Genomic DNA, 144,179 nt, shown 5'->3' with positions numbered 1-144,179 from the left:
GTGGAGAAAAAGTGGAGAATAAATGGAGAAAAAGTGGAGAAAAAAATGGAGAAAAAGCAGAGAAAAAGTGGAGAATAAGTGGAGAAAAAGTGGAGAAAAAGTGGAGAAAAAAATGGAGAAAAAGTGGAGAAAAAGTGGAGAATAAATGGAGAAAAAGTGGAGAAAAAAGTGGAGAAAAAAATGGAGAAAAAGTGGAGAAAAAGTGGAGAAAAAGTGGAGAAAAAATGGAGAAAAAGTGGAGAAAAAGTGGAGAATAAATGGAGAAAAAGTGGAGAAAAAAGTGGAGAAAAAAATGGAGAAAAAATGGAGAAAAAGTGGAGAAAAAGTGGAGAAAAAGTGGAGAAAAAGTGGAGAAAAAATGGAGAAAAAGTGGAGCACCCTTTGGTGCCTTTCATGTGGCACTAAGGGGTGCTTAGCTTTGTATTTAGCCAAAAAAATGAAAAAAAAATGACGTAGGGTTACCCCTAGTTTTGTAGCCAGCTAGGGTAAAGCAGACGGCTGCAGCCTGCAGACCACAGCTGGCAACCTCACCTTGGCTGGTAATCCAAAACTGAGGGCACCCCACGCTGTTATTTTAAATTAAATAAATAATTAAAAAAAAAACACGTAGGGGTCCCCCAAAATTGGATTACCAGCCAAGGTAAAGCAGACAGCTGGGGCCTGATATTCTCAGACTAGGGAGGTCCATGGTTATTGGACTCTCCCCAGCCTAAAAATAGCAGGCCGCAGCCGCCCCAGAAGTGGCGCATCCATTAGATGTGCCAATCCTGGTGCTTCGCCCCAGCTCATCCCGCGCCCTGATGCGGTGGCAAACGGGGTAATATATGGGGTTAATACCAGATGTGTATTGTCACCTGGCATCAAGCCCTGGGGTTGGTGAGGTCAGGCGTCTATCAGATACCCGACATCACCAACCCAGTCAGTAATAAAAAAAAAATAGAAGACAACCACATTTTTATTTAAAAAAACACTCCCCAAAACATTCCCTCTTTAACCAATTTATTAGAATGAAAAACAAATCCAGGTCTGGTGTAATCCAAGGGGTTGCCATGATGATCCACACTGTCCCAGTCAATGAAGAGCAGGATGTTCCCCATTGACTGGGAGAGCAATGCAGTGACCTGAGCTAACATCAATGGGTCAGCCCAGGTCACTGCAGGGGATGACAAGTGCTGCTGTCAGCGAGGTACATTACCTGCGCTGATCTCCAGCACTGCCGACAGCCCCTGTCACTGAGGTCAATGACCGGCGCCTTCACATCAAGTATCGCGAGAGGTCCGTGACGTCTCGGGTCGGAAGCGAGAGGTGATGTGACAAGCGGCGGCCATGGAGGACAGTGACAGCGCTGAGGTCGGGATGGCGGGACTTCATCACCGCAGGTAAGCCGAGCGGGACCATGTGTGTGTGTGTGCGTGTGTGTGTGTGTGTGTGTGTGTGTACATGCCGCGTGCAGGAGGGGGCGGAGTGAGCTGAGCGGGGAAGTGCATTGCACGTAACTAAGATAAACATCGGGTTACTAACCAAAGCGCTTTGCTTGGATACCCGATGTTTATCTTGGTTACCAGCTTGTGGCAGGCTGCCAGCGATGGCTCCTGCACACTGTAGCTGTAAAAAGCCCTGCTTTTTGCTGCTAGAACCGTTCTCGAACGTATCTAGAACTATCGAGCTTTTGCAAAAAGCTCGAGTTCTAGTTCGATCTCGAACAGCCCCCAAAATCACTCGAGCCCCGAACTGGAGAACCTCGAACCGCGAACCGCGCTCAACTCTACCCATGATGCCACTCTTCATAGGAGATTCAAATAGGAGAACAACTTGCAAGTGGCCACCTTAAATACCTTTTCTCATGATTGGATACACCTGCCTATGAAATTCAAAGCTCAATGAGGTTACAAAACCAATTTAGTGCTTTAGTAAGTCAGTAAAAAGTAGTTAGGAGTGTTCAAATCAAGAAATTGATAAGGGTGCCCATACTTTTACAACGGTCAAATTTTGTTTAAATGCAGATTGCACATTTTCTGTTAGTACAATAAACCTCATTTCAATCCAGAAATATTACTCAGTACATCAGTTATTAGATATATGAAACTGAAATAGCTGTTGCAAAAACCCAAATTGTTATACAGAAAAAAGGTTAACATTAATAGGGGTGCCCAAACTTTTTCATATGACTGTACATATAAAACAGTGTCTTCTGTATCCTATATGATGTATACAAAATTTTTGTTGTCTCCTACTGGATGTATTCAGCAGTCTCAATGGATCCTATATGATGCATACAGCAAGGTTTTGGTGTATTCCATGTGGCGTGTACAACAGAGACTCTAAAGGCTGCTTTACACGAGTCAATCCATCGTGCGATTTATTTGGCAAAGTCTTTTTTTTTTTTTTTGTTTGTATCGCTGATAGGTAGTTGTCCATGTGTCACACGTTGAGTGTTGTCAAACGACCACAAAGCGCTCATCGATATATTGATTGGCCATGGCGGACGTCCAAAAGGCTTCACACATGTTTTCCTTTGGTCAATCTGTCTTTTGTATGGGCGTAATTAGGCAAACTATACAGCCCTCCGTGACGTTGTCTGGATTGTTGCACGCCCTGAATTCTTCTGACCTGCTCAATCCAGTTCTGCTAATGTGGTTGATTGGTTACATCCCATATATATAGTTTCTCTTCTGCGTCTGTCTTTGTTTGTTGTTTGTGGTCTGGTTTATGACGAATTCAGAGTATCTATCTTCCAAAGGTGGGTTAAATTTGGTTTTGTATGGTTTATTTATTGTGTCATTTAGCCGTTCACAATGTTTTGTTTTTTTTTATTTTTTATTTTTATTTGTGTAGTTTTTATCGTGTATTATGTTTTTTGAAACATAATAATGTTTTTGTTATTGTTTTTTTAATTTTTTTTATTTTTTGTTCTTTTAAAAAGAAAAAAGATTACATGTTTATTATAACAGTGTCAAATAAAATGTTCTCATATATTCATTCCCAGATGACGGCTCATCAAAACGAATTATTTTTGCGTGATTTCATTGAAAAATATCGCACATTAACCTATCTTTGGAAAATTAAATCGCCTGAATATAGTAACAAACGCATCAAACAAGCAGCTTATGCGGATCTGATTACTATCTATAAAAAACATTTTCCTAATGAGCCTGTGGATGTAAATCTTAGCAAGAAAAAAATACAAGGAATACGCACTGTATATAAAAAGGAACTCAATAAAGTCGAGGAGTCACGACGTTCAGGGGCTGCGACTGCCGATCTTTATGTCCCACGGCTGTGGTATTTTGATCTACTTGACTTCACAAGAGATCAAGAGATTCCAAGGTCATCAACAACTATGCTTTCCATTCAGGAGTCACAAAATGGGGCGATTGGCAGCGAGTCAGCGACACAATTGGTATATTTACCTTTATTCCTAAATTTATCTTTACACACTATGATCCTATTTTTTTTTATTTTTTTTTGTTTTTTAAGGTGTTGTATGATCTGCTTGTGGTTTTTTTTAAATATTTTGTATGTACCAACAGAAATAACCAACAGAAAAAATTGTAAACACAAAAGGGTTACATGAATTTTTATTTTCCATTATTGTAGTTCCAAAATATGTTGTATCTTCTCTCTAATGTGTTCACACATCATTCTAATTGTTTTTTGTTTTTTTTTTCTTGTTACAAATGTAGGATTATGCTACTGAAAGCACTTCTCAAGAGCAGGAAACTCCAAATAGCTCACAGAATCCATCTTTAACATCGTGTGAACAAACACCTGCCACATCAAGACCTTTGTTAAGGCAATTACCAAGGAGAATGAGAAGACCAACTTTATTGTCACGTGGAAACGAGTTGGCGTCTATTTGTCGGTCAATACTTGAGAAACATGACCGTCCACCTGTATCTGGATTTGCGCATTATGTTGATGATGTTTGCAAAATACTTGAAAAGAATCAAAAATTACATGCAGAAAGAATCGTCGCCCAAGTCCTACATGCGGCACAAGAAAATCGCCTTACATCTGCAACAGTATTAAAAGAAGATTTATTGCCAGAAAATACATCTGTTGTTGCTGATGTGGCAACCCTTGGGGAATCTGTTGCATTGTCACCACCTCGAAAAGTTAAAAGCAAAAGGCGTCGGTAATTTTTTTTTCATTAGGTTTTTTTTTTTTTTTAATTTAGATACACAATTCGCATTCAAAATAAGACAAAGAAAATATTTGTCTACAATCTTTAACTTTTTTGCATTTTCAGACTCACATAATTTTTGATGTATATATTTCACAATAAATGTTAGGTTGAGAACAAAATTATTGTCATGTTTTTTTCTATCAAAAAAAAAAAAAATTAGTACAAGGCAAACGAAATCCAAATGTTTTTTATAAATATATTTATTATATAGTGTTTTAACTACCCATTCAGATAATATTTTTAGGCCTTATGTAAACCAAAATAACATGGTCAAAACATCATTACATGTTGTGACTGCAAACGTTTTGTTTAAAATTAAAAAAACAAAACAAAAATTATGCATTATCATCCATGTATGTTTTTAACAATTGAACATGAGCTTGTGCTGTCTGGGATAATCATGCTGACTGATACACTTCTTCAAGCTTTGGTCGATCATCTGGTTAAAAAAAAAAAAAAAATTAAAAAAAACAAAAAAAAACCCATACATTTTGAGTTGAAATCATTTCATCATCAAAACTTTAAAATACAACTATAATAACCTGATCTAACTTGCACAGACGCAGAATCTGAATCAGAGCTGAGTGTCCAACCAACAGCATGAACACGTCTTGCAGCAATAGGAGGATGATCTTCAATGTTATCTAGGGAGTGACATAATAGTTTAAGATTTTGGGTTTTTTTTCTTTTTTTTTAAAAAAAAAACAAAAACTGGCAAGTAAAAAATAAAACAAACCTTGCTCTGAAACCTCATTTTGATCCAAAACAGGAATTGGTTCTGATGAAGTTCCTGGATTATTGCGCTCCCTTGGTCCGCTACATGTGATGATCCTTTCAAAAATGAGATAAAACAAATAATTTATTTAGCAAAAAACACATGACTAACATGGCATATTATGTAAACACATGTATGATTCATATTATACACATGTTTTTTTTTTTAAAAGGGCCAAAAAAAACCCAACACTCATGTATTGATAAAATATACCTCGAGTAGTGGCATTTTGTGCTCTAATTTCTGCTAGACGTTCCTTGCCACGATATTTCAGTTCAGCCATTTTCTTCCTGATCTGCGCTTTTGAGCGGTGGAGGCCAAATTTTTTCCGAAGAGCTCTCTTAATCTTGCGTAGAACTTTTTTTTTATGCTCCCTTGGACGTTCAGATATAAGTAGACAATCATAATCTCTTTCATCCATTTCGCTGACAAGAAGATGGATTTCTGCATCTCCCCAGACAGTTGCTCGCAAGTTTGCAGACATGTTTGTTTATGCGATTTTTAAACCGGAAGTGAAAATTCCTGCCTGCCTTGTAGTGAAAGGAAGTGATGGCAGTGTTTATTTTTCAAACATAGAATAAAGTTGTAATGCTTTGAAATCCTGTCATGTATGTATTTTAGAAATATATTTGTATTCATATATTTCTAACAAAGGGAATTTGTTTGTTGATAGTTATTTCTTACTTTACTTCAAGTTTTCATTTAATTATGTTTGTTTCATTGTTTAAAAAATATTTTTTTTTTACAAAAAAGGTAATGGTCTCCGACTTTGTTAACACACTATAATGTTTAGTAATGCTTTTTCTATTATAAAATTAAAAAAAAAAAAAAAAAATATTTTGGTCAAATAATAATAATAAAAAAAAAAAAATTATGACACATTCAAATAATCACAAAAACGATCCCGATTGATTATGGCATCATGCCGGACACGACCAAAAGATTGAGGTGTCGGCAGGGATGGCAAATGTGGATCACTAAAACGCCAAACTCCAGGGACAACATCGGAATCATCACTGCCAATGTTGTCTACATACCCCGGGGGCATGTAGGCTGCTGCATCCTTTCTGCGTAAAAAATTATGTAGAACACAGCTGGCAAGAACTACACTATCAATGGATTCGAGTTTGAGATTTATTGGTGATGAGAACACACGAAACCGACTTGCCATAATTCCAAACGTATTCTCAACAACCAAACGTGCCCTTGAGAGACGGTAATTGAAATATTGACGCTCGGGACTCAAAGTAGTCTGGGGATAAGGACGCAGGAGATGGCTTTGAAGAGGAAACGCCTCATCCCCTAAAAAAACAAAATTTAAATTATTTTCATTTCCTGAATTTGGAGGCAAAGGTAATTGTGAACTAAATAAACGCTTGCCAAAATCAGTTTGTTCTAAAACGCCACCATCGGAAACACGGCCATTTATTCCTACATCCACTGTTAAATATTCATAATTTGCATTAACAACTGCAAATAAAATTATACTAAAGAAACCTTTATAGTTATAAAAAAAAGAACCACTATTTGGGGGTTTAATTATTCTTATGTGCTTGCCATCAATCGCACCACCACAGCAGGGAAATTGCCACCGCGTCGCAAAATTATGAGCTATATCAGACCATTCTGAAGTTGTCTTGGGGAAAGGCATGAAATCTGCTAATGCATGTATTATTGCCTGACAAGTCTCCGGAATTAATGAACTTAATAGGGATCTCGAAATACCGGCAGAATATTGTAAATCAGTGAGGCTACGGCCTGTGGCAAGATAGCGCAACGTCACCAGCAACCTTTCTTCCGCAGGAACAGCCTTACGCATTAAAGTATCTCTGCGCTTTATGTATGGGCTGATACGCGTCAGGAGTAATGAGAAAGATTCTTCCGACATACGGAGATAGTTAAGAACAGCACCCAGTAATATAAAATACATTATTACATTTTCACAAATTGCAATATAGCATATATAATAATTTCAATTGTGAAACCAGAACTATATCAAAAAAGGGGGGCATAAATCGTACAATATTTATGGGAACAAAAAGGAGGACAAACGATCAAAGCCCAATAAAGATAAAGATCAAAATTGTACAAATAGTGATTTTTATTGTCAAGTGTTTATCACAAGTGATTCAGTGGACACAAATTATGCATCATATATATATCATATTTATACAGCGGGATTGTATAGTTGTAACCACCAGTTACATAGCCTATTGAAAATGCAGCCTCTAATCATACATATAGTCTCCCAAAAGGACACATAATTAGCCATGTATACATGCCCATAGCAGCACACTATATATACACCTTTATTATATGGCACATGGTTCAAAGGAAACTGCATGTATAAGGTTATGTCTATAAAACCCAGCAAATAGGTACATCCTATAATGGCTCATTGCACATGGTTAAATGCTATATATCCTTAACATAAGGAGAGCCAGGGACTCATATATTGGGATCCTAAACAGAAATGGATCAGAAAGGAGGTAATAAAGAATTATTATATTGCTATACCACCACTGATTAAAAATATAAACCATATAGACCATATATATGAAAAAACATACAAATTATGGAATATCGAATATAAGTAAGAATATTTATACATTTATTGGTGATTGTAGTACGCCGTAATATGCGGTAGTTATGGTTGGCCTGAACACAATGTGGTATTGCCGATCAGTGGTCCTATGCCTATAATCTGTACGTCCAGCATATAGTGCAGAGGTGTTTTTGGCCCCTTTCTTTGGCTATATATTGGCCTTAGGAAAAATCTGTGGTATAGTGACCTCTGCTGTCTATTTGTAAAAATTACACCTATACGATCTGATCCATTTCTGCGTCCTCCCCACCTGCGACAAATGTATAGAGACATTCTTGATAAAAACCTGCTGCCATCTACCAGGATTATGAAGATAAGGGTGGACATTTCAGCAAGACAATGATCCCAAACACACAGCCAAGAAAACTTTGAATTGGTTTCCGAGAAAGAAAATAAAGATGCTAGAATGGCCGAGCCGATCACCGGAGCTGAATCCAATAGAGCATTTATGGAAGGAACTAAAGCTCAGAGTTCATAGAAGAAGCTCCCTGAACCTTTATGATTATAAGAGTGTTTGTGTTGTAGAATTGGCCAAAATCTCACCTGAGTAATGCATGTGACTAGTTTCTCCTATACAAGAGGCATCTTGATACTGGTGATGACACCAATAAAGTCTTTTGCACAAAGTATTAATAAATTTTAGTATGCGAGTTCAATATTTTTTCCCTGTGTCATTTCTCATTATTAGACATCACTAAATTTATGGACATCTATGATTTGATTTCTTTGCCTGTGTGGATTGGATGGATGGGATGTTACTGACATCTGGTGAGAAATTTATGACAATAGCACCTTCAGAAATATATTTACTTAGAAAACTTGTGACGTGTTCAATACTTATTTCCATCGCTGTATACAGTGGCATGTAAACGTTGGGCACCCCTGGTCAAAATTACTGTTATTGTGCATAGTTAAGCAAGTTGAAAGATAATTTATTCCTAAAAGGCAAAAAAATAAAGATGACACATTTCTTTTGAATTTTAGGTAAAATAAAAATTATTTTGATCTTTTACATTTTTAAATGAATAAAAAAAAGTAAAATGGGCCAATGCACAGGCTTGGGTACTCTACATGGTTAGTACCTAGTAACACCCCATTTGGCAAGTATCACAGCTTGTAAATGCTTTTTGTAGCTAGCCAAGAGGCTATCAGTTCTTGTTTGAGTGATTTTCATTCATTCTTCCTTGAAAAAGTCTTCCAGTTCTGTGAGATTCATGGCTCGCCTTGCATGCACTGCTCTTTTGAGCACTAGCCACAATTTTCAATGATGTTCAGATCAGGGGACTGTGAAGGCCATTGTAAAACCTTAAGTTTGTGCCTTTTGAGGTAGTCTATTGTGGAGTTTGCTGTGTCTTTATGATCATTATCCATTTGTAAAAGCCATCCTCTTTTCTCCTCTTTTCAACTTCAGGTTTTTTTACAGATCGTGTTATGTTTGAATCAAGAATTTGGTGAAATTTAATTGAATCCATATATTCCCTCTACCTGTAAAGTGTTCCCCATACCATTGGCTGCAACACAACCCCAAGCATGATTGATCCACCCCCATGCTTAATGCTTGGGGTTATGTTCTTTTCCTGAACTTCTATGCCCTTTTTTCTCCACACATAGTTTTTTTGATCATTATGGACAAAGAGCTCTATTTTAACCTCTTTGATTCACATGACATGAATCAGGCTTGTTTAGATGTTCTTTTGCATACTTCTCATGCTGAATGTTATGGTGAAGGACACAGGAGAGGTTTTCTTCTGATGACTCTTCCATGAAGGCCATATTTATGCAGGTGATTCTGAACTGTAGAGCAATGTACTACAACTACAGATTTTGCTAAATCTTCCTGAAGGTATTTTGCAGTCAAGCAGGGATTCTGATTTGCCTCTCTAGCAATCCTATAAGCAGCTCTCACAGAAATTTTGCTTGGTCTTCCAGACCTTATGTTGACCTCCACTGTTCCTATTAACCTACATTTCAAACCGAGGACAACTTGAAAACGCTTAGCTATCTTCTTATTGCCCTCTCCTGTTTTGTGGGATTCTACCATTTTAATTTTCAGAGTGCTAGACAGCTGCTTAGGAAAACCTATTTGTGCTGTTGTTGGCATAAGATTAGAGGAGGCTGGGTTTTTATAAAGCTGTGAAATGTACATCACTTGGCCTTTGCTAATGATGATAGTGAATAAGGCATAATTCTAACAGGCTAATTAAGATCTGAAATCTTGGTCAAAGTAATTTGAGCACACAAACTTCCAAGGGTGTCCAAACTTTAGCATCAACCCATTTTTCTTTTTGTAATTTTTAAAATGTAAAAGATGAATTTTCTTTTTTTGCCTAAAATACAAAAGGTGTCATCTTTAGCTTTATACCTTTTAGAGAACATTTCCTCTTCAACTTGCTTAACTGTGCACAATAACAGTAATTTTGACCACGGGTGCCCAAACGTTTGCATGCCACTGTACACAGTGGCATCTAGATGGTTAACAAAGGGGGCTCCCTCTTTCACCCTTTTGGCACCCATTTGACGTGATCAGATGATAAGATGGTGCTGAAGCTTGCAATGGCAACCCAAGGCCAACCAATGGCCTTTAGGTCTGCCAAGAATAGTGTCTCGTTACATCTAAGGTCCTAAACTTGGCCGGGTAAATGGGCAGCACATAAAAACAAAATATTTAACAGGCCTATTCTTTGCGAGATGAGATGACGTTTTCAGTGATACTATTTTTCTTCTGACACTTTTTGATGTTTTTTCAACATTCTTTGCTTGTTTTTTTAATGGTGTTCATTATATGTGTTATAGTACAGTTTTATAGCTTGTGTCGTTCGGATGTGACAATACCAAACTTACTTAATTTTTTTTTACATTAAACAGCATTTTTAGTGGCAAGATATATTATTGTTTTTTCATTCTTTGTTTTTTCTTTTTTTGAAACAATATCTTTCCCCCATTTTGTCCCTCAATTGATTCCATAAAGTAATATTGTCTTACAATTAGGGGGACTTTGCACGTTGCGATATCGCTACCGAAATATCGTCGGGGTCACGGTTGCTGTGACGCACATCCGGCGCCGGTAGCGACATCACAATGTGTAAATCCGAGGAGCGACGATGAACGAGCGTGAAAGTGTCAAAAATCGGTGATCTGTGTCACGTCGTTCATTTTCATAATATCGCTCCTGCTGCATGTACGATGTTGTTTGTCGCTCCTGAAGCACCACACATCGCTGTGTGTGAAGCCACTGGAAAGACAAACATCACCTTTCCTGCGTCCCGACGGCAATGCGGAAGGAAGAAGGTGGCCGGGATGTTACGTCCCGCTCATCTCCGCCCCTCTGCTTCTATTGGCCGGCCGATTAGTGACGTCGCGGTGACGTCGTGGTGACGCCGAACGCACCTCCCCCTTGAAGGAGGGATTGTTCGGCAGTCACCGCGACGTCACCGACCAGGTATGTGCGTGTAAAGCTGCCATAGCGATAATGTTCGCTATGGCAGCAATCACAAGATATCGCATGTGCGACGGGGGCGTGTGCTATCGCGCTGGACATCGCTAGCCGATGCTGGCGATGTCGCAACTTGCAAAGTACCCCTTAGTCCCATATAGTAAACCTGTTCCCCATCTTCTAGTATTGTCCCTCATTCTATATTAATGTCCCCCTTTCTTGTAATAATGCCCCTATTCTGTAATAATGTCTCCTTTCCTGTAATCCTCTTCAGTCTTTGTCCCTTTTTGTAGTAATTTCACACTTTCTGTAGTAATGTCCACCAATCTTCTGATCTCTATATACACATTAAAAAAAATAAAAAAAAATATTCCTTCTACCTGTCCTCGCTCCGTCCTCTTCGTCCTCCACAGAGATGTCCTAAGCTCTGAGTACTACAGGCTAACTTCAGCTGCCTGACTCTGACAGATCAATGGCTGGTATAGGTATACACTTTCAGATGAAAAAAGTGCTGGTGCTGGTGTGACGTCCTGGCCGGGCCAGGTAGTCACAGATAGGGACGCGCATTACACCTTTCCCTCACAGGTAACACACAGCCAACCCCAAAAACCTAGTCACCCCCTCAGGGCTTGATACACACACCAGGGGGCAGAACCAGGCAGTTGGAAGATGCCCACCAAGGAGTCCTAGACAGCCCGGGGCGGGAAAGTAGAAAACAAGTCTAGAGTTCAAGTTGGAGAGGTGTGTGGGCTGGAGCTGTGTGCAGCTCCAGCAGAGGCGAGAACCCAAATTGTACAGGTGCCAGGGTAGGAGCCCTGGTACCTTTGGCTAGGAGGCAGGTGGCAGACTCCATCTGCAAGAGCCGGGAAGACGGCTCGATGGAACCGAGGTGGACCGGGACAGGGTAGTGGCCGCCGGTACAGACCCGGGGAACCGACTCGGAAACCGAAGCACAAAGGGGGGTTCTCAGACCCTGAAGCTAGGTCCAGAAGCAACTGGGGGCTAGCTAATTAACTGATTGCAGCCAGGACTAGAGGTCCAGTCAAATCCGAGTGTGACAGGAACCCCAGAGGTTTCCTAACAGCCAAAGACCCGTTAGAAGGCAACCGCCCGCACCGTGAGGGTATGCAGCTACCGCCTAAGGCTAGAGACCCAAGGGCCAGTGCCTGCGGTCAAACGGGCTCCTCCGGCATCCATACACCGGGGAGCGGACTACCATTGGGGATCCATCGTAGTCAAAACATTACACAAAGGTGCAGGGAAAGACAGCCGCCATCACCTGTCCGGGGAGAGACACTGCAGCTGGCTGCGGGACCCGTCCATCCAGCCGTTTGGTTTACCGAGGACTTTGTGCATCTCTTGCTGGGTGAGTACACCCGTGCCATCCGGCACTGCGCCGCGCTGTCCCTGCACCTCACCAACCCTGCCTCCCCGTCACACCACCATGCCCCGGGACCACCGACCCCTACCCACGGAGGGGGAAAACAACATCCCAGCTGCTCCCTACCATCGCTCCCGGGATCCCCGTCACCAGCAGCGGTGGTGCCCATCTTCACCACAACCCGTGGGTGGCGTCATGGACTAAATCCCCCAAAACCAACCACCCTTTTCACTCACGGGTGAGGAGCACCGCTCGAGTCCCCGGATCCAGCCCCCCGCTCGAGCCACCGAGCAGCAGCAGCGCCGGACCCGAGCGTTAGCGAGCGCAGCGGCGGCGTCCTCCCCACCCGCGACAAATGTATAGAGACATTCTTGATAAAAACCTGCTGCCATCTACCAGGATTATGAAGATAAGGGTGGACATTTCAGCAAGACAATGATCCCAAACACACAGCCAAGGAAACTTTGAATTGGTTTCCGAGAAAGAAAATAAAGATGCTAGAATGGCCGAGCCGATCACCGGAGCTGAATCCAATAGAACATTTATGGAAGGAACTAAAGCTCAGAGTTCATAGAAGAAGCTCCCTGAACCTTTATGATTATAAGAGTGTTTGTGTTGTAGAATTGGCCAAAATCTCACCTGAGTAATGCATGTGACTAGTTTCTCCTATACAAGAGGCATCTTGATACTGGTGATGACACCAATAAAGTCTTTTGCACAAAGTATTAATAAATTTCAGTATGCGAGTTCAATATTTTTTCCCTGTGTCATTTCTCATTATTAGACATCACTAAATTTATGGACATCTATGATTTGATTTCTTTGCCTGTGTGGATTGGATGGATGGGATGTTACTGACATCTGGTGAGAAATTTATGTCAATAGCACCTTCAGAAATATATTTACTTAGAAAACTGGTGACGTGTTCAATACTTATTTCCATCGCTGTATACAGTGGCATGTAAACGTTGGGCACCCCTGGTCAAAATTACTGTTATTGTGCACAGTTAAGCAAGTTGAAAGATAATTTATTCCTAAAAGGCAAAAAAATAAAGATGACACAATCTTTTGAATTTTAGGTAAAATAAAAATTATTTTGATCTTTTACATTTTTAAATGAATAAAAAAAAGTAAAATGGGCCAATGCAAAGGCTTGGGTACTCTACATGGTTAGTACCTAGTAATACCCCATTTGGCAAGTATCACAGCTTGTAAATGCTTTTTGTAGCTAGCCAAGAGGCTATCAGTTCTTGTTTGAGTGATTTTCATTCATTCTTCCTTGAAAAAGTCTTCCAGTTCTGTGAGATTCATGGCTCGCCTTGCATGCACTGCTCTTTTGAGCACTAGCCACAATTTTCAATGATGTTCAGATCAGGGGACTGTGAAGGCCATTGTAAAACCTTAAGTTTGTGCCTTTTGAGGTAGTCTATTGTGGAGTTTGGTGTGTCTTTATGATCATTATCCATTTGTAGAAGCCATCCTCTTTTCTCCTCTTTTCAACTTCAGGTTTTTTTACAGATCGTGTTATGTTTGAATCAAGAATTTGGTGAAATTTAATTGAATCCATATATTCCCTCTACCTGTAAAGTGTTCCCCATACCATTGGCTGCAACACAACCCCAAGCATGATTGATCCACCCCCATGCTTAATGCTTGGGGTTATGTTCTTTTCCTGAACTTCTATGCCCTTTTTTCTCCACACATAGTTTTTTTGATCATTATGGACAAAGAGCTCTATTTTAACCTCTTTGATTCACATGACATGAATCAGGCTTGTTTAGATGTTCTTTTGCATACTTCTCATGCTGAATGTTATGGTGAAGGACACGGGAGAGGTTTTCTTCTGATGACTCTTCCATGAAGGCCATATTTATGCAGGTGATTCTGAACTGTAGAGCAATGTACTACAACTACAGATTTTGCTAAATCTTCCTGAAGGTATTTTGCAGTCAAGCAGGGATTCTGATTTGCCTCTCTAGCAATCCTATAAGCAGCTCTCACAGAAATTTTGCTTGGTCTTCCAGACCTTATGTTGACCTCCACTGTTCCTATTAACCTACATTTCAAACCGAGGACAACTTGAAAACGCTTAGCTATCTTCTTATTGCCCTCTCCTGTTTTGTGGGATTCTACCATTTTAATTTTCAGAGTGCTAGACAGCTGCTTAGGAAAACCTATTTGTGCTGTTGTTGGCATAAGATTAGAGGAGGCTGGGTTTTTATAAAGCTGTGAAATGTACATCACTTGGCCTTTGCTAATGATGATAGTGAATAAGGCATAATTCTAACAGGCTAATTAAGATCTGAAATCTTGGTCAAAGTAATTTGAGCACACAAACTTCCAAGGGTGTCCAAACTTTAGCATCAACCCATTTTTCTTTTTGTAATTTTTTAAAATGTAAAAGATGAATTTTCTTTTTTTGCCTAAAATACAAAACCAGAAGTTTACATACACTATCTAAAAAGCCACATCTGCATGTTTTTCTCACTATCTGACATGAAATCAGAATAAACCTCTCCCGTTTTAGGTCAATTTGGATTAACAAAATTATTTATATTTGCCAAATGCCAGAATAATGAGAGGGAGAGAGAATGTTTTAAGGCATTTTTATTACTTTCTGCAAAGTCAATAGTTTACATACACAAAGAGTACTATAATTCAACAATAGTCTTAATATACTGGACCTACTTAATAAATTACCAGTAATGCATCACTCTATATATAGTATACAACCAACCCCGTTTAAGGGGACAAGACAAAATGCACAACAATTGCCATATATATATATATATATATATATATATATATATATATATATATATATATATATATATATATATATATATATAAAAAAAATAAAAGAGGCTTATCCTTTTCACCTTTCAGTAGTCTTGATATGTTTACTACTATTAAGGATGTACACCTCTTTGCGAGGAAACTAATACTAATACGATTTTTCTATCAATCCAAAACAGGAGAAAATATCAATTCAAACGAGGAACAAGAGGCATTATCCATCGTAGAAGCCCTTGCTGAAGAGGGAGGCCAATTGAATGACAATCTAACAGTAAGTAGTCTTGAACAGAATGAAAATGAAGAGGAAAAAACTTTATGATTTTCCCAGTCATCTGTATTCTAAATCCAAGAATTTTCCACCATTAAACAAATGTTCGGCAGTAGACATTTTTGTGAAATTAGTCACTAAAGATGTAGGGGAATTAGGCAACAATACACAGCACTCCTCAAACCTGTCCAAACAAGAAAAGAAAGCTTTGAAAGAACTCCAATCGTGGTCAGATGTATCTTTTAAACCAGTGGATAAAGGGGGAAATCTGGTTATATGGCAAAACTCCCTTTATGAGATACAAGCCAATAAAATTCTTCGAAATTCGGACTGCTATAAAAAATTGGCCTTTAACCCTTTATCGAAATATCAGGCTGAATTATTTCAGATAATTGACAGAGCCCCTCAGGAAGGTATTGTTCCTAAAAAAATTGCTGGAGGCGGTAACTAGATCAAACCCAAAGATGCCGACGTTCTACTGAATTCCCAAATTACATAAAAATCAATTAAATCCGCCAGGACGCCCCATAGTTTCTGGAAATGGGGGTCTTTGTGAAATAATATGTGATCTCATTGAGTATTACCTTAAACCATTGGTAGGAACACTTCCTTCACATATAAAGGACTCTACATCGGCCTTACAGCGATTTGATAATGTGAACATCGGAGAAGAGTCAATTATGGTTACAGCAGACGTGGAGGCGCTGTATTCCTCTGTTAGACATAAGGAAGGGATAGCAGCCACCTTCTTTTTTCTTGAGTCCAGTAACTTGGATGGAGGATTGGTTCAGTTGCTGTTGACACTTTTGGAGTTTGTTTTGACGCATAACTGCTTCCTCTTTAAAAATGAAATCTACCTCCAAATGCAGGGTACTGCAATGGGGGCGTCATGCGCCCCTCATATGCAAATTTATTTTTGGGGGAGTGGGAGCGTCGGATCTTCCAGACAATGCGGATGAGTCAATATGTCTGGTCCAGAACTGGATCAGATATATTGATGATATCAGGTTTGTCTGGGAGGACACCCTTGATGGATTAAATCAATTCATACAGCGGCTGAATAACAACAACAAAAACATAAAATTAAACATCAAATTAACCTAACCTCGTGAGGTGGAATTTTTGGATATTAGAATTAAAGCATCCAGTCTAGGGGATCTTAGTACTGATGTATATAGGAAAAAGACCTCCACAAATGCTCTTCTACATGCCAGCTCCTGCCATCCTGTCTCGACCATTAGAGGCATTCCGGTTTCTCAATACTTGAGAACCAAAAGGATATGCTCATCTTCACAAAGCTTTGAAATACAAGCAGAAGTCTTAAAAAACAGGTTTTTGGACAGAGGATATAGTAGAAGAAGCATTAATAAAGGTTACAGGAGGGCTCTGAACACTTCAAGGGAGCAACTACTGTATTTGGGCCCCAAACAGGAACAAGAACAGCCGGTTAGACTCATCACGACGTTTAATAGCTAATGGAAAAAGTTGACAGCAATTTTAAATAAACATTGGAATGTCCTTCTAGTGGATCCTATTCCTCAGAAATGTCTCTCAGGCAGACCTTTGATAACGGCAAGAAGATCTAGAAATCTCAAGGATTTATTAGTACACAGTCAATTCCAAGATGGTGAGAGAAACTCTACTGAGAAATTCATCCAGGGTTTCTATCCATGCGGTTTTTGTAAAGAGTGTCGTAACATGGTTAAATCAAAAACTTTTTCGGGTAACAAAAGACAGAAGGAATATCAAATCAGATTACATCTGTCCTGCTCATCAAAAAACGTGATATATCAAGCAGAATGTCCCTGTGGCAAATATTATATAGGATTGACCACTCAGGAATTAAAAATACGAGTCCGTGAACATGTAAGGGATATTGAAAAATCTAAAACGGCAACACAAGATGAACATCTAAAAACATTACCCAGGCATTACAAACAGTTCCACAATTCCAATCCATCTTCATTAACAATAGAAGTCCCAGAGAGGGGTCATTTAACATTTCTACCTTTGGAATGGGGGGAGCTCGAAATTTCTGGGACTTCTAGTGTTAAAGATCAAGGCTATAGACCAGATTCATCTGGGTCCTCGTGGGGGAGATATAAGTACAGCCCTGGCTCGGTTGGAAAGTAAGTGGATTTACAGGCTGGGTACAGTGGTCCCATCTGGTCTTAATGAGAATTTTGGGTTTAGCTCTTTTCTTTGAAAATATTGGATACTGGGATTAGTTTTATTAATTGATGACTTATTATCTGTTTTATTGTGATTTTATCAAGTATAGGGAAGTGTTAGGGGGTTCAGAGGGTTTAGATGAATAGGTGGAAGAAAATATTATGTATATAGAAAAGCATGATTAGGATGATCGGTTTCTGTGTATTAATTGGCTGTTTCTTATTTAATAGGAGTGATGGTTATTGGGCGGAAACATGAGTTTTGTTTCCAAGTTCTATATGAACAAGCTTCAAAAGTAAAGCAAAATGTCGATTATCATCCTAAAATGAAGTATAACAACTTAAACAGAGAAAAAACTAAAGATCGTTGGGAATGAATAAGACTTTTTGATGAAGAATAGTAGTATTATGAAAAAACATCAATTTGAGATTGAATGAATATGCTTATAATTTTGTAGTCTTTACCACTGTGCTATGAGGAAAAGTGTTCAATAGTATAGGCACATTATTTGTAGGTTAGTTTCCCGTTTATATTATTTTCACATACACATTAATGTATATATGTAATATAATTAATAATAATAATAAGCTCTTGCTTTTTATAATATCATCAATTTAGACAAAATACACATTTTGACATTTATGCAATTTTATTTCACTATATAATATTTTTTTCTTACAAGAAAAATTTAATTAACACTGTACACCTTAACATTAGTTAGTTTATTAGGTACATAAAATATACTATTGTAACAGTTTTATCACACCAGAGGGTTGAGACAGCTATTCATCTTATAATCATAAGTATGCCTATCCTTTATCTATTATTTAATTTTCACTGTTATCTGCTACTTTGATATTTTAAGGTATGAAAAATATTATATTGAGGTACAAGAAATGTGGTGGTGAAATAATGTATCAAACTAGTGTCGCGGGCGGAGGAGGGAACGCTGCGCTCTCCCACTGCTCGGGTCCGGCTGCCGCTGCTCTGCGGCTGCTGCTGCTCGGTGGCTCGAGCGATGGGCCGGATCCCGGGGACTCGAGCGGCGCTCCTCGCCCGTGAGTGAAAAGGGGTGGTTTTGGTTTTAGGGATATTGTCCGTGACGCCACCCACGGTTGTGGTGATTTTGGTGACACCACCGCTGCTCTGAACGGGGATCCCGGGAGCGGTGACAGGGAGCAGCTGAGTTGTTATTTCTCCCCTCCGTGGGTAGGGGGTTGGTTGTCCCGGGGCCCGGTGATGGGGTAGGTAGGGATGATGGCAGGCGGGTTGCGGGGCCTGATGAGGTGCAGGGTCGCAGGGGCAGCGCTGTGCCGTACGGCACGGGGGTACTTACTCAGCCTGAGACGATGACACAGTTCTCGGTAAAACACACGGCTGGATGGACGGGTCCCCCAGACGGCTGCGGTTGCTTCTTCCCCGTAGGTTGGTGATGACTGTCTCTCCCTGCACCTAAGTTCAATGTTGGTAGCGATGGGTTCCCACCGGTAACCCGCTCCCTGACTTGGATATGGGCCGGAGGAGCCCCTTTTGCCCGCAGGCGCTGGCCCTGGGAGGTGGTTGCCCTTGGCGGTGGCGGTGTCTCCCCTGCACGGTTGGACGGTTGCCTTCTGTCGGGACTTGACTGTTTGGAGACCCAGGAGGTCCCCTTCACTAACGGATTTGGCAAATTCACGGCGACTCCAAGCCTTGCTGGGGTCCGAAAAGCCCCTGCCAATGGTGCTGGCTTCTCTTTGTGTACCGGTCCGGTACCGCCGGGCCACCGCCCGTCCACGGTCCCTACGGTAGACTCCAATCGGCCACTCCTGCAGACGGTCACCACCGTCTGCCAACCTTGCTGTTCTGTCCGGGCCACACACCCGGACCAACTTCAGGCTCTTTTTCTGTCACTTTTCTCCTCTCTACTCCTTTCCTCCTTCCACTTCCTCCTCCAAACTCTATCTGCCTGTGTTTTCCCTCCTCCAGGACTGTGAACTCCTTGGTGGGTGGAGATCAACCACCTGGCTCCACCCCCTGGTGTGGACATCAGCCCCTGGGGAGGGCAACAAGGATTTTTGTGTCTGACCTTGATGTGCCTACAGGGAGTGTGGGGTGTGGTGGTGTTGTTACCTGTGGCCCCTGGCTTGTCCAGGGCACCACATTCCCCCTTAGCAAAATGCAGACCGTCCTCGGGCTGCCCGTCCATCACCGGTTTTATTTTTCTTTTTGAACTGCAAAATATGAAAAACGGTAACACATACAATTATAGTAACATCATCCCACAACGGGAGGCACTTTTACTTAAACGTTGCTACACGGTACGGCTTCCGCTCTCTCCCACCCAAGCAACCTGGCCCTGATGCTGCCCCTTAGCAAACAGGCAGCACCCCTTGACCCCAGTCCTGCACAAGTTACCCGAGTGGGATCTGTCCTTCCCCTCCAGAGGATCGCCACCGGTTCCGGTGGTGGCTGGGCCCCAGCCTACTCCACTGCGGGCCCTTCCTCCAACCTGCCTCTCCTGAGGCGGTAACGGTTAAGCCATAAAACAACATTTTTATTTACAAGCCACTAGTTTGTGGTTGCCTTGCAAGTTCACGGGCTTGTCCATAAGGAGTTCCTTATGCAAACTTCAGACGGTCCCCACGGGGACAACGGTGCCGGCAACGACCGGTTCAAATCATAGTAGCAGACAATCAGGTTACTTGCTCATCAATTACTCATTTTCATCATTTTCAAAACTTGCAAACTTTTAACACACTGGTGGTCCCAACGGGGACAACTTGCAGCGGTGGACCGCTGCCTTTTACGGCTCAACAGTCCATTCTCACTCGTGGGGCTCTAGTGCCACCTTCACATGGTGCACCACTGTGGACCCCGATGGTAGCTCGCTGCAGGTGATCTTCCTCCATATTCATGCAGGCATGCACATCCGCTCTATACCCCTCTCGGGCATCGATCTCTCTGCGCAGCTGCCGTTGCCGCCGCTCCCAGTCTGGAGCACTTTCTGCTTGCTCCGGTTCAGCGTGTGCGGGGGACGGACCCAGCTATAGTCCCTCCGTGTCGGCTACGACCGCCACCTTCAGTAATGAGGGACCCGGCTGTGACATGGCCTGCTCTGCCTCCTGGCAGCTGCATCCCCGCCGTGCCTCCGGTGCATCTTTGCTGACGGCCTCAGCCTTCGGCTTCTTCCATGGAAGCGGATCAGGGCGGTCACGAGCTTCTGCTGCAGGTCGGTCCGCCAGGGCAGATTGGCAGGGTACCGCTACCGGTGGTGGTGGTAGCGGGCCTAGTGGCGGGGCAGCAGCAGCCAACACGGGTAGCGGGGGAGGTAGCAGGGCGAGCGGGTATGGACCTGGTCCCTCAGCCGCAATGACCGACCCACTAGGGGTACAGGGGCGTGGGTCACTTACCCTCCCTTCCAAGACTCCCTCCACCTCGTGTCTCCGTATGGCTGCCACCACTTCCGCCATGTCGGCCTCCCACTCCTCCAGGAGGAGCTGCATGCGGACCTGCAGACGGCTGCTTAGCTGGATGGTCCGGACTTCCAACCATGCTGCGGTGCCAGGCGCGGGGACCACAGTGTTGTCGGACGGACTGAGCATCCTTAGCAGCAGCCTCTTCCAGGAACCAGTAAATGGCCGCAGGGTCCTGGCGTCCCTGCTTCCATAGCCGCGCTCACATGCGGCCAGCCGCCATTCCGTCTCCCTTAGCCTCTTTCCGGCTCCTCCTCTACAGGGGTGGGGTTTTGGCCTTCGTGCCTTCACTACTCGAGGAGACGCTCGAGCGGGAACTTTTCGCGCCAAAGATGGCGGCTTCTGAAATTTTTCGACCGGACACCTCCGGCGGTAACAAGGCGCACCTCTACCAGATGGCAGAGCGGTAAGATCCTGTTCGTGACTCCAAGTTGTCGCGGGCGGAGGAGGGAACGCTGCGCTCTCCCACTGCTCGGGTCTGGCTGCCGCTGCTCTGCGGCTGCTGCTGCTCGGTGGCTCGAGCGATGGGCCAGATCCCGGGGACTCGAGCGGCGCTCCTCGCCCGTGAGTGAAAAGGGGTGATTTTGGTTTTAGGGATATTGTCCGTGACGCCACCCACGGTTGTGGTGATTTTGGTGACACCACCGCTGCTCTGAACGGGGATCCCGGGAGCGGTGACAGGGAGCAGCTGAGTTGTTATTTCTCCCCTCCGTGGGTAGGGGGTTGGTTGTCCCGGGGCCCGGTGATGGGGTAGGTAGGGATGATGGCAGGCGGGTTGCGGGGCCTGATGAGGTGCAGGGTCGCAGGGGCAGTGCTGTGCCGTACGGCACGGGGGTACTCACTCAGCCTGAGACGATGACACAGTTCTCGGTAAAACACACGGCTGGATGGACGGGTCCCCCAGACGGCTGCGGTTGCTTCTTCCCCGTAGGTTGGTGATGACTGTCTCTCCCTGCACCTAAGTTCAATGTTGGTAGCGATGGGTTCCCACCGGTAACCCGCTCCCCGACTTGGATATGGGCCGGAGGAGCCCCTTTTGCCCGCAGAAGCTGGCCCTTGGCGGTGGCGGTGTCTCCCCTGCACGGTTGGACGGTTGCCTTCTGTCGGGACTTGACTGTTTGGAGACCTAGGAGGTCCCCTTCACTAACGGATTTGGCAAATTCACGGCGACTCCAAGCCTTGCCGGGGTCCGAAAAGCCCCTGCCAATGGTGCTGGCTTCTCTTTGTGTACCGGTCCGGTACCGCCGGGCCACCACCCGTCCACGGTCCCTACGGTAGACTCCAATCGGCCACTCCTGCAGACGTTCACCACCGTCTGCCAACCTTGCTGTTCTGTCCGGGCCACACACCCGGACCAACTTCAGGCTCTTTTTCTGTCACTTTTCTCCTCTCTACTCCTTTCCTCCTTCCACTTCCTCCTCCAAACTCTATCTGCCTGTGTTTTCCCTCCTCCAGGACTGTGAACTCCTTGGTGGGTGGAGACCAACCGCCTGGCTCCACCCCCTGGTGTGGACATCAGCCCCTGGGGAGGGCAACAAGGATTTTTGTGTCTGACCTTGATGTGCCTACAGGGAGTGTGGGGTGTGGTGGTGTTGTTACCTGTGGCCCCTGGCTTGTCCAGGGCGCCACACTAGCAGATGTACATATTATGGTTGGGGAATTTATATCTGAATGGCCTTACAGTAAAAACCTTTTTATCCGCCACTCTTAATCAATTGGTCACTGTGTGATTGCAGGGCTGGCTAGGGGCGAGCGTTCCGCTGTATCAAGTGGTTATATATGAGAGCGCAGGACGCAGTCAGATAGCGGCACATATTCATGGTGCGGTTTGTTAGCGAGCGGTTCTCTGCGGCCGGAGGTGGGGGCGGGTGCTCTCCTCCCGGCAGTCCGCTTTACTTTTGACATTTGTAATGCGGTGAAGCCTCGCTTTATACGCGTCGAGACACACTTAGAGAGCGCATGGACTGTCTAGAGATGAGTGCCGGTTCCACCTGCATGGCACAGTGGGGGCGCGGGATGCGTATGTCAGATAGTGGCACTGATTGCCATAATGCTGGCCCGCATTGTGCGCTTCATGAGCTGGCAGTGGGAACAAGGCTATAAACTCCTCTCCCGACGCTCCATGCACCGATACACTGATTGGCATTCATTAATTATTCACGAGAACGTGCACCAGTCACTAATTTTCTCCAAACGCTTTAAAAAGAACCCCGGCACTTCATTTCCTCACGTCCCTCCCTGATGAAGAGAGGTGGAAACGCGCGTCAGGACTAAGACAGACACATCGCCTTATGGGTTAGTAAACCTTGTATACTATTTTAGTTACAATAATCGTTACTATCAATCATGATTACTTGTATCTAATACGGGTCTCTTAAAGTTACTGAGACCATATGGACATTGAATATGGTTATATATTACTGTTTTGGATAAAAAGCTCACTGCAGCGGTATTGCTATTGATATCCAGGCTATTGTATTGGAAATTGAGTAATCACTAACCAGCATATAGCAGCCTTATTAAGTGAACTTAAATAACAGGGTTGGCAACCAGAAAATAAAATATAGGTCTACAGATAAAAGATATTTAACTGGGACACATATGGAAATAATCAAATTGTAACGATAATTGCAACAAAGTCAATAATGTATTTAATTATTTATTTAATAATGAAGAATTTATGCTGATTAAATTGCAAGCTATAGTTTATCTTGTATGCACAGTTTACTAATTGATACGCTATGTAAAATTGTATTGCACTAACGCTACTATATCAGGTGTGTCTGTTTTAAAAGGGTGGGTCACTCATATTTTTTATTGTCCAGATCGATATTATATTGAGAAACAATGTTTCTCTCAAATACCTTATGTTGGCAATAGTGCCTATGAGAGGTGCTATTGCAGACCGCTGTTCCCGCTCCAGTGACGTCCGTGCAGCCGGCTGTATTCTTCACTGCAAGCAAGAGACGCGACGCGCTGTGCTGTGAGGGAGGAGGGAGGGGGAGCAGGGAGCAGATGGGCTGTGACAGCGGTGAAACACCGCTCACAGCTCAGTGAGTGAGGAAGAATGCCCCCGGCTGCACGGATGTGACGTGTGCAGCACTTGTCGGAGACGTCACCGGAGTGGGGAACAGCGGTCTACAATAGCGCCTCTCACAGGCACTATTGCCAACACAAGGTATTTGAGAGAAACATTGTTTCTCAATATAATATCGAACTAGACAATAAAAAATATGGGTGAACCACCCCTTTAATTCGAAATGGTTCCTTGTCTTTTATGAAATTGTATGTTAAACCTTATTAATAAAAGATTTTTATTTATATATATATATATATAGATATATATATGGGAATTGTTGTGCATCTTGTCCCCTTAATTGGGGTTGGTTGTACAAAGAGAACTATGCCTTTAAACAATATGGGACTGCCCATATGATGATGACAGGTCTTTGGAAGCTTCTGATCGGTTTATGGGCAATATCTGTGTTAATTAGAGACACACCTGTGGATGTATTTTAATGTACACCTGAAACACACTGCTTCTTTGTGTAGCGTCATGGGAAAGTCAAAAGAAATCAGTCAAGATCTCAGAAAGAGAGTTGTGGACTTTCACAAGTCTGGTTCATTCTTGGTGCAATTTCCAGATACCTGAAGGTGCCTCGTTCATCTCTACAAACAATTATACCTAGTACAAACAAGATAGGAATGTCCAGCCATCATACGGTCCAGCCAGGAAGGAGATGGGTTCTGTGTACCAGAGAGGAATGTGCTTTGGTCAGACATGTGCATATCAACCCAAGAGCAAAAGCAAAGGACCTTATGAAGATGCTAGAGAAAGCTGGTGAGATTGTATCATTATCCACAGTGCAATGAGTACTGTATCAACATGAGCTGAAAGGCCACTCTGCCAGGAAGAAGAAGAAGCCATTACTCCAAAAGAAACTTAAAAAAGCCAGATTAATATTTGCAAATGCACACAGGAACGAAGACCTTAATTTTTGGAGACATGTCTTGTGGTCTGACGAAACTAAAATTGAACTGTTTGGCTATAATGACCATCGTTACGTTTGGAGGAAAAAGAGAAGCTTTGAAGCCTAAGAACACTATCTCAGCTGTGAAACATGGTGGTGGCTGCACCATGTTATGGGGTTGTTTTGTTACAGGAGGGACTAGTGCACTTCACAAAATAGATGGCATCATGGAGGAGAGAAGATTATGTGGCAATACTGAAGTAACATTTCAAAACATCAGCCAGGAACTCAAAGCTTGGGCAGAAATTGGTCTTCCAAATAGACAACGACACGAAGCATACTGCCAAACTGATACAAAGTGGCTAAAGGATAAGTGGATAAAGGATAATGGCTAACAAAGTCAATGTTTTGGAGTGACCATCACAAAGCCCTGATCTCAATCTTGTTGAAAATGTATGGGCAAAGCTGAAAAGGCCGGTGCAAGCAAGGTGCCTTACAAACATGGCTCAGTTACACCAGTTCTGTTAGGAGGAATAGGCCCAAATTCCTACCAGCTATTGTGAGAAGCTTGTGGAAGGATATAAAAAACGTTTGACCCAAGTCATACAGTTTAAGGGCAATGGTACCAAATACTAATGAAATGTATTGTGAGGTATCGGCCGGCTGTGTTGCAGGGGGCCGGCATGTTTTGCAGAGGCGTGGGTGCTCTGCAATGTGAAGCTGGCTGGGACCTGTGGTTCCACAGGATTGCATTACATGTAGAGCCATGGAAGGGTGTGTGTGATGCTGATTACACACTCCTTACCACCTGTGGGTGTGGCTCCAGGGGTTAAAGCAATCCTGTCTCTGAACCTGGGTGGAGTGTGTCTAGGGCAGTCTAGAGAGAGACTGGCTCTAGATGTCCAGTGTGTGGACTGGAAACAAGTGAGAGCAGAGCCAGGAGCTTTGGGTGTATCAGCCTGCATGGAGGCTGATCACAAGGCTCTGATACTGAGTCTGAGGTGAGTGCAGCCAAGCCAGGCCAGGGCTGTAGGGCCGAATCTCTCCTGGAGGAGAGACAGACGGGTCTGCAGAGGGCCCTGGGTGCTGGAAGGAACCTTGGCTAGAGCTGTACGCTGGCAGGAGCCAGAGAGTGGGGAAGTTGCTAAACTTCTATTATGGACTTATTGTTTATGTGTGAGGGCAGTTTATGCTGAGTGTTTTTAATAAACTGCCAGAATTTCTATGAAGAGACTGTGTACGTGTGTTGCTGAAGCTACCTCACACCGCTGCAAGCGAGTGAAACCCCCACGTTGCAGGGCGCAACGTTCACAGTATGTAAACTTTTGACTTTGTAGAAAGTAATATAAATGCTTTAAAACATTCTCTCTCATTATTCTGGCATTTGGCAAATATTAATAATTTTGGTTCCTAATTGACCTAAAACGAGAAAGGTTTATTCTGATTTCATGTCAGATAGTGAGAAAAACCTGCAGATGTGTCTATTTATACAGTGGATGTAAACTTTTGGTTTCAACTGTATCAATGAAAAACTGATAAGTGGGATACACTGCAATACATCAGTATCAAATCATGAATCAAAGTGTAAAATGGTCAAGTCCCATGTAGGGTCTAAGTAAAAAAAATATTGTAAAAATGTAATGTAAAAAATGATTCTGACAAATTATACACATGGCAGATGTAATTTATTAACTTTCTTGTGTGGTATGGCTATTTGGTTTAAGGATTTGAAAACTAAGTTTGAAAATTGCATTTTTTTTGTTTAATTTTCATCACATTTCAAATATTGCATAAATAGGTGAAAAACAGCAATTTAAATTTACCACTAATATAAAGTATATATGTCAGAATCACTAAGATATGTAAAAGCATTCCAGAGTTATTGCCACATAAAGTGACAAAGGTCAGAATTGAAAAATGAGACTCTGTCAAGAAGGCCAAAATTGGTTCCATCACTAAGGAGTTACTGTATTTTTCAGATTATAAGATGCACTTTTCCTCCCAAAAATTAGGGAGGAAAATGAGGAGTGCGTCTTAAAATCTGAATATACCGTAGTTTATCGGGAGGTGAATTGGCGGGGGGGGCTACCTTTCTGGCTCCGTGTGCAGGTGGCCGGGTGCCTGTCGGTGCATGCGGGTGGTCGGGTGCCTGTTGGTGCCGACGGCCGGCTGCCTCTCTGTGCGGGTTGGCAAGTGGCCTGCTGGCTGCCACTCTGTGCACCTGGGTGAGCGGGCAGCCGGCTGTGCGGACTGCGGTGGCTGTGCTGCGGGTGTCCTAGTCAGTCTGCGGTCCCGGCTTTAAATGATGGCGCCGGGAGTCAGCGCGTGCGCAGATGGAGCTCTTGGATGAAAGCTCCATCTGTGCACATATCGCTCCGGGTGCCATTTTTTTGAAGGACAGACTTGGACACTCGCCACAACGGCCTGCTCCACCACACAACCACCGCACCTTCCGCTGCTACCACTGACCCGCCGCCACTGCTACCACTGACCCGCCACCACCGCTGGCACCACTGACTCGGCACCGGTGCTACCACTGACCCGCCACCACCGCTGCCACCAGTGACCCGACACCTCCACCACTGACCCACCGCCACTGCCACCACTGACCCGCCACCACTGCCAGCACAGCCTCTGCCTCCTGTGACCCCGCTCCACCACCGCTGCCACCCTCCTCCGGTAAGACAACACCGAAGTATAAGACAGGCCCCATTTTTTTTACCTTTTTTATCTCTAAATTTGGGGTGTGTCTTATAATCCGGTGCGCCTTATAAAACAAAAAATACAGTAGGTTGTTTTCAGTACAGTAATATTTTAAAAATAATGCCGTAATTATAATTTTCTTTTCTTGTAGATCATGGCCAGGTCATCGTAGGCCACTCGATGTTGACCCTGTTTTATAAAACACTCTCCCACCACATGGAGAATAATGCCAAGTCTACGATCGAGGGCTAAAAGATGTGGCTCTGATAGAATAGGGGTGAGAGGGTCCATTGAGAGAGATTCCCGCATGATATCACTCAAGCGATATGGTTCTGTGTAAAGCAGCTGAAGCCGTTGTAGTGTAGACTTCTTAATCCTAAAAAGAAGAAAATGTAATTGAGTTACTATTACAAATCAATCAGTTCTGAAATTAAAAATGTAAAAAAAATATTAACAGTTATTCCAAAGATGGAGAGGGGATTCCGAGAGATATGTTTGTTTAATGAATGGTGGCTCCAAAACAATATTACCACTACAAAGAAGATTACTTTGTGAAATCCTTGAAGTAGGTATGAAAAAAGATTTCACATTGGAAGCTACTGTAAACCTTATTTACCTCTTATTTCCCTAAAGATCCAGCCCAGAGGCTCCAGTGGATCTCTCTGCATGAGGATCAGCATGGGATCACGTGAGGTTGTGACGTCACGAGTCCCACATCTAATCGGCGCCTGCTTCTGTCTCCCCGCCTTCAGACAAATGAGTTAATCAACAGGAAATGAGCACTGTGATTGCGCTCATTTCCTGTTGATTACTATGGTGTCTGAAAGTGGGTAGACAGAAGCCGGCGCTGATTGGACGCAGGGCTCGCGTGATGTCACAACTCCACATGAGCTTTGGGAATGCGAGCTCTGACACAGCGAAGGTGAGTATAGGCTTTTTTTATTTAACCTGGAGGAAATGTGGAATCAGAAGGGGTTGTCCTAGTAGTGGAACACAGCTTTAAGGATTTTGCTGGTATTGTATTCTGCTGCAAAGTTTTCCTTTGAAAACCTGGACTTAAAATCTGCAGCACATTTCTGGTACGAACAAAACTAAGTTTAATGTCTATGGAAAGCTTTAGTATGACCAACCTGCAGCACTGCTGAAGAGGGGCGAGAATGGAGAGGTCATCATACGAGTGACGCCCAAACCTAAGACAAAAAAGACAGACAGACACTCATTACTTAGAATTCCACAGCATTGTCCTCCATTACTGTGTCTAAACTCTAGGTCGATTTCCAAGTATGAACCGCGATGTCCAGACCAACAGAGTAAGGCCAGATAGTACAGTTGTGGCATAGTATTGATGCAGTCCAAAATTGTATGCAGTTATTGTATGAACAAACACAGTTTACACTGCATTTTTTTAATGCATGAGTCAAATGTAATAGTCCAATTTATTCTAAATGGAACACCTGTAGGTAATAACATGCAATCAAAAAAACAATGTCAAACCATGCTTGTTTATGGAAATATTGTATGCTATTTTGACCTGCATCACAACCGTACAGAGTTGCCTCTGGCTAAATCCAGAAAGTCAGGTTTTGTTTAGATTTTTAATGAAAATGTAAAGGATTAATCCAGGAGTGGATTAAGAAAAAGCAGTAGAACCAGTCCTTTCTGATCTACACCTAGAAGCTTCAAACTTGCCCTTTGAAAAACTGAACAAATCTGTGTGACCACCCTCTTAGGCCTCATTCACGCGTCCGATTTTCCACGTAAAATAATTTCTCAACCTTCTCCTTTTTGACATGTCATGCGAGTGCGGTCTGATTTTTTTCACTCTCCCACACACTTTCAACCCTATGATCAAAATCGGACATGTCACCACAATTTCTGACTCTGGAGTACAGCATAAAATTGAGTATGTTTTCCATTGTTTAGCTTCAATGTGAAGCTACAGTGAATTGCGAATAATTAGAGATCTGAGTCATTTCAAACAAGTCCTGTCATCAGTACAAAACTAGCTGGGATTAGTATATAATATCTGACAACCTTGTCAGGTTTTCTTGTATAATGCTGTTGAGAGTTTACCGAGTATAGTTTATTAAAAAATATCCGGCAAAAAGGGGGCTCTAAAGGATGTCATGAATGATCCTTCCTGATGTACAAGTGGTGCACAGTCAAGCAACTATAACTATATGTCCTGATACACAATTTTTCAGCCCATAGCATGGGTGGACTATAACAGCAGAAGACTAGTTTGAGTGCCACTGTTATCTAAGGAAAATAGAAAGACAAGACTCTTGTGAGCAAATTTGGATCACAGACTAGTGGAAACACGTGTGGTCAGATGAATCCAAATTTCTTTTGCAATGTGTTTATAGGATAGTTAGAATTTGACACGAGCAACTTGAATCAATTAACCCTTTATATCATACAGACACTTTAGGTCCTTTGATATCCCTGTATGTACATTTGGATAATAGGCCTCACCATAGTATTATGATACAAGTAAAATATATCTTTGTACCGTGTTAGCCAGTAGAGATAAAAACATTGTTTAAAAGAACAGAGTCCTCAGTGGTTGATACCTTTTAATGGCTAACTGAAAAGATGGTAATAATTGCAAGCTTTCGAGACTACTCAGGTCTCTTCATCAGGCATGGTATAACACAAAATCTGAAGAGTCACATATTTATTGAAGTAATCTTCCATGTATTGTGTTGTGTATAAATATGTGACTCTTCAGATTTTGTGTTATACCATGCCTGATGAAGAGACCTGAGTAGTCTCGAAAGCTTGCAATTATTACCATCTTTTCAGTTAGCCATTAAAAGGTATCAACCACTGAGGACTCTGTTCTTTTAAACATAGTATTATGGTCAACCAAGTTCATCCCTTGTTGGTAGCTGTTTACTGTATGGCAAAAGGAAACTTTCAGCAGAACACTGCACCATGCCACAATGGTTGTATTGTCATGAATTAGCATAGTTCCTAAAATCTAACAGTAAGTGTTCTTTGTTTTCCTGACCTTCACAGTCCTAAGATCTTAGTCCTGTTGAACTTCACTGGGAAGAAGTAGAATGGGCTGGTCACAACGGGCCAGGACCTCCATCTAATATGAGGCAATTGAGAGAAGCGATCCTATTCGCTTGAGTCAATGTTTCTGAAGAATAATTATAACACCTAGTGGAATCGACACGACAATGAAATGCTGTTGATCTGACAGACAGAAGAAGGTGAATATGCTGGTACTAGATGGGTGTGTAATGTTGACTACACTTGACAGCAGTTACATAGTTACTTAGGTTTAAAAAAAGACCTCGGTCCATCTAGTTCAACCTTAATTAGATATTTTCTAGTGGTTGATGGAGCCCATACGGCTAATAACTACTACCATGTTTCTCCGAAAATAAGACACTGACGTCTGTTTTTTTTTTTTGTTCCGAAAAATGTGCACAGGGCATATTTTCGGGGTAGGGCTTATTCTTGGGCAAACACGGGTGGAGATAAATTTACACCCCAAAAAAGCAGGCCCCCCTCCCAAGAGAATCATACTTACCAGACCCCTGATGTCTTCGTGGCTCCCAGGTGTTCCTGCGTTCTTTGGCAGGTGCTCCCAGCAGGTATGCTCCACACGGTCCTCCCCTGCTTCTGGCCAACCAAACTCACATACATCAGATAGCACTCACACTCATATTCATATACACATCAGATTGCACACACAATTACACATCAGCTCGCACACACACACCCCACATCTGGTGATATTGATTGCTTCTGGCTGGCAGGGGAAGATGAGACGCAGTCCAGTGGAGCACGAGGACCTACAATGGAACACATAGAGGACCGACAGTGGAACGCTTTGATGAGTTCCACCACAGGTCCTTCATATGTTCCACCGCAAGTCCTTACATTCCACTGCATTGCGTCCCATGTTCCCCTTCTGGACAAAAGCAATCATTATCGCCAGGTGTATGTGTGTGTGGGCGATCTGATCTTTGTGGGTGTGCATTCCACTGCAGGTCCTCCAGTGCCGCGTCTGGTGAGTATGATTGTGGGGTCTTCTTTCTTTTCTCTCTCTGCTTTCTATAATGAAGTGTCCTGCAGTATTCTTTACCTTTTTTAGTTGCATGGACACTTCATTATTCAGCCACGGCTAGGTCTTATTTTCGGGGTAGGGCTTATATTTAAACCTTACTCCAAAAATGCTAAAAATTCCTGCTAGGGCTTATTTTTAAGGTAAGTCTTATTTTTTGGAATAACATGGTACCACAGCAGCACTATACTTTGCTTTTAAAATTTTGATGGTCTAGGCTGTATTTAAAGCATACCTATTTTTAGAGTTAACTTGTCAAAATAAGTTGTTAAATGTGTATACATGGAGAATAACAATTTTTCTGGACATTGTATAACTCAAGTCCTACATATAGTAGGATTTAGAGATAATGAAGACAGGATTCTACCTGTCAGAGGAGGTGCTTTAAGCTGGATGTGACAATGTGGTGGGAGTGCTTAATACAAGAATACTGAATGGGGGTGTTCTAAGAAACTCTCGTTCTTGGTATACTACCTAGGTGTGATTTCTGTCAAAAAGCTTTGGCTCAAAGCTATGGACTCATTTTATATACTTCAGAGCACCAATTATTTTTGCAGTAGAGCCAAGTTCAAGTTCTTTTATTAAAAGCTGTGGCTGTCATTAAGCCGGTAATGAGCATTCTGAGTGTCATTACTGTGGGAAGGTGAAGCTCTCGTCCCTCTCTCATAGCCGAATGTGGCTCTCAAGGTCAGAAAGTTTGAGGAACACTGGTCTACTGTGTATGGGGACCCCTGAGAGATGGCTGTTTATTTAGATGGCTGTATTTTCAGTCATTGTGTTGTACATATGTGCACACTAATCCTATAATGATCTATTGTCAAGACTGACAAACTAAGGATTACAACATCGACATTACTACAGGATTAGTATTACCATCAGTACATGCATACATCACCAGAAACACCATCAGTGCATTACCTCATTTTGTATAATGACCCCACATACTGTGGCCTGACACTATCCTTTCTTTTGTATATTTCCCCCCTCCCTTACAGGGCCCTTACACTATCCCTCCTTCTATATACTGCACCCTCATACTATGACCTCACACTATCCTTTGATCTGTATACTGTCCTCCTCTCTACTGTGCCCTCATATTGTCCCTCACTCTGTATACTGAGCCCCCCCATAATGAGCACACACACTGTCCATCACTTTGTATACTGCCCCCCATACTGTACCCACACACTTCTAATTTTAAAGTCCCTTGTATAGAATCAAAAAATTGTAGAGTTGGAAGGGACCTCAAGGGCCATCGGGTCCAGCCCCCTGTGAGTGCAGGTTTTCTTAAATAATCCCAGCTATTTGTTTATCCAGTTTCCACTTGAAGATTTCCTTTGTTGGAGAGCTCACTACCTCCCGTGGTAGCCTGTTCCACTCTCTGACTGCACTCACTACCTCCCGCAATAGTCTGTTCCACTCTCTTACTGCCCTCACTACCTACCACGGTAGCCTGTTCTATTCTCTTACTGCCCTCACTACCTACCACGGTAGCCTGTTCCACTCTCTCACTGGCCTCACTACCTCCCGTGGTAGCCTGTTCCACTCTCTGACTGCCTTCACTGTCACAAAGTTTTTCCTAATGTCTAATCTGAATCTCCTTCCTTTTAGTTTCATCCCATTGCTTCTTGTACTTCCTTGTGCTAATGAGAATAGGGTAGTTCCCTCTGCACTGTGACTACCATTCAGATATTTGTAGACCGCTATTAAGTCTCCTCTCAGCCTTCTCTTTTGCAAACTAATCATTCCTAGTTCTTTTAGCCAGTCTTCATATGACATAGTTTGCAGACCTTCTACCATTTTGGCTGCTCTTCTCTGGACTTGATCCAATATATAGATGTCTTTCTTGAATTGAAGAGCCCAGAACTGTATACAGTATTCCAGGTGGGGTCTGACCAGGGCAGAGTATAGACCTCTCTTGATCTAGAGTCAATGCTTGTCTTCATACATCCCAGAATTTTATTGTCCTTTTGTTTGTATCTTCAGCTCCACAATGGAGTGCTTAACTTCTCTAGCTTCTTTGCCTCCTCTGCAACACTGCAGCAATGTCAGCAGCGTGAAAAGGTGACCTCATTGCATTGCAGCGACGTTAGCACATACAACCACCACCAACCACCCTTCCTTCTTCTGGAAAGATGCTAGCTTTTCGAAAATGTTTTCTTTCATTCATGCTGGAGCTGTTCCTTGCAACCTGCCTCCCTAGGCATTGTACCGTTGGTACCTAATGGCAATTACAGCCCTGCTTGAATTATAATGCTACAAAATCTCTCATTTTTTGCAAGTTTACCTAGAAGAATTATTGTTGTTTTGAAGGCAAAGGGCGGCCACATGATGTGATTTAGATTTCTCTTTTGTTCATTCACTTTGTATTTTAATAATTGATAATAAACTATAACATGAAGATGAAGAGCCTATTTTTTGCATCCTTGAGCGTTGCATCCCTAGCTACCTTAGGTGACAATTACTGTACCTTTTCCTGTCCTTTTACTGTCCTATTATACCTTGTTCAATTTACACCCTTGACGTTTAGGCTTCAGCTTGCTCATCTTACCCTCTCCCATTGTCCAGATGCAAGAGGAAAGTGTTGTTTCCAAATTTTTCAAATGTCTCATAGTGATGGCGATCTTGGTTTCCTTTTAAAATGAACAGAATATTATGCAATACATAACATTATAAATATATTTTTGTATACAGAAATATTCTAATATTTTTTTAAAATATATATTTTTTGTCTTTGTTATGTAAAACCACCATTCCAGTGTTTTTTTTTTCAGCTGAAGTGGTGCTTTAAACCTAAGTCCCCTGCCTATGGTTTTATACTTACCCTACAGCATTTTCAATTTTTTTCACCCTCTTGTGTGTTACTTCTGACTGACTGGATGTCAGAAGTTACGTCACAAGTGCTCAATGCATCTCTATGAGAGCCAGAACGAGGCTCCCATAGACTTGTATTGAGTTGTGATGCTCGTTGAAATACCGAAGCAAATCGGCAATTCTCAAACTGATGGAAACCAACACAAGCAAAGGTGATAGAAGGTGAAGATGCCAGATAGTGAGTATAATACCGCGGGCAGGGAACTTAGATTTAAAGCTCCACTCCAGCGGTGAAATAACAGAAAAATGCTGGAGTGGTGCATTACGTAAATAATGTTGATTCCATATAAATTTACTAAATTTCAACTGTTGTGTATGTTTAACTGGGTTTAGACATCTACGAGAAAGGTATAGTCATACTGTATATACAGGAGGGTGCATATGTAGGCTTATAGTGTTTATTCATATTATATTTTATTATAAGCCAGGTTCAGTGGCGACAATTTTCATCTGACTTTTCCTTTTGCGGACCTTTTCTTTTGGAGAGTTTTTAAAGGTTAGGTATATTCAAGAAAACCATACTCAGTTGACACCATTATGATAATTCAACTATTATTTAAAGGGAATGCGTCATCAGGCTTTACCATGCAAAGTAGGGTCAGCATCCTTTAGCCCTCTGTTGCAGCATTCTGGAATGCTGTAAATATGTCTCCGAGACACTCAGCATTATGCATATAAGACCCTATATTATACTCACCTACAGGGTGGTCTGGTCAGATGGGAATGCTAGTCTTAATCCAGAGCCTTCTCTCTGTTTCCGATCACCATCCTCATTCCTTGTTTCATGTAGATCACACATCCTACGTTATCCACACAGTGTCTTCCATTGCAGTCCTGCGGAGATGTACTTCTCTCTGCCCTGCCGAGGGTAACGAAAAGTACTGTATTGCGCATGCGTCGGATAGGACCAAAGAGTGGCGGCGCATGCGCATAATAATACTTTTCTTTGCCCTTGGTAGGACAGAGAGAAGTGAGCCTGCAGAAAGCCTCTGTGTGGATGACGTAGGACGCATCAGCCACATGAAATGAAGCAGGTAAGGAGAACGGCGATTGCAAGAAGAGAGGAGGCGCTGGATCAACACCAGCGATGCCCATCAGACTGGACCACCCCATAGGTGAGTGTAATAAAAGGTCTTTTTTGAGTTATGCAGAGCGTCTTGGGGACATATATAAAGCATTCTAGTACTGTACGAGTATGAGGACTCATAGGTGCTGGCCCTACTTCATATGGGGAAAACCTGGTGACAGGATCCAATCCCAGTATGTGAATGATTTGTAGTGTACATTATACATCTGGATAAGTTTACATACAGTTATAGGCCTTGAAACTTTTCCATAGGCTGTAAAATAGAGGTACAAATGGGAATTTTTATCCCATCAACAGTGAGAAGTGTGATAGTTTTGTATAATAAGCAGATTTAAGGTTTTAATGAAAAAAAATTCTAATATGTACCGTCCTTATAATAAAGGTATCTGTCTCACAATAGTGTGGAATGAGACGTTCACAAACTATAACATTTACCCTTGGGCTCCTATATACTACTGAAAACAGAACACTTTCTGCAAATCTTCCTAACACTAAAATCGTGGCATTATGACAGCCGGGATCCCCAGTGTCCCATGCCTGTGCTTCTGATGTCAGAATGGTAAAGAGACGATGGAAAAGTTTAATGAATAATAAATATTAATATTTCTCATACCCATAAAAAAGTCCAATATTGAAAGATCTATTAGGTCTATAAGTCGTGTTCCCTCGTTGTATGGCGGTGTCACTTTTACTGTTTCACAGTAATTGGGGTTCGTTTCCCAGCTATATGAGAAAAAACATACAATATAATCCATCATATTAGAGATAATGTCAGCACCAATCAACATATATGAGTCCCTGCACCCCGCAGAACAGCTGAAAAAGTCATGTTTGCCATGAAGAACCAAAATGCAGCATCTACTCTGCCTTTTACTAGGTCACTACTAAAGGGGCTGTGAACCACAACGATATTGATGGTCTATCCTTAAGGTAGGTTGTCAGTATCCGATAGGTGGGGGTCCTATTCATATGAATAGAAGCTGATCTGCAGTATCTGGAAGCAGCCACTAACAGTGTGAATGAGCGGTGGTGTTCAGCTATATACACTGTTTACTTCCTGCTGCCGCCAGGGCTGGTGGGGTTTTCGGGTGTCAGCTCCCATCCATCTGACATTGATCACAGTAGATTAGTGGACAGTCCTTTTAATTTAATGGTATACATATGGTATACAAAAAAAATATAAATATCAATCAGAATTTACAGAATTACACAACACTTATGGATATCAATGTCCTTGATTAATAAACAAACAAAAGTTAAGTCTAAAGATATATATACACTGGAGATCAAAATTAGAGAACAATGTATGATCACATGCCTTTTTCAGAAATTATGTAATCTACATTTGAAGGCTTTTTTGTAAGGGGTGCACCATGCCACTAGAACAGAGTTTTACAAAACATTCAAAGTTTATCAACATAAAACCTTTATTTTGCCCAAAACGTGATGATCATAATTAGAGAACAGCAACGACTGTAGCACAGAGAAAGATTATAACTACATTTTTTGAAGGTAATAACAGTCACTAATCAGTAAGAAGTGTATAGGCCTTTGCTTTGAATGACTTCAGTACATCTGCGGCCACAGGACATCATTAGTCTTTCACACTGCTCTGGTGTGATTTTGGTCCACTCGTCTTCCAGTCTCTTCCACAGTTCTTTGACTGTTGTGGGTTTCTTGGCCATGACTTTGTCACCAAGGATTTTCCAGAGGTTTTCTATTGGGTTTAGATCAGGACTCTGGGTTCAGTCTTTCCCCAGTTTGTCGATGAACATAATGTTTCCCTTCAGACCCAAATAAATTAAACTTACTTTCATCACTAAAATGAACTGTGGCCATATCTCCTCTGTCCACACAACGTGCTCATCACCAAGGGTTAGTCTAGCCTTTTGATTCTTTCTGCTAATGAGAGGTTTGGTCACTGCAGTGTAGGCTTTCAGTCCAAATGCTCTTAAACGTCGTGACACTGTATGACGAGACAGATCCTTACCTTGTCCAGTGCTGAACTGGTGAGAAATTCCAGCTACAGTGCTGAAACGATTACCCATAGAGATTCTCTGCATTACCCTGTCTTCTCTTGCATTTGTCTTTTGACGGCAACCAGCCTTCTTGGGGGACTTGAAAGAGTTTCTGATTTTGAAAAGATGCAATATTCTCAAAATCACAGACATGGAACAACCAACTTTTCTTGCTATGGCTGATAGGGTCACCCCTTTGGCCTTCATCTGGACAACTTGCTGCTGGAGGGTTTCAGTCACTTTGGAACAGCACACCATTTTTACAAAGTCAGTGCAAACTGGAAAGTTAGGCTGCCAGTTACATAGGGTTTGTCGGATAATTAAGGAAATTAGCACCAATTGCCAGATTAAGACCAATAACTTGCAGGTATCTGAAAGTGTTCTCTAATTTTGATCAGTTCTTTTTCATTTCTCTCATTTACATTTTTATTATGTGATTTAAATAACATCAATTTATGAAATAAGCTTAAAATACTGCGACATTACTCATGTTAGGATATAATCACATAGGATAACACAGTAACCGCAACATTTAGGAAATTCTGTGTTGTTCTCTAATTTTGTAGGTGTTCATCTGGCAGAATTAATATATAGTGCTATTACACAAAATTGCATTAGATATTATATAATTATACACAGTACGTTAGTTCTATAATACAAGTTCATCATCAGCCAGCAGGTGGCAGCAAAAACCTTTGAATATGATTTACCAGTATATAGTTTTACCAGTGTGTTTTAGGCTCTAGTGATGAGCCAAAATTTGGTTAAAGGGGTTGACAATTAGTTAACAGCTTAAATGCCCCATATAATTTAAATAAACATATACTTCCTTGTGTCGCTACTGTGATGTTGGCACTGCCACTTCTGGCAGTCATGTGACATTATTTCATGTGACTGCTGTAGCCAGTCTCCAGCATTTGATTGTTTGCAGCCTTCATACTTCTCACAGACCAAAACTGTTACGTCTGATAGAACTGTGAGCATTGTCGCCTATCAGCGGCCTCTGATTGGCAACAGCGGTCACATGACCTAATAATGTCTTCTGATCGCCAAGATAAAGTTAAAAAAATTTAAAATTGTTTTAAAAACATAACAAAATAAACAAATAACGTAAAAATTGTAATCATCCACCTTTACTGCTATACAGTGCCTTGTGAAAGTATTTGGCCCCCTTGATTTTTTCAAACTTTTCCCACATTTCAGGCTTCAAACATAAAGATAAAAATTTAAATGTTATGGTGAAGAATCAACAACAAGTGGGACACAATTGTGAAGTTAAACAAATAAAAATAAAAAAAATAAAAAACTGAAAATTGGGGTGTGCAATATTATTCGTCCCCTTTACTTTCAGTGCAGCAAACTCACTCCAGAAGTTCATTGAGGATCTCTGAATGATCCAATGTTGTCCTAAATGACTGATGATGATAAATATAATCCACCTGTGTGTAATCAAGTCTCCGTATAAATGCACCTGCTCTGTGATAGTCTCAGTGTTCTGTTTAAAGCACAGAGAGCATCATGAAGACCAAGGAACACAACAGGCAGGTCCGTGATACTGTTGTGGAGATGTTTAAAGCCAGATTTGGTTCCAAAATGATTTCCAAAACTTTAAACACCCCAAGGATCACTGTGCAAGTGATCATACTGAAATGGAAGGCGTATCATACTACTGCAAATCTACCAAGACCCGGCCATCCATCCAAACTTTCATCTCAAACAAAAGGAAGACTGATCAGAGATGCAGCCAAGAGGCCCATGATCACTCTGGATGAACTGCAGAGATCTACAGCTGAGGTGGGAGAGTCTGTCCATAAGACAACAATCAGCAGTACACTGCACAAATCTGGCCTTTATGGAAGAGTGGCAAGGAGAAAGACATTTCTCAAAGACATCCATAAAAAGTGTCATTTAAAGTTTGCCACAAACCACCTGGGAGACACCAAACATGTGGAAGAAGGTGCTCTGGTCAGATGAAACCAAAATCGAAGTTTTTGGGCACAATGCCAAACGATATGTTTGGCGTAAAAGCAACACAGCTCATCACCCTGAACACACCATCCCCACTGTCAAACATGGTGGTGGCAGCTTCATGGGTTGGGTCTGCTTTTCTTCAGCAGGGACAGGGAAGATGGTTAAAATTGATGGGAAGATGGATGGAGCCAAATACAGGACCATTCTTGAAGAAAACTTGTTGGAGTCTGCAAAAGACCTGAGACTGGGATGGAGATTTGTCTTCCAACAAGACAATGATCCAAAACATAAAGCAAAATCTACAATGGAATGGTTCACAAATAAACGTATCCAGGTGTTAGAATGGCCAAGTCCAAGTCCAGACCTGAATCCAATTGAGAATCTGTGGAAAGAGCTGAAAACTGCTGTTCACAAACGCTCTCCATCCAACCTCACTCAGCTCAAGCTGTTTGCAAAGGAAGAATGGGCAAGAATTTCAGTCTGTTGATGTGCAAAACTGATAGAGACATACCCCAAGCGACTTGCAGCTGTAATCGCAGCAAAAAGGTGGCGCTACAAAGTATTAACTTAAAAGGGACGAATAACATTGCACGACCCAATTTTCAGTTTTTTATTTTTTACAAAAATTTAAAATAAGCAACAAATATCGTTCATTTTCACAATTGTGTCCCACTTGTTGATTCTTCACCATACAATTTTAAATTTTTATCTTTATGTTTGAAGCCTGAAATGTGGGAAAAGGTTGAAAAATTCAAAGAGGCCGAATACTTTCACAAGGCACTGTATATAGTCAGTCTTGGCCGAAAGTGTGGCAAAATGGACAAAAATATAATTGTATATATTAGTGTAATGACAAAATTATTTTTTTTTATGAAACCATGTGCAATCGAGGAACTTTTATGGGTAATTTAAGAATAAGTATTGCTTTTTTCTGTTTTTTAAAAAAAGTTCCCCCTTTCATTCAAATTAAATAAGGCAAAAATTATTTTTTACCCCCAAAAAAGGACATGCAATTGTGCATTATTGAAACAATAATAGTAATAACTAAACAACTTTTATTATTCGTTTTTTTTTTAAACATCTTTTTATTGAATTTTAACCGAATTTCTTTTACAATCTGCTCTTATACAAAGAGCATTTCATTGATGACATTATAATCAAAACAGTCCCGCCCACTATTATTCGTTTTTTAACAAATACGGTATAAAACAGTTAATTATAAGTACAATATGTACAAAAGAAGTGTTTAAAAATTATTTTTTCCTATGAATTTTAGATTCAAAAATTAAATTTTTTTCGATTTCACATGTAGTTCCTCCTTCAGTTTTACAGCACGTTCAGCATTTTGGTTAGATCTGGGAATGTCAATTAATGACTCCTCGACCAAGCAGTGCGCCTTGAAACACTTAATTGCCTTCTTGCACTTTGTCTTGGTGAGTGAGGTTGACAGTTCATTGAAGGACCCTTCGTTGTAGTGTTGCGACTGGAACCAGGCATTTGCCCATTCATAGCAGATGAAGTCACATGCTATACCGAGGACGCGGCGCCACTCTGGTATCAGAAAACATGCTATAACAGCATATACAGCTTGCGAGTTCCATCTTGCCATGTGCAGGTTTGGGAGTTTCTTCCAACTGATTTGAGGCCAACGTGATGTTGTTTTGTAATGACGATATGCCTGACATAGTTCATATAAGAACTTGAAATCATCTCGCCATCCAGGATTCTCGCCTGTGTTGACATCATCTGTTGCAACTTGGTGGTAATCAATCTGAAGTGAGGCATAGTTTTCTGTTAATTTGTCAATGAAGAAATAATTGAGTTCTGGTTTCTTCGTTGACTCTGGAATAAGGAAATTCATGACGTGCATCAGTAGGAGGTCGAGTACATGGTGTTGACAGCCAATGTATTGTGGCTTCTGAAAGCCCTTTCTCAAGACATCATCCTGTATCAGCGTTACAATCCTGTTCAAACGACCAGTATTTACTGCTGCCGTGTCGCAGATTATCATGCGAATATTTTCCCAAGCGTCGTATTCATCAATTAGCTGATGTAGTTCCTTGTGAATAGCCGTGGCAGAACCATTCTCACATTTCGGAATACTGAGTTTGATTTTGGTTGTGGTATTTTTCAGAAAAACTACTTGATACTCTTCCCCTTGGATTCTTTGACCATCGAAGTGGAGACAAAAGGGATCTTTGCTTTGAAGTTTTTCAAAATTTTTGGTTTTCATTTTCCGTCCTTCTGAGATTATTCGTCTCCAGACACCCGACTGACTTGGAACCAGTACATCATGACCTTGTTCAGCAATGGTTGCAAGCACTTTATTTGCTTTTGTGTAGAAATGTTGTTTTTCAGTACCAGTAAACTCGCTGTTTTAGTGCTTGCTCTTTTGTATTTCGGTGTGCGTTCAGAAGATGACGCGGAAAAAAAGGTTGGCTTGGGAGTCTCGGGTAAAGATTCAGAGACAGTATCATGTGTGGGTTGCGATTGCGAAGTGCTGGCTTGAGCTTGAAATATTGATAGTCGGATTCGTTTTCTTGGATGAATTGATTCCAAAGGAGCACTCTTTAATATCAACATTTACTTTCTTATTTTCCTTCCCAATATTACTTAGAAATCTATAAACTTTTTACACTATTTATTACGATAATTTTATCACTTATTCACTTCATATACACTTTTTAAATTAAAAAACTTATTCACAGTAAAATTCACTTTCTAGTATCCAAGATGGCTGTTTGACTCCGAATGTACCACATGCTTTTCAATTCTTTCAGCTCTTCTTATAGCACATGTTTGTAAGGCTAGATCTAACTTTTAAAGAAAACATTAAATATACATTTTTAATGGGTAACAATTAAAAATGTAATTTTTTCACTATTCTTATTCTACATGTTCTAAATTATTCCTGAATATGCTAAATCATTCCAGAATCTTCAAAAAATTAAAACACGAAAAATCGTTTTGAAAATTTTGAAATGAAAAAGAGGGGGAACTTTTTTGAATATTTTACAAATTTGATGATACTAATGTCATTTGAATGCAATTGTTCCTCAAATGTAAGGGGTTTCATTTTCGTTTGCAAAATTTTTAAAATGGTCATCACACTTTTATATATATATATATATATATACATAATATATATATATATATATATATATATATATATATATATATATATATATATACCAAAATGATATAAATCAAAATATCAGCCTAGCAAGCAAAAACAAACTCTCATACAGTACCATGGATGGAAAAATAAGTAACTTATCTTAGAAAATGGAGACAAAAACAAATTTATGTATTTATGTTTTTCTCTATCGCTTTCATTGGGGGACACAGGACCATGGGTGTATGCTGCTGTGACTAGGAGGCTGACACTAAGTAGACATAAAAAAAGTTATCTCCTCCCTAGCAGTGTACACCCTGAGACGGAGGCGGATCTATGCCAGTTTTTTGCTTAGTGTCGTAGGAGGCTGAAGTGGGCCCATATCTCTGTGGGCCAACCTCAGCCTAGGCTATTCCTTTTTTCCGTTTTCTTCGTGCTATACGGCGCCACTCAGCCTTCTCATCTTTCTAGGTTTTTTGTCTCTTCTGCAGGGTTAAAGTCCCCGCATCAGAGAGAACCCTCGCCTTCTCCTCCCCTCCGGGTACCGTCCCCAGGGTTGTTTGAGGCTCGAGACGCCAGGCCCTATCCCCCTCCTGCCCCATGGTACCGGCCCAGGGGCTGCTTGGGGTCGAACATTTTTATTTTTTAAGGGCACACTCCCCGTCGGCCCCTATGGTACCGTCCCAAGGGGTGCTTCTGGTGGAGGCGGCGAGGAATCTCTGCTACCCAGGACCCGATGTCAGGATCGCAGGCTGCAGCGCAGTAGCGCTCACAGCACCAGGCCTCCCCCAGCGTTCTTCCTTCTACCCTGGGCCCAGGCAGTGGATCTCTTCATGCAGCGCAGGAGCGCTCTGCAGCGTTCCCCAAGCTCCCCAGCGTTTCCCCCTGGTGTCTCCCAGAGGCAGACTGGACTCACCGGCAGCCGCAGCATCAGAGGATGGGGCCGGGGATCAGAGCGACGCCGCCAGGACGCAGGTAGGATCTTCTCCGCGCGCAGCGCTGCGCTCCCGGCGGCCGCTCATTAATTTAGCTCCCGGCTTCAGGCCTACCTCAGGCTGGAGCGCTCCGCCCCCCTGTTTGCGCGCGCGCGCTTTTCCGGCCACCCCCCCTCTTCTTCTGCCCAGAGACAGGCAGCTCAGTCCTGCAGCACGCCCCCCATTCCTCCCAGCGTCCCCTACGATACAGGATCCAGGGAGAGGATCACAGCTGCAGCGCAGGAGCGCTCAGCAACTGCAGGCCTCCCCAGCGTTCACTTCTTCTTCTTCCCTGGGCCCAGGCAGGGGATCGTGGTCACCACAGCGCAGGAGCGCTTGGCAGTTCTCCCCAGGCGCCTCTCCGGCAGGCAGGATGGGGCCGAGAATCACAGCGACGCCGGCACAACGCAGGTAAGACTCCTCTGTGCTCAGCGCTGCGCTCCTGGCGGGCCGCCCACTACTCTAGTCCCCTGTTTCGGCCTGCCTCAGGCCTTCAGTCCTCCGCCTCCCCGTTTGCGCGCGCGTGCTTTTTCCCAAGCTGTACCCCTGCATTTCCTGCCCGGTCCCAAGCCGGCCAGCCCCCCTACTGCAAAAAAAAATGAAAAAAAATGAAGGGCTGCGTTTTTTTCTCCAGCAATGCTGTCCCCGCAGTTACTGAGACCTCTGCTGACCTTAACCCTAGCCTCCCCATCAAAACTGGGGCCCCTTTATAGCCTTTTATGCATGCACAGCCTGCTAGGTAAATATCTCCCAAGCCAGGCTACGCCCCCCGCTCGGCTTGCACCCCAAACCATCCTGTCACCGCCAGCACCCGAGCTCCGCTGCGCTCCGTTACCCCGAGTGGTAGACCCCCTATCCCAGTCTGTGGACTCTCTGCCAAGGGCGTCTATGATCATCGCGCAGGCGTTGCAGTCGCTCCCTACGCCCGGGACATGCTCCCCCGGTCCAGCTGGCTCTTCACAACAGTCGGTCTGATCCAGACCCTACTACTGGAGCGCAGAAGGGGACCTGCTGGGCCTCCTCTCAACCCCTCCCAGAGATCTCTATCACCTCCAGGCCCCGAGTGCTCCTCGTCTCCGTGACCGGCCGACCTTTTTTCAGGAAAAGAGTCGGATGCAGCCTCGATGCTCATTCCAGATCAGAGGGCTCATGTCAGAGGTAGGGTGGATAGTCCGGTCAAAGCGGTAAGTCATACACAAAAGCCCCAGACGGGCTCCGTGGATACCCAGTGCTTGCATGTCTCCTTCAAACAGGTTAAAGGGGCACACAGGCAATTCGGTAACCATCCAGACTTTGCTGAAATGCTATACAAGCACAGACGACAACCGGTCAAAATATCCAACAGTGGTAGGTCGTTTGATTTACTTTTCCCCTTCCCTGAGGCTCCCAGGAAGGAATGGGCAGGCTCGCCTATGGTTGCCCTTCGTTTTTTTTCCCGTCTGTCATCTTCAAGTACTATCTCTCCTGCACGGGGCATCGCTCCGAGACGCCACGGATCGAAACACCGAGAGAGTTGCCCGTTCAGTTTTTTCTTCAGACGGCAGACACGGTTCTCCTACCGTCTTCACCGCCATCTGGCTGGCAGCATCCATGATGTCCTGGGACGATAACCTCCACAACGGTCTTCGCGCGGGATCGAGCAATCCGGAGTTCACAACATGGCTACACAGATTGCTCTAGCGGGTGAGTACATACTCATCGCATCTCTGTCAGCAGCCTACTGCGCACTGCATGCGGCTAGCAGCACGGGGGGCCATCTGTCGGGCGATCTGGCTCAGAGCCTGGTATGCGGACGCGGCTTCTAGGATATTACTTACAGCCCTCCCCTTTAGAGGAGGTTATCTGTTTGGGGACTGGCTGGATCAGATTATCGACGAGATCACAGGAGCTTCGGTTCCACACACACAAGAAGACCAGGTTCCCGCAGAGGAACAGGAAGATTCTGTCCCTCAATACATACCTTTTCGGGCGTTTCTCAGCCATGCCAGCCATCAAAGACGACGTCCGGATCACAGTGCTACCCCGCTAGATGACTCTTGTCGTCGTGCGCGGGCGCAGACCAGGTGGAGGTGGGGGCGCCTGTATCATCTCAATCAAGTCTGGAGGACTTGGATCACGGACGCTTGGGTCGGAGAGATGCTGGACGCAGGGTACATAATAGAGTTTTTTAGCAAGTCTATCATCGGACATACGGGTCACACCTAATTTGCCAACAGAACAGATGTTTCCTGCGTTTCGCAATATTAGACAATCATTTTTGGTGATTCCGTACCTGGACGCCTTGTCGATCAGGGGTTCTTCTTTTTGACGACTGTCTCCTAAGTGTTCAGGTCACCATCGATATCCTGTCCCGAGTCGGCTAGCTCATCAATCGGAAGAAGCCCTCTCTGACCCCGGCCAGCAGGATTACCTGTCTAGGCATGGAGTTCGATACCACCCAAGGACGCGTATCCCTCCAAAGAGACCTCCAGATCCTCCGTCACTCCCAGCTGGAGAGTCCTCAGTCGGATGGTGGTGGCAATAGAGGTGGTTCCGTTTGCCGCTTCCACCTTCGTCTCCTTCAGCTGACTTGGCCGAACAGATGGGACAATTCTCTATTCACCTTGAATCTCAGGATCCAATTGTCTCCGGGAACCCGCCGCTCGCTTCTATGGTAGGCCAGCGGCCCTCATCGGTCCAGAGGAATGTTCTTCATACCAGTACACTGGCATGCAGTCACCACGCTGACTGGGGAGCGGTGTTCCGAACCACACGGCTCACGGTCGGTGGTCCTCCCAGGAGAGCCGTCTGCCTATCAATTTTTTTTAGGGATTAGAGTTTTTTCTCCGAGCCCTACAGATTTTTTAGCCCTTCATACAATAATCCCCATCCAGGATCCAGTCGGACATCACCTGGGCGGAACAAGGAGCGTCATGGTGATGACATAGGTGAATAAGATCTTACAGTGGGCATATCCTCACCTCTCCAGAATTTGTCCGCAATCATTTTTCCACCGTGGAGAATTGGACAGCAGACTATATCAGCCTGGTCTGGCGGCAGGCGAATGATCCCTCAACAGAGAGGCTTTCGAATGGATCTGCCTAAGATGAGGTATTCCGAATGTGGACCTGATGGCTTCTCGATTCAACAATCAAGTCACACAGTTCATCTCCCTTTACCACGACCGGCAAGCGCCAGGAGTCGACGCTTGCATACCTCCGGGGAATCAGTTTTCAGGTTTCCCTTCATCCTTCTTCCGCTTCCACTGATCCCAAGAGTCCTCAAGAAACTCAGGGGGGCATCCCAGTGACTCTCATTGCCATGGATTGACCCAGGCAAGCGTTGTTCGCAGAGCTCATGCAGCTTATCAGACACCCCATGGTAGCTTCCAGATCGTCTGAACTTCCTGTCGTAAAGTTCTCTTTTCCATCAATGTTTAGGGGGTTCTCGATTTCACCGCATGGCTGTGGAACCATGGCTACTAGCCCAGGCAGGCTTTATCCCACAGGTGATACAGACTATGGTCATAACTCAGAAGCCTCCATCTTCAAACATCTACTACCGCACCGGAAAGGCCTTCTTTCAAGAGTGTGAGATCAACGTCAGCTCATCTCCACTGGTTCTGTCACTCCCAGCGTTACTGGCCTTCCTACAGTCAGGCTTACAGGCGGGTCTCTCGCTAGCAAACTTCAAAGGGCAGGTGTCGGCTTGATCTGTCTTATCCAGAGAAATCTTGCATCTCGGCCGCAAGTCAGGACGTTCATCCTCAAGGAGTCGTTCAAGGAGTCGTCCATCTGGCACCGCTAGATCGTTTCCCGCTAGAACCATGAGACCTCCAGCTGGCTCTAGGGTCTCTTCAATTAGCCCCGTTTGATCCTCAATCTCACGCCTATCCGGGAAGGTGGTTTTGTTGATGGCAGTCACTTCAATCAGTGGAAGGTCTGAACGGTCAGCCCTCTCATGCGGGTCTCTTTTTTCTTGTTTCCACCAAGACGAGGTTGTTCGGCACCCGTCTCAGGTTTTTTCCTAACGAAAGTAGTATCTGAATGTGGTGATCGTGCTTCCATCCTTCGGTCCAGCCTCCATTCGATCCTTGGAGAGGTCACGGCTTACACCGGATCTAGTGTAAGCTCGGAGGAGTTACGTTTCGAGATCCGCGCCCTTCTGCAACTCAGATGACCTATTCGTCCTGCCTACTGGGCCCAGGAGGGGCATGCCGGCGTCCAAGGCTACCACTGCAAGTTGGATCAGGCCAACCATATCAGGGGCCTGCAGGATTAGAGTCAGGTTTTCTCTGAGGGGTGTAAAAGCCTTTCCACCTGTGCAATTGTGGCGTCTAGGACAATCAGACGCAGGCGTCAGCCGAGCAAGTCTACAGAGCCGCCGCATGGTCAAGCTTTTCATACCTTTTCCAGGGTTTCCAGGATACAGCAAGTGGCTGTCGCACACCTATGATAAGCCGGTATACTTTTGCACCGAGCATTCTTACAGAGTTTTGGATATGTTTTGAATCTGTATGATTGCTCCTGTTCCCACCCAGGGACTGCTTTTGGACGTCCCATGGTCCTGTGTCCCCCAATGAAAGCGATAGAGAAAGAAGGATTTTTGTGTACTCACCATAAAATCTCTTTCTCTGAGTCTTCATTGGGGGACACAGCACCCACCCTGTTTGGATATTGGGTTGCTCTTAGTTTGCCGGATGTTACTGGTTCTTTATGGGAACACGTTCTTCTGTACCCGGCTTATTTATGTCTTTATATATTTATATACAGTATAGGTTTAGATAAGATACTGTGTGTTTCTTGTTATTACCTTGATTAGTTATGGTTGTTCAGGTTTCTCCTACTACTGCTTGTACACTAAACTGGCATAGATCCGCCTCCGGCTCAGGGTGTACACTGCTAGGGAGGAGCTAACTTTTTTTATGTCTACTTAGTGTCAGCCTCCTAGTCACAGCAGCATACACCCATGGTTCTGTGTCCCCCAATGAAGACTCAGAGAAAGAGATTTTACGGTGAGTACACAAAAATCCTTCTTTTTTTGTTAGATATTTCAGAGTTACCCCCCCAACTAAAATAACAAAAAAACTGGGATCACAGTAATTATAGTGACTTGGCGAATTATGATTCCAGGTCATTTATACCACAAAATAAACATTGAAAAAAAAAAAAAATGGAAGAATTTGATTTCATTTTACAATTTCACTTGAATTTTTTTTGGTTTTTGTATATTATGTTGTAAAATAAAGAGCGTTTTCAGAGCTACAGTTCGTCTTGCAAAAAAAACCCAAGCCACCATACGTCTTTGTTGACAAAAAAATAAAACATGTTACGGCTCTTGGAAAAAGAGGTAGAAAAAACAGCGTAAAAGAAAAAAATACCTGGGTCGTTAAGGGGTTAAAAAGTAATGTCTTATTTTTATTATTATATTTAGGAAAAATGAATGAGCATGCCATATTCCAGTTCAGCAGGAGGATGAAAAGGTGCATTTTTATTCTCTTACCAGATCATAATAACATTTTCACCTACCTCCCAGTAGACACCAAGTACTTACCTATCTCCCTACTTAACACTAGGCAATATACTCTATCCGATTGTTAAATGAAATATATCAGCAGGATTTCACACCTCATACTATTTATCTGCATGTAGCTCCTTCAAAGAGAGGTTCAGCACTAACTTTTCATGGACAGTCTGTTTCTCCATTACTGAGAAAATCAGTGCTTGAATTGATATGCAAGAGAAGCTGAAGAGCTATTTGTAGATCTGAAGCCTCTTTCACTCCAGCTCTATTTCATGCACAGCGCCACTTCATACTACTTAACTGACAGTTCCTTTGCTTGACGTCACACAGCATAGAAGCTGTTAGTCAAGAAGGAGGAGGCAGTACTGGGCAAGGGATAGAGCTGGAGTGACAGAAGCATCAGATCTATTAATACTATGTTTCCCTGAAAATAAGATCAGCACTGCCTCCTACTACTTAACTGACAGTTCCTCTGCCTGAAGTCACACAGCATATAAGATGTCAGTCAAGCAGGAGGAGGCGATGCTGGGCGAGTAATAGAGCTGGAGTGACTTAGGCTTCAAATCTACTAATACAATGTTTCTCTAGCGTTGCATCCTACTACTTAACTGACAGTTCCTTTGCATGAAGTTACACAGCATAGAGGCTGTCAGTCAAGTAGGAGGAGGCAGTACTGGGCAAATGCTAGAGCTGGAGTGACTGAGGCTTCAAATCTACTAATACAAAGTTTCTCTAGCATTGCATCCTACTACTTAACTGGCAATTCCTTTGCATGAAGTTACACAGCATAGAGGCTGTCAGTCAAGCAGGAGGAGGCGGTGAGGGTCGAGGAATAGAGCTGGAGTGACTGAGGCTTTAAATATACTAATACAAGGTTTCTCTAGCGTTACATCATACTACTTTACTGGCAATTCCTTTGCATGAAGTCAAACAGCATAGAGGCTGTAAGTCAAGCAGGAGGAGGCGGAACTGGGCAGGAATAGAGCTGGAGTGACAGAGGCTTCAGACCTACTAATACAGTAATCATTTAGCTTTATTTGCATAATAATTCAAATACTGATTTATCAGTAATGGATTAATAGATTGGCTATGTAAAGTTATTGCTGGACTTGTCTTTGAAAGAGCTACATGGACATATAAATAGTTTGGGAGGTGAAACCTGTTGATAAATTCCCTTTACGTCACCAACTAACCTTTGTAATTTGACTCCATATCACTTACATACATACCATTTTTACTAGTCTACATTTTACCTACTTACCCAACACTTCTCTCCACTACACATCAGATTAGTTACCTACTTATCAACCCCAATACACATCATCTACCCTATGTCCACACTGGTCAATAGGTTGCCATCTTACCTGACATACAACCATACATGGCAAATGTCCCGAATGTTCCAGGACTGTCCTGATTTTTTTTAAACAGCCGGAGTAAATTTAAGTTGGTGCAGAAATTTTATACAAAGCTCCTCAAGCAAATGAGCATTCCCGGATAGGAGTGGGGAGTACCCGGACGGATCGGGGACAAGATTATAGTGCGTCAAAATTCCAGCTCAGCCTGCCTGGTTCTATTTCTTACTATCAGACAACTATGAATACAATTTACATTGACTATGCCTGCTATAATGTGAGACTGTGCTTCTTTTTGGCTAATTTTTCAAAAATAGGCTGGTATAGAATAAAAAAATGGAAAATAAAATAATAAATACTGGTCAAAAGTAATGTGTCAACCTAGTGAGTTGGGTTTTAAGGGACCCAAAGTAGTCCCAGCCTATCCCTGTAACAATGCCAGACCAGAGAAAGGTATCAATATTATTTTTTACTTACTCTGCCTTTTTACTTTTGTGGTATGAACGTCTCCAAGGGCTACGCCAGGATTTCCTTTTGGCCAATGCAGAATCCGGCAAGAAAGCAGCAAGAGATCCTTCTAGAAGGTCAGGCTTACCGCACAGAGCATGCTCTGTAGAACAGTAGTAAGAGCACTCGCCATAGAAGCAGACATTGTTGGCTGGGAAGAAATAAAAGAGGCATAAATTATCGTTTAGTGGAATCTTGCTATGACTTGACAACGCATACTGAATTAAAAAGACATTCTTAGCAGTAAATATTCATGGAGTAATATATATGGACCAAACAACTACACTGAGCAAAAATATAAACACAACACTTCTGTTTTTGCTCCCATATTTCATGAGCTGAACTCAAAGATCGAAGACTTTTTCTGTGTGCTCAAAAGAAAAATCTCATTGTTCATAAACTTGTCTACAGTAAATCTGTTAGTGAATACTTCTCCTTTACTGAGATAATCCATCCACCTCACAGGTGTGGCATATCAAGATGCTGTTTAAACAGCGTGATTATTGCACAGGTGTGCATTAGGCTGGCCACAATAAAAAGCCATTCTAAAATGTGCAGTTTAACAATACCGAGGTGGTTCACGGGGGTCAGAAAACCAGTCAGTATTTGGTGTGACTGTGGCGCCCCAGGACCTGGTCGCCACAACAGCATTGCCCTCCCAAAGGGTTAATGCTGAGCCTGGAGGTAATTGGGAGATCTATTGGCCAGTAAGTGTAACACCAACCGCAGTTCTCCCTCCGGCCAGCAGGGGGAGCTCTGAACCTGGAACTTCAGGGAGCATTCCTTAAGTCTGGCTGGAAGGAGGAAGTGGTAGTTGTTAGTCTGGACACAGGAGTGAAAGAGTGCAGACGCAGAGTAGTGCTGCCTTGTAAACTGGGGCCTAGAGCTGGGATAGCTTGGCCCAGTGAAGCAAGGGGAGCAGAGAGGCACAGCAGGGACTCGGACATCGGAGTCTGTAGTTGCCAGGGCATAAAATCCATCCCTGGTAGCTGAATCCGGAGGGCAGGAGAGCTGTAAGCCCCCTGTCCCAGAAGCAATCTGAAGGTACAGCTGCATCCCAAGGGCCCGGTGTAGACTCCAGCAGAGAAGCACCAGAGAGGGCCTGCGCAGTCTACCACACAGAAAAGGGGACGAACAACAAGTCCCAGCAGCAAGAGGGCAATTGCAAACCCAAAGTGCAGTGTCCTAACACAGCAGAGAAAGATTAAGGAGTAGGCCTCATACTCAACTGGCCAAAGATCACCCCAGGCACTTCCAGGCCGGCCGGATCATCTTTACCATCTGTGACGGTCTCCCTGGACTAAGTTTCTGCCGAGTAAAAGAGGAGAAGGTAAAGAGACTACTGTTTGTGCCTGTTTCTTTCATTGCTGGTCGGCCCTGCACCGTGTTAGTCACGCAGCACCATAGACTTCCACAAACACCAACCGTGCCCCGGGCATTGCTCCACCTGTGGGGAGCAGTACTACCATTGCTGCCATAACATCATCCCGGAGGCCTCACACAGCAGCGGCGGCTTAGTAGCCGCATACCACAGGTGGCGTCACGAACACAAACTTTAATTCAAGCCACATATTCAACTGACACCCACCAGGGCCACGGAGCCGGGCCCAGCCACCACTGACTACCACCGGACTAGTCCGGTCCGGCACCGGGTGTCCCATAGCCCTGGGGTGGGCGAGTCAACTTTGGCGTCACGAACAGGATTTCGTGCCCGGTCACACCGGGTACTGTGCGCCTGAAGAACTGTGTAAAAGACTGTGTACTGGTTGTAAATTGCCGCCGCCATTAGCCGCGCCGAGCGCAGGAAGAAGGGGGGCGTGCCTGACAAAGAGCGCGAAGGGAGCGCGCCATCAGAGCAGAACGCTGTTAACCCCGCGCGACCCGGAAGAAAATTTGAAAAGTGAACGGAGCCTGGTAAGGTTCACTAAGGGGGAGGAAGATGTCCGACTCCGAGGGAGAGCAGGTGGCTGCCATCGCCCAGGGCGCCGCAGCACCGGCCGAAGTAGTCCCAGTCGCCGTCGCCCCAGCCCCCACTGTAGCGCCGGTAATGCCGATCACCATGCCGTACATACCAGGAGCAGAATGGCTGCCGCAGTACTCCGGGGAGTCCCATACCTTGAGTGACTTCAGAGAAAGCCTGCACAGCTTGTTCCGGGTGTATCCTCTGACTGAGAGCCAGAAGGTGGGCATAGTAATGGGACAGCTAGCCGGCGCAGCCCAGCGTGAAGCGAAGTCCTGGCCTGATACAGATAAAGGGACAGCAGCCCAGATACTGGCCAAGCTAAAGAGTACTTTTGACACCCGCACCGCAGCAGAGATAAAGATGAGATTCTTTGGGTGCAAGCAACGGGCCACGGACAGCATAAGGGACTATGCCTTAAACTTGCAGGAGGCCCTGAAAGCAGTTAAACAGGTGGACCCAGAGAGTGTACGTGAAGAAGACAAACTCCTAACTGAGCAGTTCATAGAGGGGCTCCTGTCAGATGCCCACAGGACCCAGCTGCGTATCCTGGTCCTGCAGAACCCTGCTCTGGACTTTGCCAAGTTTAAGGACCAGGCCATCAGGGTACTGAGAGAATCTACACCGAATGACCCAGTACCCCTCCGGCCTCTTACTATCACGTACCCCGGGGTGGTGCCTGCAACACGAGCCACTGCAGGGGCTGAGGCGCAGTCCCTGGATAAGGATCCCACTGCAGAGCTCAGACAGCAGTTCCAGGAGCTGACCAAGACTGTGGCTGCCCTTGCCAAGACCGTGCAGTCTCTACAAATGACCCCCTCGCCTGCAAAAATCGAGTTGGCCTCCAGCCCAGAAGACGTCCCATGGATGCGACAGAGGAGGATTCCGCCGACCCGAGGCAGAGACACAGACCGGTATGATTCAACAGGACAACCGATCTGCCGCCACTGCAACCAGGCGGGCCACATTGCACGACGCTGTCCTTTAAACGGGCCGAGCCTGGGGCCAGGAGCCAACCCCCAGGTGTGAGGAAGCCCGGCTCAAACCCCAGCCGCAGCAAGTATGTGGGAGGACGCCCGGTCCTTCCCATTGTGCTGGATGGGATCCCTTTGAATGCCCTCCTGGATACGGGGTCCCAGGTAACAACCATCCCCCACAAACTGTACAAAAGATATTGGGCTGATTCAGACATTGACCATGGCCCAGATGATGATTTAACGATTGTGGCCAGTAATGGTCAGCCCTTACCTCAAATTGGGTACAAAGAAGTAACCATTAAAGTGGGGCGGGTGGAATTGCCATGTCAGGGGATGATAATTGTAGATATAGATCGCAAAGAATCTGACCCACTGCTAACCCTTGGTACAAATGTGATAGAAAATTGTATTGCCGAAGTGATAATTTTGTTGCAACAGGCGTCTGAAACTGCCAGCTCCGGGCAGCAGCGTGTCCTACAGAGGGAGATCAGAGCCCTGATGAGGAGGCAGCAAGTAGAGCTAGCCGGAGGAGAAATTGGCAGTGTGAGGGTAAGTGACCCCCTCCCCATTGTAATACCCCCAAGAAGTGAAATGTTGATATGGTGTCGGGCAGCAATAGGCCTCAAGGGTCAGGATTACCATGCCTTGGTAGAACCAGTGTATTCAGACAGTAGGCCTGGAGTCCTGATAGCCAGAGGGGTAGCGGACGTCCGCAAGGGGAGAGTGCCCGTCCGTGTCCTGAATTGTGGGGAGGAGGAGGCCAAATTGCCCCGGTACGCCACTGTAGCAAAACTGTACACTGTCAGTAACAATACCATTAAAGCAGTGGAACCCTTGATCCCGTCCGACCAGGCGGAAGACAATGGCTCCAAGGGGCAGCCGGAAGACTGGTGCCAAAAATTACATGTAGGCACCGACTCCACCCCCTCGCACCAAAAGCATGGGGTTTACCGGGTGGTACAGGAGTACGAGCGGGTCTTCAGCAAACACCCCCTAGATTTTGGGCAGGTGAAAGGGGTTAAACATCAAATCCCCACGGGTGATCATCATCCCATTAAAGAGAGATACCGCCCTGTACCCCCCGCACAGTATCAGTGTGCCAAGGAAATGTTACGGGAAATGAAGGAGGCTGGGGTTATCAGAGATAGTTGTAGCCCCTGGGCAGCTCCACTAGTGCTCGTAAAGAAAAAAGATGGTACGATGAGAATGTGTGTAGATTACAGGCAAATTAACCGCATTACACATAAAGATGCTTATCCACTGCCCAGAATAGAGGAGTCACTAACAGCCTTAAAGTCAGCTAACTATTTCTCCACCTTGGATCTCACCAGTGGGTATTGGCAGGTTCCCGTGGCAGAGGCGGACAAGGAGAAGACTGCATTCACGACACCAATGGGCCTCTGTGAGTTCAATTGTATGCCATTCGGGCTCTGCAACGCCCCAGGGACATTCCAAAGGTTGATGGAGTGCTGCTTGGGCCACCACAACTTTGAAACCGTGCTGTTGTACCTGGATGACGTAATAGTCTACTCCAAGACTTATGAGGACCACCTGAAGCACTTAGCAGAAGTGTTTGAATCCTTGTCGAAATATGGCCTGAAGATCAAGCCGTCCAAATGTCACCTCTTGAAGCCAAAGGTACAGTACCTGGGTCATGTGGTCAGCGCAGAAGGTGTGGCACCTGATCCGGAGAAAGTCACTGTAATCAAGGACTGGCCAAGACCCACCACAGTGAAGGAGGTGCGGCAGTTCCTTGGACTGGTGGGCTACTACCGAAGGTTCATTGATGGTTTCACCAAGATAGCAGCGCCCCTTCAAGATCTCCTGGTGGGCCAGCCAAAGCAGGCTAAGAAGCAGAGCCCTCCATTTGAATGGAGCAGCCAACTGGAAACATCCTTTGTCCGGCTGAAAGGGGCTCTCACGGGAGAAGAAATTCTGGCCTACCCTGACTACAGCCAACCGTTTGTACTGTATACAGACGCCAGCAACGTGGGACTGGGAGCAGTTCTGTCCCAGGTACAGGGAGGCAGAGAGAGGGTGATAGCGTACGCCAGTAGGAAGCTTCGGCCCACAGAAAGGAATCCAGAAAACTACAGTTCCTTCAAGCTGGAGTTCCTCGCTATTGTTTGGGCAGTGACTGAACGCTTCAAGCACTATCTGGCATCGGCCAAGTTCACCATCTTCACGGACAACAATCCGTTGACACACCTGGCAACAGCCAAGTTAGGTGCGATGGAACAGCGATGGATGGCCCGGCTGTCTAACTTTGACTTTACCATCAAGTATCGGGCTGGCAAGAAGAATAACAATGCTGATGCGCTGTCCAGAATGCCTCACTTGCCCGAGTCTGGAGAAGACATGGATGAACTCGAAGAGATAGAGTTACCAGCTTTCCATCACCAAGGTGTGTCCCAGTGTGAGCATGCTGTGGGAGTGAAGCGCTCAAGCCAGCACGGGGTCTCGGTCAACCCCTTACTCCACCATAATTGGGAAGAAACACAGAACGGTGACCCGGCCGTGCGATTGGTCAAAGAGAAGCTAGCGCAAGCTGAGACCCATCTTGGCCCAGACGCTCCAGAGGAAGCCCAGCAGCTGTGGAAGGAGAGGGGACGACTGTTCACCTACCAAGGCAAGCTCTGCAAGAGATATGTCAACTATCGAACAAATGAACTTGTCTGGCAGATAGTGGTTCCGCAGAGGGATGCTCCAATGGTCCTAGCAGCGTATCATGATAACGCAGGACACTTCGGGTGGAAGAAGTTGGAGGCCCTACTCCGTGATCGGTTCTATTGGGTGCACATGAGAAAGATGATCGAGAAGTGGTGCCGAGACTGTGGCCCGTGTAACCTGAGGCGGAAAGACGATGCCAGCCAAAGGTCTCCCTTGCAGCCAATTGTCACAAAGCAGCCCCTGGAGTTGGTGGCCCTGGACCACGTGAAGTTAACACCAAGCCGGTCAGGCTATGTGTACGCCCTCACCATTGTGGACCATTACTCTCGTTTCCTGGTAGTAGTGCCTGTGAAGGACCAGACAGCCAGGACAGCAGCTAGAGCGTTCCAGGCATCCTTTTGCCGACCTCACGGCTATCCGGAAAGGGTACTGACTGATCAGGGTCCTGCATTCGAGGCTGAAGTGTTCCAAGAGTTCTGTAACATGTACGGTTGTAAGAAAATCCGAACCACACCGTACCACCCCCAAACCAATGGACTGTGCGAGAAAATGAACCATGTGGTTATTGATATGCTGAAGACCCTACCGCTGGAGGAAAGGAACCAATGGCCAGAAAAGTTGCCAGATCTGGTAGACCTGTACAACCACATCCCAGTGAATTCGACCAACTGCAGCCCCGCTTACCTGATGCGAGCCAGACCAGGCAAGTTGCCTGTAGACTTTGAGATGGGGACTGTGTCGCCTGAGGCGGTTCAAGAAATAGAGGATTGGGATACAGAACGGCAGCAGCGGTACCGTAAGGTCCAGGAGTGCGTAGAGAGGAGCCTGTCTCAAGCAAGAACGAGACAAGAACAGCATTACAATCAAACAGCCCCAGCAACTCCCTTAGCACCTGGAGAACAAGTCCTCAAGAAGAAGCGGAAGGCGCATAAATTGGATGATCAGTGGGAAAGCGAGCCCTACACCATTATCCCCTCCAACTTTGACAATAGTAAGGTATGCCTCATAAGCAAAGATGAAGGCAAGACCTATCAAGCAATTTCCCGAGACCGCCTGAAAGCGTGCCCTGAACGGTGCAGAATCCAAAGAGAAATGGAAGGAGTACAAGGAAGTCCCCAAAGTCAAGAGAAAGAAGGGGAGATGATTCAAACCATCCTTGGAAAGTTCCCCAAAACTTGGACCCGAATAAACAATGCCATAGTGGTACCAGTTTTGATCCACCTAAAGAATCGTCCGCTCCAGCACGAGATGACACGCCAGCAGTGGAACAGGAGGATCAACCCCCTGTCAGTGGTGAACCTGTCATACCCTTGGCGACTCTTAGATCACAAAGGCAACCATCACGCTTACCTATGGGGGTTAGGCCCACCTGTAGTGCTGAGATAGAAGACGCACCACGTAGTCAGGGGCAAACACCAGAGCTACGTAGGTCCCAGCGCAGCACTCGGGGACAACCCCCTCTAAGGTATAGGGAGTCAACTGTATAAGGGAAAGAGTACTTATTAGAATGTAAATAGTTATGCAAAATGTCTGTCATGTTGTGTACAAAATGTTTTCTTTTTCTGTGATTGCGAAAATGGACAATTGGGCCACTGGACTATGGGTGGCCAACACCTAAATTGTTCATAGTTAGCACCAGTGTGCTCAACACCCCTGAAGAAAAACCCGTCCGGCGTGCATAGAGTGGGGTCATCAATGCTCTGACGCACGCCCAGAGCCTACGTTGGGGGTTTGAACGCGGCGGGTCCCCCATGGAGCAGTGTAATGGACACCCGGCAGGGAGCCACACTGGACTCTTATAGTAATGTTTAAGGTTGTAACGTTAAAGTATTTGCGCCTCCCATAATGGGATGAAATGTTCTAACATGTCATGTTTGTTTCTACAGTCCGGGAGTACTGAATTTAACTAAGGGGGAGTGTGGCGCCCCAGGACCTGGTCGCCACAACAGCATTGCCCTCCCAAAGGGTTAATGCTGAGCCTGGAGGTAATTGGGAGATCTATTGGCCAGTAAGTGTAACACCAACCGCAGTTCTCCCTCCGGCCAGCAGGGGGAGCTCTGAACCTGGAACTTCAGGGAGCATTCCTTAAGTCTGGCTGGAAGGAGGAAGTGGTAGTTGTTAGTCTGGACACAGGAGTGAAAGAGTGCAGACGCAGAGTAGTGCTGCCTTGTAAACTGGGGCCTAGAGCTGGGATAGCTTGGCCCAGTGAAGCAAGGGGAGCAGAGAGGCACAGCAGGGACTCGGACATCGGAGTCTGTAGTTGCCAGGGCATAAAATCCATCCCTGGTAGCTGAATCCGGAGGGCAGGAGAGCTGTAAGCCCCCTGTCCCAGAAGCAATCTGAAGGTACAGCTGCATCCCAAGGGCCCGGTGTAGACTCCAGCAGAGAAGCACCAGAGAGGGCCTGTGCAGTCTACCACACAGAAAAGGGGACGAACAACAAGTCCCAGCAGCAAGAGGGCAATTGCAAACCCAAAGTGCAGTGTCCTAACACAGCAGAGAAAGATTAAGGAGTAGGCCTCATACTCAACTGGCCAAAGATCACCCCAGGCACTTCCAGGCCGGCCGGATCATCTTTACCATCTGTGACGGTCTCCCTGGACTAAGTTTCTGCCGAGTAAAAGAGGAGAAGGTAAAGAGACTACTGTTTGTGCCTGTTTCTTTCATTGCTGGTCGGCCCTGCACCGTGTTAGTCACGCAGCACCATAGACTTCCACAAACACCAACCGTGCCCCGGGCATTGCTCCACCTGTGGGGAGCAGTACTACCATTGCTGCCATAACATCATCCCGGAGGCCTCACACAGCAGCGGCGGCTTAGTAGCCGCATACCACAGGTGGCGTCACGAACACAAACTTTAATTCAAGCCACATATTCAACTGACACCCACCAGGGCCACGGAGCCGGGCCCAGCCACCACTGACTACCACCGGACTAGTCCGGTCCGGCACCGGGTGTCCCATAGCCCTGGGGTGGGCGAGTCATGACCACTATTTGTCTCACTCAGTGCTCCACATCTCCTTTGTATAGAGTTGATCAGGTTGTTGGGTGAATGACATAACATTGGGCCTGAGGATCTCGTCACTGTGTCTCAGTGTGCATTCAAAATGGCATCAATAAAATGCACCTGTGTTTGTTATCCAAAACATACGCCTGACCATACCATAACTCCACCACCACCAAGAATCACTGTATTCACAAAGTTGACATCAGCAAACCGCACACCCACATGATGTCATACACACAGTCTGCCATCTGCCCTGTATAGTGAAATCCGGGATTCATCTGTGAAGAAAACACCTCGCCAACGTGCCGGACACCATTGAATGTCAGAATTTGCCCACTCAAGTCAGTTACAACGAACTGCAGTCAGGTGGAGACCCTGATGAGCATGACGAGCAGCAGATGAGCTTCTCTGAGATAGTGTCTGACAGGCTGTGAAGAAATCCTTTGGTTATGCACAGATTTTTGCAGCGGCTGTCCGAGTGGCTCTTCTCAGACAATCTTGAAGGTGAAGATGCTGGATATTGAATCCCTGGGCTGGTGTGGTTACATATGGTCTGTAGTTAGGAGGCCGTTTGGATATTCTGCCAAATTCTCTGAAACGCCTTTGGAGACAGTTTATGGTAGAGAAATGAACATTCAATTCATGGACAACAGATCTGGTGGACATTCCTGCGGTCAGTATGCCAATTGCATGCTCCATCGAAAATTGCAACATCTGTGGCATTGTGCTGTGTGATAAAACTGCACATTTTAGAGTGGCCTTTTATTATGGCCAGCCTAAGGCACACCTGTGCAATAATCATGCCGTCTAATCAGAATCTTGATATGTCACACCTGTGAGGTGGATGGATTATCTTGGAAAAGGAGAAGAGCTCACTAACACAGATTTAGACAAATTTGTGAACAATATTTGAGAGAAAAAGGCCTTTTACAGTATGTACATAGAAAAAGCCTTAGATCTTTTGCAGGCTTTACACATTGCGACATCGCTACCGATATATCGTCGGGGTCACGTGGTTAGTGACGCACATCCGGCGTCGGTAGCGACATTGCAACGTGTAAATCCTAGGTGCGAGATGAACGAGTGCAGAAGCGTACAATATCGCTGATTTGCGTAACGTCGTTCATTTCCATAATGTCGGTTCGGCTGCAGGTATGATGTTGTTTGTCGTTCCTGCAGCACACATCGCTGTGTGTAAACCCGCAGGAACAACAAATATCTCCTTACCTGCGTCCACCGGCAATGCGGAAGGAAAAAGGTTGGCGGGATGTTATGTCCCGCTCATCTCCGCCCCTCCGCTTCTATTGGCCGGCCGCTTAGTGACGTCGTGGTGACGTCGCGGTGACGCCAAGCCGAACGCACCTCCCCCTTGAAGGAGGGATTGTTCGTCGGTCACCGCAACGTCGCCGACCAGGTATGTGCGTGTGAAGCTGCCGTAGCGATAGTGTTCGCTACGGCAGCGATCACCAGATATCGCATGTGTGACGGGGGCGGGTACTATCGCGTTTGACATTGCTAGCTGATGATAGCGATGTCGCAACGTGTAAAGTACCCCTTTGAGTTCAGCTCATGAAAAATGGGAGCAAAAACAGAAGTGTTGTTTTATATTTTTGGTCAGTGTATATTTATATCACCAGCCCGATTTTGTGTGAACTAATTTGCTCGCTTCCATTGAGGCATTGCCTTCATATAACCTTTGAAGATGTCCTGTGGTATCTGGCACCAAGTTTTAAGTTCTGTAAATTGTAGTGAAGCCAGTGGCACAAGGCATTTGTCCTGGTCACCGGAATCCATTGCCCCCTCTGTCTCCACTATCATATGATCCAGGAAAGGCAGCAGAACGTATTTCTTCTTCTTGCTGCAGGCAGTGAGTTCCTGGCATTCAGCAAGAACAATGTCTAAAATAGCAGCTGGTTTATTATCTTGTTTGCTGATGTCAGTTCTCATGCAGAGGACAGCCGTGAGATGAGTTTATCATTGGCTGTTGCACTCTGCATAGGCAGCAACTGGGCTGACAAAGCCCTCAGTAAAATGAAGTGAGCTTTCACATCTTGGTTATTGCCTATGCAGAGTGCAGCAGTTGATGACAAACTGATTTCAAGTGCTGTGCTCTGAATATGTAGCAACTTGGATGACAGAGACTGGGCATGAAAGTATTGCATTATGTACAGTGTAAATGTGCTGCTTTGTGCTCTCCCATAGGTGTCTGCATGGACCTGTTGTAAGAGCTGCCTGAAACTTAGAAAAGTCTGAGTTGAAAAAAAAGACACATGATAAATGTTACATTTCCTATACTTTTTCCAACCTTAGTCAAGATTTGGGTTGGGACCAGGATTAGGGTTAGTGTTATAGCATTATGTCTAGGTCAGGGGTGTATATTTTTGGTCCAAGGGCCACATTGTCATACTGAACTAATCCTAAGGGCTACAAAGAAATGTTAGGAGGTACCTACATGAATACATCACCAGAAATTTGAAGAGTTTCTGATGAAAAAAACAACAACAATCTCACCACACTTTAAGTTACACTTTGTTTCTGGAGCAGTAACTGTGCAGAAATTCTCCAAATTATTTTCATAGTTTAAAAGCTCTAAATTTTTAGGTTTTTTTTCAGTTGTAATATAGCCATGTTGTAGAATGTCATCTGACCAGTTATGGATTGCTACATGTGAAGAAAATTAGAACTAAAGTCAGTAAATGAATCAATCAACAAAACCACCATGGGTTGATGAATGTAGCCTCAAAACCACTGTCAGTACATGAATGCAGCACAATTACCCCCATCAGTACATGAATGAAACACCAGAACCACTGTCAGTAAAGAAATACATCACAAGGACCACCATCAGTATATGAATGCAGCACCAGAACACTATCAGTACATAAATGCAGCACTAGAACCACCCTCAGTTAAGGAATACAGCACCAGCACCATTGTCATCTTGAGGCAGGTGCTGGGGTCGGTGGGCCCCCCACCCCCAGGGCCGGTTGAGGTTGTGACCGAGATCGTTATGCCCCCATATATACCCTATCACAATATTGAATAAAAAACATTTAGATAATTGCAAAAAAAATTGCAAATGTAGTGCAAGAATATAAAATAACATATAGGAAAAAAACCCTGCATAATATGGTTTATATCCAACAATAGGGGATATAATGACAAGTGACCACCATTAACCTCTCTACAGCATCTCTATTGCACTCATACCCATATTGTCAGCTAGAATTGAATTAATTTGTGGAGGTTGTCACTACTGTCTGAGCAGAGATTATGATCCTCCATAGATCAACACCATTCTAGTCATTCCTGTAATAAGTAAGTTAAAATGCAGTTGCCGTATAGAAGATATATTTATTGACATTACTGTGTGCAAAGAAATCAATGCCCTCCATACAGCAACTCTGTTCTAGTTACTCCTGTTTTGAGACAACTAGAATGGAGTTAATGTATGGCGGACATCCTCATATACACTTCAGAGGGCACACTCAGCAACTCTGTTTTTATAATTAAAGTAGTGAGACAGCTAACATGGTTTATGAGCAGTCAGTCACACAACATTATGGCACCGATTCATCAAGACATTATGTACATGATTATAAAGCAGTCCTTATGAAGGAAGGTGTGCGCGCCTGGCCGTAGGAGCTCCGCTCTCCTGCAAAGAGCCTTTGTGTCTGTAGATTACTTTGGATAGGGTGTGTGACACTTACTTTTCTCTTCAGGATGGTGTCCACAAAGCCGCGCCCAGGCACCATCCTGGACGTAGAATTGGTACACACAACACTGGAATTCTCTGGGCAAACCAAACTTAGACTCTTTAGTTTCTCTTCCAAAATTGCGACAGACATGACCTCCTTTTCTACAGTTCTGCTATGGCTACTTCTTGGGGTACTCTGTCTCAGCCTATTCCCACTATCCCGGAACTCATGTAAGCAAGCAGTCGGGCCATTGCCTCCATTCCTCCACTCTTCTTAGCAGTAGTATCCGCTGCCCCAATGGCTGTCCAGTCACTTGACTTCCCTAAACTCGTCTGGGGTGACCCGTAGGCTCCGGACCCTCTGAGGATACCTACAGATTCCCAACTGGCTAGGCTAGCTTGCCACATCTTCCCTACTTGAACCCTTCTCCAGAACTAGCACCTCACAAGGCCCGTCTCTCTAACCAACCCACTGGCCATCTATCACTCCTCTCCTCTTAACTCTATGCTTCCCTGTAACCAAGTGCCCACCAGCTATACAGTATATGCTAAAATGTGCATATCACTCTAACATTTATCCAGCTAACATATTTCACTATACATCGTTAATACATTTAAAGCATATAAAATATTACATAACAATATACTTTGTCTTACCAGGCCTCAGCGCTAGGTGGCACAGGTCGCTGTGTGAACTTAGCTATGCTATATCAAAACTCCACATCTAATATATACTTTACCATCAACTTAATTAAAATCCTTCTTTAGGACCACAGGGAGTGAGTGACATACCACGATGGGAGTGGGAGTAAACTCGCTTATATAAGAGCCTTAAAGGGGATGTCCACCTGTAGGACAAAAACTTAGTTTTTAATGAATGTGTGATCTCCCTCAATTAATTCTGTGCTACCTGGTCCTGGACAGTGAAACCATAGGCAACAAGCGGCCTGCAAAGGTGTATCACCTCCATAGTGCAACACCACACACTATGCCAGGACCTCCATCTTCATGCAGCGTGCTGTGGTGCGGCAGACTACCACCTCGCACCACATTACAGCTACAGTACATAATTTTTCTTCATCAAAATTGACATTCAATCCTCATAATGGCAGTTTCTCTTTCATTGCTGATTTCAAAAATTTTAGTGTAGTGGGGTAAATTAGTAGGGAATAAAGCAAAATGTGTATGATATACATATTTTGTTGCAAATTTTCCGATTGTAAATGTTCATGCAATTTTCCACGGGACCGTGACTTTTCTAGTGATGACTCTATCTTCAGGGGCTCCACGTCAGTTGTTTAAGACCTCTTTCACACGTCAGTGAAAAACACACACGGTTTTCACCGATGTGATAAAGGTACGTACTGTATGTCCCTCCATGTGCCGTGATTTTGGCACACGTGTGCTATCCATGATAATACACGGAGATCATAGTCACCTGTCCACGCTCCTGCTGTCCGTGGTACTGAAGTCTCCTGCTCTTCTGTGTCCAGCCACCACTGTGTCTCTTACCGCTGCAGCTACTTCCAGGTCGTCTGTGGAGTGCATAACTACTGCACATATGCATGAGCATTATTAGCCGACCTGGAAGCAGCAGACAGCAGCAGCTGGAGAAAGCATCACTGGAGAAGGTGAGTTTAAAAAGCTTTTTATTTTAAATGTAAGTGATGTTTCTGGTACGTGTTTCATGGATCACACCATAGTGTGGTCCGTGGGACAACAGTGATGGCAAAAAAAATCGGACTTGTCTCAGGGGAGAACATGGACACGCATGTACGCCAAATGGAAACATGTTAGTGAAAAATCACTGATGTGTGTGTCTGGGTATGTCAGTGATTCTGGTATGTATAAAAACAGTAGCATACGTACCAGAATCACTGACATCTGAAGGGGGCCTAAGACAGCAGCCGATGTCAGTACTAGAACTGAACTGATTAGGTTAACTGCTAGACCTCTTGTTTTGGGGAAAGACACAGCATACAAAGAGAGGGTTAGGCCAGAATGAGACACCAAAACCACACGGGAAAGCAGCCGCTGAGGTTTTTAAAACTGGATTATTAAACACTGGATTTTGCAGAACAGTAATGTTACCCATAAAACCAATGGTCATTGCTATGCACTTTTGCGGATTAAACAGTTGTTTTCCTGCATAATATTTATTATTACGTTCCACCATATTCCGCAGCACTTTACAGAGATCATCATCACTGTCCACATTGGGGCGCACAGTAAAATCCCCTATCAGTATGTCTTTGGTTTGAGGGGAGCAAACTGGAGAACCCGGAGCAAACCCACACAAACACGGGAGAACATACAAACTCCTTTTAGACATTGTCCTTGCTGGGATTTGAACCCAGGACCCCAGCGCTGCAAACCACTGAGCCACCATGCTGCCCTACAATAAAAATAAGGTTGTAGCTGCATTAGGGCCGCAATATTTTCACTTTATCTGGTCTAAGCATTACATTTGAGAATTAATGGGTTATGCCAAACTTAAAAGGGTGGTACCTTTTTTTTTAATGTTTTAATTTTTATTTTTTACTTTGCGCTTCAAAACTAACAGGCAGATAGTTGGTAACATAGGCAACTACCTTTCTGTTTCACCCGGCACCGGCATAGAGCTGTCATTGACTACTTCTGTTGTCAATTCAGCTGCTCCATGTCAAGAGAGCAGCTCTTCTACTTCCGAGCTGTGCTGTTAATGGGGCATTACTGCCGACATCATACTGATTGACAGTCGGCTACCCTCAGGTTACGAAAAGGAGGCTGTCAAGCAGCATGATAGGTGCTAGTCACTAAGCGGGTATTCATTACAAGCATTGCCATTTTGTCTTTGAACCTTAGTAAACCTGATGAAGGTCAGTGTGACAGAAACGTCATACATTGCTTGTGGGAATATATTTACCAATAAATTACATTGACATGTTCTCTTGACTACAAGTGCCAACTTCCTCATTACCAATCAGCAAGATGTCGGCAGGCGTGCCCTGTCAACAAAGCAGGCAGAAATGAAGCCGCGTCACATTCGGTGTGTGACGTCAGCGGATGTAGTTAGCAACTACCTGCAAGCTAATTCCTAGGCACAATGGGAAAAAAATAAAATGGTCCCGCGTATCCCTTTTAATCTGTGTCCCAGATGTAGGAAAACCTAAATTTACCACTGTCCAAACTTTCTTCCATATTAAGAAGAGGCCATCAAACTTTGTGGTATATATACATGTCCTCATTTTCTATCCAGTTGCATCACATGTGATGAATCAGTTAATCTATACCGTTCATGACAAATTAGCAATTTTTCATTTTTCTTCTTTGCGCTTCTTTTTTTGAATAGAAAACAAATACTGCATTTATAAAAAAGTGGCAAGGACACGGCCGATACTATAGATGAGTTTAGATGAAGCAGGTTTCTGCAGTCACATATTCTAGATGTCGGGAATGAAATTAATCATACAGTGCTAAGTGGTTGCTTGCCTTTCTGTGAGTCATGTGGAGACTCATCTGCGATAAAACCACTTGGCATTTGCGAACAATGAAGCAACAAAGGAACGTATTGAAGAATGATTTTCAGTATAAAACATAGAAAATCCTCTCTTTGCCCTATATCTGGAAATAATTAAAATCTGCAGTTCAGTGAAAACACTGGGGTCAGTATAGATGTCATAAAGTATCCATGGAAACATTTTTTCGGTGCCATCAGAATGATATTTGAAACAAGAGAGTGCAGGTATTGTCACACAAAACAATCCATACTTTTTTGTTTAGAAATGTCATTGTACTTGTGATGAATCTGTAAACTTCTTCCTGATGGAGAAAGGTCCAAAGTGCACCAATACGGCAGACCTCCCACACAAGCCGCAAACTATCAACAAGTAGAACTTCATGAAATTAGCAGGTGTGGTTGGTGTCTATGTAAGGACATGGACAGTCTGCCCCATTCCCGCTTGAAGACACCAATATTATAGTTATAATATAATGTGTATTATTTTGTGCGTTATAGAGTTGTAAAATTTTACACTGTACTGTGATGGAGCTATGTTCTGCCCAAAAATAGGCAATCATTTTGGTAAGAATGAGTTAATGTTTGGGACTAGCCTATAGTTTGATGGCTAGAGCAGGGACAGAGTACAGATTCCTGTCAGGGGTTCAAATAGGGCCCAGCATGTCACAGAGACAGACCTAAGGTCTGGTTAGTTTGCAAGCCGCATCACATCGGTGTCCCTAAAGGGAAGATAGAGAGCCGAGACAGAGATAGCGAGAATCCGAGTGATTGGAGACAAAGGACAGAGTTATCGAGTGGAGACAGGTGAGAGGAGTGACTGAAGCACTGAGCGAAGTAAGTCTAAAGAGAGGACATCGAGCAAAGTGGCCTAGAGGAGTTTACAATTCTCAAAGGTCAAGGTCAAGACAGAGCAAACTGTGAGACAAAGTGAGAAGCCCGTGCCAGAGTTCCTAAGCTTGAGAGAGCATGAAGCTGAGTTCAACCATATTGGCAAATAACCCTTTTAAGAGAGAGAATTAGACGTGGAATCGCAGGAGGAAAATATGACTTCCATGGACTATAATGTGGTGCTAGGCTGGGTTATGATAAAGGAGACGGGACTAGTGGAGGCTGTAATCGGTCAAGCAGAGGAAATGAAGAGCGTGTGTGTAGAGATGCGCTGTGCTAATGAAAGGTATGAGAAGATATGTGCCCATTATAAAGAACTGGTGGGTTCTGTCGAGCTGATTAATATCTGGTCCTGGCCAGCTGGAGTCAACAGCAACATGTGGCCTGCCGAGGCGTATCACCTTCTTAACGCAAGCACACCTACCCAGCCAGGACCTCCTCTGTCATGTAACATGCCGAGGCACAGAAGATGCAGACTTCGCCCACGACTACCGCCCTGCAACATGCTACACTTGACATAGCCAGCTGGATAGAACTTTGCCACCAGGAAGATCAAGATAATGCGAGGAAGGCTTACGATGCATGGTAACAAACCCCATTGTGGATTATACTTTGTTTGAACGCTGTGCTATATTGTTCCTCTGTTATTTTTCCTTGAAATTTATGAATTGATAACTGAGTGTTACCACGCCCCGTAATCCTTCTTGACATATTATGAATCATCTCCCTACCTTTGATTTGAGCCCACATCTTTCCCTAAGTAGGAGGGTGGCAGAGTAACCTGCAATGTACCTGCAATATGGTTATGTAAAGTGTACTGTGTTATGGGATGTAAATTAGTTAACAATGTGTCTTAGTCAGATATGCTTTAGATTAAAACATAACTTTTAACAGAGATAACAGAGTGGGGAATGTGAAGTATGTTGTAGTGTGAGGTAAACGTTTAGGATGTCATTTATAGGAAGTTATGTAAAGTATAGGAATGCTATGTAGATGGACTTTGTTAGCAATAGAAACAGTTAATGTTAGGTTCATCTCACTAGGGGTGGGAATAGTGTTGAGGAGAGTGAGAGACTTCCTGGTTACAAGAGATAGGAAGTCAGTTAAGGTTCTGAATAGCAGAAGAAGGGCCTAGGTGCCGGGGTCAGCCCTGAAAAGCTTATGCCAATCCCATAAGCTCTGAAGCATAAGGCTCATCCCGGCAGACTTGGTGAAGCCGCCCGGGCATGACATGTAGTAGAGTTAGATCAAGGAAGACGGAACAGTCCTGTGGAGCCATAGACCCATGTGAAACACTCTGAGGGTATTGACAGAGAAAGTAGAGATTGCTCATGCTTATACAGTAGCCTGGGAATGGTAAAGCTGTCACTTTATCCATAGTGGGAGCTTCTAGATGGAAGGAGAACTCCCACTGTGTTTATAAGGTAGCTCTAATGGGAAGGAATACCTCAGTCAGAGAGGATGAAAGTTGAACAACTTCTCTGCTATGCAACCAATAACTGAAAGTAAAGACTGTTTTGTTAAAGAGATTCTGATGTGGGGTGAACTCTGTCCGACAGGCCTTGCAAGTGTGGACAGAGGGATGGACGGTGTCCGCCAAGAGCAATTACACAGAGAAGCACACACAGCCAGGGGCCGGCCACCTCCTTTACCTGCACATTTGATCAGCCAACATGTGCCTCAAACAGCCGCGGGTGGGGTGGTGTTCTGCACTCTGCTTTTAACCTGTTAAATGCTGCTGTCAATCTCTCACAGCGACATTTAATGTGCACTGGCATGGGGGCCACGCTTTTCTGACCCCTCATCGGCACTTCCGTGACACAATCGTGGGACGAAGATGAATTGTCATGACAGCTAGGGGGTCAGCTGATGATCTGTCTTTGCAGTACGCCTGTAAGAAAACAGCCTTTAGCCGGCGTTCATAGGAAACTGTGATTTCTTCTAGATACAGCATTACAGTGGCATTGCTGTATAAACGTAGAACAAGGGATCAGACTATTGCAAATTCAAGTCCCCTAAGGGGATCAAATGAGTTAATCAACAGGAAGTAATGCTGTTATGCCACTCCCTGTAGCTTGCTCATTTGGTCTGAAGGTGTGGAGAAAGAAGTCGGCAGTGATTGGATGCGGGGCTCGCATGACATCACAATGTCACGTGAGTCCCAAACCGCTGTTACTGATAGCATTGGAATGGTGCCAGAACAGGAGGTGAGTACAGAGTCTTTTATTGTAACTGGGGGAAATGAGTGGAATCAGAAGGGGGTGTAGTAGTGGATAACCCTTTTAAAATCCCTGGTGTTTGAATCAGATCACCCACTGGAGTCATATACATACAGTGAGTGACAAGCTTCCCTGTACTGTGCATTGAGAGATGTCAATAACCAGTAGGCCCACCCACTTAACTCATGTGCATATGAGAGCGTGCGAGGTGCGGAAGTAAAGTGCGGGGATTGAAGATAAGTGCATAGTTTAAACACAATTTCATAGTTTGACACAAGAACATAGTTTGAATTTATCCCTATACGTTTCCCATTGTTTTTTTTTTCTCTTTGTTTGTCTACCTTACTGTTTATCCCCATTTAATAGGTGCTCCATGGACAATGCTACCAGGTGTGTATCTTGTCAGATGTATGCATGCCTTGAGCAACCGTTCGAGGGTGAATATGTCTGCACTCGATGCAAGCATGTTGCGTATTTGGAAGCCAAGGTAACTGATATAAATAAGCAGCTTGCAACACTCAGGGGCATTTCAAACCTGGAGAGGAGTTTAGAGCTCACTGAGCTTTCTCTGGCTGGGGCCAGTAATATGGCGGAGGGTGGAGGTGGGGAAGATCAGGACTCAGAGGTAGGTAGCTGGGTAACAGTTAGAAGAAGAGGTAGGGGGAAAAGTGTCAGGGAGCCTAGTCCTGTAAGAGTAAATATGCCTGTTTGGCTGATATTAGGAATGAAGGGCCAGGATTAGGGTCACTACAGCAGGATGCTCCTAGCAACCAGGAAAACAACTGCTGTAGGAAGGAGGGAAATAGGAGTGCAGCAAAGCCCAGACAGATGTTGGTGGTAGGGGACTCTATAATTAGGCAGACAGACAGGGTCATCTGTCGCCGAGACCGTGAATGCCGAACAGTGTGTTGTCTGCCGGGTGCTCGAGTTCGGCATATTGCGGATCGGATAGTCAGATTGCTGGGTGGGCTGGGGAAAACCCAGAGGTCATGGTGCACATGGGTACTAATGACAAAGTTAGAGGCAGGTGGAAGGTCCTTAAAAATGATTACAGGGAACTAGGAGAGAAGCTGAAGGCCAGGACCTCCAAGGTGGTGTTTTCAGAAATACTACCGGTGCCACGAGCGTCACTAGATAGACAGCGGGAGCTTAGGGAGATAAATATGTGGCTTAGAAATTGGTGCAGGAAGGAAGGGTTAGAGTTCATGGAGAACTGGACCGACTTCTCAGTCGGCTACAGGCTCAACGGTAGGGACGGGGTGCACCTCAATGGGGAGGGTGCAGCTGTGCTGGGGGAGAAAATGGTCAGACGGATGGAGGAGCTTTTAAACTAGGATCTAGGGGGAGTGAGGGTAGTGGAGCAAAAAAGGAGATTTATAGAGCAGATAGAGATAGTGAGATGGTAGGGGTCAATGAAGGATTAGGGGGGGATGGGACATGCAAGGAATGTAAGGAGGCTAGGAGTAATAAGGGTGTTAATAGTATTAAATGTCTACTGGCAAATGCAAGAAGTCTTGCAAACAAAATGAATGAATTGGAGACTCTTATGTCAACCATGGATTATGATGTGTTGGGCATTACGGAAACCTGGCTGGATGAAAATCATGATTGGGTGACAAACATACAGGGTTATAGTACATTTAGGAAGGACAGGAAAGGCCAAAATGGTGGTGGGGTGTGTATATTTATCAAATCTAACCTTAAACCTGTGTTTTTATGATGACATTGGGGGGAATTGCAACAATGTAGAGTCAGTATGGGTAAATGTACATGGGGAGGGGAATAATAGAAAAATGCTGATTGGTGTTTGCTATAAGCCTCCTAACATACCTGAACAAATAGAGGGTGAAATGCTGGAACAAATTGAAAAGGCAGCTAATAATAATAATCGGGTTCTTATTATGGGGGATTTCAACTATCCAGACATACAGTGGGACATAGAATCTTCTGGTTGTGCTAAAAGCTGTAAGTTCTTATCTACCATTCAAGACAATTTCCTCTCTCAGATGGTAGATGAACCAACAAGGGGAGATAATCTGCTAGATCTGGTCCTGTCAAATAGACCAGATACAATTTAAGATCTACAGGTCCGGGAGCACTTGGGCACCAGCGATCATAATATGGTAAGCTTCAACGTAATATTCAATAGAACATTTCAAAGGGGAAATGCTAAAACCTGGAATTTTAGGAAAGCTGATTTCAACAAATTAAGGGAAGAGCTTAAAGGTGTAGATTGGGATAAAGTCATGATAACCGGGGTTACCGAACATAAATGGGGTAAGTTTAAGGATATACTACTAGAGTCCTGTAAAAAAAACGTATACCCTCTGGTAATAAAATGTCCAGGAATAAAAAGAATTGATAAAGAAGACTGTACAAAGTATAATAAAACAAAAACAAAGGGCGTTTAAATCTTAAAGGCTGAGAATACAGAAATAGCATTTGAGAAGTATACAGATATCAATAGGAAATGTACAAAAGAAATCAAACAAGCAAAACTAGCTAATGAAACAAAAATCGCCAATGACATTAATATAAATCCAAAAATCTTTTATAAATACATTAATGCCAAAAGGAAAACAAAGGATAGTATCGGCCTCTTAAAATATAATAACATATTAGTTATAGAGGACAAACAAAAGACTAAGATATTAAATAGGCATTTCTCATCTGTGTTCACCAAGGAACTGACAGTACCAGGGATCATTCAACAAGTGAAAAATCAAAGTTCACCACCCGATATAATTAATTTAACACAAGATGAAGTACGCCTACGTCTGAGTAAATTAAACATTGAGAAATCCCCAGGGCCAGATGGCATTCATCCACGAATATTTAGGGAATTGAGCTCCGTAATTGACAGACCACTGTATCTCATCTTTTTAGACTCGCTTGTAGCAGGGTTGGTGCCTCAGGATTGGAGGATTGCTGATGTGGTACCGATATTTAAGAAAGGTAAGAGGGTAGATCCAGGCAACTACCGTCCAGTAAGCCTGACATCAGTAGTATGCAAAGTTTGAGGGCATTTTAAGGGATGACATGCAAAAATATATTGCAGAAAATAATATGATAACTGACAAACCGCATGGATTAATGAAAGATAAGTCGTGTCTAACCAATCTGTTGGGGTTCTATGAGGGGGTAAGTGCAAACCTGGATATTGGTAATGCAGCTGATGTGATTTATTTGGACTTTGCAAAGGCATTTGATACTGTACCACATAATAGCCTTATACTAAAGCTCCAGAAGCAATGACTAGGGGAAACTATATGCAACTGGGTAAGCAATTGGCTAAAAGATAGGAAACAAAGAGTAGTCATAAATGGTACATTCTCTAAATGGGCCATAGTCGGCAGTGGGGTGCCGCAGGGATCTGTGCTAGGGCCGACTCTTTTTAATCTCTTTATTAATGACCTTGTGGATGGGATTGATAGTAAAGAGTCAGTCTTTGCTGATGACACCAAACTATGTAGGACTTGGGTATTCTCATTACAAATAAGCTGAGCAACAGCACTCAATGTCAAACAGCAGCTGCTAAAGCAAACAAGATTTTAGGGTGTATAAAAAGAGAGATTAGATCCCGTGATCCCAACGTATTGTTACCCTTCTATAAATCACTTGTAAGGCCACATCTGGAATATGGGATCCAGTGTTGGGCTCCACATTTTAAAAAGGACATTCAGAAGTTAGAGTCAGTTCAAAGGCGGGCAACTAGACTACTACAAGGAATGGAGGCCGCCCGTATGATGACAGGTTGAAAAGGTTAGATATGTTTAGCTTAGAAAAAAGACGTCTCAGAGTAGATCTCATTTATATGTATAAATACATGTGTGGTCAATATAAAGGACTGGTGCATGACTTATTCCTTCCAAAGACAATACTAAGGACCAGGGGGCACTCACTGCGAGTGGAAGAAAAGCGATTCCGACAGCTAAATAGGAAAGGGTTCTTTACAGTTAGAGCAGTCAGACTGTGGAATGCCCTACCACAAGAGGTAGTAATGACCGAAACTATAACAGCTTTCAAAAAAGGGCTGGATGATTTCCTCAGTACACAAAACATTGTTGGTTTTAAATGACTTAGTAACCAAATGTAGAACTGCTGGAGGAAGGTTCAACTAGATGAACTAGGTCTTTTTTCAACCTAAGTAACTATGTAACTATGTAAACATCAAGTGTTTTAAGGTCTAAAATACAATATATTAAGAGTTATACTGACTCTTTTCCCACAAAGCTATACATTATTCTGTTCAGCTTCACCTTCTCTGTACTACGCTGTCAACAGATCGGACTGCATGTACAATGTGTCAGGTTCCCTTTAAGTCAATTGGATCAGTATACATGCCGCAACTGCCCTCTTGTGGCATTTGTCAGAAGTCTCTGTAAAAGACATTCCTGCTATGCCCTTTAGCCCGAATTACTTATCCTCTTTCACGGATCTACTGAACTGTATGGCCTAACTTGTACAATTACTGAATCACTGTTTGTTCCACTGAAATAAGTATTAGCGTTTCAACAAAAAAATGCCACATATTATAAACTCCTTAACACTGAAATTGCAACACCAAGAAGGAAAAGTCATGAAATTATAGAAATAATAGGATGGATAGACATGTTTCTGAGATGCTAATGATGGAAAAAACATGATGCATGACATTTGAGACTATGAGCCAGACATCCAACTACAGGTACTCCATTGACCTAACACCACCACTCTCAAAGAATATCATGGTGCAGAGCAACACAGCAATGGAGACTGGAATGGAGGTCTGCAGCGATGAATGCTGCGTTTGTGCTAGACACACAATTATAGCCAGAGGTTGGTCTGGAGACCAAAAGGGCAGCAGCATGAAGAGGCCTTCACAAGGGAATATTAAAGTATCCCCAGATCTGTTTGTCAATACAACAATGCCAGGCCACATGTTGCTCAAAATGTCCTACCATGGCCTGCAGCGTCTCCGGACTTGTCTCGCCTCAAGCACATCTGGAATGTTATTGGTTATGAGTCGCCCACCACAGCGCTGCAGCGGTCACCTGCGGGACACTGCAGGGACTTCTCTGTAGGGGCCCTTCTGGCAACAGGTATGTCAGGTTCACTTGTATAGGAGTCGTGACGCCACTCTCGGTTTTGCGGTCAGGATGAGGGGTCACCGCCACTGCAGTTTAATGAGCGTCTGGGGCTGATGGTGTCTGCAGTCTGGTGTTATGGCCTCCCGAGAGTGAGGCTGGACCCAGGGGCTCAGGTATATGTGTGTGAAACCACAGGTTGCAGAATAACTCAAACACAGTCCAGAAAGTCTTTCAACTTGTTTACTCACTTTTGGATGGTTGGTGAGAAACCCGGGTGATGCTGAGATTATACCAGGTGGAACCAGGAATTCCTGCAGGCCGTTCTGAGGGTAGCTACTAACTCGCTTTCCTTGCACTTCTTTTGTTTCGGATAACCCCTGACTTGCAGTATCATGGGATTCATCCAGGGAAAGTCGCTACTGCCTCTCCTTTCCTTTCTGGCCTGTTTGCTGGCAGCATGGACCTGGTGAGATGGCTTCTGGCCCTATCTCCTTATGGGCCCCCCTGTTGCTGCTGAGGCTCAAGCTCTGTATCTTTGGTGCAGAACCTCTAGTCCCCTCACCGGCAGGTTTACAGATCAGTAAATCGATATCTGGCTCTAGGGACCTGTTCCCTGTGCGTGTCGAGTCACCAGCAATCCCCGTACTCGACTGCCTCTCTTCAGGTGTCTTACAGGCTGACTTTCTGGTCACTCTACTCCCCCGCTAACAGCTACCACACCTGCAGGGTCTGACTAGCGTGGCTGTACGTCTGCTTTCTTCAGCAACTTCTGTACACTGCTCCAGACAGGTTTGCTCCTCCTCCTTTTCCTGTCTGCCACTGCATCTAGCTTCCAGCCTCTCCACTGCACCCCTTGCTGAGAATTGAAAGCTAACCTCTTTAGAGGCTACCCAAGGGTCCCCTCTAAAGGTGTGGGAGACCTGGTTGCTATGTGTTTGTGTGTACACACCTCAGTCTGGCCTTTTGGAATTACCTGGAAGCACTGTCCCAGCATGGGTGCAGTACTCTGTGGTGCCTGACCAGGTCAGGGGCGCCACAGTTAGCAATTGCAAATGGTGCTAAGGCTCTTTTCACACATCAGTTTTTTGCCATCAGTCAAAATCCGTCGAATTTTGAAAAAAACGGATCCGGCGACTGATACCGCTGGATCCGTTTCTTCTCATCGATTTGTATTAGAAACGGATTGCGACGGATGGCCTCACGTTTCATCCGTTGTTCGACAGATCCGTCGTTTGTCGTAATACGCCATATTAATTTTTTTTAACTGAGCATGCTCCAATTTATTTTATTTAGTATCAAATAGCCAGCCAGTCGGATTCGTCGAAAAACAGATTCATCTCATCATTTTTCCACAATCTGCGATGGATCCGTCGAGTTAACAGATTGTGACTGATGGGAAAAAAACTGATGTATGAAAGGGGCCTAACAGCAGTGGATCTTGATTTGTTGCCTAAGTGGATTCAGAATGGCAGAATACCTCTCTAATAATCATTGATAAACTCATTGATAGCAGCCAAGGCCTGTAAGTGCACAGATTTCTGCACTTGTCACTCATATTGAATATGGAATAAATGAAGATTTTCTGAAAATTTGTTTACATTTGTTCATCATTTGCATATCATTTGAATATCAGTAACATGTTTATCCATCCTGTGATTTCTATAAAAGATATACAAATTTTACATATATTTTATGTATCAATTCTCACATTTTAAAACCTTTATGACTGGTCCATTCTTTGTTTTTCCTCCACATATTCCTAAAGCCATATATTTTTTTAGTCAAAGTAGTCATATAAAGACTTGTATTTTGACAAACGAATTGTACGCTTATTACACAATTCAGCTTTCTAAATAATGAACTGAAAAACAGGAAAAAAAAATTCCAAGTGGAAAAAAACTCATTTCATTTTGACAGCTGATTCATGCTCCGTTAGCCGCAGCCAGAATGTATCAGAGACTAGCTGCATCATTTCAGCCACAGTTTAATGTTTTACACGGGGATGCTCCCGCATGTTAGAGAAAATATACTACTCCCTGCCCCACTCCCCTTGACTGACAGGTCTCTTCTTTTGTGTGTGTACAAGAAAAGACCAGCCGGTCTAGTATTGCAGGGCAGGAAGAGGCCCCGGGGAACCGGCCTCTTAAGGCCCAGTCACACTAAACAACTTACTAGCGATCCCAACAACGATACAACCTGATAGGGATCGCTGGTAAGTTGCTAGGAGGTCGCTGGTGAGATGTCACACTAAGCGACGCTCCAGCGATCCCACCAGCAACTTGACCTGGCAGGGATCGCTGGAGCATCGCTACACGGGTTGCTGGTGAGCTGTCACACAGGCAGATCTCACCAGCAACCAGTGACCAGCCCCCAGCCAGCAGCGCCGCGTGGAAGCGATGCTGCGCTTGGTAACTAAGGTAAATATCGGGTAACCAACCTGATATTTACCTTGGTTACCAGCGCACACCGCTTAGCGCTGGCTCCCTGCACACCTAGCCACAGTACACATCGGGTTAATTACCCGATGTGTACTCTGCTACGTGTGCAGGCAGCAGGAGGCGGCTTCTGCGGACGCTGGTAACCATGGTAAACATCGGGTAACCAAGAAGCCCTTACCTTGGTTACCAGGTCCGCCGCTCTCACACTGCCAGTGCCGGCTCCCTGTTCCATGCACTCCTAGCCACAATACACATTGGTTAATTACCCGATGTGTACTCCGGCTACGTGTGCAGAGAGCAGGGAGCCGGCACTGACAGCTGAGAGAGGCGGACGCTGGTAACAAAGGTAAATATCGGGTAACCAAGGTAAGGGCTTCTTGGTTACCCGATGTTTACCGAGGTTACCAGCGTCCGCAGAAGCTGACTCCTGCTGCCTGCACATTTAGTTGTTGCTCTGTCGCTGTCACACACAGCGATGTGTGCTTCACAGCGGGAGAGCAACAACTAAAAAATGGCCCAGGACATTCAGCAACAACCAACGACCTCACAGCAGGGGCCAGGTTGTTGCTGGATGTCACACACAGCAGCATCGCTAGCAACATCGCTACTACGTCACAAAAGTTGTTCCTTAGCAGCGATGTTGCTAGCGATGTTGCTTAGTGTGACGGGGCCTTTAGCCTAGCTCCATGCTCCCTGGCCGGGATTTAACTCTCATAATAGGAACCTTAATGGTTTACTTAGTAGATATTGATCTGTTCTGTAGATGTCATAAGGTGGCTTTACACACTGCAACATCGCAAACGACATCGCTGTAACGTCACCGGTTTTGTGACGTAATAGCGACCTCCCCAGCGACATTGCAGTGTGTGAAACACATCAGCGACCTGGCCCCTGCTGTGAAGTTGCTGATCGCTACAAATCGTTCAGGACCATTGTTTGGTCCTTTGTTTCCCGCTGTGCAGCATGATCGCTAGAAAGTCTCAGTGTGTAAAAGGACTTTACAGCGACTTCGTTAGCGACTTCCCTTTCAAAAAGCTGCTTTAGGGCTCCGCCACACATCCGTGAAAACCACGTCCGTGTAAAACGGGCCGTTTTTCGGGTCCGTTTTCCGTTTTTTAGGTCCGTTTTTATGGTATGTGTGGCCTGCGTGTGTATCCCGTATGCTAGCCGTATGTGCGTGTGGAATGTCCGTGTGTGCGTGAGTGAAATAACTGACATGTGTATGTGTTGTCCGTGTGAAATGTACGTGTGTGATGCAAAATGTCGTTACTACATGTCGGAAGACAGAGTAGCGGGATGAGAATGAACTCGGGTGAACTTCACCCGACTTCATAGTCATGCTGCGGCTCTGTCTGTGTGCCGTGTACTGATTAGCGGTCACCTGTGAAGGATTCACCGGTGACCGCTAATCCCCCGAGTAACTGAAGTGTCCCCCCCTCTCTCATACTCACCGTTCCCCGATCACCGGTGCTGTACGGCGTTCACACTGTTCCGGCGGCTTTTTCTAATTTGAAAAAGCCGGCCGCCCATTAATCAATCTCGTATTCCCTGCTTTACCCGCCCACCGGCGGCTGTGATTGGTTGCAGTGAGACACGCCCACCACGCTGAGTGACAGGTGTCACACTGCACCCAATCACAGCAGCCGGTGGGCGTGTCTATACTGTGCAGTAAAATAAATAAATAAATAATTAAAAAAACCGGCGTGCGGTCCCCCCCCCATTTTAATACCAGCCAGATAAAGCCATACGGCTGAAGGCTGGTATTCTCAGGATGGGGAGCTCCACGTTATGGGGGGCCCCCCACCCTAACAATATCAGTCAGCAGCCGCCCAGAATTGCCGCATACATTATATGCGACAGTTCTGGGGCTGTACCCGGCTCTTCCCGATTTACCCTGGTGCGTTGGCAAATCGGGGTAATAAGGAGTTATTGGCAGCCCATAGCTGCCAATAAGTCCTAGATTAATCATGTCAGGCGTCTATGAGACACCTTCCATGATTAATCTGTAAGTTACAGTAAAAAAACACACACACACCTGAAAAAATCCTTTATTAGAAATAAAAAACACAAACACATTCCCTCATTACCAATTTATTAACCCCGACAAACCATCCATGTCCGGCGTAATCCACGGACCTCCAGCGTCGCGTCCAGCTCTGCTGCATGGAGGTGACAGGAGCAGCAGAAGACACCGCCGCTCTGGTCAGCTCCACGCAGCTAATGAGATGAGTATAGCGATCAGCTGCTGTCAGTCAGGTAACTCGCGGCCACCGCTGGATTCAGCGGTGGCCGCGGGTAACCTCAGTGACAGCAGCTGATCGCGCTACTCATCTCATTAGCTGCGTGGAGGTGACCAGAGCGGCGGTGTCTTCGGCTGCTCCTGTCACCTCCATGCAGCAGAGCTGGAAGCGACGCTGGAGTCCGTGGATTACGCCGGACATGGATGGTTTGTCGGGGTTAATAAATTGGTAATGAGGGAATGTGTTTGTGTTTTTTATTTCTAATAAAGGATTTTTTCAGGTGTGTGTGTGTTTTTTTACTGTAACTTACAGATTAATCATGGAAGGTGTCTCATAGACGCCTGACATGATTAATCTAGGACTTATTGGCAGCTATGGGCTGCCAATAACTCCTTATTACCCCGATTTGCCAACGCACCAGGGTAAATCGGGAAGAGCTGGGTACAGCCCCAGAACTGTCGCATATAATGTATGCGGCAATTCTGGGCGGCTGCTGACTGATATTGTTAGGGTGGGGGGCCCCCCATAACGTGGAGCTCCCCATCCTGAGAATACCAGCCTTCAGCCGTATGGCTTTATCTGGCTGGTATTAAAATGGGGGGGGACCGCACGCCGGTTTTTTTAATTATTTATTTATTTATTTTACTGCACAGTATAGACACGCCCACCGGCTGCTGTGATTGTGTGCAGTGTGACACCTGTCACTCAGTGTGGTGGGCGTGTCTCACTGCAACCAATCACAGCCGCCGGTGGACGGGTAAAGCAGGGAATACGAGATTGATTAATGGGCGGCCGGCTTTTTCAAAAGAGGAAAAGCCGCCGGAGTTTTTATAACAGCCGTGCAGCGCCGCGCCGGAGATCGGGGAATGGTAAGTATGAGAGAGGGGGGAACTGACCGACAGACAGCTAGAGGGACAGACAGACATAGAGACCGACTGACGGACTGAGGGAGAGAACGAAACATAAAAAGAAAAAAGACTGACATCACATGAAAAAAGCACAAAACATACAGGGAACAAACAGAGATGCGTCCGTGTCACTCGGACGTGCGCACAGACCCATTGACTTTCATTGGGTCCGTGCTGCGTGTTGCGTGAATAAAACGGACATGCTGGCGTTTGACACGGCCCACAAAACGCATCACGGAGACGGACTCACGGACATAACCAAAAACGCAATTGTAACCGCTGAGATATAGTAACATTGGTGCACGTTTGGCCGTGTCTCCAGTATACACGGAAACGGTCCAAACACGCAAGTGTTTCACGGATGTGTGTTTCAAGCCTTACAACGTCCCCAATGACTAGCTAGGTCGTTCTGCAGGTCCGGATCGCTGTTGCGTCGTTGGCCATGTCTGCCTGTTTGACAGCTCACCAGAGACTTTGTAGCGATCCCGGCCAGGTTGGGATCACTGATGGGATCGCTAGAAAGTCTCAGTGTGTAAAGGGGCCTATAGTCATGTATCTGCACAGTTTGTTACTAGAGAGATAGACTTGTTACTAGACCTGATTAGATTAAGATGAAGGATTCTATTGAATGTCGGAAAGTAGAATTCTTGAAAATTCTGACAAGTTATTACAGAAAGTATCAACTTTTACAACTCTTTTTATTCAAAAAATCAGCTTTGCTCAAGCAATGATGCACCTTTAACATTTAATGTTCCAGTCCCCGGAAATCTCTGAGTTTTCATAGGAAACTTAGTAAACTGAAATCCAAAGTAGGGGTTATGGAACCTAACCGAGACAACTGCAAATGTGACATATTCATATAGTGATGTTGTTTAATTTCAATCCTACCTGGAGAAATATAAAAGGTTTTGTATAGCTTCTTGTCTGTAGTGAGGTCTCTGACTTCCTTAGTGATGTTTATTAATCGTCCAACAACCGGTGGAATTCGTCGAAAATCCAGGATCCTTTAATCAAACAGACGTACAGTCATCAGCTATATTATATCCAGCATAGCTCCCAACTTTTAAAGAACAGAAAGAGGAACAAAGCATGCAGCATGCGCAACGCGTCGCGGCAAATTTTAGCCATACTCTTAGCCACACCCCAAGCCACACCCATTTGGCAGTGAGGGATGTTCAGCAGATGCTCCGGACTGGTCATTCATTCATAGTCGGAGCAGCCATAACTTTCTCATATCTATGGAGCCTCATTATATGACATGTTGCTTTTTTTTGTCATCAGGTCCGTATTCACACATTGAAGAAATCCGGGTGTTTTTTTGTTTCCTGCAGGTGTCTGCACCAAATTACACAATAACAATCTTATTATTGCACTTTTGCTGCATTTTTTATACCTTTCCCCCATTATTTCATGCATCTTTGGTGCAGATGTGAAGCCACGTGTTTTTTTTTGTGTTTTTATAATACAGAAAAGCTTTGATTTTGCTCTTAAAAAAGTAACTGCAGTTTTCTCCATATGTTTTTTAAGCTCCACATAGAAGCCTCTAGAGAAAAAAATCATCAAAACTGCAGAGTTCAGCGACATCTTTTCATGGAATCTCATCCACTGCTCGAACCGTTAAACACAGTAGAATATATGTGCAAGAAAAGCAGCAGAAAAACCTGGCAAAGCTTTTCTGTAGTATTAAAATGCATTAAAAACCTGGATTCACATCTGCAGCAAACGTATCAAATATCTGGGAAAACGCATAAAAAACGCAGCAACCACCCAATAATCTGAGATGAGTGTTATTGCACTTGTGGTGCGGACACCTGCAGAAAAAAATGCAGCATTTAAGCTACGTGGGAACACGGCCTCAGTGATACATTTTGTATGAGTTTTAATATAAAAAAAATAATCAATAGCGCCATTTTTTCCGCCATTTACTGATCCCCATAAATAATCTGATTGCTGTGTTGTTAGAGATATTACAATTACAGGGACACCAGACATGTTATCTGCTGATTTGTGATATTTATTATTTTTTTAAAAAGCACAATAAAAATTACATTATTCTATTTTGTTTTTAATTATTATTTTTAGTAATTTTATTAGAAGAGAAAAATTCTTATACTCTCTCTCTAGAATACAGGAGACAGACATGCATTGTACAGAGCAGCATCTCTATGTGGAGTGACCTGTGGAGTCAGAGGTGGCACTGCAATTTCAACAATATAAAATCCTCATACTAACTCCAGCAGACTCTGTGCCTCAACTTCTAGGGCTGCTGTGTTATGTTTGAAAGCTGCTGGTTTGATTCTAGGGGGGTGAAAAAAATAAATTATATTTTTCTAATTTCTTTATACAGTAGTTTTATAGGAACAAAAGAATGTGACCGCTTCCTTCACCTACACAGAGATACAGCATATATCTATCTATATCTCTATGTAGCTGAATAATCTGTTTCTGGTTTCTCTGCCTGCAATACAGGTCAAGATTACCAAATCCTTCTCTTTCTCACAGTATCTCAAAAGATACTCAAAGAGCTCACAAACTCATGAGTTCTAGTCCCGACCAGGAAACCAGAGCAGATGAGAATTTAATATCTGCACTGAACTGAGTTAATTTATTCACTGCACTTAGAGGAGGAGCTGGGACTAAAGCAGTGAGCAGCGGGACTGCGGGAGACAGCCCTCAAATCAGGACAGTCCTGCTGAATCCGGGATGGTTGGGAGGTATGCATCCAGGCCTATATTGAAAAAAAAAAATATTTCTTTGTGTTATAGTCGCAGTGAACACATGGATAGGAAAATATATAGGTTTTGGCTTTTCAGTTCCTTCTTGTAGGCCATTGATTGTAAATTCATAAGAATTCATAAGAACTTGAACGTGACATTCAAGAAATATTAATTCCCTAGCCAACTATAAAGACCTATCACCATTCTTGGGATGCCTTTTTTAATTAGTAAAAGGGTGTGCAGCCCCAGACTGGCGATTTTTTTAAATATAAGTGTCAATATTGCTGATAAGTGCTCCTACTGACTCGCAACAGAACCAGACTTTCTACCATAGTAGGGCCCAAATCTTCAAGTTGTGGAATCCCGTCATATACAGCCACATAACTCCATGGCCGATCTTTCAATGAAAGAGCAAGATCTCACGCTTTACACTAATCCAGGGCTTCCACATACTCTAGTAGGCTGTTACTCCAGAAAAGAGGTTCATTACAGCATAGTATTACCTTTTATTTTTCTAGTCTTTTGTTTACCTGTCCAAATGGAATGCCGCTATTTCTGCATTGTGCCTCTCAAAATCTGAGAAGTAAAAGAAATCTGCTGGAGTCTCTTGATCACGATCCTGTCTGCAAAATATAAGTTAAAGAATTTTTAAATTCAATATGTTGAGCATGTAAACTCCTACTGGAGGCAGAAAGGGTCCCTATACAAATGGGTAGAAATTATGCTGGAACTGAGGTTGTGTGTGCACTCTGCAGATTTGGTGCAGAAATTTTCTGCATGAAATTTGCACCTTCGGGCAGAAAAACAAAACCAAAATACACAAGCATTTGATGCGTTTTTGGTGTTTTTTTTTTTTTTTAAAGAAGTCAATGGGTGGAAGTGCAACAAAATGCAGGAAAAAAACGCACCAACAATTGACATGTGCAGATTATTTTCTGCATCCAATCTGCAATTCAAAAATAAGCAACGTGCGCACAGCACTCCAGAATTGTCATTGACTTTGCACCATAGCTGCAACAAAACTGCACAAAAAAAATGCATAAAAAATACACTGTGCACACAAGACCTGATAGAAATAAGGCCCCCTTCACACGTCAGTGATTCTTGTACGTATGTGCTTTTTTTTTTATACATACCAGAAACACTGACATACGCAGACCCAACCATTATAATCAATGGGTCTGCTCACACATCAGTGATTTTTCACTGAACGTGTCTCCGTGCAGCGTACACCCGTGGCCGTGTTTCTGCACGGAGACAAGTCAGTTTTTTTCTGGCATCACTGATGACCCACGGACCACACTATGGTGTGATTCGTGTGTGATCCGTGAAACACGTACCAGAAAATCACAGACATATTAAATATTAAATATTTTCAACTTACCTTGCCTGCGATTCGCTCTGCAGCCTCCGCTCTTGGCAGCTCCTGCCCAGCTCATGAATATTCATGAGATCAGGAATAGCCGACCAGGAAGTAGCTGCAGAGAGCGGTGGGCGGACGCTGCAGAGCCGAGGAGTTCTGCACCATGGACAGCAGGAGCGGAGGCAGGTGAGTAACGTCCATATGCAATCACGGATCACGGATCATGGCTTGCACATGGACAACCCACGTGTGCCGCGAATCACGGAACACGGAGGGACATGTGCGTTTTTTACACGTCAGTGAAGAACGTCAGTGCTTTTCACTGACGTGTGAAACGGGCCTAAGGGGAAGAACTTAGGGGAGATTTTGTGGATTTCAAAAGCTTGTCTTTAGGGCTTCTTCATGTTACTGTTTTTTCTCATACACAAAAAACAGTTTGCGTTATACCAGTTTTAACCATCAGTGTTTCATCAATGATTTTCTTTCGTGCAAAATAATAAATAAGTAAATATTCGTGGCTATGTGCCCACAGTGCTTTTTTGTGCTTCTTTTCATGCTTCTTTTCATGATTTCATGCTTCTTTTCATGCTTCTTTTCATACTTTTTTCATGTTTCTTTCCATGCTTTTTTTCATGCTTTCATGCTTTTTTCATGCTTCTTATGTATTGAGATAGGGAAAAAAGCAGGAAAAAAGCAAAAACAATTGACATGTCGCTTCTTTTTTCAGCAATAAAAAAGCAAGGAAAAAAGAAGAAGTGTGGCACCCCTGAGGCTCGGGTCGCCACGGGGTATTGCACCTCAATTAAGGTGCGATATCTATCTCAGGTAAGGGGGGAGTAATCACTGGTGTTCCACATCCACACACTACATACAGCAGAGGAGCCTTCTCACAGGGTAGGATGGCTCAGGGTAGGCAGGGGGGGTCGTCATCACGATACATGGGACTTCCCCGGTCACTGAAGCCAGCCACCTGGGGGTGCGGGGTCCACCTGGGGTAGAAATAGGCGCAAGACACTTACACAAGACAGATCCATTGGGACCATAGTTCTGACAAGACATCTCTGTAAAACTAGGATTTTACTAGGCCCAGGGCTTGAAGCGGGAGCTCACCCAGGGTACATAGGTATGGAGGGGGACACCTTAGAAATAGGACTCTCAATCCCTCTCTCCCTCAAAACACCAGTGGTGACCCCTTACCGGATTGGGAATTGACCTGAGCCCATCACGACAGTGACCAGTGTGACCAGGCTGGCAGCTGAAGTTGTGAGTAAACTACACCCTAAACCCGCAGAGACTGTGCTGGCTAGTCATTACCGGAGCCACCGCTCAGCGCTTAGGCGCCAACGGTCATTATTACCCTCATCATCCACCCGGGGCCCACTCCGCCTGTGGGGAGCGACACCATCCCGGCTGCCTTAACACCTGCCCCGGAGAGGAACCCGGCTGCGGCGGCTATTCCCTGGCCGTATACCACAGGTGGTGTCACGACAAACTTTCCCCAATCACCCCGCTGCCCCCACCATTTACTGTACGCATCGGGGCAACGGAACCGGGCAAGGCCACCCCGTGACAACGCCTGACCTGACCTGAAACAGCCAGTAGGTTAACCGCTTGCCCCGTGGGGTGCTACAGAAGTACTGTGGGCATAGCACGTCACGATTCTCATAGACTTTGATGAGATGCATTTTCCTTGCTTTTTATCGGTTAAAAAAAGCAAGGAAAAAGGCATGAAAAAAAGCACTACCCATTTTAATGTTAAAATGGCCAACACATGGACGTCAATGTGTGCTGTCATTGACTTCTCATGGATCCATAGGTGCATGGATAATTAAGATCCATGACTCGGATTGAAAACCAGACATGCCTCTGAGTTTTCTTTTTAAGGGCAATGATCGTCAAAAAACCACAGCAATGAGAACAGCAAAGAAGATTATAAGGGAAAACCGGACGTCTGAGTGAGGGCTTACTATGCTACTAACAATACAGCATCATTAGTAACATATTCATAAAAAACAAAACATATATCCATTGATATATTACAATGTCCATTTACATATAAGCATAGGACAGATCTGAACAACTATCTTCATAACAATCAACTTACTATGATATCTCTTTGATTTATACTCACTTCATAGGTTTGAACAGAGCATTCCCGTAATTTGGGAAAGTCATCAGAAGTTTAAGTTGTGTTCCTCCTGGTTTCTGAACTACAAAAAATAGCAATAATAGTCATGTAAGCTTGGAAAGTTTATTTATTCATGAAAGACAGTTTTTGGCACAGAATTCTGGTGCATTTAGCTTAATAAATCTTACCATTTGTTTTATACTGCTTCTGTACAGACCAATTGTCTCCATTGTAACAGACCATCAGCAAACCCTGTGCAGTCTGGTATTTTCATAGAACATACATAACAAAAAGGACAAATATCCCTGTGGACCTCTCCCCCCTTTTCTGCTATCCTTTACGTCTTTTCTCTTCCTATTTTACCCTTTATTCCACGCACTCAAGTTCACGTTTATAATGGCACTCCATATGCTGTATTGTCGAGTGTTATGTGTTTTATTTGAATATCGATAAAAAACTATGAACCTGAAAAAAGGGCCAATATATTTTGCAAATTTTCAATATTTTGTTTAGATTCAATGCAGTGAAAAAAGTTATTTTTTTGTATCTTAAAAGCTACTAATGTGGCACCACAATATAAAATATAATAGACAAAATAAAACATTCATAATAATCATGAATACAGTACAAAGTCCACAAGAAATGCTTTTATCGATAAAAAAGTTGTGAAATAACTTAAAAAAAAAACACCTGAAAAACAACATACAGCAGATGTAGAAGTTTCAAAGACAGGAAAACCATAAAAATGCATTATAAATGTACACATACAGTAAATAAACATTGCCATAACACTTACCGGTCCCCGCGATCCCTCCTGCACTCTGTCTCCTGCCGCTATTCCATCCGATGATCGCTGAATCCTCCCGGTGACCGGCACTGCCAGCAGAGAAGCAGGACCTATCGTGACGTCAAAATAGCCATGTGACCAGTCACGTGGCTATTATCTCATTGGCTACAGACTGGTCACATGACTATGATGCGTCATGTAGGACCTGCGAGTGCATCTCTCCGGTACACGGTGCACATTTGTGTATCGCCGTGTACCGGCGATATGCTCTAGCACACGGTCGACTCCCCGTTCCATTAGGGACCGGCTGACACAGCCGGTCATTAACGGAGATCACCGTTGCCATAGCAACGCAGTTACTGGTGACGTCACCGCTAACCGCGGCTCCGGGAGCACCGTTGCTATGGTAACGCGTCTGTCAGCGTTACCGCTGTTGCCGCTAGCAGCACTGATCACTCACGGAGTGAAGGCTGCACGCTGCTTCCCGATTGTAGTGAGGATTGTAGTGAGGATGAGGTGCCCCAGCCCATCAAGTGATGGGCTGGGGCACCTCATCCTCACTACAATCGTCACTACTACTACACTAGTGAGGATTGTAGTGAGGATGAGGTGCCCCAGCCCATCAAGTGATGGGCTGGGGCACCTCATCCTCACTACAATCGTCACTACTACTACACTAGTGAGGATTGTAGTGAGGATGAGGTGCCCCAGCCCATCAAGTGATGGGCTGGGGCACCTCATCCTCACTACAATCATCACTACTACTACACTAGTGAGGATTGTAGTGAGGATGAGGTGCCCCAGCTCATCAAGTGATGGGCTGGGGCACCTCATCCTCACTACAATCCTCACTACAATCCTGAAGTGCAGTTTCTTCAAATTCATTTAAAGGCACTTGGAACGCTGAAATTGCTGCTTATAATTTAAGCCTCTATTAAAAACCTCTTATCAGCGCTGGTTTATTGGGGATTTATTGGGCTGACAGGGGTAATAAAGATGGAGTCTCTAATGTGTCTGTGTATTTATTTCTATTAAAGTATTTTTTCTCTGTGTGGTGTCTTTTTTTTAACCCTTTATTGGAGATTCTTAATGGCCGGGTCAAACGTGCCTGACATTAAGAATCTCTGGCTTAATACTGGCTAGTAAAACAAAGCCAGTATTAACTCATGATTACCCAACAAGCCACCCGGCTCCAGGGCTGTTGGAAGAGTTGGATACAGCGCCAGATGATGGCGCTTCTATGAGAGCGCCATTTTCTGGGACGGCTGCGGACTGAAATTCACAGCAGAGGCGCCCAGAAACCTCGGGCTAACCTGTGCTGCGGATTCCAATCCCCAGCTGCCTAGTTGTACCTGGCTGGACACAAAAATGGGGCGAAGCCCACGTCATTTGTTTTTTAATTATTTCATGAAATAAGTGAAATAATTAAAAAAAACGGGCTTCCCTATATTTTTGGTTCCCAGCCGGGTACAAATAGGCAACTGGGGGTTGGAGGCAGCCCGTGGCTGCCTGCTGTACCTGGCTAGCATACAAAAATATGGCGAAGCCCACGTCATTTTTTTGGTGGGCAAAAAACTTCTGCATACAGTCCTGGATGGAGTATGCTGAGCCTTGTAGTTCTGCAGCTGCTGTCTGCTCTTCTCCATACAGACAGACAGCAGCTGCAGAACTACAAGGCTCAGCATACTCCATCCAGGACTGTATGCAGAAGTTTTTTGCCCCCTGAAAAAATTATGTGGGCTTCGCCATATTTTTGTATGCTAGCCAGGTACAGCAGGCAGGTACGGCTGCCCCCAACCCCCAGTTGCCTATTTGTACCCGGCTGGGAACCAAAAATAAAGGGAAGCCCTTTTTTTATTATTTCATGAATTTCATGAAATAATTAGAAAACAAATGACGTAGGCTTCGCCCCATTTTTGTGTCCAGCCAGGTACAACTAGGCAGCTGGGGATTGGAATCCGCAGCACAGGTTGGCCTGAGATTTCTGGGCCCCACTACTGCGAATTGCAGTCTGCAGCCGCCTCAGAAAATGGCATTTTCATAGAAGCGCCATCTTCTGGCGCTGTATCCAACTCTTCCAGCACCTGCCTGCTATACCTGGCTAGCATACAAAAATATGGCGAAGCTCACGTCCTTTTTTTGTAGTTTTTTGGCAAAAAAAAATAAAAAATGCTTCCCTGGATTTTCCATTGCCAGTGAAGGTAACACCAAGCAGTGGGGGTTAGCAGCCAGTAGCTGCTTGGATTACCCTTAGCTAGCAATACAAAAAATGCAGCGGGAGCCCATATATATTTTTTTTAATTATTTATTTAAATAACTAAAAACAAAATGGGCTTCCCTGTATTTTGATTGCTGGACATCACAGTGTTGTAAAAATAAATTTTTAAAAAAAATGACGTAGCGCTCCGCGGTATTTTTGATTCTCAGCGCAGATAAAGCAGACAGCTATGGGTTGCCACCCCCATCTGCCTGCCGTTACCTTGGTTGGCAATCAAAATACAGGGAAGCCCATTAATTTTTTCTATTTAAAAAATAGTTAAAAAAAAAAATGACGTTGGGTCCCCCCATTTTTGATAGCCAGCTAGGGTAAAGCAGACGGCTGTAGCCTGAAAACCACAGCTGGCAGCTTTACCGTGGTTGGGGATCCAATGTGGAGGTCCCCCTAGGCTCTTTTTTATAATTATTTTATAAATATTAATAATTACACAAAAAAAGTAGGGTTCCCCCCCAAATTGGATCACCAGCCAAGGTAAAGCGGACAGCTGTGGTCTGGTATTCTCAGGGTGGGAAGGTCCATAGTTATTAAGCCTTCACAGCCTAAAAATAGCAGGCCGCAGGCACCTCAGACGTGGCGCATCCACTAGATGCGCCAATCCTGGCTCTTCACCTCAGCTCATCCCGTGCCCTGGTGCAGTGGCAAACGGGGTAATAAATCGGGTTGATACTAGCTGTAAAGTCACCTGAGATCAAGCCCAGCAGTTTGTGATGTCATGGCGTCTATTAGATACCCAACATCATAAACTGTCAGTACTAACAAAAAAAAAAAATCGACAAAAGAAATTTATTTGAAAAAACAGTCCCCAAAACATTTCCTCTTTCACCAATTTATTGTAAGAAAAAAAATAAAGGGGTCCCACGACGACTCTGGGCCGTCTAGAATATGGGGGGGAGACACTCAGGGAACGTATCCCCCATTTTCTAGGAGTGCGGACCCTTCATGTGAGGAGTGTGGGTGCAATGAATCTGCACTCACTCTCCCTGGGTCCACAGCAGCAGAGTCCATGTCGTAATGGTTGCTACCAAAGCTGCAATGCCCTGCTCATGCGGTAAGGGCATGCCTAATCAGGAGAACTACTGTAGAGGAAGCTCTGCTCACTGGTATATAGGTGCTCAGAGGTAATAATAGATAAAATTAGTGAGTAACCTCGGCACTCTAAATCTCCCAGACTAAGTCAGTAAGTCACAACGGATAGTAATGCAAAATCACTCTTTATTGGTCCGTATTAAGAAAAAATTTTTTTTTCATAAGCATATATGTTTTTGTCCAAAACAAGTTACAAATGACGTTTCGGCCTGAGCCTTCGTCAGATTGGACTTATCTGCATGTAATCCTGAAAAATGACAATAATCAGTATCACATAAGAGTGAGAGAACAATAACATAAACTCGAACAATGTAAAGGTACAATTGGGATGCAGCAAAAAAATTGCAACACAGCAAGAAATGAAACACATGATACAAATGTCATAATACAGTACAAGGACAATATAGTAATGACAAATATGGGGTCAGAGTAGGCTTAGACAGCTCTGGTACGAAAGAGATGTCAATCATAAAGTAACATGTGCAGTAGGTGTAGAGCTACACTATGCATGGCAGAGCTAATGGGTAGACCGACCATAGAAAAAGAACGGAGAAAAAGTGGAGAAAAAGTGGAGAAAAAAATGGAGAAAAAGTGGAGAAAAAGTGGAGAAAAAGTGGAGAAAAAATGGAGAAAAAGTGGAGAAAAAAATGGAGAAAAAGTGGAGAAAAAGTGGAGAAAAAATGTAGAAAAAATTGAGAAAAAGTGGAGAAAAAGTGGAGAAAAAATGGAGAAAAAGTGGAGAAAAAAATGGAGAAAAAGTGGAGAAAAAGTGGAGAAAAAGTGGAGAAAAAGTGGAGAAAAAAAGGGAGAAAAAGTGGAGAAAAAATGGAGAAAAAGTGGAGAAAAAGTGGAGAAAAAGTGGAGAAAAAAATGGAGAAAAAATGGAGAAAAAGTGGAGAAAAAGTGGAGAAAAAGTAGAGAAAAAATAGAGAAAAAGTGGAGAAAAGGTGGAGAAGAGGTGGAGAAAAGGTGGAGAAGAAGTGGAGAAAAAATGGAGAAAAAGTGGAGAAAAAGTGGAGAAAAATAGTGGCAAAAAAGTGGAGAAAAAGTGGAGAAGAAGTGGAGAAAAAGTGGAGAAAAAGTGGAGAAAAAGTGGAGAAAAAATGGAAAAAAAGTGGAGAAGAAGTGGAGAAGTGGAGAAGAAGTGGAGAAGAAGTGGAGAAGAAGTGTTTGTTCATGCCAGGTGGGAGATAAATAATTTTTTACCGGCGCTGTCATTTACTGTAACGTGATCATCGGTGTACAGTGTATACCAGTGATCACGTGAGCGGGGACCGGAAAAACCGTCCTGAATCATGATCTCCAGGGTCTCAGCTAGCCCTGAAACCCCGGAGATTTTCTGACGCCGGGGGGCGTTATTCACTTATTTCTGCCTGCTGTTTATAAACGGCAGATCAGAATAAGGCTACATTAACACGACCGATCCATTTTTGCGGTCTGCAAAAAACAGTCCGTTTTTTTCACGGGTGCATCCGTGTGGCATCCGTTTCCGTTCCGTAGACGGTCCGTATGTCATCTGTTTGTCATCCGTGTGCCTTCCGTTTTTTTTGTGTACTGCAAAAAAACTGAAGGAGGGTAAATGCATAAATTTACCCAGGATCCATAGCTTCATCCTACATGAGGCGGTCACATGTTCACTCCAGTGCCATTTTCTACTGCTTTTCACAGCGTAGAGCGCTCTGGTGATTTTCTTGTGCTTGTACACTTCATATCAGTCTTTTCTGTCATTATAATGGCAGAAAGACACATAATGTCCCACTCTCCTGCATTTTGTAATTTTGCACCCTTTGGTGCCTTTCATGTGGCACTAAGGGGTGCTTAGCTTTGTATTTAGCCAAAAAAATGAAAAAAAAAAATGACGTAGGGTTCCCCCTAGTTTTGTAGCCAGCTAGCGTAAAGCAGACGGCTGCAGCCTGCAGACCACAGCTGGCAACCTCACCTTGGCTGGTAATCCAAAACTGAGGGCACCCCACGCTGTTATTTTAAATTAAATAAATAATTAAAAAAAAAAAACACGTAGGGGTCCCCCCAAAATTGGATCACCAGCCAAGGTAAAGCAGACAGCTGGGGTCTGATATTCTCAGACTAGGGAGGTCCATGGTTATTGGACTCTCCCCAGCCTAAAAATAGCAGGCCGCAGCCGCCCCAGAAGTGGCGCATCCATTAGATGCGCCAATCCTGGTGCTTCGCCCCAGCTCATCCCACGCCCTGGTGCGGTGGCAAACGGGGTAATATATGGGGTTAATACCAGATGTGTAATGTCACCTGGCATCAAGCCCTGGGGTTGGTGAGGTCAGGCGTCTATCAGATACCCGACATCACCAACCCAGTCAGTAATAAAAAAAAATAGACGACAAACACATTTTTATTTGAAAAAACACTCCCTAAAACATTCCCTCTTTAACCAATTTATTAGAAAGAAAAACAAATCCAGGTCTGGTGTAATCCAAGGGGTTGCCATGACGATCCACACTGTCCCAGTCAATGAAGAGCAGAATGTTCCCCATTGGCTGGGAGAGCAATGCAGTGACCTGAGTTAACATCAATGGGTCAGCCCAGGTCACTGCAGGGGATGACAAGTGGTGCTGTCAGCGAGGTACATTACCTGCGCTGATCTCCAGCACTGCCGATAGCACCTGTCATTGAGTTCAATGACCGCTGCCTTCACAGCCAAATATCGCGAGAGGCCCGTGACGTCACCGCTAGTCAGTCTCGGGTCGGAAGCGAGAGGTGATGTGACAAGCGGCGGCCATGGAGGACAGTGACAGCGCTGAGGTCGGGATGGCGGGACTTCATCACCGCAGGTAAGCCGAGTGGGACCATGTGTGCAGAGTGTGTGTGTGTGTGTGTGTGTGTGTGTGTGTGTATGTATGTATGTGTACATGCCGCGGGCAGGAGGGGGCGGAGCGAGCTGAGCGGGGAAGTGTGGGCTTCCTGCACGTAACTAGGATAAACATCGGGTTACTAACCAAAGCGCTTTGCTTGGATACCCGATGTTTATCTTGCTTACCAGCTTGTGGCAGGCTGCCAGCGATGGCTCCTGCACACTGTAGCTGTAAAAAGCCCTGCTTTTTGCTGCTAGAACCGTTCTCGAACGTATCTAGAACTATCGAGCTTTTAGCAAAAAGCTCGAGTTCTAGTTCGATCTAGAACAGCCCCCAAAATCACTCGAACCTCGAACTGGAGAACCACGAACCTAGAACCGCGCTCAACTCTAGTCCTGAGACCGATAAAAGAGTGGTAAAGGTCATTTTGAGTAAACTCAAGGAAACTTTCGACACCCGTACAGCAGCTGAGATAAAGATGCTATTCTACAGATGAAAGCAAAAGGTGCGGGACAGTGTATGGGACTATGCTTTAAACCTTCAGGAGGCGATGAGAGCTGCTTGGTAGATGGAACCGGAGGGGGTGACAGACGAGAACCGCCTGCTGACCAACCAGTTCATTGAGGGGCTCTTGTCTGATGCCCACCGTACCCAGATGCACATTGTGTCCATGCAAAATCCTAATCTCAGCTTTGCAGAGTTCAAAGATTGGGCCATCCAAGCATTGCGCAAACCGGATCAATGCAGTGCTGTGGTTCAGCAACTGGGGTTAGTGCCAGCTACAGCAGTGATGGTGGAAGCCAAGAAACACACTTTAGAAAAAGCCTCCATCAGTGAACTGCAGCTTCAGATTGTGGAATTGATTAAAAGTATGGCTACTTTGACCACAGCGGTGCAAACCAGGCTGGGAACTCAGCAACCTGTACCCATGGAACTGGCTTCCAGTGCAGATGACCTCCCTTGGTAGCGACAGGGAGGAAACCCGTTGTCCCGAGTCCATGATCGTTACGATGTCAACGGGCAGCCGATCCGCTGGCTGTGTGACCAAGTTGGATATTTTGCCAGAGGATGTCCCATGAGTATTCAGAACCAGGGGGCTGGGACTAGACCTCTGGCACCACCAGCAGCCAAGAAAGAGTAAATGTTGTCTTATGCAAATGTTGATGTTTTGTTGCATTTGATCACCCTGCAAACCGGTAATTGTTTATTGTTGAAATATTTGAGTTGATAATGCCTCCCATAAAGGGAAAATTGTTTTACCTGTTTATTATGCATAGTAAAAATGCGGTATACCATTGTTATTTTATTGCAGCCCGGGAATACTGCAATTTGCTGTGGGGGTATGTTGCGCTTCTGAGGCTTCATTCGCCACAGGGTACTGCATCTCACTTAATGTGCAGTACTCATCCCTGGTAAGGAAGTGGTTAATCGCTGGTGTTTCTCACATTCACAAATCACACCCACACAGTTAGGTGCTTTCCCACTGGGATTGGCCTAGGGTATACAGGGGGTGGCCATCACGAGGCATGGGACTTTCTCGGTCACTAGGACAACCCCCTGGGGGGCGGGCACCACTTGAGGAAAAGGAAGGAGCATCTTTATGTTGCGGGCAGGGGTGACTGACCACGTTAGGGAAGGCTACCCCGGATCCGGCTGTGGCTCGAGTGGCAGCCGGATCCGGAGCTCGTGCAGCAGCCCATCACCCACAACAATTAAAAGGGGGTATTTACAGGGGAAGAGTTTGTCAGTGACGCCACCTGTGGGTTGCGGTGATTTGTTGGTGGCATCGCCGCTGCCTTTGTATGGGACGCCCGGGGCTGATGGATCGGGGCAGCAAGATGGTATCCCCCCCACGGGTAGGGGAGATGTTGTCCAGGGGCCCAGGTGTAGGTGGGGTGCAGTGCTGGGGCGCCGACTGCAGGCTGGACCGGATGACACCGGTGTACTCACTGTTGTTGAAATAAATCACACAAAGTCCATGTAGTAAACCAAGTGCCGGATACCGGTAGCCTCTGGAGGGGTGTGCTCGGGTCCCACACACCGGCTGACAGGACAGGGGCCCTTCCTCCTGCACTTCAGCGTTTTGTCTTGTGTGTTGACTAGTCCGCATGAAAGAGGAAAAGTCCGCTCCCAGTGTCTTGGCTGTGGGAGCTGTTGCCTACGAGATCTGACCCTTGGGATCTTTGTAGGCACTTGCAGATGCCCTATCCCCCGCGTTGGGCTTCTGTCTCGCTCTATCTAGGCTCACTCGTGGGACAAGACGTGGAATCTTGTCCCCTGCTGACTAATTGACAAGGGGCTTGAAGCTGTTCTCGCCCTAGGGTCCAGGCACCCCGACTGTGCACGGCCTCCGGACCGGATTTCTGCTGTCGGCACCAGCGGGCTACAACCCTGTCCCGGTCCACTTTAGGTCTCCCGCGGCCAGATCTCCGTCGCCTGTGGCCCTGCTCTGTTATTTGCCACCTAGTCAGCAGTCTGGTAGTCCAGGGGCTCCGACCCCTGACTACCACTCCACTCCTCTCACTTCCTCTGTCAGCACTGTTCTGTGTCTCAGCTCTCACTCTAACTGACGTGTCCCCTCCCCTGATACCTCAGACCCCTAGGTGGGCGTCACCATCAGCCTGGCCCCGTCCACTGGTGTGTCCCTATTGTACTGGGGGGTGACTAGGCTTTGTGGCTGGTGTTGTACCTGTGTGTGGGATTGTGTTGGTAGGACAAAGAGGAGAGAGTCCTGCATCTGAAAGATGGATGTAGTCTCCTTTGACAACCTGGTTTTGCCAGGGCGTCACATTTACACTTGAGCAGTCTTCCCCGGGTACCGCTTGTGGTGAGGAGTACTGTCAGGACCTTGTTTCAGGCATCACCTTTACTTCTGGGAGCACTACAAGGCCCGGGGGCTTGGAGCAGGCCGCTTAGCCTGAGCTTGCAACAGCTACTGGGGATTCCACGGTCTGCGGAGAGTGCAGGAAACACTCGCAGCCCGTTCCATATTCCACCCACTGGGATTGGAGGGACCCTGACCGGAAAGGACACACTGTGGGACCTCCGAATTATCCGGGATCGCCTGGGGCCCATTATGGCAGAAGCCAGTACTCCAGGACGGTTAATGTACAGTGAGTAAAGAAACCTTGAACCGCAAAAACTGCGTCAGCCCGTCCTTGCCGGCGCTGTCGCCCCGCGATTTGGTGCCACCGGCCACTACAACCACCATCATCCTCTACCTGTGGGGAGCCAAACCATCCGGGCTGCGACACCATCCACCCCGGAGGACAGCAGCGGCAGCTAATTCCTGGCCACACAGGTGGCGTCACGAGACAAGAACCCTTTTCATTTTCATCATCATCATCCCCACCATCATCCCATCCATCCATCCATCCCCTCTGTGGACACTTTGGGCTCACGAAACCGGGCAGGGCCACCCATGACATCCCCTGACCCTCACCGGCCTGGTGACGAGTAATCCCCAAGGCCCCGTGGGGTGCTCCACAAACACTCCTGTGAGACTCCAGAAGATCCCTCTTGGGTTTGGCACTGAATTGAAAACATCTCCTGTCAGATTTCAGCCATGAACAGGAGACTGTTAGAAAATGTAGTCAGAGTAAGAGAATCATGCCACCATCCAGCACCAGTATGATATAACCAAAAATTGCGTACACTCTAGAAAAAAACTCAACAGTGTCTTGGTGGGAGAGCTTGTTCAAATACAGCTCGAAAGCTACCTCATTCTTTAACTTATTTATTCTGTCATTGTCCTCCTGGCCCTGGTCGCAATCAAAAAAACAAAACTGGCAAATTAACTTTCAGCTACCCTGTTTCCCCAAAAATAAGACAGTGTCTTATATTATTTTAAGCTCCAAAAAAATGTGCTAGGGCTTCTTTCTGGAGGATGCCTTATATTTTGTAATGGTGTCAGTGATTGGGTCACCCATTAGTGAAAAAATTAATATTCATCCTTGCTGGCTAGGTAATGAAATTAATATTCACACCTCTCCCAGTGATTAGAACTTGTGGTAATGAAATAATGAATACTCCCCCCTTCCCTGCCCACCCCTCTGTGTTGGGTCTCAGTGATTCTGTGGCGCCCTGGACAAGCCAGGTCGTCACAGGTGCTGCAACAACACACCCCACACCCCGGCTAGGCACACCGAAGTCAGACAAAAATCCTTGTTGCCTCCCTCCAGGGGCTGATGTCCACACCAGGGGGTGGAGCCAGGCGGTTGGCCCCACCCACCGAGGAGTTCACAGTCCTGGAGGCGGGAAAAGGCAGGGAGTTCAGTTAGGGAGTGAGAGAGTGAAGTGGTAGTAGAGGAGACTGACCGTGTCCGGGTGCGTGGCCTGGGCACATAAAGCAAGGTTGGCAGACGGTGGTGACCATCTGCAGGAGGGGCTGATTGACGTGAACCGTAAGGATCGGGGACGGTCAACCGTGAAGGGAAATACAGTCACCGCCAAGGCTACAGTTCCCAGGGCCAGAGCCTGCGGGCAAAAGGGGCTCCCTCAGCATCCATCCAAGCTGGGGAGCGGGTTACCGGTGGGAAGCCACCAGAACCGAGAACACAACACAGGTGCAGGGAAAGGCAGTAACCGCCAACCTACCGGGAGAAGAACCACCACAGCCGTCTGTGGGACCCGTCCATCCAGCCATTTGTTTTACCGGAGACATTGTATTCATCATTGGCTGAGTGAGTACCACTGTGCCGTGCGGCACTGCGCTGCCCCCGCGATCCTGCACCTCACCAGGTCCCGTAACCCACCTGCCATCCTCCCCTCACCAGGCCCCGGGCCAACCAACTCCCTTACCCATGGAGGGGAAAAACGACATCCGAGCTGCTCCCTGTCATCGCTCCCGGGATCCCCGTCCAGAGCAGCGGTGGTGTCACAACCTCACCACAACCGTGGGTGGCGTCACGGACAATAAATCCTCAAAATCATTCCCCTTTTCACTCACGGGCGAGGAGCGCCGCTCAAGTCCCCGGGATCCGGCCTACCGCTCGAGCCACCACCGAGGAGCAGCAGCAGCCGGACCCGAGCAGTGGGTGAGCACAGCGTCCCCTCCTCCGCCCGCGACAACTTGGCGTCACAAACAGGATCTTACCACTCTGCCGTCTGGTAGAGGTGCGCCTTGTGACCGCTGGAGTTGTCCGGCCGAAAAATTTTAGAAGCCGCCATTTTGGGCACGAAAAGTCCCTGCTCGAGCGTCTCCTCGACCAGTGGAGGCGCGAAAGCCGAAGCCCCGCCCCTGTAGAGGAGGAGTCGGGAAAAGACTAAGGGGGGACGGATGGCGTCTAGCCGCATGTAACTAGCGCTGCAGCGTGCAGGGACGCCAGGACTCTGCTGAAACATGTTCCTGTATCCAGAAGCAAGATGTGCCAGGAGCTTCCGGCCCAAGTCCACTTCATGCTGGCGAAGTGGACGTCGGAGATGAAGGGCCTGGCCTCAACCGTTTGGGCATCCGAAGTGGAGGTGGTCTCAGAGGAGCGGGTAAGCGACCCACGCCCCTATGTCCCCGAGGGATCAGTCGATACGGCTGAGGGGCCCGGCCTGCTGCCGTCCACCACGCTACCTCCCTCACTGCCCATGTCCGCGGCCAACGCCCTGACCAACCCGTTACCCCTGCCACCGGTAGCGGAGCCCGCAGCGTCTGTAGGAGAGGGCCCAGACCTGCGGCCCCCGGGCCCTACCTTTACCACCGCCCTGGCACCCGTCCCAGCTTCCATCCCAGCCGCGATGGAGAGGACGACGGCCCTGGCAGCCCGCCCGGCCGCAACAGAGGCGACCCTCGCCCAGAAGCCAGCACCGCAAGTCCCGCTGACCGCTCCCAGACACCCGGCCTCGGCTGAGGCACGGCAGGGATGCAGCTGCCAGGAGGCAGAGCAGGCCATGTCACAGCGGGATCCCTCATTACCGAAGGTACCGGTCGTAACCGGCACAAGGGGACTCCGGCTGGGCCCATCCCCCACACCGCCTGAACCGGAGCAAGCAGAAAGTGCTCCGCACCGGGAGCGGCAGCAAAGCCAGCTGCGCCGCGGGATTGCTGATTAAGAAAGAAAAGTTAGAGCATGGTAGTGGTTCCCGGTTACCTTGCTGTCGGTCCCCATTGGGACTCTGCTGACATTCCAGACGGCCCTCAAGGCTAAGGAGTCCGGTTGGAGGAGCAGTCGTACCCGCATCATCGGCAGCTGAAAATGGAGTCCTGTGGGACAGTGTCACCCCTGTGTGACGGTGGCGTTGGGGGCTCGTGCTGTTCGATGGTGGACTGTGGGAAAGCTGCAGGAGGAAGCTGTACCGGAGCCAGGTGTTGTGGATGGCCCCTGGGACCCAGCTGACAGTTCCCGTTGGGACCCTACGGCAAGTCTCCGTCGGGACCCTACAGTTTTGTTTGTGGTAGCCCGTTGGCTACGAAGCACTGTTGTCCCCGTAGGGACTTTTCTGCAACTGTTGCGTAAGGAACTACTTACGGACAAGCCCGAGAACTTGCAGGGCAACCACAAACTTGTGGAATGTAAATATTGGTTGGCTTAAACCGTTACCGCCTCCGGAGAGGCTGATTTGGGAGGATGGGCCTAGAGGAAAGGGATGGCCCTGGCCTGCCACTACCGTAACCGGTGGCGATCATCCGGGGGTTCAGGGGTCCCCATGGACACGGGTCCCCTGAAAGAGACAGAACCCGCTCGGGCAACTTGGTTCTGGACTGGGGTCAAGGGGTGCTGCCCGCTTCTTAGGGGCAGCATCAGGGCCAGGTTGTTTGGGTGGGAGAAGAGCGGAAGCCGTACCGTTATAAAATGTTTGTGATGTTTTTACATGTTTTTACCGTTTTTCTATCTTTTGCAGTTAACAAAAATAAAACCGGTGATGGACGGGCAGCCCGTGGACGGTCTGCATTTTACTAAGGGGGAATGTGGCGCCCTGGACAAGCCAGGTCGTCACAGGTACTGATACAACACACCCCACACCCCGGCTAAGCACACCGAAGTCAGACAAAAATCCTTGTTGCCTCCCTCCAGGGGCTGATGTCCACACCAGGGGGTGGAGCCAGGCGGTTGGCCCCACCCACCGAGGAGTTCACAGTCCTGGAGGCGGCAAAAGGCAGGGAGTTCAGTTAGGGAGTGAGAGAGTGAAGTGGTAGTAGAGGAGACTGACCGTGTCCGGGTGCGTGGCCCGGGCACATACAGCAAGGTTGGCAGACGGTGGTGACCGTCTGCAGGAGGGGCTGATTGACGTGAACCGTAAGGACCGGGGACGGGCGGTGGCCCGCCGGTACTGGATCGGGGAGCGAAGAGAAGCCAGCACCATTCGGCAGGGCCTACGGACCCCGACCAGGCTTGGAGTCGCCGTAAAACCGGTCAAATCCGTTAGCGAAGGGAACCTCCGGGGTTTCCCAGCAGTCAAGACCCGATTGAAGGCAACAGCTCAAACCGTGAAGGGAAATACAGTCACCGCCAAGGCTACAGTTCCCAGGGCCAGAGCCTGCGGGCAAAAGGGGCTCCCTCAGCATCCATCCAAGCTGGGGAGCGGGTTACCGGTGGGAAGCCACCAGAACCGAGAACACAACACAGGTGCAGGGAAAGGCAGTAACCGCCAACCTACCGGGAGAAGAACCACCGCAGCCATCTGTGGGACCCGTCCATCCAACCGTTTGTTTTACCGGAGACTTTGTATTCATCATTGGCTGAGTGAGTACCACTGTGCCGTGCGGCACTGCGCTGCCCCCGCGACCCTGCACCTCACCAGGTCCCGTAACCCACCTGCCATCCTCCCCTCACCAGGCCCCGGGCCAACCAACTCCCCTACCCACGGAGGGGAAAAACGACATCCGAGCTGCTCCCTGTCATCGCTCCCGGGATCCCCGTCCAGAGCAGCGGTGGTGTCACAACCTCACCACAACCGTGGGTGGCGTCACGGACAATAAATCCCCAAAATCATTCCCCTTTTCACTCACGGGCGAGGAGCGCCGCTCAAGTCCCCGGAATCCGGCCTACCGCTCGAGCCACCACCGAGCAGCAGCAGCAGCAGCAGCAGCCGGACCCGAGCAGTGGGTGAGCGCAGCGTCCCCTCCTCCGCCCGCGACAATTCACTCATACTTCATTCAGATTGTCTTTGCAGGATCGCACAACAATGCTCACACTGGCCGGCAGCTCTTTTCACCCAAGCGTGTTAGCATGTATTTTTATGCAGCTGTCACGCTCAAGTGAGAAGAGCTGCCGGCCGGTGTGAGCATTGTCCTGCGATCCTGCGATGACAATAAATCACTGACGCCCAGCACAGAGAGGTGGGTGGGATTATGGGGGAGAAGAGAGGTGAATATTCATTCCATTAGCTAGCCGGCATGTGACTATAAACTTCCAGGGCTTACAGCAACATACACCAATAGAACTTACTTATCTTGAAAGGGCTTCCCAAGCCTAATTTCAGGATACTATTAGTATGATGATCTGCAACTAGGGCTTAGTTTTGGAATAGGGCTTCTACTTTAAGCATACTCCAAAATCCTGCTATGGCTTATTTTCAGGGGAAACAGGGTATTTAGTATATGATTTGTTTTGGAGATTCTTGTCATGTCACTGCATTGTTACTGTAGTAAAAAAAAGAACATTATTTCGGAATCTGACGAGGTTAGAAGTGACACATTCATTTTTCTCTGAAGCTGAACTATAAGGGTATGTGCGCACGTTGCTTTTTACCTGCTTTTTACCTGCTTTTTACCTGCTTTTTTGCTGCTTTTTCTTCTGCGCTGTTTAATGCCAAAATGGATGTGTTCTTCTATTCAAGCAAAGTCTATGGGAATTTGGGTTTCTTGTTCACACTATGTTGTTCAAAATGCTGCCTTTTTGAGGCAGAACTTTGGTCAAAAACTCAGCTTTTCAAAGAAGCAACATGTCAATTGTTTTTGCCATTTGGGTTTTGCACTGCAAAGCTGAGTTTTTGACCAAAGTTCTGCCACAAAAAGGCAGCATTTTGAACAACATAGTGTGAACAAGAAACCCAAATTCCCATAGACTTTGCTTGAATAGAAGAACACATCCATTTTGGCATTAAACAGCGCAGAAGAAAAAGCAGCAAAAAAGCAGGTAAAAAGCAGGTAAAGAGCAACGTGCGCACATACCCTAAGAGTAAAATGAAAAGAACAGACGCAGAAAACGACGGCAAAGCCAACTGTGAAGCTGCTTTTGGAAGTAGCCTGCTTGTGTTTTCCTGAAGTGGCTTTGACTAGAAAAACTGAGCTGAACAGACATTGTGTGTACATACTCATTAGGTTTTTATTTCCGCACACTGCCAAGGCTTTGTACACTGTGACGATTCTCTGCTGTTCCCAGCACGAGCGGGCAGTCAACTGTTCACAAGTATGAGATTTTCATAGTTGTGGACAAATATCGACTAGATTCTCATCCGCTTCTCTCAATATTCTACTGTACAAGTGGTAAAAAAAAAGAATTTTTAAGATGTGCAGCTCTCTGATTTTTTAGGATCTGCGGCTCAGTGATGGCTTATTTTTTTCGCCTGCAGCTGATGTTTTTAATTCCACTATTTTTGGTTTTCCATTTTAATGCAATGTTGTGGAGACCAAAAAAACGCAATTCTGGCGTTTTGATTTTTTATTGGTATGTCCTTTACCGATCAGGATAATTGATTTTATGTTTTGATAGATCGGGAATTTCTGAACGTAGCAATATCCAAATATGTGTATTTTTTATTATTATTATTGTTTTATATTCAATGGGAAAAAGGAGGGGTAAATTTAATTTTTAGGTTTTTTATATTTTTTCTAAGTTTTTTAAAACTTTTTTTTTCTTTTTATTGATTTTACTAGTCCCCTTAGGGGACCTTATACCTGTACTATGCAACTGCTTCTACTGTTAGAGCGATGCTTCAGTCATGACAGTGACAACGGTCATCAGCTTACCCCACTCTGTCATGGCATCACAGGGCCACAAATGGTGGCAGGGAATGTAGCGATCCCCACCGCAGCTCGTTAAATCACGCTGTCATGGTTTGACAGAGTGACCTAACTAGTTAACAGACATTATTATTTGAAGGGCCCAGGATGGCGACATTATTACATACAGGGTCCAGGACAGGGACATTACATACTGTGCCAAGACAGGAACGTTATTACGTTATTAAGGCCCAGGACAGGGACATTGTTATGTGAAGGACCCAGGACAGGAACATTATTACATACAGCGGCCAAGATGGGAACATTGTTACATACTGGACCAGGACAAGAACAATATTACATGCAGGGCCCAGGATAGGGAGATTATTACATACAGGGCCCAGGATAGGGACATTATTACATAGTGTACCTGGGCAGGAGCATTACTACATACAGGCCCAGGACAGGAACATTATCACATATAGGGCCCAGGGCAGGAACATTTTTACATGACGTATCTATCAGGGATAAACGGGTCTCCAATGTAAAACTCCCCTTCCCAATCTATACTTAAAATAATAACACAACAACGACTTTATTGCTCGAATGGCCACAGCTTTTATTTAATCATATATATATGTACCCAAAACTCATGGCTCAACATGCCACCCATTGTTAACACATAACCTGTACATATATATATATATAACCAACACACCTGATAGATCCGTCCGAGAGGCCAACCATCCTTCCTATCCCCCGGCCGTAACCTCCAACCGGCCCAGAGGACCACCTCGGCCGTGACCAACCGACCCGAGGTGTGGGGTAACAACGTTCCATCGTTAATTACCCCTCCCCAGAACCTGCAGGACCTCCGCCCACAAATTCCAAACCAATCCGAAGCCGCTCCCCCTGAGTGACTTCATACCAAACAACCGACTGTCGGTATTCCCAACCTCTCTGAATGGACCTATCACCCCGCCACAGACCGGCCAAGTGACACCTTACTTGGCCCGGGCCCTCCACACCCCCATTGCTTGCTCCAAACCATCCCTCAAACCCAACATCCACAAATCCAAACCTATGTCCGTGAGATGGACCCCATCTCATCTCAGATACTGCTCAGTGGACTCCTCCAGCTCTCTATGTCGCACCACCACACCCCCATTTCGCGCCACAAACCTACCAATCGCCCGATTCAATTTGACCCGGGCCCTGTTGATCCGATCAACCGACCTCGCAAAACGCCACCGCGTCCGGGCTATAATATCAGACCAGACAATTACAATTCCCGGGAAAGCCCTCCACAAATGCAACAAGTCCATCTTAATATCCCTCTTCACATCCCTCGCCGCCCTCACTCCAAGGTCATTTCCTCCCACATGCAGAATTAAAATATCCGGTTCACGATCAATGCGGCTATAATACGCCACCTCAGGACGCACTCTCCCCCAGGTCATGCCCCGAACTCCGAGCCATTTCACACGGGCTTCCGACATTGCCATTCCGAGCTGCCGACCTTCGCCCGCAACGCTCCCCAATAAACAAAGGAGTGCCCCAGAATCCAAACGAGGCATGGACCTATGAAAATATAAAACCATAAATAACAGACCGAACAAGGAAAACTACACTCCAAGACCCTAACTCAAGCCATTTAACCCCCCACACCAACCCTCACCTGACCAGGTGTGGTCTAACATACAGGCAAAACCTGGAAGATTCCCAACTCCCAATCCGCCGAATCCAATCATCACTCAACCCCCACCGGGCAGCTTCCATTGCTGCCCCAATCCGGAAGGAGTGAGATCCGTAATTCCTCGGCTCTTCCCCCGCCCGTGCCAAAGCCGTCTTCAGCACTGCAATGAACTGAAATCGTGATAACGCAGTTCCATCCACATGCCTAAGGAAAACACCGGGATAACCACCTCGCACCTTCAAAAACTCAGACACCTGCACCACCGGGCATAACTGGTGCCCTGGCAATTCAAACAACACCACAAGGCGACCCCGGCCCATCTGATACGTTTTAGAAAAACGTAGCCGGCATTCCACTCTATCCACCCCAAGCATCACATCCTCCATCAACAGACCACCAATCGCTTGCCTAGCAGGTTTAACCAATTCGCCAATGCGAAAGGCACCAAAAAACGCCAATACGAATGCTACCGAAAACAATGCCCGTTCATAAGGGGATGAACAGAGCTCCCCCAAACACTCCACCAAACGAACCAACAAAGGAAACGATATAGGCCGACGCGTGTCACGTGACCATACCCCTTTTCGAAAGCCCCTCATCGCCTGTCGCACCAAGAAATCCTTTGTCGCATTTTAAACAAGAAAGCCAACGCTGCCAACTTGAAACCTATCACCGCGACAGACCGACCTGCTGAAAATTCCCCACTAATCAACGTCAAGACCCCTAAAAACCCGACCAGTGTACCCGGGCTCCATAAAATATGACCTTTCCAACTCCTCCCATGCATGCCACACCGTTTGATAACGGCACCAAGTAGTCTCGGCCACCGATCTCCTAATTCCTTCAAATGCTACACTGACGCCAGGTCCCACAGCCATTGTGGGCACGGTTCTCCATCCTCTTCTGCTCCTGGCACCAGTCTCCTGAACCTGTGAAACTGAAATCGAGCGCATCAGCCACCTCGTTTTGAACCCCGGGAACATGCCGCGCCACCACACAGATGTTTAGAGCCAAGCAACGTAACACCAGATGCCTCAAATACCCCACTACCAGAGGTGATTTGGCCGACAGTGCATTAATAGAATGCACCACCGCCATGTTATCACAATGCATGCAAACCTTCTTGCCTGCAAATTCCAGGCCCCACAACTCCACTGCCACTATAATGGGAAACAGTTCAAGCAGCGCCAAATTTTTTACCAACTCGGTTTCCATCCACAGCCGTGGCCATTTCCCAACGCACCAACGTGTTTGGAAGATCGCTCCAAAACCCGTCGCTCCTGCAGCGTCCGTAAACAATTCCATCTGACTATTAGACAATGCCCTGCTCATCCACAACGTCTTTCCATTATATTGGTCGAGAAAAGTATCCCACACCAGCAGATCCCCTTTCATCACCTTTGTCACTCTGACAAAATGATTCGGAGCAAACACCCCCGCGGTCGCACTTGCCAATCTCCTATTAAATATCCGCCCCATCGGCATAATACGACAGGCGAAATTCAATTTTCCAAGCACCGACTGCAAGTCCCGCAACATCACCTTCTTAGACCGATATAACGACCGCACCGACGCCTTCAGATCACGCAGCTTGCCCTCCGGCAACCTGCATTCCATAGCCACTGTATCAATTTCGATACCTAAAAAACACATGGCCGTCACCGGCCCTTCCGTTTTTCCTTTGCTAATGGAATACCCAGACTCCGTGCTATTCGCTCTAACGTAAATAACAACAAGGAGCAAACCGAGGAGCCCGCCGGTCCAACGCAAAGGAAATCATCCAAATAGTGAATCACTGAATGGACTCCTGCCACGTCCCTGACTACCCATTCCACGAAAGAACTGAACGCCTCAAAATAAGCGCATGAAATGGAACAGCCCATGGGCAGGCAACGATCCACGTAGTATCCCCCATCCCACATGCACCCCAAGAGATGAATACTCTCTGGGTGCACCGGTAGTAAACGAAAAGCTGCTTCCACGTCCGCTATCGCCATCAGGGTCCCTCGCCCGGCTACTCGCACTAGCTCCAAAGCCTTGTCAAACGATACATAACAGACCGCTGACAACTTAGGTGAGATCCCATCATTTACAGACAAACCAGCCGGATACGATAAATGATGAATGAGCCGAAATTTATTCGGCTCCTTCTTGGGTACCACCCCCAGTGGCGAAATCCTTAAGTTGGAGAACGGCGGGTCCTTGAACGGGCCCGCCATCCTCCCCAACTCCACTTTCCTTTTGCAGCTTTTCCCTCACCACCTCCGGATGTTCTTTTGCGGATCTCAAGTTACTCGGGCGAAACACCGGCGCTTCAGATTCGAACGGAATCCAAAAACACTCACTGGCGTCCTCCCTTTTACCAGACCCCTCTCCTGCCTTTCCTTTTCCTTTTTTGAAACACCTGGCCAAAGAGTGGGAACCTCCACAACCGGAATACTCCTGTTAAACCGACATGACTCCCCAAACTTACATTGCCCTTCATTAAATTGCCAACAGGCACCTTTTCTCTGGCCAGCCGGGGACCCGCCACTCGCACCCGGGCTCCCGGCACCCCCACGAAAGGGCTGAGCCGGAGTCGTCATCAATCGCATCCACAGGGAAATATCCTTGTGGTCCCACCGGATGCCAGGCCGCAGAGCCTTCCGTTGCCGGAACTGCTCATCATATCTCAGCTACCCTAAACCACCATACACTCTATACGCCTCCCCAATGGAATCCATGTAACCAAAAAGGGCGGAGCAATGCTCCGGCTCCTTTTCCCCAATCACGCTGGCTAAAATCGCAAACGCCTGTAGCCAGTTAGTAAAAGTTCTCGGTATCATCCTGTACCTCCTCTTCTCCTCATCCTCCTTTTCTTTATTAGAGTCACTTGGCTTCACTTTGTCCAAGTTAAACTTCTCCAAGGGGAGCAAGGAAAAAAGTTCCACATACTCCCCTTTCCATATCTTCTCCCTCACCTCCTTTTTCAAATGCACCCCTAATGGACTTTCAAAGCACACATAAACTTCACTTCGTGCCCTATCATCCAACCGCACAACCTCGTCCTCTTTTTCTTTTTCTGCGTCCTTACTCACCACCGCCGCAGCCGCTACGCCGTCTGCCTGCCCCACCACAACCGCCGACGCAGCCTCTGGAACTTCAACCTCTCGCGCCGGCACCACCGGCGGACCACCAACTGGGGGGCCCACCCAAGCCCCCGCCGGAGACCCAGGCCCGCTCTGTCCTGACCTCTCCGCCGACAACCCCTGCAACACCCCTAACAGCTGACCCCAAAATTCCGACCCCGGTAACCCCGACTGTCCGACCGTACCTGCGCCCTGCATACCGCCCCCTGCAGAAGAACCCACGCCCCCGCCCCCAGACCCCGCAACATTAAACATATCAGTCGTCCTCTCACCAAGCTGCCTCTGAACCGAATACGGAGCAGCCGTACCACGAACGTCCCTCAGCCGATCCATCCGTCCTGCCGCCTCCTCCTGTCCTTCTTCCTCTCCAGAATCCGAAACACCGCTGAGGTCCTCAGGGGGGACCAGCGAGGGGACAGCCTGCACCTGGCGGCCGTCGACCTCCACGGTCACCGCACCCTGCGCCTCCGGGCGTCCCCTGCTGGGCCTTCTCCTCTTGACGCGACGCGGAGTCCTGCCGCCACTCTTCTTTGCAGGTCCCATGCCTGCCTGCTGCGCCGTCACCACCACGCTTGCAGATCCTGTGGGTCTCCCACCCTGCCGACTGCAGGGAGGCCGTGCTGCTCCCGCTGCTTGTAGGGAACTCCCCCCAGCCCGATCCTCGCTGGGGGGACCGTGATCACTGATCGCAGCGCAGGGCCCTGCGGACTGCAAGACCCTACCTCTGGACCCCTCATGCTGCCACCCCATCTGCACCGCCGCTCCGTCCGCTCCATCTCCCCTGCCGTCTGCAGGGAGTCTCCGCCTCTGTTTCCCGATGTCGGGCACCACCCCCAGCCCGCACTTCACTGGGGGCTGCCGCCGCTCCGGTCCGGGGCCGTGCAGACCGCAAACCGGAAGTAGGCCTCGCCGAAGCTCCGCCCACTTCCGGCCCACGGGATCTCCGGCGAGGATTCCTCCCGGCGGCCGGTACCTCTCCCAGAGGTAAGTAAGGAGGGCTCCGCTGCTCCGGAGGGTCCCCAAGGGGGCTCCTGGATCTTGTTCTTCTCCCCACGCCGGGGGAGTAGCGCTCCGGCGGTCGCGCCCGCCGAGCGCGCAGCACCGGCCCAGGTGCTGGAGCAGCAGGCATTACTGCTCCAGCCCCGCAGACCGCCGCCAGCTGCTCCCGCAGCGCATCCACGCCAAGGACCTCAGAGGCCCCGCGCACCATGTCCAGTAAAGCTGCCAAGTCAGCCATTGTCCCGTCGGCAAGCAGCAGCACAGGTGGGACACACAGCTTGGGCAGCAAAGAGGAGGTCACCAGGGCACAGCCCCCTTTATCCCCCTAGTACCACCCCACCCCTTCCTTGGTTCCCCCCAATCACCTCCACCGACACTCCCACCAATCCTAAAGCCCCGTACACTGCCCCCTAGCCAAATCCCTTAACGCCTTCCTACCCTGACCCTTCCGCTCGTCATGGGGCCCATTCACCCCTATGGGGCTCACTGCCCATCTTGCAAGGCCTAGGATGGTGACATTATTAAATTCAGGGTCAAGATGGGAACAGTATTACTTTTAGGCCCAGGAAGGGGGCATTACTACATATATGGCCCAGGATGGGGACATAAAGAATACCCTGTCCTTTCAGGCTTACATTCTATGGGATTTTGGGGAGGAGACAGTAGGTCGGGCGGCAGTTTCGGCACGGTGGTAAGGCGTCAGCTCCAGCGGTGGTGACACAGTGGGGTCATTGGAGATTATAGGTATTTCTGAACAGATGAGTTTTCAAGTTCCATTTGAAGCTTTCAAGTGTAGCAGATAAATAACAATATAACAATGTATAGGCTGGATGTGTTACTGTATACTGTGCACATATATACAGTGATATATGTGCTGATCTGATACCTGCACTGGGACCTTAAATGCTATAATATATAATTCTATATAATATATAATGTATGATGTTCTTGAGCCAGGCTGATGATTAGTCAGTGCCGGATGATGCTGTTTACTCCTGTCTGTAGTCGCTCTCTTAGGTGGGCTTTACACACTTTGACATCGCTTGCATCGGCTAGGAATGTCGAGCGAGATAGCACACGCCCCCATCGTACATGCGATATATGGTGTTTGCTGCCGTCACCGCAACGTCACCAAACGGCCAGCCAATAGCAGCAGAGGGGCGGAGATGAGCGGGACGTAACATCCCGCCCACCTCCTTCCTTCCGCATAGCTGGTGGACGCAGGTAAGGAGATGTTTGTCATTCCTGCAGCTTCATACATAGCGATGTGAGGTGCCGCAGGAACGACAAACAAAATCGTATCTGCAGCAGGAGCGACATTATGAAAATGAACGACGTGACACAAATCAGCGATTTTTGTCACTTTTGCGCTTGTTCATCGTCGCATCTAGGCTTTACATATTGCGATGTCGCTACTGGCGCCGTATGTATGTCACTAACGACGTGACCCCGACGATATAACGGTAGCGATGTCGCAACGTGTAAAGCCCCCCTAACTCTCACTGTGAGTTATTGCTGCACACTGACCGTTCATACAGATCGGGTCACGCTGAAGCCAATGACCCCACTGACAGTGTGACCTAATCTGTGTGAAGGTTCAGCCTGTTGCAATAAATCAGACAGTATCAGCAACTGTAGACAGCCGCAGTGAAAATACCAAGAGGTGAGCCTGGTCCTGTCATCTCCTCACTGTGGAAACATCAGAGATCTCCTGCCTGCCCCGACACTGTGCTAACCGTTTCCAGCCTGCACACACACTCCTCTCCTGTCACCGGATGATTCAGTCATCCATGCTGGGGAGGTGAGATCGGCGGATTCAGCCCACATAGTGTGTAGTGCGATGTCTGCTGTATTGGGATGCTGCTGAGGGCACTTGTACAATTTTAAAGGGAACCTGTTAGGTGTAATATTCACCCAGAACCACGAGTAGTTCTGGGTGTATATTGCTAATCTATGCCCAACTGTCCCTGTATACACTAGCATAGATAAAGGGATCTTTAGAAAGGGTTCCTAAAGATCTTTTATCTTATGCTAATGAGCGCGGGGACTAGTCCTAAGGACGTTATATTCCCCCTGACTAGCCACCCTCTTAGCATGTACGACCACAGGGCGTACTAACATGCTATTCAATTCAGCTTCACCAGCGGTGATGCACGTACCTGTTTTCACTGTCAACGCTCTACTGAATGCCAGGCTTGACTTTGCCTTACATTTGTCATCTTTTTACACAATATCTGATTTATACATTTTATCACATTGTGGTGCGATTAGCTACACCTGTTGCAAGCAATTTTTTTATTGTGTAATGATTTGAAGGGATTTATTACCTGAATTAAGAATACGTTGAGTAGAGATTTCTTTAAGCAGGATGGGAACCAAAGGGTCTTGTCTTGGGTATAATTCATAGCGGTTGATTCCTATGTGGAATTTTAACCATGTAGGATAAGTGTCAGCAGCTGTTTCTCCTGTGGGAAGCACAAACTCCATTCCAGCACTGACCCTAAAAAGGAGACATTTACCATTACATTATTTTTCAGTACAAACACATTGTATACGCAGCTTTCTGCATATTTTGTATATTGACCGCAAGCTAATGATCAGTCCTGAGGACGTGATTGGACCAGGTCTCACATGGCACCTAGTCCAGCTGTGATAATTTTCTGCTGTTAAAACACTCATCATATTGAAACTAGAGCACATGTGTCGCCCGGCGACCAGGGGTACTCAGATCCGGGCCACGAGGTCACTTCTGTGGGTATCACGGTGGCGTGACCCGGTCTGTGATCCCAGGCTCCACAGTAAAAGGGGATTTGGTAAGGGAGATTGTTTATTGTCCGTGACGCCACCCACGGTTGTGGTGATTGTGGACACCACCGCTGCGATGAAGGTGCGGGACTCCCGGGAACGGTGTTGGGATGCAGCTTAGATGTTAACCCCTCTGTGGGTAGGGGCAGTTGGTCCCGGGGCCCGTTCGGGGATAAGCAGGGAGCAGGGCGCAGTGCTGCGGTGCGGTGCCTGAGGGCACGGGCGTACTCACAAGTAGTTCACACAGAGTCACTGGTAACTAGGAATTGCCGGTGTCCGCAGCCTTCGGTACGGGGGTGTTAGTGTCCCACACACGGTGCAGCAGCTCCTGTTCTTTTCCTGCAGCCAGGTGCCTTTCTCTCCACTCTCTTCCTCCTTCTCCTCAGCCGGGAACGGGGAGTCCACTCCCCTGCAGTGATCCGGGTCACCCAGGTACCGGGGGGCCACTACCCTGCCCGGCTACCTCTGGCCCCTTCCTCACTGCAGCCTGTCCCGGCCCTCTCGGAGCACGCTTCACTATCAGCCTGGGAGCTACAACTCCAGACTCCTCTTCTGTCTGCCTCTCCAAACACTCTGCTCCAGCCCCTCCCCTCTGCTCTGCTTTTCTCTTACACTGGGGGCTGTGGTTTGTCCTGCTGCACCTGTGTGAGATCAGATTACCAAGGAGGATTAACTCTTTCTGTGACAACCTGGCTTTGCCAGGGCGTCACACACACAGCCTAAGTGATAAATTCTTGAAATCAGTGTCAAAGCCCCTACCTCAGGTTGTCCTCAGACATAGCAAAAACCTGGTGACAGATTCCCCTTAACCATGTCAATTGAATCCTGCAAACCCTATTAGATACAGATATATAGACATATACAGTGGCATGCAAAAGTTTGAGCACCCCTGGTCAAGTTTACTGATATTCTGAACAATTAAGCAAGTTGAAGATGAAATTATCCGTAAAAGCCATAAAGTTAAGGATAAACACATATCCTCTGCATTTTAGACAAAAAAAAAATATATATATATTTTTTACATTTTTAAATTCACAACAAAAAATAAAGTTGGCCAATGCAAAATATTGGGTACCCTGCATGGTTAGTACCCTGCAGCACCACCTTTGGCAAGTATCAAAGCTTGTAAATGTTTTTTGTAGCCAGCCAAGAGTCTTTCAATTCTTTTTTGAGGGATTTTCATGCTTTCTTCCTTGGAAAAGTCTTCTTGTTCTGTAAGATTCCCGGGTCCTCTTGCATGCACTGCTGTCTAGCCACAGATTTTCAATGATGTTCAGATCAGGGGACTGTGAGGGGCATTGTAAAACCTTCAGCTTGTACCTTTTGACATAGGCTAATGTGGATTTTGAATTGTGTTTAGGATCCTTATCCATTTGTAGAAGTCATCCTCTTTTCAACTTCAGCTTTATTACAGATGGTGTTATGTTTGCTTGAAGAATTTGTTAAACTTTAATTGAATCCATTCTTCCCTCTACCCGTGAAATGTTCCCAGTGCCATTGGATAGAACACAACCCAAAGCATGATTAATCCATCTCCATGCTTAATGGTTGGCGAGATGTTCTTGTCATAACATTCTGTCTCCTTTTTTTCACAAACATTTGGTTTGATCATTGTGGCCAAGGACTTCTATTTTAACCTCATCAGTTAACACGACTTGTTTCTAAAATACATCAGTCTTGTTTAGATGTTATTTTGCATACTTCTGATGCTAAATTTTATGGTTAGGACGCAGGAGAGGTTTTCTTCAGATGACTCTTCCATGAAGGCCATTTTTCTGTAGGTGTCTCTGAACAGTAGAACAATGTACCACAACTCCAGAGTCAGCTAAATCTTCCTGAAGGACTTTTGCAGTGAATTGAAGGTTCTGATTTGCCACTCTAGCAATCCTACAAGTACCTCTCACAGAAATTTTTCTTGGTTTTCCAGACCTTATCCTGACCTCCACTGTTTCTGTAAGTGCCATTTCTGAATTACTTTTCGAACTGAGGAAAGGACAACTTGAAAACGCTTTGCTATTTTCTTCTAGCTTTCTTCTGCTTTGTGGGCCTTCACCATTTTGATTTTCAGAGTGCTAGGCAGCTGCTTTGAAAAACCCATGGCTGTTGTTTTATTTGGACAAGGTTAGAGGAAGCTGGGTTTTTATAAAGCTGTGAAATTTGCATCAACTGCCCTTTCCTAACTATGATAATGAACAAGCCACAAACCTAACAGGCTAATTAAGGTCTGAAATGATAGTCAAAGTTATCTGAGCACACAAATCTCCAAGGGTGTTCAAACTTTTGCATTGGCCCATTTTCATTTTTGTAGTTTTTAAAATGTTAAAATTGAAAATATTTTTTTTTGTTCTTACCTAAAATATAAAGGAAATGTGTCATCTTTAACTTTGTGCCTTTTAGAGATAATTTCATTTTCAACTTGATTAACTGTTCACAATAGCAGTAATTTTGACCAGTGGCGCTCAAACTTGTGTAATAATGAGAAATACTGGATATACAGGAGACAAGTGTAATTAGGGCCTTATCTGTGAAGACAGTGCAAAATGACCACAGAAATGCTTGCTCACCTTGGTCGGTTGTGTGACACACAACCACTATAAGAGTGTAAAGGTACAGCTGCAGCAGTCCCTGCGTTGTAGAAGTGCAGATATTAGAGGTGATAGGGTTAAAAACCGTGCTGCTGTTCACAAAAGGATGAACAGCATTCTGATTAAGTGATTTTATTCAACGCCTTTCAGAGCGGATACTCCATCAGGATAATAACAATTACATACAGCACAACAAAGAGGTATGTATAGTAAAAAAGGTTTTAAAAAAAGTGGGCACATACATTGGCCCTTACACCAGCTGATTGCTTGAAAATCTTGTGGTTCGAGAAAATTGCAAATTCATGATCATCTTGCTGAATAAAGATATTTCTTCTATGTTATATTCTATAGACTGGAAATAAAAAGAAAAATATATGAAAAAATGTTTTAAATATGTTAAGAAAAAATAACAAGCAGAGATGGGATTAGAACCTCTGTCGGAGTGGTGGGGAGTCAGTATTTGTGCTATTCTGAACTCCATCTAAGGAATTGTATAGATAAAGTGATTACATGTGTGAGTGACCTATTGCAATAATCAAAAAGAAAAAAAAAGAAGGATTTGAATCCATGAGAGATCAACTAAATATACAATTCTGAGGTGATATACAGTCATATGAAAAAGTTTGGGCACCCCTATTAATGTTCCCTATTAATGTTAACCTTTTTTCTTTATAACAATTTAGGTTTTTACAACAGCTATTTCAGTTTCATATATCTAATAACTGATGGGTTCAGTCATATTTCTGGATTGAAATGAGGTTTATTGTACTAACAGAAAATGTGCAATCCGCATTTAAACAAAATTTGACCAGTGCAAAAGTATGGGCACCTCAACATAAAAGTGACATTAATATTTTGTAGATCCTCCTTTTGCAAAAATAACAGCTTCTAGTCACTTCCTGCAGCTTTTAATGAGTTCCTGGATCCTGGATGAAGGTATATTTCACCATTCCTGTTTACAAAACAATTCCAGTTCAGTTAAGTTTGATGGTTGCCGAGCATGGACAGCATGCTTCACATCATCCCACAGATGTTCAATGATATTCAGGTCTGGGGACTGGGATGGCCATTACAGAACATTGTAATTGTTCCTCTGCATGAATGCCTGAGTAGATTTGGAGCGGATTTTTGGATCATTGCCTTGCTGAAATATCCATCCCCTGCGTAACTTCAACTTCATCACTGATTCTTGCACATTATTGTCAAGAATCTGCTGATACTGAGTTGAATCCATGCGACCCTCAACTTTAACAAGATTCCCGGTGCTGGCATTGGCCACACAGCCCCAAAGCATGATGGAACCTCCACCAAATTTTACTGTGGGTAGCAAGTGCTTTTCTTGGAATGCCGTGTTTTTTTGCCTCCATGCATAACGCCTTTTTGTATGACCAAACAACTCAATCTTTGTTTCATCAGTCCACAGGACCTTCTTCCAAAATGTAACTGGCTTGTCCAAATGTGCTTTTGCATACTTCAGGCGACTCTGTTTGTGGCGTGCTTGCAGAAATGGCTTCTTTCGCATCACTCTCCCATACAGCTTCTCCTTGTGCAGCGTGTGCTGTAGTGTTGACCGATGCACATTGACACCATGTGCAGCAAGATAAAGCTGCAGGTCTTTGGAGGTGGTCTGTGGATTGTCCTTGACTGTTCTCACCATTCTTCTTCTCTGCCTTTCTGATATTTTTCTTGGCCTGCCACTTCTGGGCTTAACAAGAACTGTACCTGTGTACTTCCATTTCCTTACTATGTTCCTCACAGTGAAAACTGACAGTTTAAATCTCTGAGACAACTTTTTGTATCCTTCCTCTGAACAACTATGTTGATTAATCTTTGTTTTCAGATCATTTGAGAGTTGTTTTGAGGAGCCCATGATGCCACTCTTCATAGGAGATTCAAATAGTAGAACTACTTGCAAGTGGCCACCTTAAATACCTTTTCTCATGATTGGATACACCTGCCTATAAAGTTCCAAGCTCAATGAGGTTACAAAACCAACTTAGTGCTTTAGTAAGTCAGTAAAAAGTAGTTAAGAGTGTTCAAATCAAGAAATTGATAAGGGTGCCCATACTTTTGCACCGGTCAAATTTTGTTTAAATGCGGCTTGCACATTTTCTGTTAGTACAATAAACCTCATTTCAATCCAGAAATATTACTCAGTCCATCAGTTATTAGATATATGAAACTGAAATAGCTGCTGCAAAACCCAAATTGTTATAAAGAAAAAAGGTTAACATTAATAGGGGTGCCCAAACTTTTTCATATGACTGTAAGGCTACATTCACACATCAGGTTTTTGCCATCAGGCACAATCCGGTTTGTGCCTGATGCGACAGATGCGTCGCAGATTGTGGCAAAACTGATGGGACGGATCCGTAAAAAAAATGGATCCGTTGTAGCAGTGGCTGCGGGTAACCTGAGTGACGTCACCGCTGACAGCGCGACTCACTTCACTTTCTCCGTGGAGCTCACAGCGAGAAGCGGTGATCTATGGCCGCACCTGTCAGCTTCCGATGTAGCAGAGCTTAAAGCGTCGTGGGACCTCGTTTGGATTATGTCGGACCTGGAGCAGTATTTGGGGATTAATAAAGTGGTGAAAAAGGGTGTTTTTTTGTCTTTTATTTCAAATAAAGTTTTTCTCGGTGTTTGTGTTTATTTACTTTCACTACAGCTTAGTGATGAGGGGGTGTCTCATAGACACCTGTCATCACTAAGCTAAGACTTAGTGGCAGCTATGGGCTGCCATTAACTCCTTATTACCCCGATTGCCACCGCATCAGGGCAATTGGGATGAGCCGGGTAGAGTCCTGGGACTGTCGCATCTAATGGATGCGGCATTTCTGGGTGGCTGTTGGGGCTTCCCATAACGTGGGGCTCCCCATCCTGAGAATACCAGCACTCAGCCAAGTGGCTTTACCTTGGCTGGTAACAAAATTGTGGGGGACCGCACGCCGTTTATTTAAAATTATCTATTTATTTTACTGCAAGATATACACCCGCCCACTGGCGGCTGTGATTTGTTGCAGTGAGACAGCTGTCACTCAGCGTTGGGGCTCGTCTGACTGCAACCAATCATAGGCGCCGGTGGGCAGGGGAAGCAGTGAATACGAGATAGAATAATGAGCGGCCAGCATTTTCAAAAGCAGGAGATGTCGCCGGAGCAGTGTGACAGCTGTGCAGTGCCGGGCGGCGCCGGTGATCGGTGAGAATCAGAGAAGGGGTGAGAGGGAGAGACCCACCGACAGAGAGAGAGACCGACATCGACAGAGAGAGAGACCGACATCGACAGAGAAAGACCGACCGACAGACGGAGAGAGAGAGACCGACCGACAGACAGACAGAGAGAGAGAGACCAGAAATTAATTTACAACTCATATGAGCATGTTCAGTTAAAAAAAAAAAAGAAAAATCGGTGGAATGCGTTTTTTTTGCCACATTACGATGGATACGGCGCCCATAGGCTTTAGTATCCAACACGCCGCACCGCCCCAGAACCGGCACGTTGCGTTTTTTTGCCGGAGACAAAAAACGTCAAAGTGTGCGTCCTTTCCAGCAGCTGGACCAGCAAATTTCGCCGGATCCGGCGCCCGCTGGATGAATTGCAACGCCATGCGGCACAATCTGGCGCTAATAAAAGTCTATGTGGAAAAAAACTGATCCGGCGACAACAGATGCCGGATCAGTTTTATCTGCAATTCGCCGGATTGAGCCTGATGGCAAAAACCTGATGTGTGAAAGTAGCCTAACCACTACAGTGTCGATAGAAGCCACTACAGTGTCGGCGATATATACCCCCTTTAATGCGGTGTATTTAATTGTGATTATCCTGAAGAAGTACCGTATTTTTCGGACTATAAGACGCACCGGACTATAAGACGCACCCTGGTTTTAGAGCAGGAAAATAGGAAAATAAAATTTTAAGCAAAAAATGGGAGTCACGACACACTGTCATGGGGCGAGGATCTGCTGCTGACACTGTTATGGGGGTAATGTCTCCAAATTCTCTACTAAGGTACCCCATCCTGGTAATGATCCTCCTGCCTTGTATATACAGTATATGTCCCTCATCCTGCTATATAACCCATCCTGGCATATGGCCCCATCCTGCTATATATGGTAACCCATCCTGGCATATGGCCCCATCCTGCTATATACGGTAACCCATCCTGGCATATGGCCCCATCCTGCTATATACCTCCATCCTGCTATATACCCCATCCTGCTATATAACCCATCCTGCTCATATACCCCCATCCTGCTCATATACCCCCATCCTGCTCATATACCCCCATCCTGCTCATATACCCCCATCTTGCTCATATACCCCAATCCTGCTCATATACCTTCATCCTGCTCATAATATACCCCCCATCCTGCTCATAATATACCCCCATCCTGCTATACGCCCCCATCGTGCTATACACCCCCATCCTGGTGTACGGCCCGCATCCTGTGGCACATAAAAAAAAAAAAATGTTCATACTCACCTTACCTCACTCCCTGCAGCATCGCTCCTCCTCCCGTCTGTGTCAGCGGCAGCGCTGCTGAGTGGAGCCGTCCCCGTTCCCCTGCAGCATTGCGATGCTCTCCTGTGCCAACGGCGGCTGCGTGTGGACACGTGCGCACAGCGATGACGTCATCGTTGTGCGCGCCGCTAGTCTCCACTCAGCGGCCGCTGATGGCACAGGAGGACATCGCAATGCTGCTGGAGAACGGAGACGGCTCCACTCAGCGGCCGCTGGCAGCAAGGAGGAAATCACCGTGCTGCAGGGGAACGGTGACAGGTGAATATACTGATTCACTGCACCCTGCGCTGATGATGATGTGCGGGGGCCAGTGAATACAGCCGCACATGATCACTCCAGGCTGTAGTTGCCAGGGGTGATCATGTGGGCCGGCTGTTTATCCCTCGCCCATCATCCCGCCCACCTGTCAGCGCTGAGAGATGGGCGGGATAATGGGCATGCATATTAAATGAGCGGGTCCACGTGGTCACGGCAGGCGCTGCTGCAGCCTGCTCGTGCCCCCGATGACCTGCGCCACCACAGCACCCTCATTCCCGGCCCTATATTCAGACCATAAGACGCACCCCCCACTTTCCCCCAACATTTGGGGGAAAAAAAAGTGCGTCTTATAGTCCGAAAAATACGGTATCTGCTCTGAAACGCATTGAATAAAATCACTTATTTAGGAACTGGTATATTTATTTTGTGAACAGCAGCACGATGTTTAACCCTCTCATCTCTACTATCTGTAATAATGAGGAATGACAAAGGAAAAATTTATTGAACACGTGAAGAAAGAGAGGTGCAAAAAGTCATGGAAAGTCATGGTACCAGCTGAAATCTATCAGTAATTAGAAAGCAATCCTGCTGCTTAGTGAAAAATACACATGTTTATTTCCTTTGTGTGTATTGGAGCAACACAAAAAAAAGAGGAAAAAAAGAGGTAAAATGGACAAAATTTCACACAAAACCCTAAAAATCAAGTGGACAAAATTGTTGGCACCTTCATCTTAATAATTAGTTGCACACAATTTAAAATAAATAACTGCAATCAATCTCTTCCTATAACCATCAACAATCTTCTTACTCCTCTCACCTGGAATTTTGGACCACTCAAACTGCTCCAGGTCTCTCATATTTGAAGGTGTCTTCTCCCAAGAGCAGTTTTAAGATCTTTCCACAGGTGTTCAATGGGATTTAGATTTGGACTCATTGCTGCCACTTCAGAACTCTCCACCGCTTTGTTTCCATCCATTTCTGGGTCCTTCTGGAAGTATGTTCGGGGTCACTGTCTTGCTGGAGGATGCCCCCTGAGTCTGCAGGACAGATTGAATTCCTTTGAAATGTAATTGGTTCTGCTTATCCACCATCTGGACTATCCAGTGTTTTATTCGTTCATCAATTGTTCTGTTGCTCACATACAGTGAAATTAGCAACAGTGCCATGGGCTATAAACTTCCTGACTATGTTGGTACATTATGGACAAAAGAACATTAAAATCTCCAGAAGTGGACTTGTAACCTTGAGATTCTTGATATTTTTCAACAGTTTTGGTTCTCAAGTCCTCAGTCAGTTATCTTCTCTTTTATTCTCAGACAATGCAAAGATTGAGTCAACTTTTCCCTTTTTCATCTGGTTTCAGGTGTGATTTTCATATTGCCCACGGCTGTTACTTGCCACAGGTGAGTTTTAATGAGCATCACATGCTTGAAACAAAGTTCTTTACCCACAATTGTGGAAAGGTGCCAACAATTATGTACAGCCCATTTTGGGGGTTTTGTGAGAAATTATGTCCAATTTGCCTTTTTTTATTACAGCTTTTTTTTGTGTTGTCCAATACACACAAAGAAAATAAATGTGTAGTACAAAACATGTGTAACTGCAATCATTTTCAAGTTTAAAGTCTTCATTTTCTGCAACAATTTCAAAGATGCCAACACTTTCGGCCAAGACTGACTATATACAGTGCCTTGTGAAAGTATTCGGCCCCCTTGAATTTTTAAACCTTTTCCCACATTTCAGGCTTCAAACATAAAGATAAAAATTTCAAATTTTATGGTGAAGAATCAACAACAAGTAGGACACAATTGTGAAAATGAATGATATTTATTGCTTATTTTAAATTTTTGTAAAAAATAAACTGAAAATTAAGTTAATACTTTGTAGCGCCACCTTTTGCTGCGATTACAGCTGCAAGTCGCTTGGGGTATGTCTCTATCAGTTTTGCACATCGAGAGACTGAAATTCATGCCCGTTCTTCCTTTGCAAATAGCTCGAGCTGAGTGAGGTTGGATGGAGAGTGTTGGTGAACAGCAGTTTTCAGCTCTTTCCACAGATTCTCTATTGGATTCAGGTCTGGACTGTGACTTGGCCATTCTAACACCTGGATATGTTTATTTGTGAACCATTCCATTGTAGATTTTGCTTTATACTTGGGATCATTGTCTTGTTGGAAGACAAATCTGCATTCTAGTCTCAGGTCTTTTGCACATTACAACAGGTTTTCTTCAAGAATGGTCCTGTATTTGGCTCCATCCACCTTCCCTTCAATTTTAACCATGTTCCCTGTCCATGCTGAAGCTAAGCAGGCCCAAACCATGATGCTGCCACCACCTTGTTTGACAGTGGGGATGGTGTGTTCAGGGTGATGAGCTGTTTTGCTTTTACGCCAAACATATCGTTTGGCATTGTGCCCAAAAAGTTCGATTTTGGTTTCATCTGACCAGAGCACCTTCTTCAACACGTTTGGTGTGTCTCCCAGGTGGTGTAATACTATTGTATGTACTGAGGATTTCGATTGCATTAGGGCAATGACAACCAGAGACGAGTTCTTGGTGCAAAAGACGTTTTATAATATGTAACTGCAATATGTGCACAGAACAGAATATACACAATAATATGTAACCGCAATATGTGAAAGAGAACAAAATATACACAGTAATATGTAACCGCAATATGTACACAGAACAGTATATACACAGTGGAACATAAACACAGTAAATACCTGCTGGGTTCAGAGCAAAGGGGACTCCCCCAGGGAGACCGCCAGAAGTGAACCCCTATATAGGGGCTGTCCGGCAATCACCTCACAAGGCCCAAATGTACAGCAGCCGGGACACAAAAGGGCAACAGATATAGTCCAAAAAATGTCCGTACGTGATGTGAGTCCTAGGGTGATTATGAACGGAAGGGACCGGGCAGAAGTGCCGACCAGAGACGGCAGACAGAGTCCGAGCACAGTTGGATGAGAGGTGAAGTCCAGAGCTGGTGTCAGGTGTTTCAACCGGATCCAAACAGCAATCAGGAGATGAGAGCAGCAGGGCAGGAGTACACAGGAAGCAGTATACTCAGGCAACTAGACTAAGCTTAGGGGCGGGCTTTTAAACAGATGAACAGGAAGTAGGGCAACAGAACAGAAAACTCCATGTTAACAAAGGGCAAGATCCTTCAAAAGAAAACTGGAAATCCCGGAACTCTGACAGGTGGCTTGTGGCAAACTTTAAATCACACTTTTTATGGATGTCTTTGAGAAATGGCTTTCTTTTTGCCACTCTTCCATAAAGGCCAGATTTGTGCAGTGTACGACTGATTGTTGTCCTATGGACAGGCTCTCCCACGTCAGCTGTAGATCTCTGCAGTTCATCCAGAGTGATCATGGGCCTCTTGGCTGCATCTCTGATCAGTCTTCTCCTTGTTTGAAATGAAATTTTTGAGGAACAGACAGGTCTTGGTAGATTTGCAGTGGTATGATACTCCTTCCATTTCAATATCATCGCTTGCACAGTGCTTCTTGGGATGTTTAAAGTTTTGGAAATCTTTTTGCAACCAAATCCGGCTTTAAACTTCTCCACATCATTATCACGGACGTACCTGTTGTGTTCTTTGGTCTTCATGATGCTATCTGCGCTTTATACAGAACACGGAGCCTATCACAGAGCAGGGGCATTTATACGGAGTCGTGATTACACACAGGTGGCTTATATTTATCATCATCAGTCATTTAGGACAACATTGGATCATTCAGAGATTCTCAATGAACTTCTGGAGTGAGTTTGCTGCACTGAAAATAAAGGGGACGAATAATATTGCACGCCCCAATTTCATGTTTTTATTTTTTACATAAATTTAAAATAAGCAATAAATATTGTTCAACTTCTTAATTGTGTCCCACTTGATGTTGATTCTTCACCATAAAATTTAAATTTTTTATCTTTATGTTTGAAGCCTGAAAAGTGGGAAAAGGTTGAAAACTTCAAGGAGACCAAATACTTTCGCCAGGCACTGTATTTATATTATATATAGCTTATGTATAAATTATATATTTATATATAATTCTGTAATATATGTTATCATAATATTTAATTACATATCGTGGAATTAAAAAAAAAAAAAAAGGATGAAGTGAAGGCTCCAACAGCTATTGCACATTAACCCGTTCAGCCCCCAGCCTGTTTTCACCTTAAAGACCCGGCCATTTTTTGCAATTTTCACAAGTGTCACTTTGACAGGTTATAACTCTGGAACACTTCAACGGATCCTGGCGATTCTGAGATTGTTTTTTCGTGACATATTGTACTTCATGTCATTGGTAAATTTAGGCCGATATGTTTTGCGTTTATTTGTGAAAATTTCGGAAATTTGGCGAAAATTTTGAAAATGTTGCAATTTTCAAAATTTTAAATATGTCACACAAAAAAGTTACTAAATAAAATTTCCCACATGTCTACTTTACACCAGCGCAATTTTTGAAAAAAAAAAAATTTACGTTAGGAAGTTAGAAGGGTTCAAAGTTCATCACCAATTTCTCATTTTTCCAACAAAATTTGCAAAAAAAAATTGTTTAGGTACCACATCACATTTGGAGTGATTTGAGAAACCTAGGCGACAGAAAATACCCTGAGTGACCCAATTCTAAAATCTTCACCCCTCACTCTGCTCAAAACCACATCCAAGAAGTTTATTAACCCTTTAGGAGCTTCACAGCAACCAAAGCAATGTAGACGAAAAAATGAAAATTTTACTTTTTTAACACAAAAATGTTACTTTAGCCATAAAAATTAGTATTTTCACAAGGGTATCAGGAAAAATGCATGATAAAATGTATCGTGCATTTTCTCCTGAGTACGCAGATACCCCATATGTGGTGGTAATCAAATGTTTGGACACACAGCAGGACTCGGAAGGCAAGGAGCGCCATTTGAATTTTTGAGTGCAAAATTAGCTGCACTCATTAGCAGACACCATGTCGGGTTTGAAGACTCCCCGAGGTGCCTAAACAATGGAGCTCCCCCACAAATGACCCCATTTTGGAAACTAGAGCCCTTAAATATTTTTTCTAGATGTTTGATGTGCACTTTGAACCCCTGGGGGCTTCACAGAAGTTTATAACGTTGAGCCGTGAAAAGAAAAAAAAATTTTCTTAACAAAAAACTGTTGCTTCAACCAGGTAGCTTTTTTTATCACAAGGGTATCAGGAAAAAATGCACCATAAAATGTATTGTGCATTTTCTCCTGAGTACGCAGATACCCCATATGTGGTGGAAATCAAATGTTTGGGCGCACGGCAGGACTCGGAAGGCAAGGAGCGCCATTTCACAGCAAAATTGGTTGGAATTATTAGCGGACGCCATGTTTCATTTGGAGACCCCCCTGAAGTGCCTAAACAATGGAGCTCCCCCACAATTGACCCCATTTTGGAAACTAGACCCCTCATGGAATTTATCTAGCTGTTTAGTGAGCACTTTGAACCCCTGGAGGCTTCACAAACGTTTGTAATGTTCAGCCGTGAAAATATTTTATTCTTTTTTTTACCACAAAATTGTTTTTTCAACAGGTAGCTTTTTTTTCCACAAGGGTATCAGGAAAAAATGCACCATAAAATGTATTGTGCAATTTCTCCTGAGTACACAGGTACCTCATATGTGGTGGAAATCAATTGTTTGGGCGTACGGCGGGGCTCAGAAGAGAAGGAGCGCCATTTCACAGTAAAATTGATTGGAATTATTAGCAGACGCCATGTTTCATTTGGAGACCCCCTGAGGTGCCTAAACAATGGAGCTCCCCCACATGTGATCCCATTTTGGAAACTAGACCCCCCCCCATACAAAAAAAATTAGTTTGGCGAAATAAAAAATACAGACATCAGTAAAAAAAAAAAAAAAAAAAAAAAAAAAGAGCGCCTGCCACTAAGACCAGTGCCAAACGTGAGAGCAATGCACGAGTCTCGCATCGCATCATCCACTGCAGTCTGGAAGCGAGCAACTGCGCTGGATAATGCGATGCGAGAGGGCGGGGCGGCAGATGAGAAAGGGCGCAGCGGATGGAAAATGGGAAAGGGCGCAGCGGGTGGAGGAGCGGCAGAGGATGGGAAAGGGCGCAGCGGATGGATGATGGAAATGGCGCAGCGGATGGATGGGAAATGGCGCAGCGGATGGATGGGAAATGGCGCAGCGGATGGAGGAGCGGCAGAGGATGGGGGGGGGGAAGGCGAGATGGGGATACCTACCTTACAGGATGGATCTAGGCAGCAGGATCACAGCAGACAGAAGAGGCAGCAGATGAAGGAGGCAACAGATCGAGGAGGGTGAGAGGGGGCAGTAGATGGAAAATGGGAGAGAGCAGGCAGCAGATCGGGGAGGGGGGCAGAGTCTGATGGGAGAGAGAGATGGCACATGGAGGAGGGGGGGCCCCGGGGGGAGGGTGGCTTGCAGCACATGTGGGGGGAGGGTGGCTTGCTTGCAGCACATGTGGGGGGAGGGTGGCTTGCTTGCAGGACATGTGGGGGGAGGGTGGCTGGCTTGCAGCACATGTAGGGGGAGGGTGGCTGGCTTGCAGCACATGTGGGGGGAGGGTGGCTTGCAGCACATGGCAGCCACCCTCCCCCCACATGTGCTGCAAGCCAGCCACCCTCCCCCCACATGTGCTGCAAGCCACCCTCCCCCCACATGTGCTGCAAGCCACCCTCCCCCCACATGTGCTGCAAGCCACCCTCCCCCCACGTGGGGGGAGGGTGGCTTGCAGCACATGGAGGGATAGGTGGTGTGGCGATGGAGAAGAAGGGGCAGCCGATGAAGGAGGCGGCGGCAGCCGCCGATCGGGAACAGTGGGGGCCGATTCGGGGGCAGCAGCGGCTGAAAAAGGTGGGTGCGGGGACAGTGGCGAGCATGGCGGCGGGGACAGCGGTGGATCGGGAGCGGCGGCGGGGACAGCGGTGGATCGGGAGCGGCGGCGAGGACAGCGGTGGAGCGGGAGCATGGCGGCGGGGACAGCGGTGGAGCGGGAGCATGGCGGCGGGGACAGCGGTGCATCGGAAGCATGGCGGCGGGGACAGCGGTGCATCGGAAGCATGGCGGCGGGGACAGCGGTGGATCGGGAGCGGCGGCGGGGACAGCGGTGGAGCGGGAGCATGGCGGCGGGGACAGCGGTGCATCAGGAGCAAGGCGGCGGGGACAGCGGTGCATCGGGAGCATGGCGGCGGGGACAGCGGTGAAGCGGGAGCATGGCGGCGGGGACAGCGGTGAAGCGGGAGCATGGCGCTGGGGACAGCGGTGCATCGGGAGCATGGCGGCGGGGACAGCGGTGGAGCGGGAGCATGGCGGCGGGGACAGCGGTGCATCGGGAGCATGGCGGCGGGGACAGTGGTGGAGCGGGAGCATGGCGGTGGGGACAGCGGTGCATCGGAAGCATGGCGGCGGGGACAGCGGTGCATCGGAAGCGCGGCGGGGACAGCGGTGGATCGGAAGCATGGCGGCGGGGACAGCGGTGCATCGGGAGCATGGCGGCGGGGACAGCGGTGAAGCGGCAGCAGCGGCGGGGCGATCGGAGACAGCGGCAGCAGCGGCGGGGCGATCGGAGACAGCGGCGGTGAAGCGGGAGCAGCGGCGGGGCGATCGGAGACAGCGGCGGGGACAGCGGTGAAGCGGGAGCAGCGGCGGGGCGATCGGGGACAGGGCCGGGCGGCGGGGACAACAACTTACCGCTCTCCTCGGCTTCCAGGGACGGTCACAGGCCGCAGATCCACATTGATTGTAGAGAGCGGTCACAAGACCGGTCTCTCCAATCAGAGCTGGGGGCGGGTGAAGCATCGATCACTCAGCTCCAGCCAATGGCCAGTGCTACAGCAGCACTGATCAGGGCTGGATTTCAATGTTCCAGCCATTTTCAATGGCTAGAACATTACAGTGGCTGTAATTGGCTGAGCGGCGTTCGTCAGCCAATCACAGCCTCTGTAGGTTCGGGGAGGAGGCACCACCCCTGCTGAGGTCAGGCAGAGGTCCCCTCCTTCCCGAATCTACCGTTTAAGTAAACAAATTTCACTCCCCGGGGCTCCGGGACCGCGATTTCGCCATGACGTACTGAGTACGTCATGGGTCGTTTAGCACCATGTCACCATGACGTACTCAGTACGTCCAAGGTCGTTAAGGGGTTAAAGGGAACCAATCACCAGGATTTTCGTATATAACCTAAAGCCAGTGCTATACTGGTACTATCAGGCTGAGTCTATTCGTACCTGTCGTGGTCAGCTTGCATGTTTAGGTTTTGAAATCCAAGAAAGTAAAGTTTATAAAATCATCAGCTTCTTGAGTGACAGCAGCTGAGGATCAGATAATATCTGGGAAATATTCATAGTTATCCCCTCCCCTGTTAGAATTAGTATATGTACTATACCATAGATTTAAATTTTGACTTGCAGGACCTGTGCTGAGGCCATACCCATGTGACCAGAAGGGGCGGGGCCTCAGCCAACCAAAAAATGTTGCTTCCTGATATCAGCTTTGTTGCCTGAGGCCCCGCCCCTTCTGGTCACATGGGTATGGCATAATATATATACTAATTCTAACAGGGGGAGGAGATAACTATGAATACCCCTCAGATATTATCTGATCCTCAAGAAGCTGATTATTTTATAAACTTTTCTATCTTGTATTTCAAAACCTAAACATCCGAGCTGACGACTAAAGGTATGTATAGAATCAGCCTTATAGTGCCAGTATAGCACTGGTCTTAGGTTATATACAAAAATCCTGGTGATTGGTTCCCCCTAATGCCACTGTGTGTGCATAGTCCAGCACAATGCACACTGGAAAAGATTATACAGTATATATAAATACAGTATATATATATATATATATATCTATATATATATATATATATATATATATAGATATATATATATATATATATATATATATACACACCACCTTTTTCTTTTCCTTTAAACTCACCTCATGTCCCTTTATATAACCTATGTATAAGGATTATTAACTTGAGAAGCATTAGTGCTGGATTCTTAATCTTTCTTATCTTTCTGTTTTTCCTCACTATTTTTAATTGTATAGTAAAAGGTTTGTTTTAACAGATGCTGGTTGTGCAACACAGCCGTCATCTGCTGGATATGGCGTGGGCTCGACTCCTGAGCTCGCTTCGCATACAGGCAGCCAACGTTGGATGTGCCAGTATATTGGTAGTATGCCCATTGTTGGGAAGGACTTAAAAGGCATTTTCCTTTTTATAAGGATCCCTTGAGGATAAACTGATCACAGGATGACCCCCAACAATCAGCTATGATCTCTGGTAACATTAAGGAATAACGTTTGGAACTCCATTCTATGTCTGAACTGGGTGCAAAAAACCTAAAAAACATCACTATGGGGAGATAAGGTATGCACACCAGTGACTATGGAAGGGGAATACATGGAATAGCAGAAACTGCTGTGTGAATACTGACATGAAAAATTCAATAGCTATTTGTAAGAATGAAATGTGAAAAATGGAACCTGCATTACTGCCATGAATATATGAATAAAGAGAAATTTAGCTACTGAATTGATCAATGCAGAAGAGCCCCAACACTACGCCAAAGTATTTCTCTACGTTGGGGTCCCTAGCTTGTGTGTGTCCTCTCATGCAGTTAAAAAACTTATTTTAACTGCATGAGAGGACACACACAAGCTAGGGACCCCAACGTAGAGAAATACTTTGGCGTAGTGTTGGGGCTCTTCTGCATTGATCAATTCAGTAGCTAAATTTCTCTTTATTCATATATTCATGGCAGTAATGCAGGTTCCATTTTTCACATTTCATTCTTACAAATAGCTATTGAATTTTTCATGTCAGTATTCACACAGCAGTTTCTGCTATTCCATGTATTCCCCTTCCATAGTCACTGGTGTGCATACCTTATCTCCCCATAATGATCTCTGGTAAAACCTGGCTGCAATTGTCCCACTGAAATCAATGAGCTCTTTGCAATCTCTGGGCCTATAGATCAGGACACTATATAGTTTCTTTAAATAGATAAAGGTGCAAAATGTCCTATTACCATAACCAAGAATTCCCAAATAAGATCATTTACAATGTTCTGTTACATAAGACAACTTACTTGACAAATGTTACTCACCATTCATCACTCCCACTGCCTTTTAGCGTAAATCGTTCCTCAGTATTAACTCGGAAAAGCTTGTCCTCTTCCTCAAGTACGGGCATTAGAGAATTATAGAGAGGATGTTGGAAGAGAGACGCTAGTTTTGATCCTTGATATCTTTTGAACGAAATGTTCGTAATTTTCGGTCTTGCTTCTGAAATTTTCAGTGTCTGACTTCCATCCACTGAGGACCCATTACTTCCACTAAAATCTTGCAATGCTCTTACAAGAGGGGATTTCCTTACCATGTGGATCTTGGCTTTGGGGTGGTTTTGAGGTGGACAAGAGCATGAAACTGTGGTAGAAAACGAAAAAATATCCAGAGCAAAATGCATTATAAAAGTAAGGAAGAGAAGTGACAGGATCAATAACTTGAACCTCCTATGAGCTGAAAATCGTAGACGCCAAAACATTTTCATTTCAACGAGAAAAATCAAAACTTTGAAAATAAATCTTTAGGGCTTTAGATGGAAAATTCATTGAAGATTCAGATAGTAAAAGCCATTCAGATCCCTTTTTATCGTGTCATAATTTCTGATTCAGAAACTACAACTAGCGATGACTCCTGATGTGGTCAGAAAGAGGACAATGTTTCATTGGCGAGTTATTTGAGAGCTGAGTAAATAGAGATCAGACTCCAAGTGCTCAAGGTTTAATCAATAAATGTAACTCCAGCCAATATTTCACTTGCAAGAAGTTTAGCAATACCCCCTGGAAACTAAATTGCTAAAAGCACCTATTAACAAATGGACGGTTATACAACTAAACCATCTCAGGTATCAACTATTTTACAAAATAACGTTTCAAACAATCTTATTATTCTGCAATAGCTGACATAAAGGGAAACATAAAGAGAAAGCATCAATGAAACATCCGTTGGCTTGCTGGGTACAATACACAGCATGAACATGTTATTGGTGTCAAATTTGTAGCTTGTTAAATGTACATCCAACCTATGTTAGGTAGTTGCAGTTCCTTATAAAGCGTCAACATAGTCTACATGTGGTAAAGAGAAAAAAACAAGAAAGCCAGCACTAAATGTGCACTACTGCACTAAAGATTCGAAACTGTACTTATTATTAAAATTTGAGATTTTTGGCAGAAATTTGCAATTTCTTGAGCTACCCCGCCATGTCACGGCAAATCTCTTTGGGGCAGTCGTACTCTAAAATATTTTTATATAAAATGTGCCAAACGGCCTCACATGTGAAAAAATAGAACTGCTCTTAGCAGCACTTACTTGGTGTTTTTCTATCCCGTTCCCATGACTGAGTCATGGCTGTGGGCGGGACAGGTCCAAGCAAATGCTGCATAAAGTAAATAGCCTGTGAACAGGGTTTGATGGCTGAATGGGAAAAGCCACCAACTGACAAACTCAAGACAAGTGGAATACAACCCAAATTGGGGTGCACGGCAAGGTGGGGGTCAGCCACTGACCAATTCGATGAAGAAAAAACAAGAAAGCCAGCACTAAATGTGCACTACTGCACTAAAAATTCCAAACTGTACTTATTATTAAAATTTGAGATTTTTGCAAAAAATTGTAAGTCCTTGAGCTACCCCGCCACGTCACGGCAAATGTCTTTGGGGCAGTCCTACTTTAAAATATTTTTATATAAAATGTGCCATTCGGCCTCACATGTGAAAAAGTAGAACCTTGCCGTGCACCCCAATTTGGGTTGTATTCCACCTGTCTTGATTTTGGCCATTGGTGGCTATTCACATTCAGCCATCAGGCCCTGTCCACAGGCTATTTTCTTCAAGCAGCATTTGCTTGGGCCTGTCCCGCCCACAGCCATGATTCAGTCATGGGTACGGGATTGAATAACACCAAGTAAGTGCTGCTAAGTACAGTTCAACTTTTCATATGCGAGGCCGCATGGCACATATTATATAAAAAAAATTTAGAGTAGGACTGCCCGAAAGAGATTTGCCGTGACGTGGCGGGGTAGCTCAAGAAATTGCAATTTTTTGCAAAAAATCTCAAATTTTAATAATAGCAGCAAAAGGTTGCGCTACAAAGTATTAACTTAAAGGGGCCGAAAAATATTGCACGCCACAATTTTCAGTTCATTCTTTTTTATAAAAGTTTAAAATAAGCAATAAATTTCGTTCAACTTCACAATTGTCTCCCACTTGTTGTTGATTCTTCACAATGCAATTTAAATGTTTTATCTTTATGGTTCAAGCTTGAAATGTAGGAAAAGGTTGAAAAATTCAAGGGGGCACAATACTTTTGCAAGGCACTGTATATATACCGGTATATATATATATGTATATATATATATATATATATATATATATATATATATAGGTAAGTCCAGAAATGCGTGGGCAGGGACACGCGTTTTAGCATTTTTGCTGTTTACCAAAATATATTCAAGATACAGTTAGCTAATCAATATGGCCTTAAAGTGCAGATTTTCAGTTTTAATTTGAGGCTATCCACATCCTAATTGGAGTAAGATTTTAGGAATTAAAGCTCTTTAATATATAGCTGCCTCTTTTTCAAGGGACCAAAAGTAATTATCTCAAAAGCTCTTTAATGGGCTGCATGGGCAATTCCTTCATTAACTCATCATCAATTAAGCAGTTAAAAAGGTTTGGAGCTGATTCCAGGTGTGGCATTTGGAAGCTGCTGAATGCACAACAGAGAGAGATAGCAGAAATGTTCGGAGTGACCAAATAAACAGTTTGGGATATTCTGAAAAAAGAGCGCACTGGTGAGCTTGGGAACTCAAAAAGGCTTGGACGTCCACAGAGGACAACAGTGGTAGATGATTGCAGAATTCTTTCTATGGTGAAGAAAATCCCTCCACAACATCTACCCAAGTGAAGAACACTCTCTAAGATGTAGGTGTTTCAATATATGTCTACTATAAAGAAAACACTTCATGAAAGTAAATACAGTGATATACACAACACAGGAGGAGGATAGGCACCACAAATGATAAAATATATCAGTAAAGGCCGCTTTACACGCTGCGACATCGCTCAAGTGATCTCATTGGGGTCACGGAATTTGTGACACACATCCGGTCGCTTTAGCGATGCCGTTGCGTGTGACACCTTTGAGCGATTTTGCATCGTTGCAAAAACGTGCAAAATCGCTCATCGGTGACATGGGGGTCCATTCTCAAAAATCGTTACTGCAGCAGTAACGAGGTTGTTCCTCGTTCCTGCGGCAGCACACATCGCTCCTTGTGACACCGCAGGAGCGAGGAACCTCACCTTACCTGCCTCCCGCCCGCAATGCGGAAGGAAGCAGGTGGGCGGGATGTTCGTCCCGCTCATCTCCGCCCCTCCGCTTCTATTGGGCGGCGGTTCAGTGATGCTGCTGTGACGCTAAACAAACCGCCCCCTTAGAAAGAAGGCGTTTTGCCGGTCACAGCGACGTTGCAGGGCAGGTAAGTAGTGTGACGGGTCTGGGCGATGTTGTGCGCCACGGGCAGCGATTTGCCCATGTCGCACAACCGATGGGGGCGGGTACGCACGCTAGTAATATCGGTACCGATATCGCATCGTGTAAAGCGGCCTTAAGGCTCCGTGCAAGCACCAAAATTTCAAGCGTAAGACAGACTGGAGATAGTGCTAAAAACTGCACAGGAGCCATTAGTGAATAATTCCACACATCTGTTATGTATGCAAACAATTACAAAAAGTTTATTACATACAGTATAAACACCTAAAAACATGGGAAATCTCTAAATAACAAAAGGGAGGAATTCCTCTAACATAGCACCCACTGACTTATATTCCCAATTATAGGTCAAAAGTACGTGACATACGGTAACTAATAAACCCTGGTGAATGATACAAATAAACATACTAACAATGATCATCTGACAAAATCACAAACCTGGTGTAAGAGTATTATTACCAGATAAGTATAGGACCAAAGTATGAAATCGATTAAATTAAAAAAAAAGAGGGGTGCGTAGAGATATTAGTATCCCCACGTGTTATGCCAGCATGCGGCTTCTTCAGGGGTGATAATACCCTTCAGTTTGTGATTTTGTCAGATGATCATTGTAAGTTACGGCACATCATGGCAAGTCTCTGGGGGAGTGGGATGGAGGTGCAAAGTAACAAAGTAACTATGGTACTTAGTAAACAGTTGTCGCGGGCGGAGGAGGGGACGCTGCGCTCTCCCACTGCTCGGGTCCGGCCGCTGCTGCTGCTGCGGCTGCTGCTCGGTGGTGGCTCGAGCGGTGGGCCGGATCTCGGGGACTCGAGCGGCGCTCCTCGCCCGTGAGTGAAAAGGGGTTGGGATTGATTGGATGGTGGGGATTTGGTTATTGTCCGTGACGCCACCCACGGTTGTGGTGATATTGGTGACACCACCGCTGCTCTGGACGGGGATCCCGGGAGCGGTGACAGGGAGCAGCTTTGTTGTTAGTTCTCCCCTCCGTGGGTAGGGGGTTGGTTGTCCCGGGGCCCGGTGATGGGGTAGGAATGGATGACAGGCGGGTTACAGGGCCTGGTGGGGTGCAGGGTCGCGGGGGCAGCGCTGTGCCGCACGGCACGGTGGTACTCACTCAGCCAATGATGAGGACACAGTTCTCGGTAAAACAAACGGCTGGATGGACGGGTCCCACAGGCAGCTGCGGTGTTGTTTCTCCCGCAGGTTGGTGGTGACTGCCTTTCCCTGCACCTATGTACGGTAGATGGTTCCAATGGGTTCCCACCGGTAACCCGCTCCCCAGCTTGGATATGGGCTGGAGGAGCCCCTTTTGCCCACAGGCTCTGGCCCTGAGAAACGGTTGCCTTGGCGGTGGCGGTGTCTCCCTCTCTTGGTTGGACTGTTGCCTTCTGTCGGGACTTGGCTGTTGGGAAACCCAGGAGGTTCGCTTCACTAACGAATTCGGCAAATTCACGGCGACTCCTAGCCTTGCTGGGGTCCGTAAGCCCCTGCCAGATGGTGCTGGCTTCTCCTTGCGTACCGGTCCGGTACCGCCGGGCCACCGCCCGTCCATGGTCCTTATGGTAGACTCCGATAGGCCACTCCTGCAGACGGTCACCACCGTCTGCCAACCTTGCTGATCCGTCCGGGCCACACACCCGGACCAACTTTAGTCTGCTCAGCTGCCACTTTCCTTCCTTCCACTTTCACTTCCCTAGCTGAACTCCTTACTTTTCCCGCCTCCAGGACTGTGTACTCCTCGGTGGGCGGTGCCAACCACCTGGCCCACCCCCTGGTGTGAACATCAGCCCCTGGAGGAAGGCAACAAGGGTTTTGTGTCTGACTTCGGTGTGCCTGACCAGGAGTGTGGGGTGTGTGGTTGTTGTGCTCTGTGGCCCCTGGCTTGTCCAGGGCGCCACACAATCATCCATCATAACATGCTCTTAATTCCTGTCGGATAGTAGCCCTGACATGCGGTGCACTGGTTTTTCATGAGATTATTATATGTAGCTCATAGTAGGGTTATTGTCAGGGAGGGATTAAGAGCATGTGATGATGGATGATTATTTACTACTAGAGCTGGTTGAACTCGCAGAAAACTGTAATCTGGTCATGCTTTGCCTTCCGGAGCCGACAATTAACCCTCATTGAATATTCACTGCTTTCCCCGCCCACCGGCGCGTGTAATTGGTTGCGGTTAGATGCGCCCCCACCCTGAGTGGCAACTTGTCAGCTGACTGCAACCAATCACAGGTCAGGACAGCTGGTGGGTAGGGAAAGCAGTGCAAGTGTCTGCGGGTCAGTATCGTGGTATAAAAATAAATGAATAAATAAAATAATCAGTGCAGGGTCCCCGTATTCTGATACCAGCAAAGATAAAGCCCACGGCTGCAGCCCCCAGCTGTCGGGCTTTATCATGGCTGTATCAAAATAAGGCCGGAGTCACACATTTGCGCGAGTCTCGCATAGCATCACCCATCAGCTGCACACTTTCCTGACAGGAGCGTGCATCTGCATGTATTTCTATGCAGCTGCACGCTCGTGTCCAAAGAGTGTGCGGCTGCCGGGTGATGCAATGCGAGACTCGTCTGAGCACACCTTAAGGCTGGAGTCACACACTTGCACGAGTCTTGTATCACATCACCCGGCAGCTGCACACTCTCCAGACAGGAGCATGTATCTGCATGAATTTCTATGCAACTGCACGCTCGTGTCCGGAGAGTGTGTGGCGGTGTCGGGTGATGTGATCCGACACTCCAGCGAGTCATTCGGTTCTTGTGGGCAAACTGTAAGGTTGGAGTCACACTTGCGCGAGTCTCACATCGCATCACCCGACACGGCTTGAAGCTCTCCAGACACGAGCATGCAGCTGTATAGAACTACATGCAGCCAACCCGCTCCTGTCAGGAGAGTGTGCGACCGTGCCAGGTGATGCTATGCGAGACTCGTGCAAATCCCTCGCAAGTGTGACTTAACACCGGCCTAAGAGGAACCGCATGCGGCTTTTTTTTAAAAATAATTTACAGAAATAATTAAAATAACCCAACGTGCGGTCCACCCAATTTTCATACCCAGCCAAGATAAAGCTGACAGCTGGGGCGGTATTCTCAGGCTGGGGAGGTCTAGCCTAAAAATATCACCCTCCAGCCACCCGGAATTGCCGCATCCATTAGATATGACAAGCCCGGCGCTTTACCAGCTCTTCCAGAATGCCCTGGTGCAATGGCACAGGGTAATGAGGAGTTAATAACAGTGCACAGCTGCTACTAAGCCCCAGATTAGTAATGGCACAGGCAGACACCCCGCATCACTAATCTGTCAGTGACAGTAAATAAATAGAAACATTGAAAAAATCCTTTATTTGGAGTAACTGACAAAAAACACCCTCTTTCCCCCTTTATTGACCCCCCCAAACACCCCTCCAGGTCCAATTTAATCCACAGAAGATCCCATGGCGATTCAGGTCTGCTACATCTGAAACTCACAGTGAGCTCCGTAGAACAAGACTGCCTGCTGTGAGCTCCAGAGAATGAATGAGCTACGATGAGCGATGACGTCACTCAGGTTATTTGCGGTCACAGCTGGACATTCCCATTCCGGAAGCAGTGTGCCGCCATGACGCCGAGCTTTGGTGAGTATGAAGCGCTCGCTTCATTCTTGTTTTCTTTATTTTTCCTTTATTTTTTTTTTAATTTCTCAAGCGTCGAATTCGGATAAAACACCCGGGCATCTTAAACACCCGGGCATCTTTAAAATCGCGTGGATCCGGACTTTTACAGTCTGGGTCTACTCAGCCCCAATTACTACATATCTGTCACACTAGGTATGGGGAAACACCAAGCAAGCGTTGAAAAGAGAGTTGAGGAAAGAGGGGTACCCTGTGTCTAGGGAAGGGGGAGATGGGGGACCCCTGATAAAACCTTCCACTGGCCCCTGGGTCCCCTGACGTCCCTATATAGGTTCCGCACCTAAGCACTAAGCAGTATACCTAGACCCTAGCTGACCCTGATCTGAGCTCTAAGTAATGGGATGAGCACTAGTCAACCCCACTAGAGGCCCAGTCACACTAAACAACTTACCAGCTATCCCAACAACGATACAACCTGATAGGGATCGCTGGTAAGTTGCTAGGAGGTCGCTGGTGAGATGTCACACTAAGCGACTCTCCAGCGATCGCACCAGCAACCTGACCTGGCAGGGATCGCTGGAGCGTCGCTACACGGGTTGCTGGTGAGCTGTCACACAGGCAGATCTCACCAGCAACCAGTGACCAGCCCCCAGCCAGCAGCGCAGCGTGGAAGCGATGCTGCGCTTGGTAACTAAGGTAAATATCGGGTAACCAACCTGATATTTACCTTGGTTACCAGCGCACACAGCTTAGCGCTGGCTCCCTGCACACCTAGCCACAGTACACATCGGGTTAATTACCCGATGTGTACTCTGCTATGTGTGCAAGCAGCAGGAGCCGGCTTCTGCGGACGCTGGTAACCACGGTAAACATTGGGTAACCAAGAAGCCCTACCTTGGTTACCCGATATTTACCTTTGTTACCAACGTCCGCCGCTCTCACACTGCCAGTGCCGGTCCCTGTTCTCTGCACTCCTAGCCACAGTACACATCGGGTTAATTACCCATGACACACCCGTGACAAGATCATAGACTATGTTTCGGGAAAATGTAACCCCGCACTTTACAGTTATTCGCCAAGAAAACCCTGCCTCCATTAAACTCAAAGGAGCTGGGATCTACAGGTTATTAATAGGAGCTCTGATTGGTTGCTATAGGCAACGATGGACATTCTTAGTATAATAAGCTTATGTGTGAGGTAATATGATTTTGGTGGAGAGATGGATAAAGAGAGAGACAGCCAAAGAAAGACAGAGAGACAGAGACAGAAAGAGACAGAAAGAGAAACAAAGAAACAGACAGAGAGATAGAGAGAGACAGAGAAATAGACAGAAACAGAGAGATGGATAGAGAGATAGATAGAGAGAGAGACAGAGAGAGAGGCAGACAGGGATAGAGACAGAGAGACACATGGATAGATAGAGAGAAACAGACAGCAAGAGAGATAGAGACAGAGAGAAAGACAGAGAGATGGATAGAGAGACAGAGAGAGATGGACAGAAACAGAGAAACGGATAGAGAGACACAGACTGAAACAGAGGGACAGAGAGATGAATAGAGAAACTGACAGATACAGATAGACAGAGAAAGAGAATGAGACAGACAGAGAGACAGAAAGGCAGACAGGGATAGAGACAGAGAGAGAGACAGATAGACAGACAGAGAGAGAGAGAGACAGATAGACAGAGAGAGACAGAGAGAGTCAGACAGAGAGACAGTGACAGACAGTGACAGAGAGAACGAGACAGAGAGAGAGACAAAGAGTTGGAGACAGAGAGAGACAGACAGACAGACAGACATACAGAGAGGGAGAGGGAGAGTGTGGGAGAGTGGGAGAGAGGGACGGTGGGAAAAAGACAGTTACTATCCCAGGCATTGCTGGGTACTACAGCTAGTACAGTATAAGGCTCTCAATTTACAATAATGTCCCCCATTCTTGCCCCTCTATAATATAAGATCCCACTCTGTGACCCACATATAGTAGTAATGGCCCCCAATCTGGTACTTATTTTGCAATAATGACCCCATTCTTTATACCGTTCCCTTGTGTGGCCCCAATCTAGTAATTATGTACATCATTATGGTTCCATATGGGACAGACTACGGCAGGGGGGCTGCTCGAGACGCTCGGATCCGGGCGGTTGCTGTGGCTCGAGTGCCAGCCGGACCTGGGCTCGTGCAGCAGTCCGTCGCCCACAACTGAGAAAAAGGGGGTATTTACAGGGGAGAGTTTGTCAGTGACGCCACCCGTGGGTTGCGGTGATTGTTGGTAGCACCGCCGCTGCCTTGGTATAGGGAGCCTGGGGCTGATGGAGCGGGGCAGCAGGATGGTATCCCCTCCAAGGGTAGGGGAGGTGTTGTCCCAGGGCCCAGGTGTAAGTGGAGTGCTGGGACGAAGTCTGCAGGGCTGGACTGGATGAGACCGGTGTACTCACTATTTTGAATAAAGTCACACAGAGTCCAGATAGTAAACCAAGTGTTGGTAACCGGTAGCCTCCGGAGGGGTGTGCTCGGGTCCCGCACACCGGTAGACAGGACAGGGGTCATTCCTCCTGCACTTCTGTGTTGCTGTCTTATGTGCACTGTTGACTAGTCCGCATGAAACGGGGAAAGTCCACTCCCGATGACTTTTCTGTGGGAGCTGTGGCCCGCGAGATCTGACCCTTGGGATTTTAACAGGCACTTGCAGATGCCCTATCCCCCGCGTTGGGCTTCCGTCTAGCTCTATCTGGGCTGCTAGTGGGACAAGACTTGGAATCTTGTCCCCTGCTGGTTAATTGTAAAGGTGCTTGCAGCTGTCCTCGCCCTAGGGTCCAGCCATCCCGACTGTGCACAGCCTCTGGACCGGATTCCTGCTGTCAGCAGCGGCGGGCTACCACCCTGCCCCAGTCCACTTAAGGTCTCCCGTGACCGGGTCTCCGTCGCCTGTGGCCCTGCTCTGCCGTCTGCCACCTAGTCAGCTCAGGTAGTCCGGTAGTCCGGGAGCTACAACCCCCAACTACCACTTCACTCCTCTCACTTCCTCTGTTCAACTCAAACTCATCCACTTTACTGACGTATTCCCTCCCCTTGACACCTCAGGACCCCTAGGTGAGCGTCACCATCTGCCTGGCCCCGCCCACTGGTGTGTCCCTATTGTCCTGGGGGGGTGACTAGGCTTTTGTGGCTGGTGTATGTACCTGTGTGGGGTTGTATTGGAAGGCCAAGGAGGGGAAAATCCTCCATCTGGAAAATGGATGCAGTCTTCTGTGATGACCTGATTTTGTCAGAGCGTCACACATACAAATATAATGTCCCCCATACAGTAAGAATATCTCTCATTTTGGTCCTCATACAGTAATAACATCTGTAATTGTGGCCCCCATGAAGTGTTATATTACCCTTTCTGGCCTCATATAGTGATATTATCCTCTGTTATGGCTCCTGTGGCGCCCCTGACCTGGTCAGGCACCACTGAGTACTGCACCCATGCTGGGGGCAGTGCAATACAGGTAATCCAGAAGGCTGACCGAGGTGTGACTACACAGGCGCATAGTAATCAGGTCTAACACATCTACCTTTGGGAGGACTCCTGAGAGCTTCCAGGAGGGGGCGTGGCTTCCATGTCCACTCAAGGGGTGTGGTGGAGAGCCTGGTTGCTAGGTGGCGTAGACAGGCACAAGGGGGAAAGAGGAAGAGAAGGAGGTAGTGAGCTGAGTCAGTCAGTGAAGGAGTGTCAAGGGAGGAGGAAGTTAGTGAGAGGAGAGCAAAGAGAGCAGAAGTGCAGGACCCACGAGTGAGCCGGTTTAGTGTGCAGCTCAGGGAGAGCAGAAGCAGAAGCAGACCCTGGAGCTCTTGCAATCTAAGGCTATGTGCGCACGTTGCGTACTAGCCCTGCAGAAAGTTCTGCAGCGATCTGAAGAGCACACGTGCGCTTCAAATCGCTACAGAAAATGTCCGTAGAGAAAAAAAAGCCGATTCCATGCGCTCTGCCTGCAGCTCCTGCCATAGACAGAGCAGGAGCTGCCGGCAAAGCGCACGGAAGAAGTGACATGTCACTTCTTAGAACGCAGCGCTTCGGGCAGCAGCCGAAGCGCTGCGCTCTAAGACGCCACGTGCGCACGGCCCCTGCACAATCTCCATAGACTGTGCAGGGGACGCAGGATGCATGCAGTTACGCTGCGCTACAAAGCGCAGCGTAACTGCATGTATTTACGCAATGTGCGCACATAGCCTTACAGCGTCCGCGCAGTAACTACTGACGGGGAAGATTGGTCACCTAGTAGTGCCACCCGAAATCCACCCAAGGCTAAAGAGAGAGCAAACGGGTGGCAGAGTAAGGGGACTGCTGGGGAGGTACCAGGCGCGCAAAGGGTAACAGGTCCCGGTGCAGAGATAGATTCATCTTTCTTCTGTCAAACCTGCCTGAGGGGGCATTTCAGACCCTTAAGATGACACCACAGAGTCCGCAGCCATGTAGCAAAGAGAGGGCCCATAGTTCACAGGAGGCAAGCAGCCGGAGTGACCTGGTCCAGGCTACAAGCAAACGGGCCGAAACGAGGGGAGCAGCAATTTCCCTGGGTGACCCCCGTAGGGACTGCAAGTCGGGGTCATCACAAACAACAGGAGGGCTAGAGAAGGCGAGTCAGTAGCCACCCTCACAAGTCAGCCTTAAGGACGCCTGGTTCCAGCCTGGTTCATCCCAGCTACGTCCGGGTTACTCACCTTGCCACCATCAGTGAGTAAAATCCCTGAAAGACTGTTTGGACTGTGCCTGAGTCATTCTGCGCCTTGTGGTTCCACACACCTACACAGGGCCCTGGGGCTTACCTCACTCTCGGGAGGCTACTACAACTGACTGCACCCACCATCAGCCCCAGGCACCCCTTAATCTGCAGTGGCGGTCCCCACTGACCGCAATACCGAGAGTGGCGTCACGACAATCCTAAGAAGACATCTTACCTGTGACCAGACCGTCCCGCCACGTGGAGTCCCTGAAGGTAATGCGCCGGCACAACATCTGTGGGGCTTCACACTCCCATACAGTATAATCCCAAACACAGAGGTTGGTCAGTCAGCTCACCTGGGTCACCATGTTCCAGGTCCTGAAAATGGCACAGAATAGACCTTGGCCAGGTGTAAAACTAAATGAAGAAAGTACATTTTCCAATGATATGAAGGACCTTTATATCGTTGGAAAATTTACTTTCTCCAGACAATACAATGTCCCCTTTTGGGGCCTCCATACAGTATAATGACTCCTATTCTGACTGCCACGCAGTAATAATGTCCCCATTCTGGCATCCTTACCGTAATAATGTCCCCTCATTCTGTCACTCATACAGCTATAATGTACCCCTCTGTGGTGTTCTTTCTTAACAATAGGAAAAAGAAAACATTCCTCTTACCAGTCCTTACTCCCTTGATGAGCAGCTCCTTCTTCCTCCTCCATCACCCGATGCAATGCAGTCACATTACTGCATCACAAGTGGGGAAGAGAGTGTGTGCAAGTGTGGGGAAGACAATCAGTAGCTCTTTGCTCCACAATACTTTTCAATTGGATTCTGGGTTGAGCTCAAAATACCCCCCCTTTGCCCCAGATGAGTGAATGTCACACCTTTGTCTTAGAGGTTGTGATACACGATTTTTTGCTCGATACACAAATGCAAAACCTTTTTGTGAAGCATTTAAGCAATTGAGTGGAGTTGATTCTACTTTCTACTGAGAGGTTGTGCCTGGTCACTATCTGCTTGCCAGTGTTTAGTGTCTCAGTCAGACCTGGGAGTACCAGCATTTTGTTGCCTAACTAAAACAGCTACCTGAGGCAAGATGCTCGTCTCGCCTCATAGCAGGAATGGCCCTGTGCAGATCTACCAGTTTTCTAAATCATGACCTTTTTAGAACCTCACCCACATCACTGATTGATCACTTTCTGTCAACATTGCGCATAAGTAGAAAGCTGCTAATCAGTAGTAAGAGGTGAAACTAGACATAAGTCATGAATATGGAGGATTATACAGTAGCAGGTTTACTAATACTTTTACTAGCCCCTTCACGACCGGCCAATTTTGCGCTTTCCGTTTTTTTTTCGCCATTCTTCTTCCGAGAGATGTAACTTTTTTATTTTTCAGTCAATATAGTCATGTGAGGGCTCGTTTTTGCGAAATGAGCTGTACTTTTAAATGAAGCCAAGAGTTTTACCATATAGTGTACTGGAAAACTTCAAAAAATTCCAAATGCGGAAAAAAATTGCAAAAAAAGTGCGATAGCATTATTGGTTTTGAGATATTTTATTCACTGTGTTCACTATATGGTAAAACTGATATGTGGGTGTGATGCCTCAGGTCGGTGCGAGTTCGTAGACACCAAACATGAATAGGTTTACTTTTATCTAAGGGGTTAAAAAAAATCAGAAATTTGTCAGAAAAATGTGGCTTACGTTTTATGCCATATTCCGTGACCCATATCGTTTTCAATTTTTGGGATGGCTTATTTTTGCATCTCGAGCTGACATTTTTAACGGTACCACTTTTGTGCAGATGCTATGTTTTGATCACCTGTTATTGCATTTAGCGCAAAATTTGTGGTGACCAAAAAACATAATTTGGGCGTTTGGAATTTTTTTGCCGCTACGATAGAGTGGGCATTTATGAACGCAGCGATACCAAATGTGTGTATATATATTTTTTAACCCTTTAATTTTCAATGGGGCGAAAGAGGGGTAATTTGAACTTTTAGGTTTTTTTATTTTTTTTAATTTTTTAAAACTTTTTTTTAACTTTTTTTTATTTTACTAGGTCTCCTAGGGGGCTATATGGATCAGCTGTCTGATCGCTCTGCCATATCTGCTGATCATAGCTACACACCTGTGAACAGCAGATATGCTCATTTCGTGTCTCACCCAGCTCTCGGCTGTGTGTGGCAGGAAGTGAGTCATGTGAGCTACAGGAGTCATCACATGACTCTGTGCTACCATGACAACCACCGGAAGTCACATGATCACGTCACGTGACTTCCGGTATCGGCCGTGAGTAAATGTTCACCGTTGTCGCCATTATAATGGCGCTGTCACATGTTGACAGCGCCATTTAAGGGGTTAAAAGGCATGGGTGGATAATGATTCTGCTCGTGTCTGGCAGGCACACATCTCAGCTGTAAAAATCAGCTGATATGTGTG

General features: G+C 45.8%; 1 protein-coding gene across 1 annotated transcript; it reads right to left on the bottom strand.

Moving 5' to 3' along the window:
• Positions 1–27,871: 27,871 nt before the first annotated feature.
• LOC142249255 (extracellular serine/threonine protein kinase FAM20C-like) lies at positions 27,872–130,412 on the bottom strand. Its single transcript, XM_075320879.1, has 10 exons — positions 129,970–130,412; positions 112,006–112,178; positions 87,009–87,087; positions 84,045–84,137; positions 81,686–81,801; positions 51,197–51,377; positions 36,398–36,507; positions 34,375–34,456; positions 28,873–28,932; positions 27,872–28,118 (listed from the first exon to the last, which is right to left on the bottom strand). The coding sequence occupies exons 1-10, from the start codon at positions 130,410–130,412 to the stop codon at positions 27,872–27,874; spliced, it is 1,584 nt and encodes a 527-aa protein (XP_075176994.1).
• Between the last annotated feature and the right edge of the window lie 13,767 nt (positions 130,413–144,179).

Source organism: Anomaloglossus baeobatrachus, chromosome 8, assembly GCF_048569485.1.
Source record: "Anomaloglossus baeobatrachus isolate aAnoBae1 chromosome 8, aAnoBae1.hap1, whole genome shotgun sequence".
Classification (NCBI taxonomy): Eukaryota; Metazoa; Chordata; class Amphibia; order Anura; family Aromobatidae; genus Anomaloglossus; species Anomaloglossus baeobatrachus.
Note: the sequence above shows the minus strand (reverse complement) of the source record. Positions and strands in the feature narration are given on the sequence as shown.

Bases quoted from the DNA above. Each gene is read 5' to 3' on its own strand.
- LOC142249255 (XM_075320879.1), bottom strand. From the start codon at position 130,412: ATGAAAATGTTTTGGCGTCTACGATTTTCAGCTCATAGGAGGTTCAAG. The intron at 112,179-129,969 runs GTGAGTAACATT...TCTCCTTTTTAG, and splicing joins GGCAGTGGGAGTGATGAATG to GGTCAGTGCTGGAATGGAGT. The intron at 51,378-81,685 runs GTAGGATTGAAA...ATTTCTTCCCAG, and splicing joins AACCTTTTATATTTCTCCAG to CCAACAATGTCTGCTTCTAT.